The sequence below is a fragment of the Callospermophilus lateralis genome, chromosome X, assembly GCF_048772815.1.
Source record: "Callospermophilus lateralis isolate mCalLat2 chromosome X, mCalLat2.hap1, whole genome shotgun sequence".
NCBI lineage: Eukaryota > Metazoa > Chordata > Mammalia > Rodentia > Sciuridae > Callospermophilus > Callospermophilus lateralis.
This window is the reverse complement of record NC_135325.1, coordinates 96,579,120-96,723,298: the sequence shown is the minus strand read 5'-3', so window position 1 is coordinate 96,723,298 and position 144,179 is coordinate 96,579,120. Positions and strand designations below refer to the sequence as shown.

Genomic DNA, 144,179 nt, shown 5'->3' with positions numbered 1-144,179 from the left:
AAATGGTTTTTTTTTTTTGCACCAGGGATTGAACCCACTGAGCCACATCCCCAGCACCTCCTCCTTTAAAAAAAAATACTTTTAGTTGTAGATGGATGCAATACCTTTATTTTGTTTATTTAGTTTTATGTGGTACTAGGGATTGAACCCAGGGCCTCACACATGCTAGACAAGTGCTCTACCACTGAGCCCCAGCCCCAGCCTGCCCCTTTTATTTTTTATTTTGAATAGAGTCTTGCTGAGTTGCTTAGGGCCTTGCTAAATTGCTGAGGCTGGCTTTGAACTCATGATCCTCCTGTCTTAGCTTCACAAGTCACTGGGATTACAGGCATGCACCACAACAGTTTAGCAAACATTTTGTTTTTATGTCATTAACCACATTGATGCACCCTATAGTCCTTTTTACACTGCAACCTTCAATATCTTTGCTGAAACAGTACACCAACTTTCTCAGTAAACTTATCTTGAAATCCGTCTCCACTATTTGAAAAATATTCCCGTCCAAGCAGCAATTCATCTATATGCAAAATCTATATTTCCATTTTTTTATTAAAAACACAAACCCATCATTTTCTGATCATAATATATCTTCTCCTTTATATTTTCCCTTAGTAGTACACAAGAAGTAGTTCTTTAAGGATTTCACTATTGAAATGGAATCTACCAGATACAAAGTTAAAGATGTTAGAAACATTTTACCCAACTTACAGAAAACTTCCTAGCTATATCATTTATTCTAATACTGTTTGTTCAAATCTTCAGCAGTGTGTTCTAGATGCCTTCCAACCATGTTTTCTGACAAAGGAATGCATTTTAGTTTGTCATCATAGTGTTTCACATGGATTATTTTGACTATTTTAACTATGATAAGAAAAACAAATGTTTCCCCAAAGGACTCTGTGAACTTTTGTTTGTATTACTAAGTAAAAACTTCAAATACAGATTCTAAACATGTATCTTTACATTCAGTGAGCTCTAATAAAGTACTATATTGAGAGTCACATGATTATTTTATTTATTTATTTATTTTTCACTCTGCTGGGGATCAAACTCTGCTGGGGCTTCACCCATACTAGGCAAGCACTCCACCACTGAGCTACTCCCCCAAATTTACATGATTTTAAACATTGCTGGAAAAATAATACAGATTTTTCTTTATGTTTGGAATGTCTTTATGTTTAGAATGCCTAAGGTTTTATTATTATATAGTTATTAGTGCATATTAACTGTACAAAATAATGCATTTCGTTGTGACAGTGTCATACATTCATATGACACTTTTTTTTTATACTGGGGATTGAGCCCAAGGATGTTTAACCACTAAGCCACATCCCCAGTATTTATTTTTTAATTTTTTTCTGTTTAGAAACAGGGTCTCAGGTGCTTAAGGCCTCACTAAGTTGATGAGGCTGGCTTTGAACTTGTCATCCTCCTGCCTCACCCTCTGGGGCTGCTGGGATTACAGGCCCAAACCACCATAGCGGGATATATGATGCATTTTGATCCTATCTTTTCTCCCTATTTCCCTCTTCCCCTTCTCTAATGGTCACCTGTCTACATTCATATTGTCCTTCTTTTTTTCTTTCTAGATTTCACGTGTTAGAGAAAACATGCAATTCTTGTCTTTCTGAGTCTGACTTATTTTGCTTAACATGATGTTCTTCAGTTCCATCCATTTTCCTGCAAGTGACATGATTTTGTTTTACTTTGTGACTGATTAAATCTTCATCATGTATCCACATTTTCTTTTTTTTTTAATTTTTTTTTCAGAGAGAGAGAGAGAGAGAGAATTTTTTTTAATATTTATTTTTTAGTTCTCGGCGGACACAACATCTTTGTTGGTATGTGGTGCTGAGGATCGAACCCAGTCCACACGCATGCCAGGCAAGCGCGCTTACCACTTGAGCCACATCCCCAGCCCCACATTTTCTTTATCTACCGATGGGCATGTAGTCTGACTCTATAACTCAATGTCTAGGTTTTAAAAATGTAAGCTTTTAAAAAATATATGACATACACAAAGAAAAGTACACGTCACAAGTATAAATCTCTCACAGTTTGACAGATTTCTAGAGATTAAACATACTTTTGTAACCAGCATCCAGATCAAGAAAGGGACTGTCACAGCATCTAGAAGCCTTCTTTGTAGCCCCTCCCTGTCCTTATCCTTCAAGCTTCTATTGTTATGTAACAAATCATCCTAAAATTTAGGGTAAAAAAATAGCCACTTTGGCTGGGTGTGGTGGTACATGCGCGTAATCCCAGCGGCTCAGGAGGCTGAGGCAGGAGGATTGAGAGCTCAAAGCCATCCTCAGCAAAAATGAGGCACTAGCAACTCAGTGAGACCCTGTCTCTAAATAAAATACAAAATAGGGCTGGGAATGTAGCTCAGTGGTAGAATGCCCCTGAGTTCAATCCCCAGTACCCCCAATAAATAAAAAATAAAAATAAAATAGCCATTTTATTATGCCCATGGATCCTGAAGTCCAGGCATTCAGACAGGTCACATGGTCATGCCTTCTGTGTGTTCCATGTCTGGTTCACTGGCTGGGAAGGCATGATGACTGGAGTTGACTTGACAGCTGAGGGTGGATTTCTCTGGAGATGTCTTTCCTCCCATGTCTGTCATTTGGCGATGGCTGCTGACTGGAGACCTCAGCTGAGGCTGCTGGCCAAATACTTGTAGGTCACCCTGTCACAGAAGAGTTGTCTCTAAAGAAGGAAGTTCCTGGAGAGAAGGGGGAGCTTGGTTCAGGACCAGCGGGGTTCTTGGCATTCATGTCAGCCTGCACCAGTCAGAGACTTAGATGTTTATTTAGGAAAGCAGAGGCACCTTCGGGGAGAATGCAGCTGTCTCAAAAGCTGGGTTGGGGTTGTGGTTCAGTGGTAGAGCACTTGCCTAGCATGCATGAGGCAGTGGGCTCAATCTTCAGCACCACATAAAAAATAAAATAAAGGTGTCCATCTACAACTAAAAAAATAGTGAGAAGCTTTGGTGGTGAAGCAAGGAATACCTATTCAAGGGAGAATGCAGGCCATCTCCAGGAGAAGAAACAGCAACCTGTTGGTGTGGGGTGTTGATATTTATAAAGGCATGGTTGCTATGGGCTGGACTAGAGGTGGAGTCAAGGCAGAGCTAAAAAATTTGGGGTCAGTTTTTCCTGTGCTTTAGCATTGCCCTCCTTCATTATTATTATTATTATTTTCTTTCTTTCTTTTGCAGGCAAGGGCATGAGTCAAGGGCATGGGGCCAAGGGCACTGGCTTGGTCACTCAGGAGTTGCATCCATTCATGGGTGCATTCTGCACTTCAATGGTTCATGGGCACTTCCTTTTAGACTCAGGATATTAAAGCCAGATTTAAAGATAGGTAGTCAGTGTAGATAGGTAAATCAAGTCAGGTCCGGTCAAGGAGGACAATTTTGAGTGAGTTTGGGAAGTTGGAGACTGCTCCCTGAGGGATCTTATCAGGAACCTGCCACTGCTCCAACCTATTGCCAAGGTTACCTGTCCCTGGGAATTGCCCCTCCCCACAGGGAGCTATTAGGTTGTTAATTAATGTGTCCTGGGCTGCTCCACCCTGCCCTTCCCCCTTCAGTCCACCTGTTTTCTACTTTTTGGCCATCCCACCAAGCATTCCTGGGCCTAGTCACATACTCCGGAAGGAGAAAGATAAGGGGAAGAGGGCAGGAGAACAAAGGAATCCTAGGACATATAAAAAGGGCAGAACACCTAGCCTCTTGGAATACCAAGATACCAGCTATGGCCCCCTTCTCCCTCGTGGGAGAAGTCTATGTTGCCCCTTTCCAAATAAACCCAGCTTTATATGCTTGCCTTGGCGTGCTTCTCTAATGTTCAAACTTCAACATGTGGGGAAGCAGGACTCGTCACCAATAACTGGCGGTATCGATATTTCCCCCTTTTTCTATATCACCAAATTCCTATCTCAGTCCCTCCTCATAGTTTGGAAGTTAGGTAATATCACTCTACTATACTTTCTTGGCTACTCAGATTGAATATCTCAAAGTACATTATTAACAGTAGTAGAGATGAATCACACTGTAAGCATGATAATTTCTTTCTATTTTTTGGCTGATTTTTTTTTTTTGTACCAGGATTGAACCAAGGGGCACTTAACAACTGAGCCACATCCCCAGCCCTTTTTGTTTATTTATTTTTATTTAGAGACAGGGTCTTGCTGAGTTGCTTAGGGCCTAGCTAAGTTGCTGAGGCTGGCTTTGAACATGCCATCCTCCTGGCTCAATCTCTGGAGCCACTGGGATTACAGGTAGGTGTCAGCATGCTGGGCTTTTTTGCCTGATTTTTTTTTTTTTTATCAGAACCCATTTGTTCATTGTGTTTTACTTTGGAATGGGGTTGATGAAGAGCTCAGAGTGGGAATGGAAGATTAATCAGTTCTGCCATTTTCCTACTGCCCACTTTTACTTATGTTCTTCACAGTATCTTCATTCAGGCTCTGGTTTCTTTGTAGGAAACTTTTAAAGTCACTTTTTCATTTGGGGAGGATGGATTTAGTTAAAACCAGATGATGTAATTTGTGAATTCAAAACCCAACACAGAAATCTCAGAACCTTGGAATATGCCAGAAAGAATATGAAGAGGACAAACTTGTGTGGTGAGATTTCTTCTCCTCCTTCAGGATAACCATTAGTGACCATTTTACAAATGGACTGAATGAGGGTGCTGGTGTCAATCCATGTATTGTGTATATTACAGTTGAATTTCCTTTGTATTTTGTTACCAAAACACACTTATGTAGTAGTTCTAATATTTTCTTCCTGTGCCTGAGTGAATCATTTTGCACACCCAATTTTGAAGACAGCTAGTTTACTGCATTGATCCCATTTTACAAATAAGATAACTGAGAGCCAGGCATGGTGGCACATACCTGTAATCCCAGTGGCTTGGGAGGCTAAGGTAGGAGGATCACAAGTTTGGAGCCAGGCCCAGCAACTTAGTGAGGCCCTGTCTCAAAATAAAAAATAAAAAGAACTGGGGTGTTGCCCAGTGGTTAAGCATCCCTGGGTTCAATCCCTGGTACCAAAAATAAATAAACAAAAAACTCCAAAATCAAATAAGATAACTGAGGTACTGACAGGTAAGGAAATTTACTCAGGGATGAATACTAGTATGTAATGGAGCCAGTATTCAAGCACCTGCAATGCCCATGGTCCTTCTATTATATCAAAAGATTCTGGCTGGTTCAGAATGACATATGGTTTCTAGCAAGACCCTCTCTCCACTTGAAAAATACAAAGGGTTGCAGAATGTGGCTCAGTAGATAAAGTGCCCCTGGGTTCAATCTCTGGTACCAAAAAAAAAAAAAAAGTGTTTGAGTCCAAATCAGGAGAGGAATAGTGAGGTTTTTGAAAATGGTGTCCAAAGGATTATGGGAATGATTTGGTTCACTCTATATTGAACCTGTTGATGGGGGTTTGTTAAAAAATAAGTCCTGGGCTAGGGATATAGCTCAGGTGGTAGAGTGCTTGACCCGCATGCACAAGGCCCTGGGTTCAATCCCCAGCATCACAAAAAAATTTTAAAAAGGCCTAATCTTGTTTCTCCTCAAAGACTTCCAAGAAAGAACTGGTAGGTTTTAAACAATAATGATGCTGGCTTTAAAGATCCAGCAACATATTCATTTCAAGGGTCCCCTAGGTAGTGCTCCAACTGGTTGTCTGTCAACAGAGGGCATCAATGTGATAACCTCCAAATCCATCTATGCCACTGTTATCCTCAAGTGTCAGCAGACATTGCCATCTCTCTAGATATAGCCAGACACAAAGTAGCTTCCTCCTGTAGAACAGAACAGACAGTAAGGCAATGGAAACTGGAACTAGATTGTAAATTGAGTTTTGGGGGGCTAGGTATCTAAGAAAATGACCAGACTCTAGATTTCCCCTTCCAACTCCTGCCATGCAAATGCTCCCCATCCTAGCGCTGCTTCCTCCTGAAAGCTCTGCTTGTCTACTCTAATCCTAATTGCTTTCTTCTTCATAGCATCCTTGTAGTCCAAAACATCCAATCTAATACTTTACAATATATACTTTTCCTGAATGGTTCTCAAATTACTTATGTGTCAATTCTTCATCTAGGTTAAATGTCCTCAAAGTGAGCACAAGGGAAAAGGCAAGGATTTAGCAACCAGAACTGAGGCATGATGGCATGAGTAGGGGACTGGGCCTCAGGGGCCTGAAATTAGGCCTAACCAGCGATAAGACTGTCCTGAGACAGAGTCCCAGAGTCCTAGGCTGGAGCTGCTAATGTACATTTGACCTGGAGTCTGGGATATGGCTGAGCCTGCAACTAAGGTTTGGTTGACTCCCCTCAACTCCTAGATTTGGAATTGTTTCTTTTCTTTTCTTTTTTTAAATTTTGGTACCAGGAATTGAACCCGGGGTGCTTAACCACTGAGCCACATCCTCAGCCCCTTTTTATATTTTATTTTGAGACATGCCACAAAAAGCTCTCATTTGAACATTGTCCTATTTTTCTTTTATTTTGTGAGTATATGTACGTGGTGTTGGGGATGGAACCCAGGGCCTTGTGCATGCCACAATCTCTCTTCATTGAGCTCTCTTCATTGAGCTCCACCCCCAGCCCTTGAATATCATCCTGATTCACAGTCTTGCCAAGTTGCTTAGGGCCTAGCTAAATTGCTGAGGCTGGCTTTGAACTTGCAATCCTCCTGTCTCAGCCTCTCAAATCACTGGCATTACAGGAACACACCACTATGCCCCATGCTCCAATTGTTTCTTACCCTGACATTCAAAGCCTTTCACAATCTGACTCCCTCATACTGATAAGAGCTGACATCTGGTGAGCTTCTGTGTGGCAGCCACTGCTCTACATTTACATGTATTAGGTCATTGAATCCTCAAAACAACCCTGAGTACATTCCATTATTACTCCCATTTTACAGATGAGGAAATTGTGGTACAGACAAATTAAATGGCTACATGGCTTGCCCAAGATTGCACAGTTAGTGCTGGAGTAGGGATGTCGTTCAAGGGTCAGATGTTCAGGTATTTAGCCAATAGTTTTTTTTTTGTTGTTGTTGTTTGTTTCAGTACTGTGGATTGAACCCAAGGGCACTCTACCACTGAGCTTTATTCCCAGCTCCCCCCTCCCCACCTTTTTAAAACGAATATTTATTTTTTAGTTGTAGGTGGACACAATAACTTTATTTTATTTATTTGTTTTTATGTGGTGCCAAGGATTGAACCCAAGGCCTCACACTTGCTAGGTTAGTGCTCTACCACTGAGCCACAACCCCAGCCCTCCCTGCTCCCCTTTTAATTTCTCTTTTGAGACAGGGTTTTACTAAATTGTTCAGGCTGGCCTCAAACTTGAGATCTTCCTACTCAGCCTCCTGGTCATGGGGATTACAGACATGCACCACTGCTGCCAACTCTCTTAGTGGTTTATACTCTGAAATATTTCTTGTGAGAGTGGCCTTTAATGCTTTTACCCAAATAACTGGCTCCGATGGCAGTGATCCGAGACATGGGAGAGAATTCTGGTTATAAAGACCTTTTCTGATGACACACTCACCTCTGCCATCTGATCTCACATTTCATGGGGGCTTCTCTGTGACTCCACACCTACCTCTTCTGTGAAACGAATGAGGTGAGATGGTCCTCCAACTGGCATTTTTCTAAATGACCCTGGACCTCCAGGCTTATTCTATATGTCATTTGGCAGCTTCTGAATTTCTGTGGTCCTTGTATGGGCTGAAGGCACTTGAACATTGTCCTATTTTTCTTTTATTTTGTGTGTGTATGTATGTGGTATTATTGGAGATGGAACCCGGGGCCTTGTGCATGCCACATAAAGCTCTCAGCATTGAGCATGTTACATCCCCAGCCCTTGAACATCATCCTCACTCACAATGGGCAGAATCTGGTGCAATTTCAACTTAAAGCATTGTTAATTATGTTTTGTATTGTACTTGGTTGTTATCTGTAGGTCAAGAAATAGGGCCTGCACCTTTACTGACATTGAGTCTGTTATTGTCACCTGTGTATTCTGTAGTCTGGGGAAGCCACACCTTATTTCTCTTTTCACTTGTCAGGGCAGGTGAGACCAATCCTTCTCAATTGGTTTGCTATGATCATGTTCCCTTTGAAGTGTTGGGGGCTTGGAGCAGGTTGGTAGAGACAACAAAGGAGACCTCGAGCTAAGCATGGGCTTCAAGACTAGATACTGAGCTGGGGTTGTCACATGTGTGAGACACTGGGTTCGATCCTCAGCACCACATAAAGATAAATAAATAAAATAAAGATAAATCTAGGGCTGGGGTTGTGGCTCAGTGGTAGAATACTTGCCTAGCATGCATGAGGCCCTGGGTTCCATCCCCAGCACCACATTAAAAAAATAACTAAATAAACAAAATAAAGGTATTGTGTCTATCTATAATTAAAAAAAGAGAGATAAATCTAAAACTTGAAAAAAAATTTTAAAAGGCTGGATACTGCTCTTAGGTCAGTTCTTTCAGTGGGTGGCCAGCTGTGCCCGTAAACAGCAGTGTGGGAGAGAGCATTGCCACTGCTCGTGGTGCTATTGCTAATGGATTTGCATGCCATCTCTGGTATAAATGCTATGGGTTGCCAATATCTTGAAGAAAAACAACCCTGCCTGACCTTGACAGGCTAGTGGAGGGGTCAGAGCCAACTCCCCCCTGGTTGCTCTAGGATCCTGAAGCCTACAGATCAGCACAGGCTATCCTGCGGTGGTTTCTGCTCTTTTAGAAGGTTGGCTGCTTCCTTAAGGCTCAAGGAAGAATCCACCCCAGTTTGGCCACCCCTTGCAGTTGGCCAGCTGGTATCAACAGGAGTTCTTTTCATGGAGCCCCCTGGCAATCAGTTTGGCAAAAGCGGTCTGGGAAGAATAGTCACTTGATTTATTTCCTGTCTGCCAGACGCTCAGAGCTGCTGGAAATCCATGCGGATGCAATAACTCGACATGGTTTCATTCATTGAAATCCAGAGGGAGGATATCCTCCTTCCAAAGACAGATAGGGCCCACATGCCTGATCTAGGAAGCGGGGTAGGTTTCACACTTCTCCACACATTTCAAAGTATAATTATATGTCGGGGATGCCTCATGCATCTCCTTCTGTGCTCATCTAACACTTGTTTCTCCAGGCTCCAAGGACTAAAGATTTTGCGAAGGAATAAAACAGACCAAACATACATGCAGATTATTCATTATTCATGAGTGAAAAATGAGTATGTCAACAGATTGATTAAGCTTTGTTACCAAGACAGGAGTTTAATTCCAGGCTGTAGAAATGGCAATACAGTGTCGTCAGTGGGGGCCCAAGAGGCCTGCTCTGCACAGGCCTGGCTAGGCTCCACCTGGAACATGGTGCTCCAGGTTTGGAGCCCATTTGTATGAGTGAGTGACCAGGAAGGGAAAGGGCTCCTGATGAGAAGTGGTTGAAAGTACTGGAAATGTTTAACTGGAAAACACTCATGGGGAACACAACATCTACCTTTACAAAACTGAAGAACTGGCCTGTGGGAGAGAGTGAGGGGACTTAGGCAGAGTGGAGGAGTGCAAAGAGTGTCGGCTTTGGGTTTGGGAGCTGCTGGCTGAATTCAGAGCTTTGCAACCTTCGCCTGTTCCTTATGTTAGACTGTTTAATCTCCCTGAGCCTCAGTTTTTCCATTGGTCCAAGGGATAGGATACTACTTTTTTTTTTTTTTTTTTTTTTTTAACTGTGCTGTTGTGAGACTCCAGTGAGAGAGGATAAGAATGCTTGACATTTGCAAAATTCTCAACAATTAATATTATTGTGAGCCTCTATGTACAGAACACAGAGCCTGGTCCAATGGATGAAATTGATAAAGAGGCAGATTTTTTTTTTTTTTTTTGGTATGGGGGATTGAACCCACAGGCGCTTAACCACTGAGCCATGTCCCCAGCCCTTTTTATTTTTTATTTTGAAACAGGGGCTCTCTAAGTTGCTAAGGCTGGCTTTGAACTCATGATCTTCTTGCCTCAGCCTCCCAAGTCACTGGAATTAAAAGTATGTGCCACCATGCCTGGCAAGAGGCAGATCTTTATACAGCACCCTTAAGAATTTCCTAACCATCATCAGGGTCTTCCAGTCCAAATGGCTGCTTTAGAAAGTAGTAGGTGCATCTTACTGGAGATATTTAAGCAGAGGCTGGCCAGCATTTTCTGGGTGGCTACATGAGGGGATTCCTGCATATAAAAGAAGGTTGGAGTGTATCATTCTAAGGACTTTTCCAACCTTTGCAGTTCAAGACTCTGTGCTGGGTTCCTGCAAAGTCCTGTCACCATAATAAACTAATTGTACAGGTTCCACTTCTTCATTCAACCCCATCCCTTCTCACCTCCCCAAAGACCTTGGTCCAGTCATGGTCTGAATGTGTTCCCCCCAAATTGGGGTTGAAATTTAATCACTGGGATGGGGTTGTAGCTCAGTGGTAGAGTACTTGCCTAGCACGTGTGAGGCACTGGGTTTGATCCTCAGCACCACATATAATTAAATTAAATAAAGGTACACACACACACACACACACACACACACACACACACACACGTATATACCAGCCTCTACCTCAGAGCAAAGCCTCTCCAAGAAAGTGGGTGTGACCCTTTCCTAGGAAAGACCCACAGAGCACTTCTAGGCACATACCCACCATGCTGAGTTGCTTATCTACAAATAACAGGAGAGATCTGCTGTGCCAGGTGTTCCTGACTCAGTCAGGCTAGGTGGGGACCCGTAGCAACCCTCTAGCAAGCCACCAATCAGCATGAGACCAGGAAAATACTTGGGATGCTAGATGACCCTCCCAGTAGTTTATAGTGGTTGATAATATGTTGAGAAACCATGTAGTTCAGCACGTACTCCCCTTGTGGCCTAAACCAATCAGTTCAAATGAATCCCCCTCTTGTACTAACCAATCAGCCCTACCCAACCTGTTCCCACCAGTGAATGTGCTAATCATGTTTTTGAGTTGTTTTATGATTTTCCCGTGGTGGGTGATGATTTGCTAAGAGATGCTATGATGTATGTGAAGTCCTTACCTTCCCCAAGGAGTGTATAAAACTGCTGCAAACCCTGCCTCGGGGCCTCTCAGCATCACCAGTTGCTGTGTGCCTGCTTACATCGATCTTGGTCTCTGGTGGTCTTTTGTGAGTCCCGAATTCGAGCATAACAATATATATATGTATGTATGTATATATATATGTATATTTATATATATGAAATTAATCACCAATGTGATAATACAAAGAGTAGGCCCTTTAGGGGAAAAACTTAAATCATGGGGGAGGAGGCCTCATAAATGTGAAGTAACCTTATAAAAGAGTTTGGAGAATTTTTTTTTTAATATTTATTTTTTAGTTTTCGGCGGACACAATAACTTTGTTTTTTTTTTTTTTTTTGTATGTGGTGCTGAGGATCGAACCCGGGCCGCACGCATGCCAGGCGAGCGCGCTACCGCTTGAGCCACATCCCCTGCCCAAAGAGAGTTTAAAGGGAACACTCGAGCCCCTTTGATCCCTTCCACCATGTGAGGACACATAGAAAATGTCATCTATGTGGCACAGGTCCTCACCATACACAGAATATTCTGATGACTTGATCTTGTACTTATTTGCCTCCAGAACTGTGAGAAATCAAGTACTGTTTTTAAATTTACCCAGTCTAAGGCATTTTGTTATAGCAGCTTGAATGGACTAAGACATCTTCTCTCTTCTGTATCATCAATTTTTCCCTTTCAACTGGATATTTTTTATTAGCACAGTAATATGCTATTTATTCTCCATTTGAAGAAATGGAAAAATGGGTTTCCCTATCAATCTCCTTCCCTTATAAACAGTTCAGAAGAGTTATCTGAGTTTCTCTTCTAATCCTCTCTTTCATATGCTCCAATTAGGCTCTTGGTCCACCACTGCACCAAAGTTGTCTTTCCTAAGATCATCAGCAGCTTATCTGCTATAAAATCCAATGATCAGGGCTGGGGTTGTGGCTCAGTGGTAAAGTGCTCACCTAGCTCATGCGAGGCCCTGGGTTTGATCCTCAGCACCACATAAAAATAAATAAATAAAATAAGTTTAAAAGAAAATCCAATGATCAGTTTTTTTCATTCTTTCTTGACTTGTCCCATCTCTATAGTTGATACCATTGATCTCTCCATGTTCTTCTAAGACACTCCACTCTCCTGACTTTCCTCATACTTCAGTGGTTCATAATCTCATTGGTGGTTCTTCCTTATCTCTTGACTTCTAAATGGTAGGGTCCTCAAGGCTGTCCTCAGAGCTCTTCTCCTTCCTACTGTTTCCTAGTGGTCTCATCCAGACCTACAGCTTAAAATATATACTGATCACTCCTGTATTCATATCTCCAGTCAGGACTTCTATTCTGAACTCCAGACTTGTAATAATCAATTGCCTCCTTGACATCATCATGTGGGTGCCTAATAGCCACATCATATATTTCAGACTCAACATCCAATCCCTGATGTTGAAACCAACTGCTGAGCTAGGAGTATATATATTACAGTAGTACAATACTTAACATGTGCAGAGCCCTGGGTTTCATCCCCAGCACTGCAAATAATAATAATAGTAAAAAAAAAGTAAATAAATAAAAATAGTATTTATCTATTTATTTTTTAATTTATTATTATTATTTTTTTTTTAGTTTTCGGTGGACACAATCTTTATTTTATTTTTATGTGGTGCTGAGGATTGAACCCATGCCTCATGCATGCCAGTCGAGCGCGCTACCACTTGAGCCACATCCCCAGCCCTGGACACAATATCTTTATTTTATTTTTATGTGGTTCTGAGAATCGAACCCAGTGCCTCACACATGCTGGGCGAGGACGTTACCACTTGAGCCATATCCCCAGCCCCTATAAAAATAGTATTTAAAAAAGACAAAAAGGCATGATGGTGCATGCCTGTAATCCTGGAGGTTTGGGTAGCTGAGGCAGGAGGCTCACACGTCTGAGGCTAGCCTCAGCAACTTAGTGAGGCCCTAAGCAATTCAGTGAGATTCTGTCTCTAAATAAAATATAAAAAGGGCTGGGGGTATGGCTCAGAGGTTAAGCATCCCTGAGTTCAATCCCCAGTACCAAAAACAAAAAAACAACAACACTCCTCCCACAATCTTCACCATTTCAGAAATGGAGATTCCATAGTTTTTTTTAAACACACTTTTTTATATATATTATTTTTATTTGTAGGTGGACACAATACCTTTTATTTTTATTTTTTTATGTGGTGCTGAGGATCAAACCCAGTGCCTCACACATGCTAGGCAAGTGTTCCACCAGTGAGCTACAGCCCCAGCCCAAGATTCCATAGTTTTAGTCACTCAAGGCCCAAAACCAAAAAGGGCCATCTTACATACACCCCACATCCAATTTATTGGCAAATCCCATCAACTATATCTTTAATATGTATCCAGAATCCAACCTCTTCTGGCCTCATCTACTGCTCTTATGCTAATCTAAGCCCCCTTTATCTCCCACCTAGGTACTTTGCAGCCTCCCGACTAGATATCCAAATTTCACCATGCCATTCCTAATAGTAAATCTGAACGTAAATCTGGGGGATCCTGTTAAAACATAAATCAAGGCTGGCATGGTGTTGCCAGCTTTTAATCCCAGTGACTCAGGAGGCTGAGGCAGGAGGATCAGAAGTACAAGTCCAGCCTCAGGGACTTAGTGAGACCCTGTCTCAAAATAAAAAATTAAAAGGGCCAGATGAGGTGGCGCACACCTGTAATCCCAGTGGCTTGGGAAGCTCAGAGACAGGAAGATGGAGATTTCAAAGCCAGCTTCAGCAACTGTGAGGCTGCTAAGCAACTCAGTGAGATACTGTCTCTAAATAAAATACAAAATAGGTCTGGGATGTGGTTCAGTGGTCAAGTGCTCTTGAGTTCAATCCCCAATACCCTCCAAAATTAAAAGGGTTGGGGATATAGCTCAGTGATAAAGTGCTCCTGGGTTAAATCCCCACTTTTGAAAAAATGGTAATTATAATAAATCAAGTCATGTCACTCCTATGCTCAGAACTGCCCAATGGCTCCATTTAACTCAAAGAAAAAGCCAAAGTCCTCATCACCAACTACCCTTCCCCACCCTCATTCTGCTCTAGGCATAGGCTAACTTTCCAGCTTTTCCTCCAACATGCCAGTTAAGTTCCTGGCCTGGGATGTTCTTTCCCTAGATATCTGGTTGGCTTTCTCCCTCACTCTACTGAGTTCTTCTTGGTGAGACCTTCCCTGATCATCCAATTTCTGACTGCAACTCCCCTGCCCTCCCCTTTCTCCCACTTTCCTGTCCCTGCTTTATTTTTCTCCTTAGCACTTGTTATCACCTGGTACACTATGTGTTTTATGTGTGCTTATTTTGGGGCAGGGATTTTGTTTCATTCACTGGGTGTCTCTAGCTCCTAGAACAGTGCTTGGCACTGGTGAGGGGCTCAGTTAACATTAATCTCCCAGACAAACACAAGTTGCAGAACAAGAATGCCATGACCGGGTTGGGGTTATGTGCTGAGAGCCATAGCCAAGTAGGAATGACGCATGGCAATTTCCTTGTCAGCCTACCCAATGTTGCTTAGAGGGAGGACTCTCCATTGTGGAAATGGGCTTGCCTTGGACCCAGGTCATTTGCAGTGACATTGCATGAAAGGTGACCTTGCTCAGGGATTAGGGCGGATCCGGGTTTAAGGTGGATCCTGCTGGGAATAGGGCGTATCCTGCTGCCTCAGACGCCAGCTCCTTGAGTTCTCTCAGGATTGAGAGAGTATTTGGGATGCAGAGCCCGGTGGAGGTGAGTGCCGGTGACAGTTGAGAATAAAGAGCTGCTGTTTGAATCTACAAGGTGTGTGGTGGCTTAGTGTGCGGCAGTTATGGCTCAGTGGTAGAGTGCTCACCTCCCATATGATAAGGCACTGGGTTCGATCCTCAGCACCACATCAAAGTAGAATAAAGGTATTATGTCTATCTACAACTAAAAAAAATATTTAAAAAATAAAAATGCCTTGACCTAGGGCTGGGATTATGGCTCAGTTGTAGAGCGCTTAATCCTTTAGATATACATAAAATCCTTAATCCTTGTAGATATATATAAAAGTGATATGATCCAAGTATTTTTTTAAGTTAATAAGAAGTAGTACCACATTTTTAATAAAATCATGAAATTCCTTTTCTTAATTCACTGTGGTATATTCACATATGTACACAGGATAGTTTGGTCAGATTCATTCAACCATTCTTCCCTTTTCCTGTCTCTCTTTCTCTCTCTCTCCCTCAATCCCTTTCCTCTACTCTACTTTCCTCTCTTCTATTTTAATGGTACTCCCCCAACACTTTTACTTTTTTTGGGGGGGTAGGGGTACCAGGGATTAAACCCAGGGGCACTTAAACCTTGAGCCACATCCTTAGCCCTTTATATTTTTGACTTTGAGACAGGGTCTCACTGAGTTGCTTAGGGACTCGCTAAGTGACTGAGGCTGACTTTGAACTTGTGATCATCCTACTTCAGCCTCCTGAGCTGCTGGGAGTAAAGGCATGCACCACTTGTTCCCAGGAAGTACATTGATTTTGCACAATCACATAAAATGCAGATGTGAATATAAAATAAGATGCTAGTCATTAAAAAAAAGCTTCCATATTTCTTTGCTTTCTTCAAATGTAGGTTGTTTGCCTAGCATGTGTGAGGCACTGGGATCAATCCCTAGCACCACATAAAAAAATAATAAATAAAATAACGGTAAAAGAATTTTTTTTTAAAAAAGAATACTGTGACCTAATTTTATGTTAAAGAATCCACAAACCACACTTGTATATGTATCTAGACATGCAGAGGGATATAAATGCATGGAAAAGGGTCTGGGGTAATAGCTACTAGGGCTTTCCCAAGGGGCTTAGGAATGGGGCAGGGGTGTCAAAGGAGAATTTAGTCACACCATCATGTTTTCATTTTTTCCCCCCAGGGAAAATGTATTCTCATATTACTTTTGTGGGATTTAAAAGAAATAAAAGTGAATCAATTAAAAATTATATATTCTAACCTGGTGCAGCAATGCAGCAGTGCAGCCTGTGATTCCAGTGGCTCAGGAAGCTGAGGCAGAAGGATTGAAAGTTCAAGCCTAGCCTCTGCAATTTAGTGAGGCCCTATTTAACTCAGCAAGACCCTTTCTCGAAGATATAAAAAGGGGCTGGGGAAGTGGTAAAGCACCCCTGAGTTCAATCCCTGGTACCAAAAATGAATGAATGAATGAATGAATAAAAATTATATGCTGGGGCTGGGGATGTGGCTCAAGCGGTAGCGCGCTCACCTGGCATGCGTGCGGCCCTGGTTCGATCCTCAGCACCACATACAAACAAAGATGTTGTGTCTGCCGAGAGCTAAAATAAATAAATATTTTTAAAAAAATTATATGCTGCTGGGCATGGTGGCACAATTTGTAATCTGAGTGGCTCAGTTGGCTGAGACAGGAGGATCACAAGTTCAAAGCCAGTCTCAGCAACTTAGCCAGGCCCTAACCAACTTAGTGAGACCCCATCTCTAATTAAAATACAAAAAGGGCTGGGGATGTGACTCAGTGGTTAAGCACCCCTGGTACCAAAAGAAAAAAAAATTACATGTTCTAACAATTTCTGGGAAGTGAATAAAACAAGTTTGAAGGATTCAGTAAGTGCCAAAAGCCATCCTTAGAGCTGGGGCCAGCACATCCCACAGGATGCTTACACAGCATAGGCACCCTGGGAAGAACTGGAGACATAGCAGTAAACTACAGGAACAAAAAGGGTTTTTCTCTTGGAGTTGACTTTGTGTTGGGGGAAGCTGAACTCTGTGATTTAAAGTCTGGATTTTGCATCTGAAAGAATAGTGATTCTGAGGGTGACATCAGGCTGCCTCAGGCCACATAGACCTGTCCTGGGAATCCTCCCTTCTAGGGACTGGAATGAATCACTTTCTCACTTGATTAGCATGGGGGATGGAATACAATGGATCAGAGTTAACATATCTTGAACCTTCTGGCAGTTTTTTTTTTTTTTTTGTACTGGAGATTGAACTCAGGGGTGTTTAACCACTGAGACATACTCCCAGGCCCCTCCTTTTTTTTTATTCTGTCAGTGTAAGGACAACAGATCCCAGAGGATAGATCTTCCTGCCTCTGGCTTGTGCTTCATTTCTTGAGTTCTCTTCTCATCAATGGGGCCAAAGCTGCCCATGAACTGCCCCTGCCTTCTCTCCAACTCACTCTACTTCTAAAGACTTAGAAGTGACATTTCTCTGTTCAGTTTACTGTCACAAGGGATAAGTGTATGCCCCATTTTCTCCAAGGCCTGGACAGCCCTCCCCAACTCTTGTCACCCTCTCTTTCAAGCCAATGCCTCAAACCCTCACCTTGGGCAGTGCTCTTTGATGGGGTCTATGGAAGGCCCTTAGCAAAGTAATGACAGAGAGTTGTATCCTGGTTCTCTCTCCCACCAGCCTGCATGACCCTTAACCTGGGCCTTGCTCATGTGCCTGGGTCTTCCTGCTGACTGCTAGCTGCACAGACTCCTTCCATGGTCCCAAAACTTAAGGCAGAGTTGCCCCAACAGTTGGGAACAGGCCTCTAAATAACAGAGCTGGTTTAGAGGTACAGCCCCCTTGTATCACACTCTGTCTGGGGAAACTTTTGTCCCACGCTTGTGGCTCCTCATTTCCTGCTACATCAAAAGAATCCTCAGAGGGCCTGTCTCTCTGCAGGGTGGGGCCTAGTGGTTAAGAATATAGGCTCTGGAGACACCTGTGTGGGTTCAGGTTTCAACTTTACCAGATGAATGACCTTGGGCAATTTGCAAAAGCATTGCCCTCAGCCTCATTGGTAGAGAAAGATAATACCTACTTCAGCAGGGTTGTAAGGATGGTTAAATGAGTTAGTTGTGTTAAAAGCTTTCAGAGCAATGTCTGGCACATAGTAGGCCGCTCAATACAAAGAGGCTATTGTTTTTATTATCATTTATATTGTCTCATTTAATGGCTGTGACAACCTTGCAGGGGAGAATTAATGGAATGGGCTTTGGAGTCAGGCTTATCTATGTAACCCCTCATTTCTCTCTGGTTCAGGCTTCTTCATCTCTACAGAGGATGCATAATAATTACACCTGATGCTAGGATTGTCCTGGGAATGAAAGCAGTTCCTCCTAAAACAGCACAAAGCAACAGTGCTCCAGATTTGCCAAACCTCATTTAATGGAAGCTAGGTTTTTGTTTGTTTGTTTGTTTTAATTCTAATTTGATTGTGACCTCTCTGGCTGGCCATGGGTACATCTGCCACTCTCCCTGGAGCTTACTTTCTTTAGTTGCCATTCAGAGTCTCCAGCCCTCCTCTTCTGTACATGAGGCCACTTAGCCCCCTGGCTTCTCTTCTCTGCTTCCTGATGGACTGTGACAGGTGCCCCATAGGGCAATTGCTGGCTCTTCCCTTCCTTTACTCCCTGTCTAGCATCTGGGCACCTCAGCTCCTCTTCACAGGAGAATTTGGGACTCTTACTCTTGACTTTGGTGGCTAAACCCCACCAAATAGTTTTGGTATTAAGGCTATTTGTTCCCAAATTATTTGGCACAAGTCTGGCCACCTTATGTTGCAGTATCAGATGAAGAAGGGACCATGGCAGGAATCATAATTATGCTTCCCTGACCATTTCCAGGCCTGAAAGTGACATTTCTCCACTCAGTTCACTGTCACAAAAGATAGGTTCATGTGTTATTTTCTCCAGAGCTTGGGCCGCCCTCCTATCCATTCCTTTTACTCAGCCCAGCTTGTCACTTCCCTCCTTCAACAGCGATTCAAACTGCCACCCGGATGTAGTCTGAACAAGACAGCTGCTGCCCCTGGGCACTCTTCCACATGCTCCCTTTGTCTATCCTGTCCAGCAGCAAGGCCAAGGATTCTAGTGCTTCTCTTTTCTGCAGTACTGGGGATCGAACTCAGGGCCTTATGCATTCTAGGCAAGCACTCTCCCACTGAGTGACTCCCCCAGCCCTTTGCTAAAATTTTATTGTATTTTGAGACAGGGTCTCACTAAGTTACCCAGGCTAGCCTTGAACTCAATCAAGGTGCTGCTGAGGCTGGCTTGGAACTCATGATCCTCCTGACTTAGCCTCCTGAGCAGCTGGGGTTACTGGTGTGCACCATTCTGCCCAGCTGAGGATTCTGGTGCTTCTTGGGGCAGCCCTTGACTAGGCTTCTATCTTATGTCCACATGGTTTTCTTCTCTGGGACAGAAGCACACAGTCTGAGCTTGTTGGACCCCATGCCCTGCAGTTCTCTTTGCAAGGCTCTTGGCTCCAAGTGGGTTCACTCTGTGAATCTGGCTGGCTGCCAGCTGGCCAACTCTGGGGAGGGAGTTCAGCCAAGAACTTGTTCTGGATCACTGTTGCCAGAGGACTACTCACCCCCACCACAGAGATATTGATCTCCACACTTGTGAGTGGACATGCCTCAGGGATTTGCTACTCCTCCCTTTGAATGTTGAAAGCTGACTAAAAGAGACTGCCAAGGACAGTGGGAAAGACCTTAGTGTGATTGAAGTCCTGGGTCTGCTGGTCACTGCCTAGGTGACCATGGGCACTCACTTTATCTCTCCGAGCCTCCTTTTTCCCATCTGAAAAATGGACATGAAAAGAATGAGTTTGTTACCTCATAAGCTTTCTGTGAAGATCACACAAGACCATGATAAACAGTGTTTTTGAACACAGGGTTGCTGCTGCTGTGTGGCAGGAGCGCAGCCATTTCAACCAAAACGCAAAAGGCTGATGTATTTTTGTGGGAACAGATACCATTTGCTCTTGATTCTCCTCTGAAGTACTCAAGGACTTAGCCTGAACAAGTGCCCCCCCATCCCATTCTGGAATTATCCATCCCACACTCTTTCCAGTCCCCACAGCCCTGGGATCCATATTCAAGCACATTGCAATGTTTCCTCTCTTCACAAACCTCAGCCTTCTGGACGTCCTATCCCAATCTACCCACCATCTCATTGCTGTGTCCTCCTTTACAGCTACACTCCCTGTGTTAGAAATACCGAGGTGATGCAAGAAATCAAAGTGGGTGGGCAAGGCAAAACTTTACTTCTGATAGAAAGGCACTATAGAACATGGCTAGCAAGTGCACCTGAGTTTATTATTTTTTTTTACCAACATTTAATTTTTTAGTTTTAGATGGACACAATATTTTCATTCTACATTTATGTGGTACTGAGGATTGAACCCAATGCTTTGTACATGCCAGGTGAGTGTGCTACCACCGAGCCACAACTCCAGCCCCCAGTTCCGGGTTGATATACCTAAGGTGGCACTGCCCTTCACCCTGATTGGAGGACTTGGGGGTATAATCTGCGTGATTGGCTAATTTTAGAATTAGGGTGGGCAAAAGGGAAAGGGCTACTTCTCATGCAATTAAGGCTGAATAATATTTTGAAAATGGACCAACAGATTTTCTATTTCTCACTCTTGGAATTCAAGTTTTCTTTTCTAGAAGTCTCTATATCCTTACCTCTGATTGCCCTCCTCTTTTGGTACCAGGAATTGAACCCAGGCCACATCCCCAGCCCTTTTTATCTTTTATTCTGAGACAGGGTCTCACTAAGTTGCTTAAGGCCTTGCTAAATTGCTGAGGCTGGCTTTGGAATTGCAATCCTCCTGCCTTAGCCTCCTGAGTTGCTGGGATTATAGGTGTATGCCAGTATCCCTGGCTCTCATTGGTCAGAACTTTTGTCCATATTTAACTCACAGCAAAATTTATTAAGAATTCCAGGGCTGGGGTTGTGGCTCAGTTGTAGAGTGCTCACCTAGCATGTGTGAGGCCCTGGGTTTGATTCTCAGCACCTCATAAAGATAAATAAAATAAAAGTATTGTGTCCCACTACAATTAAAAAATAAATATTAAAAAAAAAGGAGTTCCAAGACCTCAGGCTGGGATGTAGCTCGGTGGCAAAGTGTCTGTCTTGCATTCACAAAGCCCTGGGTTCGACCCCCCAGTTCCAAAAAAAGACCCCCCCCCAAAAAAAAGAATCCCACCAAATAAAATAAAATAAAATAAGATTAAAGAATTCCAAAACCTCAGGGCTGGGGATATAGCTCAGTTGGTAGTAGTGCTTGCATCTCATGCATAAGGCCCTGTGTCCAATCCCTAGCACCAAAAAAAAAAAAAAAAAAAAAAAGAATTTCAAGACCTCACAGATAGATGAGCATTAGACCAATTGCAGGGCCTTGCTGAGAGTAGGGACCTGTCCGACTGCATAAGTGGCATACCCAGGAAGCTAGGGTGTGGTAAGGCCATTCTTGGCCTTACTTCATGCTGTCAAATCCAATGGGGAATCTTGAACCCTCATCTTTCTGAGCCTCGTTAGCATTTGACATGATGCAAGACTCCATCCTCCTTGCAACACTTGCTTCCCTTGGCTATGGGAGACCCAGCTCCTAGTTTTCCTTTGATATCCCTACCCACCCATCAGTCCTCAGTACCTTCTCTTGCTCCTGCTTTCTCCATCTAGCATCTGGAGCTTGGAGATCCACTGGGCTCTGTCTTTATTGCTTCTCTCATGCACTCACTTCCTTGCAGGTCTTAAGGTCTAATGGGTCTCAGAGTTTAACAGATCCCTGTTCCCTCTGCAGATACCTGCCACTCAGCTGCCTGATCAACAGCTCCCCTTGGAGGTCTAACAGACTCCTCAAACTTAGCATGACTACTCTGAGTCCTTCTAGTTGCTTGGAGAAAATCTTTAAATCATCCTAATTCCTCCTTTTCCTGTTACATCCCAACAACAGTGTCAACAAACATTTCCCATCTCTCTTAAAATGAGATTGCAACTTCTTGCCTTGGCCCACAAGCCCTACAAGAAAACATGACCGAGTCCTTTGCTACCTCACTCCCCACATTCTATCAGCTTTGCCCAACCCTATCCTCAATCATGCTGCTCCAGTCCTCCCTGATCCTACCTCTTATTCTTTGATCACTCCAAGCATGCTCTCACCTCAGGGTCTTTGCACCTTGCAGTTGCTTCTGCTTTTCCCCATTCATCTGTGAGACCTGCGGGAGCTCACTTTGTTCAGTTCTGCTCAAATGCCACCTGAGCAGGAAGGCCTCCCTGACCACCCTGTCTAAAACAGCACGGTTTCCTTTCTGTTCCCGTCCCCTACTTTATTTTCATCCAAAGACGTACTATATATTCATTGCCTCCATGTCTATCTTCCCAGCTGGAATGTAAGCTCCATGAGTTTAGGGACTTTTTTCTTTCACTGCTGCATTCACCACTACCTAGCACAGCAGGTGCCATACACATATTGAATCAAAAAACTAATCCACCTGATCATGTTGCTCTCCCAGCTTAAAATCTTGCAATGCTCCATCACATCTTTCTGCCTTTGATCATGCTGTTCCCTCTGTTCAGGATGCCCCTCCACCTGCTAGTTTGCCTGGGAAGCTCTTGCTTATCCCTTAAGACCTGACCCACCAGCTATGGTGGTACATACCTATAATTCCAGCGACTCAGGAGGCTAAGGCAGGAGAATCATGAGTTCAAAGCCAGCCTCAGCAACTTAATGAAACCCTGTCTCTAAATTAAAAAATAAAAAAATAAAAAGAGCTGGGGATGTGGCTCAGTGGTTAAGCACCCCCTGGGTTCAGTCCCCAGAACAAAAAACAAAACAAAAAGGCACAACTTGTGAAGCCCCTAGTTACTGTAAGAGACACCTATATTTTTTGCTCTATATTAAAAACAAAAACAAAACCAAACACTATTGCCAGGTGTGGTGGAGCATGCCTGTAATTCCATGACTTGGGAGGCTGAGACAGGAGGATCGTGAGTTCAAAGCCAGCCTCAGCAACAGTGAGGCACTCAGCAACTCAGTGAGACCCTGTCTCTAAATAAAAGGCAAAATAGGGCTGGGGATGTGGCTCAGTGATTGAGTGTCCCTGAGTTCAATCCCTGGTATCAAAATAAAACAAAACAAAACAAAAACAAAAACAAACAAAAAAACTAGACAATGAAAACCAGTAACAGAAGTAAACCTCAATCATCTATTTCCTTTGCCTGGTCCCCACCCCTTGTTTTCCTCACTAATTAAACCCAGGGGCACTCAACCATTGAGCCACACCCCCAGCCCTTTTTATGTTTTATTTAGAGACAAGGTCTTACTAAGTTGTTTAGGGCCTGGCTAAATTGCTGAGGCTGGCTTTGAACTTACAATCAATCCTTCCTGTCTCAGCCTCCCAAATTGCTGGGATTACAAGCTCACACCTTGGTAGCGCTGGGCTCCTTTGTTTCTCTTAGGGTAACTCCTTTCCTGGAAGGAAATAGTTGTAGCAGAAAAGGGAGTTAATTTTTTCTTGTGAACCAGAACCCAGAGGTAGGAACTTGGTGAGTCACAAGGGGGCAGCAAAGTGCTCCAATTCAGGGGAAAATTAGGAAGACTTTCATCACCAGCTAACATCAAGAGCCAGTCTTAAGCCACATAGTAAAAAAGGCCCAACCACTGGATTTATGAACAACTAGCCATCACCCACCCACTCCAGTGTCAATACTTGGAAAAAGAGAAGTTCTAATGACAGATCAACCATTTAGTATATGTCCTTGGTCCAGCTGCAATTTATTTGACCCTTAATTATCTCATCAATAAACAAGCTTCCTAGTATTACACCTAGTACTGCTAGTACTAGTATTACTCCTAGTACTGCTTCCTAGTATTACACTTTCCTCAGACAGTGGTCTTGATAATTAACTGGGATGATTAAAGTAATAAGTGTTCATATAAATAGTATTATTACTATGTAAATAATGAAGAGGGACTGGGGTTGTAGCTTAGTGGGAGAGTGCTTGCCTAGCACATATGAGGCACTGGGTTTCATCCTAAGCACCACGTAAAAATAAATAAATAAAATAAAGGCATTGTGTCCATCTATAATTAAAAAAAAAAATTAAAAAAAAGAATGAAGGTGCAGGGTGGGGTTGTGCATGCCTGTAATCTCAGTAACTTGGAAGACTAAGGCAGGAGGATCCCAAGTTCAATTCAACAAGACCCTGTCTCAAAATAAAATAAATAAGGGCTGGAGTTGTGGCTCAATGGTAGAGCACTTGCCTGGCATGTGTGGGGGCCCTGGGTTTGATCCTCAGCACCACATACAAATGAACAAACAAATAAATAAAAGATCCATTTACAACTAAAAAGTATTTAATAAATAAATAAATAGATACGAGCAGGGGGGATGTAGCTCAATGGTGAAGTGCCCTTGGGTTCAATCCCCAAAATAAAAACCAACCAAACAGGGGCTGGGGTTGTGGCTAGGTGGTAGAGTGCTCACCTAGCACGTGTGAGGTCCTGGGTTTGATCCTCAGCACCACATAAAAAAATAAATAAAGTAAAGGTATTGTGTCCAACTATGACTAAAAAATAAGTATTTTAAAAAACAAACAAACCAAAACCAAAACAAAACCCTAAGGGAACTGTTACTGAATACCTATTATCTATTATGTTCCACACATTTTTTTTTAAAGAGAGAGAGAGAATTTTAATATTTATTTTTTAGTTTTCGGCAGACACAACATCTTTGTTTGTATGTGGTGCTGAGGATCGAACCCGGGCCGCACGCATGCCAGGTGAGCGCACTACCGCTTGAGCCATATCCCCAGCCCTCCACACATTTTTTAAAATTTATTTTTTAGGTGTACATGGACACAACACAATGCCTTTATTTTTATGTGGTGCTGAGGATTGAACCCAGGTCCCACCCATGCAAGTTGAGCACTCTACCACTGAGCCACAATCCCAGCCCTGTGCCACACATTTTGAATCATTAAAGTGATCAAGTGACAGATAAGAGGTTAAATGACATGCCCAAGTTGATGAACATTTACGTTGTTTCCATTTCTTGATTTCTTGTTTATTGTGAATAGCACTGCAATGAACGTGGGAATGCAGATGTCTCTTCAAATACATGCCCAGTAGTGAGATCGCTGCATCATGTGGTAGTTCTATTTTTAAATTGGTCTTTTTTTTTTTTTTTTTTTTTTGGTACTGGGGATTGAACTCAGTGCCTTGTGCATGCTGGGCAAGCACTCTGCCACTGAGTTACATCCTCAACCTTATTTTTAAATTTTTGAGGAACCACTATGCTATTACCCATAATGACTGTACTAATTTACATTACCACCAGCAGTGTGTAAGTGTTCCCTTTTCTCTGCACCCTAGCCCTGATTACAGTTGTGACTTTACTTATCTTTATACCATTCTTGATTATTGACCTCTACTAGGCCTAGAATGGTGTCAGTCCTTGTTACAACTATATCCCCAGTTCATAGCATAGTGCTTGGGACATAGCAGTATCTCAGTAATATTTGTGGAATGAAGAAATGAAAAGACATTCTTTGCTTTTTCTTGAACTTCTGCCATTGCATCTGCCACCTCAAATCTGATAAACCAGCTACTTTGGCCTATTTCCATGAGGAGGAAAAGTAGGGTTGGTAAATGGAGTCATATATGGGGTCAAGGACTAAATCCCAGTTAAATGTGTTATGTCTCCCAGGGATGTTGGCATTAGAGAAGTGGAAACAGTCACACTTTAGCCATGTTAGTAAATGGGAACTAACCTGGAGATGGGGACTCCTTCAGGTGTTACTCAAATCAAACCCCAAGTCCCCAGTCCAACCTTAACTGGAGAAGAGGCCAGACTTAAGTGAAGACTAATGACTTAAAGAAGAGTCAAACTTATATTGCCAATGAGTGGCTGGGGTAATAAAGTCCATTTACTGAATCCGGTTATCCCTCAGAATCTATGGGGGATTGGTTCCAGGACCTTTGAGAACACCAAAATCCACAGATATTCAAGTTTCTAAAAAAAAATGGCATGGTGCTTTCATATCACCTACACACATCTTCCCATATAATCTAAACCATCTCTAGATATAAGTAATCTAATTAGTAATTCCAGAAACAATGTAAATGTTATATAAATAATTACTATGCTGCATTGTTTAGGGGTGAAAGTCTGTATATGTTCAATACAGAGGAACATTTTTTTCTAATATTTTTGATCTGCAGCTGATTGAATCTGCAGATGTGGAACCCACAGATGCAGTGGACAGACTGTGTTTATTAAGGACACACTGTCCGCCAGCCACTGTGCTATGAGCTGTGGAGACAGTGATAATTAGGACTGGCATGGCCTTTGCCTTTGAGTGAGAAGGCAGATAAGCAGGAAATTACAGGGCAACTTGATAAGTGTTGTGAGAATTGTAAGGATTTGGTGCTGTGGGAGTGCCCAGGAGGGGGGGCATCCCTCACTCGGCTGGGGGATGGAGGGGATATGCTCCTGAACCCAGACACTGGGAATAGGGACAATTCAGAGGCTAGTCTTCTGGGGAGCAGTCATATATCTGTGAGATGTTTTTTTCTGGAAATGAACAACTGTCACATACTTAAAATATATATATATCCTTTTTTTTTTTTTTTTTGGTACCCGGGATTGAACCCAAGGGTGTTTAACTGCTGAGCCACATCCCCAGCCCCCCTTTTTTTTGTATTTTGTTTAGAGACAGGGTCTCACTGAGTTGCTTAGGGCCTTGCTAAATTGCTGAGGCTGGCTTTGAACTCTAGATCCTCTTGCCTTGGCCTCCCGAGCTGCTGGGATTACAGGTGTGCGCCACTGCACCTGGCATAAGGTTTATATTGATTTAGTGGGTTAATGCTGGATTTATCTAAAAGCTCAAAGTATGTAGTGGAGATAACTCAGCAACAATAAGAAAACTCAGCCTCATGTGCTCCCAAGGAGAACCCCTACCCGTCTGTTACAGGACTGCCCTTCCCCTTCCTGGACAGGAATGCCCACAAATTGGAAAGAATTTGCCAGAAGGTAATTATTTGTTTTATTTTTTAAACTTTTTATTTTGAAATAACTTCAAGTTAACAGAAAAACTGTAAGATTTGAACAAAGAACTCCCATCAAACTCTAATTTACAGTCTCTTGTTCTTTCTCTCTCTTTCTTTTCTTTTCTTTTTTTCTTTTTTTCTTTTTTTTTTTTTCATTTTTAAGAGTCTCACTAATATGCTGAGGCTGGCCTTGAACCTGTGATTCTCCCAGAGCTGATATTACAGGCATGTGCCACCATACCTGCCTCAGTCTCTCTTTTTTTTTTAGTGGGGGAGGTACTGGGGATTGAACCCAGGGGGTGCTTAACTACTGTTACATCCCAGCCCCATTTTTTAATGACAGCTAGTATTGTTATCTTTATTTTTTTTAATTTTACAACTTTTTAATTAATTAATTTTACAGCAGGATGCATTTTGACACATTGTACACAAATGGAGCAAAACTTCTCATTCCTCTGGCTGTTCATAGTTCAGAGTCACTCCAATAGTGTAATCATACATATATATACGGCAATAATGTCTATTTCTACTGTCCTTACCATCTCCACAACCCTACCCCTCCCCTCACTCCCTTCTACTCAACCAAAGTTCCTTCATTCTTTCCTATCCCCTGCCCCCACCAAACCCCTATGGATCAGCATCTGCTTATCAGAGAACACATTCAGCTTTTGGTTTTCTGGGATTGGTTTATTTCACTTAGCATAATATTATCTGGTTCTATCCATTTACCTGTAAATGCCATAATTTCTTCTTTAAGGCTGAGTAATACTCCATTGTGTATATGTACCACATTTTTTAATCCATTCGTCTATTGAAGGGCATCTAGATTGGTTCCATAGTTTAGCAATTGTGAATTGAGCTGCTATAAGCACTGATGTGGCTACATCACTGTAGTATGCTGATTTTAAGTCCCTTTCCCCAGCCCTTGTTTTATTTTATTTTATTTTATTTTTTGGAGGGTACTGGGGATTGAACTCAAGGGAAGTCGACCACTGAGCCATATCCTCAGCCCTATTTTGTAATTTATTTAGAGACAGGGTCTCACTGAGTTATTTAGCACCTCACTGTTGCTGAGGCTGGCTTTGAATTTACAATCCTCCTGCCTCAGCCTCCTGAGCCACTGGGATTATAGGTGTGTACCACTGCGTCTGGCTTCCCAGCTCTTTTTTTAAGACAATATTTTATTTAGAGAGAGGGTCTTGCTAAGTTGCTTAGGATCTTACTAAGTTGCTGAGGCTGGCTGTGAATTTGTGGTCATCCTGTCTCAGTCTCCTGAGCCTCTGAGATTACCACCGCGTGTGGCCTGGCTCAGTTTCTTGAGGGCACCACTAGCCTTTTCTGAGCATGCCAGGCTGCCTTTCTCTCAGTCACCATGGAACTGAGGAGTCAGTAAAAAGGGCTGGAAATGTAGCTCAGTAATAGAGCACCCTGGGTTCAGTCTCCAGTACCACACCTACAACAACAAAAGCCTGTCTGGAGTGATCTAGAGAGCAACAGGGGTCTCACAGGTGGTACTAGTTCAGGGCCCAGCATGCTAAATATCAACTGCATGGCTTAGCTTGAGTTGGCCTCTTACTTGATTGACTCAAGTACCTCCTTGGGGTTTAAAAAATATAATCAGCCCAGATGGTAGTTGAGCCATGGTTTCCTTACAGAGAGGTGGGGGTGGCGTCAGGGAGGTGTCATGTGTCCTCCAGAGGCCTCAATGGCTGAAATGGATGTTTATCAGACCTGGGACTGAGAAGAGGCTGCAATTCTCCTCAGTCCCCTGTGGTAATTAGTGCAGTGTTTTGAAACTTCTTGGAAAAGCGAGATGCTGGCCACGGAACCGAGGGCGTCACGCATGCTAGGCAAGGGCTCTACCACTGAGACATACCCCCAGACCCTAGAAACTTTTTTTTTTGTTCATGGTACGGGGTGTAAGGAAAGAAGGGAATGAAAGAAAGAGAGAGGAGAGGTGGCTCAAGGATTACACAGGTTTATTTGGGACAAACCTACAGGTGGTGATCCAGTAGAGACTGAGACCTGTCTTCCGCTTATAGCCTGGGGTAGATATGTGGAGGGGGGATTTTTGTGGTTAGGCTGTTGCTAGGGGGTTATCAGGGAGGGAGCCTTTTGGTTGTCACCTCCATTCTTTGAGGTGGTCACTGTTCCTTGTGGAACCAGGTGTTTTCAGGATTCTGGTCCTAGATAATAATTTCCTTTCTTTGCATGATAATGGAGTATTGTCTGGGGTTTATGTCAGGCTGAGTCAAAGTGACTGTGAGGTGACTCTCATTCTAAGATGGAGGATATGTTTCAAAATGGTGTTGCCTATTTCTTTGAATTTTTTTGTTTTAATTAGTTATACATGACAGTAGAATGCACTTATATACTTCGATATACATAGATGGGATATAATTTCTCATATATGATTTCTGAGTGTACATGTTGTAGAATAATATTGGTCATGCAGTCACATATATATACATAAAATAATAATGGCTATTTCATTCTACTGTCTTTCTTATCCCCACTTCCTCTGCCTTCCCCTCCTTTTACTTCCCTCTACCTAATCTAAGGTAACGATATTCTTTTTTTTCCTTTATACATGTACTTTGTTTTTTTTTTTTTTTTTTTTTGCATTACAATTCTTAATACACATATATACCACAATTTTTGTATCTCTGTTTGTATATAAACTTGACACCCAATTCAAGTCTTCATACATGTACTTTGTATAAAACAACAACAACAACAAATGGTGTTGCCTATGTCAAATTCTACCTAACACTGGGGATTGAACCCAGGGGCACTTTACCACTGAGGTACATTCCCCAGCCTTTTTTATTTTGAGACAGGCCCTTGCTAAATTACTAAGGCTGGCCTTGAATTGCAATCCTTCTGTCTCAGCCTCCAGAATCTCTGGGATTACTCCTGCTCCTACAAACATTTTTTAATATGACCCATGCCAAGGAATGCATTTTCCATTATGATCCAGTACACACCCATTCATACACATACCCATAACATTATTACAAAAGTCTCAATACTTGTCACTACATATGATATGATTTGATGTATTCTATTTTATTAAAAAAGAATGCTTGATTTCAAAAGCCATAACTAGCTTGCAACTTATAGTTCAAAACTCACTGAAATAATGCTCTTAGATTTTAGGGGAAAAAAATCTCCTAAGAACTAGCATAAAGGAGCTGGGGTTGTGGCTCAGCAGTAGAGCGCTTGCCTGCCATGTGTGAGGCCTTGGGTTCAAATTTCAGCACCACATATAAATAAATAAAATAAAGGTCATTCAACAACTTAAAAAAATCATTCTTGGGCTGGGGATATAGCTCGGTTGGCAAAGTGCTTGCCTTGCATGCACAAGGCCCTGGGTTCAATCCCCAGCAACACACACACACAAATAATTCTTTAAAAAAAAAGAACTAGCGAAATAACATATTTATCTATAGCAGTAGAGAGAACAAGCAAATGGTTACCTTTGGGGAAGATTGACTGGGTGTCATCAGGAGGAAACTGTGGAGGTTAGAATTGTCTGATATCATAAATTGGGTACATATACATGAGTATATGTAAAATATGTAAAAATCCATTGATATATACACTTAGGAATGTGTATTTTATTGTAATATTCCAGGAATGTCTCATGAACTCAAAGGTAAGAACGCATGTGGGTCTCTGGAAGGGACTAGAGCCAGGGACAGTAATCACTGGGATTACAGGACTGTGAATTTAGGCAGATTTGAAACCTGGCTCTGCTGCTTAATAGCCAGGTGACTGTGGAAAAGCAACATAAATAACTTTTTTGAGCCTCACTTTCCTTATCCCCCTCCTTTTTTTTTTGGCAGGATTGAACTCAGGGGCACTCGACCACTGAGCCACATCCCCAGCCCTATTATGTATTTTATTTAGAGACAGGGTCTCACTGAGTTGCTCAGTGCCTCACTTTTGCTGAGGCTGGCTTTGAACACGTGATCCTCCTGCCTCAGTCTCCTGAGCTGCTGGGATTACAGGCTTGTGCCACCATGCCTGGCTCACTTTCTTTTTCTTTCTTTTTTTTTTTTTAAAGAGAGAGAGATTTTTTTTTTTAATATTAATTTTTTTAGTTTTTGGCGGACACAACATCTTTGTTTGTATGTGGTGCTGAGGATCAAACCTGGGCCGCATGCATGCCAGGCGAGTGCGCTACCGCTTGAGCCACATCCCCAGCCCTCACTTTTATCTTTAACACAGGGATAATAAATATTAAGAAGATGCAAGGATAACAGGGTGCGGTGGCACACACCTATAATCCCAGCAGCTTGGGAGACTGAGGCAGGAGGATCTCAAGTTCAAAGCCAGCCTCAGCAAATTAGTGAGAGCTAAGCAACTCAGTGAGACCCTGTCTCTAAATAATATACAAAATAGGACTGAGGATGTGGCTCAGTGGTTGAGTGCACCTGGGTTCAATCCCCAGTACAAAAAACATGATGCAAGGAACCGATGATATAAAACAACTGCTTAGCACCTTGTACCCCTGAAACTAGAATTGTGTAGCATGCAAAACCTTCCTCTTCTCTTTTTTTAAGTTGGACACAATACCTTTATTTTATTTATTTATTTTAATGTGGTGCTAAGGATCAAACCCAGGGCCTCGCACGTGCTAGGTGAGCACTCTACCACTGAGCCACAACCCCAGCCCCAGGAGACAATAAATTTCTGTTGTTTTCAGTCTCTAGTGTGTAGTACTTTCCTATGGGAGCCCTAGGAACCTAATGCTGGGCACGTCCTAGTGGATGGATCAAAGGAAAGGGATTGTTCCAGAATAGGCAAACACCAAAAAAATGACCATTATGCTCAGCAAGCCCCTTGTAGAGTAGGGTCTCTGGCAATCACTCTCCTTGCAGAACAGGCCCATACAGTTTAGTGACATAGCATCCCCAGTAAGTGGTCCTCAAGTGGATTCAATAGAAAACTGCTCTTTCCAGAACTCCGTGGCCACTTGAAATCTACTGGCAAGTGTTTATTTAGCACATTTATCCTCTCACTTCTGCCCTAGGCTTGGGGGTTGCAGACAAGAGAGTGTGGGTATATATGGGACACTGAGTTAAGGATGAAAATTTAGAAGTGAAACACCTAAGTTTTGAATAAAAAAAAAAAAAAAAAAAACTTAAATAGGGCACACTCTTACATAAGGTAGGCCCTGTCTTCCTTGATATCCAATTCCCCCGTAAATCCTTATCAAATAATGAACAACAACCCTTTGTAATATGACAATTATTTACAAGACACAGTTAAGCATGGTGAACATTTCTACTGTTATTGAGGGCCATAAATGAAGATCTGACTCTTTGGAGAGACATACTATGTTCAAGAATGGAAAGCTCAATTTCAAAGATGTCATTTGGGACATCTAGAATCCATAGTTAATGAGGTTTTTAAAAACCTCATTAAAAACCAGGCGTGGTGGCACATGACTACAATCTCAGCCACTCAGGAGGCTTAGGCAGGGGCGGGGTAGCAAGTTTAAGGCCAGCCTCTGCAAATTTGCAAGACTCTAAGCAATTTAGTGAGACCCTGTCTCAAAGTAAAATATAAAAAAGGGCTGAGGATGTGGCTCAGTGATAAAATACTCCTGAATTCAAGCCCCCCATATATATATACACACATATATATATTCCTTAATAATATTTTTAATTTAGCAATTTGAGTTTACTCCATGTCAGTGTACACATAAATCTACATGTAGAGAAAGTGCTTTAGAAAGATGTATGTACGTATGTATGCCAAGTAGGGGTTACCTCTAGGGAAGGATTAAGTTTGGAGGTGGGGCTAATAAAAGGGAAATTTTGCTTTTTTTCTGCTTTTTATAAGAATGGATTCAGGGCTGTGGATATAGCTCAGTGGTAGAGCAACTGCCAACATACACAAGGCTCTGGGTTCATCCCCAGTACCCCCGACATACAACAAATGGATTATTCATGCATTATGCATTAACTGGGTGCATACCTATAATCCCAGTGACTCAGAGGCTGAGGCAGGACGATCACAAGTTTGAGGCCAGTCTCAGCAATTTAGCTAGGCCCTATCTCAAAATAAAAATAAAAAAGGGCTGAGGATGTAGTTCAGTGGTAAAGCACCCCTGGGTTCAATCTCCAGTACCGTACACACTCACACACAAACACAAAAGAATGGATTCATGTATTATTTGTGCAGTTAGTAACAAATTTATATTTTAAAACTTAAACTTTAATACTGATTTATTCAATGTTCCCACCCTATCATGTATGTACCCTTTGCATCTGCATTCATTCAATTTATTCTTTCATTCTGTTATTATTGAGCACTTACTACATGCATGGCATTGTGTTGGATGTTAAGGGTATATGAGACACTAAAAATATGGTGTGGTTTGATTGCCATTTTTATATTTATAGGAGAATGACAGGGCAATCCTTTCAAAGTAACACAACTACCATATGATGTATAAGATCAGACACTAAAAAATACTTTAAGAGCAAAATATTTCCCAGGCCCAAAGCAGAAAGAATAAGAAATCAATTATACCATAACTGAAAGTTATAAGCTCTAGAAAGAATGCATCCAGCTGTGGGAGGCTGAGACAGGAGGCTTGTGAGTTCAAAGCCAGCCTCAGCAGAAGTGAGGACATAAGCAACTCAGTGAGATCCTGTCTCTAAATAAAAAAATACAACATAGGGCCAGGGATGTGGCTCACTGGTCGAGTGCCCCTGATTTCAATCTTTGGTACCCAAAAGAAAAAACATACAGGCTGGGAATATAGCTCAGTTGGCAAAGTGCTTGCCTCACATACTCAAGGCCCTGGGTTCAATCCCCAGCACCACACAACATGAGACCCAGACATATAGGAAATTGAGAGAAAAAGGGTTGCCATGGCCCACCCAGTTTTTTGAAATGTCTGAAATTATCCTTTCCAGGCATATGTCTGAATCTCATATCCTGCTCCCATCCCAGGAGTGGAACAAAGAAAAGTCGGACCCTTACCAGCAGTTCTATAGCTAGAGAAGCTTAGCAAGATGAGTCAAGAGCAAGTTCAAACTGAAATGCGTCAGGGAAAGGCTGTAAATTAAGCCTCAAGGAGACTGAGGGCAAATGCTAAATAAAAAAGGGCTGAGGATGTAGTTCAGTGGTAAAGCACCCCTGGGTTCAATCTCCAGTACCGTACACACTCACACACAAACCCCAAAGACACCAGACCATAAATGGGTACATAACTGGGTCATGGATCTGAGAGTTTATTGTTAGCTAGAGACACAGTCAGGTGAGGGTAAGTTGTAAATAAGCAAGGAGGTCCAGGGCAATGGCATCTAACAATATTGGGGTAAATTTCTAGGGTACTAAGTGAGTTGGGCTTTTTCAAAGGTTGTGTTTGGTCTGGGCTGTAGGTCAGTGGTAGAGCACCTACCTAACAGACTCAAAGTCCTGGGTCCAATCCCCAGCACTGCAAATAAATAAATAATAAAGATAAAGACTGTATTCAAGGCCAGCAGTTTATCACTGCAGTGGAGATGATGTATCACTCTTCTTGCTTTGCTGTCTTCAGATATTAGAGTCATCCAGCTAAGCCCTTTGCTCTGGTTCTATGGTCACTAAGCAACTCTTGATTAAACATGGCTACCCACATTTGGCCTACTGGGGCATGGATGGGCTGGCTGGCCAACAATTATAAGAGTCCTTCTCTCTCTTCAATCTTTTCTGATTGTAATGCTTTTTTCAAAATGAAATATATTTGATTATTCTCTCTTATTAGAAAAGTAATATATGCTAATTACAGAAACTATAGACAAGCAAAAAGGGACATAAAGATTACTCATAATTCCACAGCCCAGAACATTAGTTCAGATCCTTTTTATATGTATACTTATCTGCAACACACACATATGATCATAAGCATATTTGCCTTTAGTATTCTATATTTTTCTGAGTTTGGTTTAAAACTTATTTAATTAATCAAGTGATACATGAGTTTACATTGAACCCAGGGGTGCTTAACTACTGAGACATATCCCCAGCACTTTTTATTTTTATATTTATTTGTATTTTTTTTGGTACTGGGGATTGAACCCAGAGGTACCTAACCACTGAGCCACATCTCCAGCTCCTTTTATTTTTTATTTTGAGACAGTCTAAGTTTCTCAGGGCCTCATTAAGTTGCTGAGGCTGGCTTTGAACTCAGGATCCTCTTGCCTGAGCCTCCAAGCTGCTGGTATTACAGGCATGTGCCACTGTGCCCAGCTGTGAGTACTTTTTCATGAAGTATTTTAATACCAGATAGGATGATATAGAATAAAATGTGAAAGACCCAAAAGTAACTCACAGGAAGAGAGATACACACACACACACACACACACACACACACACACACACACACATTTAATTGTCAATGAATCTTTATTTTATTTATATGCAGTGCTGAGAATTGAACCCAGTGCCTCATACGTGCTAGGCAGGTGCTCTACCACTGAGCCACAACCCCAGCCCACAAAACGAGTTTGTATTTATCCTTATACTTCTAAGAATTCAGATATCTATATTATACACTATTAAAATAGGTAACCCAGAATCCTATCATCATACTTTTTTTTATGTGTGTGGTGTTGGGGATCAAACCCAGGACCTCATACATGTCAGGCAAGCACTCTACCACTGAGCCACAACCCCAGTCCCCCATTGTACTTTTTAGTAACTATTTTTACTCAAGCTTCTATCATGAGTGGATTATCATGTCAATAAATATAATTTACATTATCATTTTTAATGGACACACAGTGTTCTATTGTGTGACTGCACTATGATTTATTTAAATAATACCTTATTGTTGAACATCTAAGTTGTTTCTGACCCTCTCCAATTACAAATAGTGCTTCCATAAACATCTTCCTGGGTATACCATTATGCACATGAGTGATTATTTTCTTGGAATAAATTCTCAGGGGTAGAATTGTGGGATCAAACAGTGTGAACATTTGAAGGTCCAATTGGCCTCCACAAAGGACATATCAATCTACATACCCACCACCTGGAATATGAGAGTGTTCATTTTCTTCAATCTTTGCCCATGCTGGATATTTTCAGTCTTTTTAATCTTTGCCAATCTATGGGTACAATGATAGGTCATTGCTGCTTTAATTAGCATTTAAATTGCTCCTGATGTTTATTCATTTATTTAACAAATATAATTCAGAGCCTTCTGTGTGCCAAACATTGTATTAGGCATAGACACATAATGGTGAACAAAAATATTACAGATGTTGATCTTATGAAAGAAATAGATAGCAATGAAATGATACCATAAATGAAAGTAAAACTTTAACTGTGATTAAAGACCATGAAGGAGAAGTGTAAAGAGTTCTGAGAGCATAAAATGGGGGGACCTTGGGCCATCAAGGAAGGTTTCCCTAGGGAAGTAATGATTAAGCTGGTAACTAAACGGAGAGTTGGTGCCATCAGGTGAAGCAGGGAAGGAAACATTCTGTTGGAGGAGCAGTATGTGCAAAGACCCTGTGGTAGGAGGAAGCATGGTGAGGCATTTGAAAGCAGGCCAGTATACGCAGAGAACGGAGAGTGAGGTAGAAAGTTCAGAGAGGTAGACAGGGGCCAGGACACTCAGGGCTGGCCATATGGCTTAAGGATTTTGGTCTTTATCTTAAGTGCCAAAGAAGATTCTTAAAGAGTTTTTAAAGCAGGGAAATTAAATGATCTGACTTGAAGTTTGTAAAAAATCACTGTTGTAACAATGTAGAAAGCAGATTGGAAAGGGATGCGTGGATGCAAAGAGATCATCCAAGAGGGCACTAGTTGAGGTGAGTGGTGATGGGGGCTTGGAGCACTGTGGTATTCTTGTAGATGGAGACTGATATAGATGCTGGTAGAACCAGAACAGATACTGTGGAACTAGGAATCAATTAAAAATAATTGACTAGTTATCACCAAGTCCTGCCTATCTCCATTCTGATTCTTTCTCTTCCTCTCCCTTACTCTCTCTTTTTTCCTCTCTCCCTCTTTCCCCCTACTGGAGATTTAACTCAGGGACACTCTACCACTGATCTACACCCCCAACCTGCCCTTTTTAAAATTCTTATTTTGAGATAGGTCTTGCTAAATTGCTAAGGCTGGCCTTGAATTTACCATCCTCCTGCCTCAGCCTCCAGAGTCTCTGGATTACAGGTGTGCACCACCTGAATCTTTCTTGAATGGATTCCATAAATCCTATTCCATCTCAGGCTCTCCTCTCCTACCTGGACATTGGTCACTTCTGTGGCCTCCAGATTTTCCTCCTTCAGTTTCTTTTCTGGACCTGATACCACAGAGATTTTTTTTTTTTTTTTTACATTTTATATCTTCTTATATTTTTCTTTTTTTTAGAGAATTAAAAAAAAAAAAATATATATATATATATATATATATATATATATATATATATATATTAAATTCTCAGTGGACACAACATCTTTGTTTGTATGTGGTGCTGAGGATCGAACCCGGGCCGCACGCATGCCAGGCGAGCGTGCTACTGCTTGAGCCACATCCCCAGCCCTTCTTATATTTTTCTTTCAGTGGTGGGGATGGAACCCAGAGTCTTGTGCATACTAGGCAAACATTTCTACTACTGAGTCACACCTTCAGCCCCATTCTTTTTTGTTTTGTTTTGTTTTTGAAGAATAATATTCCAGCAAGTCATGGTGGTGCGCACCTGTAATCCCAGTAGCTCAGGAGGCTGAAGCAGAAGGATCGCTAATTCAAAGCCAGCCTCGGCAATTTAGCAAGGACCTAAGCAACTCAGTGAGACCCTGTCTCTCTATAAAATATAAAAAAGGGCTGGGAATGTGGCTCAGTGGTAAGCACCCCTGGGTTCAATCCCTGGTACTAAAAAGAAAAAAGAATAATACTTCATTTTATGTATATATCATATTTATTTATCCATTCATCCACGGATGAACATTTAGGTGCTTCTTCCTTTTGGTTGTTATGCTTAATGCTGCTGTGAGCATAAATGTACAAGTTACTGTATGTACGAATATATATACTGAACCATTATATATATTGCCATTAGCTATGAATGAGTGTTCAAATATCTCTGCCTTCTTACCAATACTTGTGCCTTTCTTTATCCAAGCCATCCTATTAGATGTGAAGTGGTATTTCATTATGGTTTTAATTTGCATTTCCCTGATGGCTACAGATATTGAACATCTTTTCATAAGCTTATTGGCTCTTTGCCTATCTTCTTCTTTTTAAATTGGTGAGGTTTTGTCTGAGGCAGGGTCTCACTGCATTTTCCAGGATAGTCTTGAACTCCTAACCTCAACTGATCCTCCCTGGGTTTAATTTCAAGAACCACACTCACAGAAAAAAAAAATTAAGCTTTTTTAGGATGAGGATATTCTTTTCTATTCCTAGTTTATTGGGTGTTTTTTTTTTAATCAGGAAGAGATGTTGAATTTTGTCAAATGCTTTTTCTGCATCTATTAAAATGATCATTTGTTTTTTAAAAAAATTCTGTTAATATGGTGTATTACATTATTATTGACTTTCAAGTATTAAACCAACCTTACATTCCCAAGATAAATTCCACTTTGTCAAAGAGAATATAATATATTGCCATATTAAATTTGCTAGTATTTTGCTAAGGATTTTTATGTCTGTATTCATGAGAGATGTTGTTTTTCTCTTCTTATTATATCTTTGGTTTTGGGATCAAATACCTTATTAATATGGTATATTATATTAATTGACTTTCATGTGTTGAACTATCTTTATACCTCAGGAACAAATCTCACTTGGTCATAATGTATAATCCTTTTAATATGCTGTTGAATTCAGTTGTTAGTACACTGTTTTATGGAAGATTTTTGCATCAATATCTATAAAGAATATTTGTCTCCACTTTTCTTGTAGTGTCTTTTTCTGGCTTTGGTACTAGGATAATTCTGGCTTCACAGAATGAGTCTGGAAGTATTTCCTCCTTCTCTGTCTTTTGGAAGAATTTTAGAAATATTGGTGTTAATTGCTTTTTTTATTGGTACCAGAGATTGAACCCAGTGGTCCCTAACCACTTAGCAACATTCTCCAGCCCTTTTTATTTTGAAATGGTCTTGCTCAGTTGCTTGGGGCCTCACTACGTTGCTGAGGCTGACTTTGAACTTGTGATCCTTCTGCCTCAGCCTCCAGAATTGCTGGGATTACATGTGTGCACCATTGTGACTGGACTAATTCCTCTTTAAATGTTTGGTATAATTCAACAGTGATACCATCTTGTCCTCAGCTTTTTTTGTTGTTGGAAATTTTTGGATTACTAACTAACTCAAAATCTTATTATACATCTCTTTAGATTCCTATTTTTTCTTAAGTAAATTTCTATAGTTTTGTGTCTCTCTAGGAATTTTTCCATGTCATTAAAATTATCTAATTTGTTGACATACAGTGTTCCATAATACAGTTGTTTATACTACTTTCTTTCTTTCTTTCTTTTTTTGGTGCTGGGGATTGAACCCAGGGCCTTGTGTTTTCGAGACAAGCACTCTACCAACTGAGCTATTCCCCCAGCCCCTATACTACTTTCTTGTCATCTCTTTTATTTCTGTAAAGTTTGTAGTAGTTTCTCCTCTTTCATTCTTCTTGTTTGTTTGTGGTACAGGGGGATCCAACCCTGGGCCTCATGCATGCTAGGCATAGCACTCTACTACTGAGCCACATCCCCAGCCCCTTTCATTCTTGATTTTAGTAATTTGAGTGATTTCTCTTTTTTCATAGTCAGCCTAGCTAAATATCAATTTAGTTGATTATCTCAAAGGATCAACTTTTGGTTTGATTGATTTTCTCTATTGTCTTTCTGTTCTCTATGTGAGAAATAGAAAGTCCGATGAGGAATTTTCAGAATATAGTATTCAGCCTTAATGAGATCCAATTGTATCCATTTCAATTATAGCCCTTCTCTGTTGCCTGCCCTAATTTTAAAATTAGTCAATCACATAGATTGTATCCCTGAATCCCTCTAATCAGGGAGAAGGGCTACAATGCGTTAGGTATATAAACCGTCAGAGTGCCTGCCTATGTTCACCTGCTAGCCAAGTTCTGTAGCATGCCCTTCTGTCAGAAGTAAATGCCTTGCCCACCCACCTTTCAGCACGTGTTCAATTTCTTGTGGCACTTTGGTATTTCTAACAACTGCTTCAGCTACATATTTTCCTCTAAACACTGCTTTAGCTTTATTCCTTAAGATTTTGGTATGTTGCGACATCATTTTCATTTATCATAAGACCTTTTTCTAATTTATCTTGTGATTTCTTCTTTGGCCCCTTATATGTGTATATTGTTTAATTTTTACATATTTGTGAATTTCTCAAGAATTTTATCTATCTCTAATTTTACTTCATTATAGTTGGAGTATATACTTTGTATGATTTTAATTCTTTTATATTTATTGAGGTTTGTTTTGTGGCCTACCATATGGCCTATCTTGTAGAATGTCCCATGAGCACTTGAGAAAAATGTGTTTTCTCCTATTGTTAGATGAAGTGTTCTATAGATGTCTGTTAGGTCTAATTAGTTCATAACTTTGCTTTATGTTTCCTGCATAAAAACCTTTTACCTACTCATCTATTCTCTTTGGAGGGTTTATTGTTAGGCGCACATAGAGATATTTTCAGCATCCATGTTTGATTGTGTCCTTCATCTGGATATATCAGATTCTCATGTTTCACAGGCTGGAAAAGTCTCCTCAATATGATATTCAAGGTAATGATCTGGCTACTGGCAATTAAAAGTCTCCTCAAGATAAGAATTTTTAAAAGTTCTAAACATGAAGCTGAGCATGGTGACATCCACCATAATCCCAGAGGCTTTGGGGGCTGAGGCAGGAGGATTGAAAGTTCAAAAGCCAGCCTCAACTTAGTGAGGCCCTAAGCAATTTAGCAAGACCCTGTCTCAAAATAAAAAATAAAAAGGACTGGGGATGTGGCTCAGTAGTCAAGTGCCCCTGGGTTCAGTCCCTGGTACCAAAAAAAAAAAAAAAAAAGTGCTAAACATGGAAAAGTTCCCTTGCTCTGCATGGGACATCTGCATGGAAAGGGAAACAAGATTTGTTTATTTATTTATTTGATTACAAGTGGAGTTGAGCAGCTCTTTGTGTATTTCTTTTCAGTACTAGGAATTAAAACCAGGGCAGTCTACCATTGAGCTACATCCCTAGTCCTTTATCCATTTTTTTATTTTGAGACAAGGTCTTGCTAAGTTGCTGAGGCTGACCTTGAACTTGAGATCCTGATACCTCAGCCTCCCCAAATTGCTGACATTATAGGTATGTGCCACCACTCCTGGCTCTATTTAAATAATGTATTCAAGCTAAGAGAAATTTGGTGAGCTGAGCTGTCATTGCCTCATATCTTATACCTCATACCATGAACTTTACAAGTCTGATTTATCACATGGTGTGATGTAGAAAGCAATGATGGTTATGAATTTTCTCTGCATTCATGCTTTAACCATGACCAGTTTATGAGCTATTTATAGGAGATTGATACCAGGTATTGAAATAACTGAGTTGCCATCTCCAATCAAAGACATTTTGAAATAAAACAGTCCCTAAAGACAATTTGTTAGAACTCCAGTGATTCACAAGATTGTATTTTCTTATAGATGTGACAATACATCTGAATACATTGAATTCAAAACTGCAGGGGGCAAACAAAAGCTCTTTATTCATTCGAGGAAATGCAGGCTCCAACTGGACATGTGGATTGGACAGATGGTGACTGCAAACCTACCATTTTCCATTGCTGAGTTCAATGCATGCATGGATTTTGAAGAATCCTGAACTGTATTTGATAGAAAATAAGGCAGAATTGCAGGATTCCTTTCCCTGGATGCAGGGGGAGAGGAGTGCAGAGGAAGGTTTACACCACAGGGTCCTGAGAGCCCAGGGACAGAGGAAAGAGTTTCTCAACTTAGGTTAGATATGTAGAGCCAGGAACCTTTAAACCAAAAAGCCCAGAGCAATAACAGCGAGCTTTGGTCTGGGGGGCCATTATTGGCAGAAACCGGGTACCCTGAATGTCCTGTAGAAAATGGTAGAGTGCAGAAGGCCCCACTGAGTATAAGGTACAGTGATGGCATGATCTGAAGAGGTTCATAGGTTTTTTTAATGGTATACATAATTTTTATTGTAATAAAATATGCATAACATGAAGCTTGCCATTTTCACTTTTTTTTTTTTGTACCAGAGATTGAATCCAGGGGTGCCTAACCTCTAAGCAATGTCCCCAGCCCCTTTTTATATTTTATGACAGGGTCTCACTGAGTTGTTTGGGCCTCACTAAATTGCTGAGGCTGACCTTGAACTCATGGTCCTCTTGCCTTAGTCTCCCAAGCTGCTGGGATTACACCACTGTGACTGGACCTTTTTTCTTTTAATAAAACTGTTTTATTGAGATATAATTCACATGTCATGCAATCCACCTTGTTCATAGTTTTGTTGCTGTTGCTTTTTTGTTTTTTATGGTACTGAAGATTGAACCTAGGGTGTCACATGTGCTAGGCAAGTGTGAACTACACTCCCAGTCCTCTTTTTTTTTTTCTTTTTTGGGACTGGGGGTTGAACCCAGGGGCATTTTACCGCTGAGCTATAATTTCAATCTTCTTTATGTTTTATTTTGATACAGGGTCTCAAGTTGTTTAGGGCCTTACTAAATTGCTGAGGCTGGCCTTGAACTTGGGATCTTCCTGCCTCAGTCTCCTGAGTTGATGGGATTACAGGCGGGCGCCACTATGTCTGGCACATTCATAGGTTCCGATGAGTATAAACAATATTTCATTTTCACTTATTTCTGTCCTTTCTTATATGAAATGATCAAACCCTGTATCTGTCTGAAACCCTGAATCTGTCTGGCAACATTCTGCTCCATGAACTGGATCTACCAAGAGGTATACCATCCTTAGAGTTTTACAGATGAACATTATCCAAACCTCTCTGGCTGGATGGCCAAGTTCTAGACAAGGTTAGGGACTTCCTGATGCAGGTGAAAAGTGCCTGGTCTTTCTTCAAACTGGTAAAATTCAAACTGCCATCACAAGTCTGTCTCTGGAATTCTCATGACACAGACCCAGATTGAATAGCTCCTGCTGTCCCTGTTCATTTTGGTAAATACCAGTGTTCTTTTTTTTTCTTTTTGTACCAGAGATTGAACCCAGAGGCACTTAATCACTGAGCTACATCCCCAGCCCTAAGTTGCTTAGGACCTCACTAAGTTACTGAGGAGGGCTTTGAACTTGAAATCCTCCTGCCTCGGCCTCCTGAGCTGCTGGGATTACTGTGCCTGGATAGTTTGCAGATATTCTATTATAAATACTGAGAATCTTGACCTCTGCCCTCAACTGAATGGAAAGTCATAGGACCTTTCATGGAGGTGGGCCATGAGACTACTCAGAGTAAAGTTCAAATTTTTCTTAAGAAGCAGATTTGACATTTTACCAGCTTGTCAAAAAGTGAGTTGCAGTCGGGCGAGGTGGAACATGCCTGTAATCCTAGGAGGATTGAGAGTTCAAAGCCAGCCTCAGCAAAAGCGAGGTGCTAAGCAACTATAGGGCTGGGGATGTGGCTCAGTGGTCGAGTGCCCCTGAGTTCAATCCCGGGTACCCCCACCCCAACAAAAGTGAGTCCCTTGAGTCCCCAGGTTCCACAATACAGAGCATAACATTAACCAGTCATTTGAAAGGTCATAGAAAAATCTCACTACTATTCCAGCACCATAAAGGCCACATAAGGACCCCTTAAAGGAGTTGAGTGGTGCTTCCTGTACAAAAGCAAACTTAGATGAAGGGTGTTTACCTTAACTAACAACATCCCATCTGCACTTGAGGCAAGGCATTTCTGCCTTGCTTAATTTTTAGAGATCTCTTAAAAAGTCCCCCTGCCCCATGCTGCATGGGAAAGTAAGTGTTCTTAATTTGCAAACCTGCCCCTCTCACCCCACCTTCACATGCATGCCCACCCTCAGTATTTGTCTCCAACTCAAGTTAATGGATTTACAGCACTGGAACGCACCCCTGTCTTTTTTTGATTGTGTGCCATTTCCAAACCCAATTAGGGTTACTAGTGCTTTATTCTTAGACTTCATTCAGATAATTCATCAATTTCTTTTGCCTATTTTACCAGTGCCTCCTACTGTCACTCAGGTCTCAACTTAGCTATCATCACATCTATAAAGCCTTACTTAATTACCTGAGTCTGAAGTAGGTATCCATTCCCAAGGGTCCAAAAGCATGCTTATTTATTTATTTATTCATTCATTCATTTATTTATCCTGGGGATTGAACCCAGTGGTACTTTACCTCTGAGTCACATCCCAGCCTTTTTAAAAAAATATTTATCCCTTAGTTATACACAATACCTTTATTTTGTTTATTTGTTTTTATGTGGTGCTGAGGATCAAACCCAGGGCCTCGCACTTGCTAGGCGAGCGCTCTTCCGCTGAGACACAACCCCAGCCCCATCCTCAGCCTTTTTTTTTTTTTTTAAAGATTTTTTAAATGTTGATAGACCTTTATTTTATTCATTTATTTACATGCAGTGCCAAGGATTGAACCAGGTGCCTCACACATGCTAGGCTAGTGCTCTACCACTGAGCCACAACCCCAGCTTTCCAGCCCTTTTTGTTTATTTATTTATTTATTTAAATTTTGAGACAGGGTCTTGGTAAGTTGGCCTCGAACTTGTGATCCTCCTATCAGCCTCCCATGTCGCTGGGATTACAGAAATGCACCACTGAGCCAGGCTGCATCTTCTCTTTATCACTCAGTACTCTAATAGCCTGTGAGTCTTTCTGACCCCAACTCCCACCCCAACTCTAAGTTCCATAACAATACTTATTCACTGCTCCATCTCCAATGCCATGTGCAGTGTTCAGCATATAGAAGGTGCTCTGTAAATCTTTATCAGGTAAATGAGAGGCTGGGGCTGTAGCTCAGTGGTAAAGCATTTGCCTAGCATGTGTGAGGCCCTAGGTTTGATTCCCTAGCAACACACACAAAAAAGTAAATGAACAAGTGAATTAATCCTCCTTACTTATCTACCCCTCCAAGCCGTGGCTGCATCCTTGACTTATTCCCTCAGCTGGAGATTGACACTATAGAATGGCTGATTTTAAGAAACATGACTTCCCCGTGAGTCTGCTTGGTTGAATTAGCAGCTGCAAGTCAATACGCCCCCAGGTGATGGAACCTACTTTATAAAGTTATTTAATATTGACCAATTGAATTACAGAAAATATGTGTCAAACTCAATGGTTACAATTTTATCTTAATTACTTCTAACAAGAGCAAAATACCATGACTATCTTTTATAGGCCCTCCCTGGCAGGTAATGATAAAGCCATGTCACCATCTTACTAATGGTGCCTGAATTGTTTTGCCAAGGCAGGGAGGATATCTATACAGCTGATTGAAACATGGATTCGAATCATTGGAATAGAAGTTTGAAAAGGAGACAGGCCCTTTGTAAGTGCTTTCTGTTATACTGTGATATTAGTGAAAAAATGAGGTTAGGGGTATTAGCTGCTCACCAAGAGACCTCACAGTGCGTTTACTAAGATCTACATTCAATTCTTCATCTTTGTGATTTAAAACCCCTTGGCCTCAGAAAGCTAATACATGCTAGCCAAATTGACATTAATCAGAGCGCCAATTTAGTTAATTTGCAATAAAATGCAGAATACCAAGGACAAAAATCATAAAGAGAAATATTGATAGATTTGAGTGTATAAATATTTTAAATCTCTTTACACAAAATTCACCATAAATAAAATTATTGAGAAAAGATTGACATCCATATGTAAAGATCTCATATGAATGAACAAGAGAAAGGTAAGTGTTTCAATATAAAAGAGGGCAAAGGAAATGTACAGGAAATTCATAAAAGGAAAAACAAATTGGCCAATAATTGAACACGTCAGTCCTTTTTTCTGCTGTCAGTGGTGTGCTAGAGCCTGCTTTCAGGGCTTCAAATGTCATATTGATAGCTCGAAATCAGTTGTGGTGAGAGTATTTATGCTATGGAAATCAGCACATGATATATAGCAGGGTTATTATTTGTTTTTTTTTTCTTCTTGGAGACCTGGTTATTAAACATTTACCATAACCCAGCGTGATGGCACACTACTGTAACCCCAGTGACTCAGGAGGCTGAGGTAAGAGGATCACAAGTTAAAGGCAAGCTTCAGCAACTTAAACATTCACTGGCATACTACTCCATGTGCTCAATCACTGCCTCTCACCTGGATCCTTTTAAAAAATATGTACATGTATACATATGTACATATGTATATGTATATATGTATACTGGGGATTGAACCCAGTGGTACTTTACCACTGAGCTATATCCCCAGCACATATATACATATATATGCACACATATATACATATATACATACGTATTTTAGTTATATGAACACATACATTTATTTATTTATTTATTTATTTATTTATTTATGGTGCTGAGGATTGAACCCAGTACCTCACAGATGCCAGGCAAGTGCTCTATCACTGAGCCACAACCTGGCCCTCTCACCTGGATCTTTTCCAAGTACACTTAAACATACTCATGTCTTCTTTGCATCATTAAATAGCCCCAATCCCTACATCCTTCTCCAGCAACCATACATACCCCTTTTGTTTTCCTTCATAGACAAACTTCTTCAAAGAACTGGCTATACTTGCTGAATCCAATGATGGATTTCCCAATCATTCTTCAACACATTTAAACAATTTTTGGCCACTGTCACTTTCCTAAAACAGCTTTTGCTGAGCTGAATGACCTCTACAAACCTTAAATTCTATGAACACTTATTTCCTCAACCTCTTTTTTTTCAGTGCAGGGAAGGAACCCAGGGCTTTACACACACTAGCAAGTGATCTACCACTTAGCTGCACTGCCAGCCTTCCTTGATCTCTTGACAATGCTCAGTTCTGTTGACCATTGCCATGTTTTTTTGGGGGGGGAACTGGGGACTGAACTCAGGGGCACTCAACCACTGAGCCAAATCCCCAGCCCTATTTTGTATTTTATTTAGAGACAGAGTCTCACTCAGTTGCTTAGTACCTCGCTTTTGCTGAGGCTGGTTTTGAACTCACAATCTTCCTCTCTCAGCCTCCCCAGCTGCTGGGATTACAGGCATGGGCCACCGTGCCCAGCTGTTGACCATTATCATCTTGAAATCTTCTCGTCCTTGAGCTTCAAAATGCATGAATCTGCTTGTTCTCCAGTTTCCCTGGCTTTTCCCATTTTCCACCTCCAAATGTTTGTATTTTATTTATTTTTAAAAATGTGGTGCTGGGCTGGGGATATAGCTCAGTTGGTAGAGTGCTTGCCTTGTATGCTCAAGGCCCTGGGTTCAATCCCCAGTACCACACAAAAAAAGAGCAGAATCAATATTTACAAAGCAAGCACCCATGTAACTACCTCCAAGTCAAGAAAGAGAACATTAGTATTTACTGTGTATACCAGCCTTTGGATACTGCCTAATGACAGATTTGTATTTGACTTTTATTTATTTATTTATTTGTATATGGTGCTGAGGATCGAACCCAGGGCCTCACACGTGCTAGGTGAGCACTCTACCACTGAGCCACAACCCCAGCCCCTGTATTTTACTTTTTGTATGTATATAAACCATACTTTATTTTTCTATACACACACATATGTAGAAACCATACTTTATATCTCTTTATGTATCCCATAGTGTCTAGTGCAGTGTCCTAGATATGATAGTTGATCAGTACACTTTACATGATTGTACTAAATGACTCTTGGGAAGATTGCTGTGGGCCAATTTTGGCAAACAAGAAGTATTTGAGGAAATACAAAATTATATTGTCTAAACTCAGGTATAAGAATGACTAGTAGATCATGATGTGGGTGGGAAGTCAAACCTTCTCTTGAGTTCTGGCTCTTGCACAGAACTATTTTGGTGTACTCCTAACTAATCCGCCTGCCTCCTTGCCTTTAATCAATAAGTTCTTCATGGGGCACTTCAATGATCTGCATAAATCTCACTGTGTGATGCCACCACTCAATAACCATTCATGTAATGGTTTTCCAGTTTGCTTTTTAAATATTTTTTTAGATGTTGATGGACCTTTATTTATTTATTTTTATGTGGTGCTGGGGATCGAACCCAGGGCCTCATGCATGCTAGGCGAGCGCTCTACTATTGAGCTACAGTGCCAGCCTCTGGCTTTCCGGTTTTGAGGTACCTCAGCACCAACTGGAGAGCTTGTTACAAACCCATATTTATCCTGCTCTGTAGAGATCCTGATTCAGCAGTTCCGAGGTTAGTTCCAGGTGTCTATATCTGTAAAAAGAACCATAGATGATTCTTTATTTAAAAAAACTTTTTCTTATACCTTTATTTTATTTATTTATTTTTATGTGATGCTGAGGATTGAACCCAGGGCCTTGCACGTGCTAGGCGAGCGCTCTGCCACTGAGCCACAACTTCAGCCCCCATAGATGATTCTTCTAAAGAATTTTTTTTTTTTAGTTGTAGATGGACACAATACCTTTATTTAATTTATTTTTATGTGGTGCTGAGGATCCAACCCAGGGCCTCACACATGCCAGGCAAGCACTTTACCATTGAGCTACGACTGCAGCCCCAGATGATTCTTTTTTAAAAATTAAAATTAAAAATTTAAAGTGAAGGGCTGGGGATGTGGCTCAAGTGGTAGCACACTCACCTAGCATGTATGAGGCACTGGGTTCTATTCTCAGCACCACATAAAAAAATAAAATAAAGATATTGTGTCCACCTAAAACTAAAAAAATTAAAATATTTTAAAAAAATTAAAGTGAAAATATGAAAAGTATATATATTAGTGGACGTTAGACAATTTTCTGTTACTATAGCAGATATGTAAGATAATCAAGTTATAAATAGGAAAGGTTTATTTTGGCTCACAGTTTGGGAGGTTTCAGTCCATGATCAGTCATTCTCTTTCTTTTGGGCCTGTGATGAGGCAACACATTATAGTCAGAATGTGTGGTAGATCAAAATTGTTCACCTCATGGTGATCCAGGAAGCAGAGAGAAAGAGAAAGAGACCAGGGTCCTACAATCCCCTTTCAGAGCATTTCCCCAATGACATAAAGGCCTCCCACTAGGACACACCTCTTAAAGTTTCCACCACCTCCTAACAGCATCAAACTGGGAACCAAGCCTTTAACACATTGAATTTTGTGGGACACTTAAGATCCAAAGTAAGTTGGGTGCAGTGGCACACGCTTGTAATACCAGCAGCTTCTGAGGCTGAGGCAGGAGGGTCTCGAGTTCAAAGCCAGCCTCAGCAATGGCAAGGCACTAAGCAAGTCAGGGAGACCCTGTCTCTAAATAAAATACAAAATAGGGCTGGGGATGTGGCTCAGTGGTTAAGTGCCCATGAGTTCAATCCCTGGTACCTAAAAAAAGAAAAAAAGGAAAAAGATTCCAACTATAGCAATGGATGCCATGTGATTTTTTTAGATAGAGTCTCACCATGTTGTCTAGACTGTCCTCAAACTTGACTTTCTCCTGCCTCAGTCTCCCAAGTAGCTGGAAGTTCAGGCCTGCACCACTATATCTGGCCCATGTGATATTTTGATCCATGTATACATTTTATAACATTCATATCCAGGGAAACATATCTAACTCCTCAAACATTTATCATTTCATTATGGTGAAAGCATTCAAAATCCTTTCGTCTATCTTTTTTCTTTTTCTTTTTTTTTTGTACTGGGGATCTAATCCTGGGGTACTTTACCACTGAGCTATATTCCTAGCCTTTGTAAATTCTTTTTTTTGAGACAGGGTCTAACTAAATTGCTTGGGACCTAAGTCATTAAGGCTGGCCTCAAACTTTTGATCTTCCTGACTCAGCCTCCTGAGTTGCTGGGATTACATTATGTACCATCATACCTGGCTTCTCTCCTTCTAAAGCCACTGTAATCCAATGGGGAGGGGGGGCTTTACCTAAGAATAATCACCTTCCAAAGGCCCCATATTAAACACCATAGTTGGATTACATTTATACCCTGTCAATACCTTACAATGGCAACTATATTTCAACATGAGTTTTTGGAGAGGACAAACCACAATCAAACCACAACAAATAGTGTCCTGAGTCCCAAGTCCTAACTGCTTTAATCACCCTCTGCTCCAGTCTTTTTCCAAGTAGGAGTCAGAGTGACCTTTTTTTAAAAATATATATATATTTATTTTAGTTGTAGATGGACACAATACTTTTATTTTATTTTACTTATTTTTATGTGGTGCTGAGGATCAAACCTAGTGCCTCACATGTGTCAGGCAAACACTCTACCACCCAGCTACAACCAAGCCCCAGGGTGACCTTTCAAAATTGCAAATATGTTCATGTCACTCCCCTGCTCAAAACTCTTTAGCAGCTCTTCACCATCTAAGGGACAGTTTCTCTGACTGTTTCAGGTGGCACAGCATCTGGATATCATGGTGCTTTTTCCTGAATGCTATGAAATAATTGATATATTAAGTTGCTCCATATGAAATAAAACACTTTTCAAAAGAACACTTCTGCTAGCAGAAAAATATGTCTACATTATGTGTGTGCAATATAAAATCATAGTCACAAGCACAGATGTCCATGAAAAACTAAACTGTTGAATTAAGCATGATCAGTACTGGAATTGTCTGTTTAATATTCATTTGCTACTTGTTCATTCGTTTTGTTGCTTGCTAGCAGATAAGCAGGAGCATCTGTCAAAGATTTAGGAAAAATTTATGGTTAAAAAAAGTTAAAATTGAGAAATTTCCACCCATTAAGTAATTTTTTTTTTTTCACTGTGAGCATCCCATTTGCACCGGGCACAGATCCAGGCACTGACTGAGTAGGCATTGTGCCTGGAGAGCACAGCTTGAAAACCCCTACTCTGAAGCAAAAAGCCTAAGCAAGTTATCATGACCAACATGACCCTTCTAGATCTGGCTCCATCTTATCTTTCAGTCTCATTTATAACCACTATCTCCTCCTCTTACCATTCCCTATGTCTGAGACTCAGAATTCCCTAAATGTTCTCTGCCTTTTTCCCCTCTTTGCTATACAGGTGGGACCCAGTGCCTCATTACATGCTAGGCAAGCGTTCTATCACTGAGCCACATTCCCAGCCCTGCCCTTGCTTTCTGTGACCTTACACATGCTGTTTTCTCCACTCTCTCTAAACTGTGGAATAAACCACTCCTCCTTTGAGACTCAGTCAGAATGGCTCTTCCCTTACCTCTGACGGTTTGTTCCTCCCCAGGGTTTTGCTCCTGACTGATTATCACTTATCACACTACTAGTTATTTATGGAGCTATCTGGCAACTGGCTTGGAGCTTCTTAAGGTCGAAGTAGGGGTTCTCATCACCCATTCTTTCTTGGTATTTAGCACAGTCACTAATGTGTAATTGAGATTCAGCGAATATTTGTGGAATGAATGTAAAATTGGAAAGGAGGCAAAGTTTATCTTCAGACTCCTTCTAGCTCCCAACAGAGGTTCCCTATACTCCTGTTTGGCACCCCTTCCCCGACCCTAAGCACTCCATATTCTCATGCCGCCCATAGCAGCAATCCATCAGGATCTGCCATTGCAGGCAATGACCCAGACTTCCAACTTTCCCCTTGATCTACCAAATCTTACCAGTCCTGTGTCCTATCCAACTGGGGCTAGATTTTCAGACAAACCAGTGATTCTGAAACTTTAGAATAAACCAGAATTTCCTGGAGGTCTTATTAAAACACAGATCTCTGGGTCCCAGTCATTGAAATTCTGATTGATTCAGTAAGTCTGGTGGTGGTGGGGGGTGAGGGTTGGGGTGGAGGAAATGCTGAGAATTTGCATTTCTTTTTCTTTTCTATTTTTTTTTTTTTTTGTGGGGGGCTATGGTTAACCAGGATTGAACCCAGGGGCACTTAACCACTGAGCCACATCCCCAGCCCTTTTTAATATTTTATTTAGAGACAGGATCTCACTAAATTGCTTAGGGTCTTGCTAAATTGCTGAGGCTGGCTTTGACTTTGTGATCCTCCTGTCTCAGCCTCCTGAGCTGCGGGGATTACAGGCATGCACCACTGTACCTGGAGAGAATATGCATTTCTTATAATTTTCTAGATGCTGTTATGCTGCTAGGCATAGACCACAGTTTGAGAACCACTGGGATAAACTAACTAAAACCAAGGGCAGCGTGATAATGCACAAAGGAATCCTTAGTTTATTTTGGCTCAGCTCACTAACTGAGTTTCATCTCCCACCCCCACTCGTGCTGGGAATGGAACCCACAGCCAATCAGTGATATCCAGATTTAGTTATTCCCAGATCATTTCCTTCTCAGCTTTGCTTTTTCTTCCTCCTCCAACTTTCTGATCTTTTCATTGTTCTCTGGGCTTCTCCGTTTCAGGCCAACTCATGTCTTTCTCCTTTTATAAAGTCACAGTCCCACATGTCTTTCTCCTTTTATAAAGTCACAGTTTCAGGACGGAGGCTTTTCCTGAGCTCTTAGCTTCCTTTCACTGCCCTCTTCTCCCTCCCTGTCCCCCTCATCCTATCCGCTATTAGTACCCCACCACCTCAACAGTTAGTGTGACCTTTCTAAAGCTTGGCTCCAATTAGGCCCCAGACCTGTCTAGTAGGGGTAGCCATTTCCCCTCCCAGGCGGGGGATTCTGGCTCCACAAACAACTTTAGCTTGCTAATGGCAGTCACCTGCTGGCTCTGAGGAAGTTGCCGCTTGCTCTGATTTCCTTAGGGACAGTGAAAATATTGAAAGTGTCTGATTTACATGCTTCCGTCCATCCATTCCTCACTCAACAAATATTGATTGAGCACCTGCCAGACAATGTGCTGGGCCCCACAAAAACACCTCAAAGATGTACACTTGTTTATGGCAGTGCCAGAGAGTCTAAAAATACCTTTTCACAAAGGGGAGTTTTTGCCCCACTCATCAACTGGGACAGATAGTCAAGGAAGAAAATCCACCAACTAACCACTCCTGAGAACTCTTGTCCCCTTAGTCTTTCTTTCTCTCTTATAGCTGGGGAGGTGACCCTCGACCAAAGATTGGGAAGCATGGACCCAAAGAGTTTCCAAATCTCTTTGTGGAAATGAGTGTTATAATTCATACCTCTCAGTCTTTGTTCTACTGCATTGGGTGAGGTAAGGTATGCACAGCCCAGAACACAAAGAACTAAAGCCTCTCTACACACTGACACACACAGGATACACTACTGCCACACAAATACACACACACACACACACACACACATATTTGGTTGTAGATGGACACAATACCTTTATTTTATTTATATGGTTCTGAGGATTGAATCTAGTGCCTCACACATGCTAGGCAAGCACTCTATCACTGAGCCACAGCCCCAAACCCCACACAAGCTTTTATTTATTTATTTTGCATCAGGGATTGAACCCAGAGGTACTTAAACACTGAGCAACATCCCTGGCTCATTTTATTTAGAGACAGGGTCTTGTTAAGTTGCTTAGGGCCTCACTAACTTGCTGAGGCTGGCTTTGAACTCGTGATCCTCCTTCCTCAACATCCTGAGCCACTGGAATTACAGGCATGTGTCGATGCCTGGTTCACACAAGCCTTCATATACATACCAGCACAAATAAAAAATACACACTGACACAACTGAAATACACAAATGTACCTGTTAAGGTCTGTAAACAAGTCAGATTGGCACCTGTTATTTTGCCAGAGAAATGTTAAGAGTCTGTAAACAAGTCTGGATGGCGCCTGGCAAAATGCCAGAGGGAGTGGTTTGTGAAGTAACAAAAGCGAGCCATTAAGTGTGGAGATTCCTTATTGGTTGACTGCTGTATCTATTTTATGCTAATTAGATAAGCTGTGTAAAATGTATAAATAGCGCTCTTATTCTACAATAAAGGGCTTCCACTCCTGCTGCATCAACGTACACAAGTTATTCGCCACCCCCCGGTTATTCTGCTGCAGCCGGACTGCGGCATGTACCAACTTACATACACATTTGCATATGCCCACCCACTCACATGGTAGACCTACAACAATAAATACACACATATATGAATAAGCACATGCCAACCCACATGCATTGATACACAGACACAGCTGACACTGACAAAGCACACCAATACATACACTGACATATACAAATGCACACCTACTCACACATCAACAGCAACACACATATTATTCCACACCCCATGGAAACTGGGAGGCCCAGGAAGCCCTTGCATAGCAGATAGACAGTCTTGGAGGAACTAAATATATATATATGTGTGTGTGTGTGTGTGTGTTATTGATTGACCTTTATTTTTATTTATTTATTCATTTATTTATTTATATGTAGTGCTGAGAATCAAATCCAGTGTTTCACACGTGCTAAGCAAGTGCTCTACCACTGAGCCACAACCCCAACCCCCAGTTTTGAAGGAGACTTCAATAATACATTTGGGGGCTGGGGTTGTGCCTCAGTGGTAGAGTGCTTGCCTAGCAAGCACTAGGTTCAATCCTCAGCACTACATAAAAATAAATAAATAAAATAAAGTTATTGTGTCCATCTACAACTAAAAATAATTTTAAAAAATAAAAAAAATACATTTGGATCCAGTCTGCCAGATCCAGACTTTGGCAAGGTTCTGATCATCTCTAGCAACACGTGGATTGAGGGGGGCACCTAGGATTCTGTGTTTTGGTGTCTCCAGTTCTAGGAGGGAAAGTACCAGGCTTCAGTAGGCTGGGAGTGCAAAGGAGCTCAGGGCACAGTGTGCAGCACTGTTGGGAGGCAGGGCAGGCAGAATACCAAGGAAGTGCCACAGCTCAGTGGCCACTTCCAGCTCTGCCCTCCCAGTAGTAGCTCTCCTCCCACCCCCAACCAAACCCCAGGCCCAGATCAGAACTAGTGGCCTGCGGTCCGTTCCCATTTACTTACACACCAGTTTTTGCCAGGGAAGACTCCTCTCCCTAATAGTTGCCCAGCTTGGAAGCAGCCAGTCACCTCTGACTTCCCACCCCCATCTGGTTGGGGCGCAAGCCTTACAACACTTCCTCAAATTTAGCTCTGCTCCCTGGTATCACAGGCATCCCAATCTAGGGCCAAGCCCCATCCCCCAGGGCCTACCTCTGTGCTCCAGAGGGTCTCTGAGACTCCATCTGCCCCTTTTCCTTGTCACCACCATCTGTGGTCCTGTGCCATCTGTCTCACAGAACTTCCCTGTACTAGTCCCTGATTCTGCCAAGCTCTTCTCTTTAGGCCACTCTCGGGTCTCCAGAACAATGATGGAGCACAGTGGGCATCTCCTGGATACTTGGCTTATATATACTATCCCTGCTGCCACCTCCTTGTGTGTCTCTTCTTTCTTCCATTCCCTTTGCTTCATTTCTGAATGTTCTTCCGACTGTTCAGAAAACACTTAATCCAGTACCTTATGGATGTCAGGCCCTGCACTAAGCACTGGGGATGTCTTTTGCAGATTTGTTGTTGCAGAGGTATAGGAGGTACATAAAGAGCTCTGAGAGAGTGTGAGAGCACTACCCAGTGGAATCAGGTGCCAGGAAAGCTCTTCCTGTGGCCACTCCATTTCCCTGCCTCCCCTCCTTCTCCTAGATCTCCACTTCTGAGTCGGTTCCTTCTTCCTCTCCCTGAATCCATCGACTCTTCTTTCTCCTACCTCTCAGCTGCATGAGCCTTGAGTGTCTTCAGGGTTATCTCCGCACTGCACAGGGCCCCCTGGTATCCAGGGTTTCCTCCACTAGGCCTGCCCTCCATCCCGGGTCACTCTTTGAGATCAGGGATCCTATCTTTTTGAGGAGTGAAGTACAGTGTCCTGCCTTCCTGGGCTTTGGGCATGCCAAATTTGCCCCGGTTCTCGGGTCACAGGGAGCTAGCAAGGGGCCAATCACAGGAGAGACGGAAGGACTTCAGGGCTGGAGAGATGCAGAATCAAGGGAGAGGAACCCGCAGCGGCAGCTGGCCAGGAGGAAAAGGAGTGAAGACAGGCAAAGTCCCCTCCTTCGGGGATTTTACCCCCTACACAACGTCGGCCACGTTGTCCCAGGATAAATTAGAATTAAAGGGGGAATCAGGGACGGGACAGAGCGACTAGGGAAATCTCCCCTTCACCTGCCCCTCCAGCCCACGCCACAGAGTTAGGGACCTTCTGCTCCTCCTGTGAGACTCATTTGTGGCCCCTGACACAAGAAGCTTGGGTAGTTTAATAAGCCTCTTCTTAAGCGTCTGGATAGAGCTGGGTGGGAAAGAGAGGCGGGAGGTCCATTGGTATTAAGTACCCAGGTGGTGAGCTCGGCTCCACGAAACTACAACCACCGAGGCTTGGGAACCCCAGGGGAGGAGGGGTGCCTCAGGACCCTGGGCTCACACTCTACAAGTCACAGCTCAGTTGCCGGGCCGCAGTGCGGCTGCCCCTAACCGCCCCCTCTCTGGGCTCCAATGTGGAGCTGCAGGTGCCGCAGCCACCCTTCCCTCAGCCTCAGCAAAGGTCCTGGGTCGTGGAGGGGGGTGGACGACAGTGGAGCATTGAGACTCGAGCGGCTGGCGCTCCCATCCAAGCACCCTGGGATCCCTGTGCAGAGCAAGAGGGGAGACAGGGGGCCGGGAGGAGGGAGAGGAGGACTGAGGACTGCGGAGCTCAGCTGCTGTGCTGAGCGCGGGAGGGGGGGAGGGGCGGGGGCTCCCTTCCAGTCTCCAGGGTCTGGGGACTAGGGGATGTAAGGGAGAGCAGGGGGGGTGTGACAATTCAGCAGAGGTCGGGACGTACCACGGAGCCCAGTGGCGGGGGTGGGGCAGAGGACGTGGTCACCGAGGGGAGCCCCCGCCCCCCTTCGCAGAGGCCTATGGCTAGGGTTGCAGGGAGAGCTGGAACTGGGCTAGCGGTAGGGGGAAGCGGCGCGTTAAATCCGCCCCCTCCCCATACCCTACTTCCGAAGGGGTGGGCGATAGAGGGGAGGTTGGGGTTGGAGCAGCAGCGAGGGGGCCCCTCCCTTGCGCCTCCCCCCCACCGGACTTGGTTGCGCCCGAAGTGTAACACTTTCTCTTTGTCGGAGGAGCTCTTCTGTTTCCTGTGCAGTAGCTCCCGTTGCGGCGGCGCCCGTGGCAGCCCTGGCGGACGCAGGAGCGATGGCAGCGACCGATATAGCTCGCCAGGTGGTGAGTGCCGGACTTGGGTGCCAGCGCTGGGGCCGGGGACCGGGGGTCTGGGGAGGGCCAAGGAGACTTGGCCGCCGCCACCTCCACCTCGAGGAGGGCAGTGGGCAGCATCCAGGAGCCGAGGCATGGCGGGACTTTTGCTCTCGAGGTCAGCGGCTCAGTTCCCTAGCCTGTCCTGGAGAACGGTGGTGGCGGGAGCCGGGCGGGGGGCGGGGGGCTGGGAAAGCCTGCGGGCGGGCCCCTGAACTTGCATGTCCAGAGAGCTGCGGTAAGCACCGCCGCCTCCCTCGCCGCAGCTGCGGCCCCGCGGCTGGGGCGTTGCCGAATGAATGGCCGCACCAGCCACAGAGCCCTCGGGGTCCCTGGCCCCCTGGCCTTGCGGCGCCCCAGCACGCAGCCGCCTGCTGGGACTCGGGCTAGCTCTGGAAGAGGGGCGCCGGGCTGGGGTTAGCCTGGGGCACTAGGCGGAGGGGGAGGGGGGCGGGGAGGTGACTGGCTGGAGTAGTGTTTCTCCATATGCATTACATATGTGACTGCGTCTGTGTGTGTATTGGTGTGTGCGCGTGTGTGTGCACGCGCGCGCCCTCGTGCCTTCCCTGGGCAGGCGGCAGTGGCGCCCGGGGCTCTGTCTGTGACCCCAGATGAGTCTGCCTGTTTCTGCTGAGAGTGTGCTCACCTCTATGGTGTGCGTCCATGCGTCCAGAATGCCTCAGTGTCTGCTTGCTCTGTGTGCCTCTGGGTCCCACTTCTGCATCTGTGTGGGGTGCAGTTCGCTGGCCTGTAGGTGGCTGGCTGCGTATTTTGGCATGTTTCTCAGCGGGTCTCTGGGGGTCTGTCTCGGGTGCCTGTTCAGTGTAACTGGGCTTGTGTGCCAAAACCTGTGGAGCTGGCTTCTTTCTGTGGGGACTCAGGAAAATAAGTGTGAGACTTGCAAAAGCAGTATCGCCTCTCTTTTTGTTGGCAACCAACTCTGGGAAAAGAAAAAAAAAGTCTTCATTTGAAAAACTGAAGTTTTCCATCCTGGGATGTGCAGAGAAATCATTGAAGTGACCTGAGGCTCCATGTTTGTTTTAGACCAGAAGTTTGGTTGTGCAAGGAGATGTTTCCATTTGAGAGGAACAACCTAGTTTTTCTATTCATCCATGGGTATCTAGGATTTTAAGAAGCCCATCAGCACCCTGAGTTGAGGCAGGGCAATGATGTAGAGGTAGGTCAAATCCCATGATACTAAATATCACATGATGAAAATATCTGAGCCACATAAAATGTTGTTAAACCTTGTAGTTTACTTATTTAGGGAAATATTCAACACAATGCAGTTCTAGTGCAAAACAAAATAAAAAACACAAGAAACAACCAGCCTCTAGGTGTGTGGTGTAATTGAAATTGATTGGTTTTTAAAATCTGAATCTAGAATGTGATTGAATAAATTTATTCCACCTCTGTCCCAGTTTGGAAGGTCAGGATCATTTCTTTGGAACCTCCCTTACCCCCTGAACACCCCCAGAATAGAGCTCTTTATGCAGTCATGGTGTGGAAGATTGAGGAGTAGATAGAAGACAGTGCTCTGTGATGATGGGATTTGATGGAATTCTCTTTTCCACAAAATTGGCACTGTAATATTTATTGCTTTAGTGTTTTGAGGGCTCCTAGAGTGCTTTTCTGCCCCTTGTTACATGCATTTTAGAGATGGCATAGTTTAAGTAGAGGAAGTAGCTTCCTGGATTATGCTTGCTCCATCCACAGTGACCAAAAAATGACACTAATGATTTTTTTTCTTGTCAGATAATGAATTTGCATGAACCCTTCCATACATTCTTACCAGTCTCCCTTACCTGCAAAGGGGAACATTCCAGAAGGTTGTTTCACCTCAGGCACAACTCAGGCACTCCAGAGATCCTCTTTGTTTTGCAGATGAAGTGGGTAGGGGGTAGTTTATGGCCCCTTGCTTTGCTTTGCTTTGCATTGCATGGCTCCACTTTGCTCTGGCTGGTCTTGCCATACTGTAAGCTGGAGGACATAATTGTATGCCAGCTTCTGAAGCTGAAAGAGCAGCCCAAGCACTTGAGACCTTGTTATCGTGATAAATGGGTTTCTGGGAAAACTGACGTCACTCTCCATGCCTCCCTCCCCCCAAGCCAGTGAAGCTCTTATTTATGTGTCATTTGTCTCTCTGCTCCCTTTTGTGTTTGCAAGAAGTTGAAATTCACAAGGGAAGATGGAATTAACTCAACAGACCTTAGGCTACTGGTTGTTGCTGGTTTCTTCCATGTGTGTCTAGGATGAAAAGACTAGAGAATAAGCCTAAGCCTAAGTGTGGTTAGCTTAGGAGTTCTTTTTTAATAGCCTTGAGACACGGTACCATGTGAGTAGTGTCCTGGTGTATGTGCATATGTGTGTGTGTGTGTGTATGTGTTTGGGTGTCCTTTCCAGGGTCAGTTGAGGGTCATTGTGATTAAACAGGCTGGAGAGTTGTTGTTGGATAGTACCTTTATTTGGCCAAGCATGCAACTTGGAAGTTCAATTCTTGTGTGCATAATTCAATTCCATCCCATTTGAATGAACACCACAAAGAATTCTGTATGACAGCGCTATTTCTCTGCTGTGTCCATGAATATTTATTTGTATGACTAATGTGTCTAATATGATGGGTGGCCCTTGTCAACTATACTCCCTCAAAAAAGGTGTTAGGCTACCAAAAAATGTAGCTTCCTGTCTAATTAGAGAGACAAATTGTGGATACTGAGATAATGAGAGCATTATAAAAGATCCTTGAGGTGCTCCACCTCCACCTCCTGCCTGAGGTGGCTTGGGCTGCTATTAATATACACTCTGAGAGGTCACATGACTTGTCCAGGGTAATCTAACAAGACACAGTGCAGGTTCCAAAAGCAGCATCTCCTGCCTCATATACTGAGTTATTTCTTTCAGGGTTGCATTAGGGGTGGGTGCTGTAGGTACTGATCACAGGAAGAATAGTCTGTTTGATTCTCACTGGAACTAATCCCACAATGTGAACAATGTTGCTTTTCCCAGTGACAATCTGGGTAAAGGTCTTTCTCCCCAATGAAAGAATTTGTAGGGCCTAACTTTGCCCTACAAAATTACCTGGGTTGACCTAGGGCAACTGTCCCAGAACAACTGCCCACCAATGAGGAGGAGGTTGCTGCTGCATTCTGGTTTTGCTATTAGGGGGCAGTTACCTTTTGATTCTCCTTGAAGCTTCCTGCCTCAGCCATCCCTACTCACCAAAGGTAATATTGTTCTTCGAGCAGGAAAAACAGGACCCTAACATTCACTTATAGCTCTACTAGGGATATAGCAGTGAAGAAAGTTCACATGGCTCCAAATATTAAAAATTGTTCAATCTAAGTTGAAGGCCAATGGGAAATCACTATACCTTTTTCCAACTTTTCTGTGTGTTTGAAATTTTCCAAAATAAAAAATTGGGGGACCATTATAGTGCCCCCCAAATGCACATGGACTCTTTCCCTCGAGAGTTCACATCTAGTGGTAGAGGTAGACACAAATCTCTATATAATTATCATTGTGCTAAGTGCTGCCCAGAGCTACTTCCTGTCATGAGGATTCATTACAAGTAGTCTTAATCTAGCAGTGTGGATGGAAGGGGTGGGTGACAGGAAAGGCTTCAAATAGGAAATGGGCAGGTGCGAAGATGGGTGAGATCACACTTTGCCACTAGGTTGGGAACATTTCATTTGTTAATTCACCCACTGTTATTTTCATTCATTCTTTCAACATTTATTTATTGGGCACTGACTCTGTCAGGCCCTGTGCCAGATGCTGGGATAGAGTGGTGGCCAAAGCAAGCAGAAACTCTGCCCTCCAGAGCTTCCAGAGGAGAGGTAGGAAGAAGCCCGGTTTCCTCTTCACATTTTAAATCCTGGAAATGTGAGTGCTAGCAGCGTGCTTATTACAAAACTGCATTACAGTAGAGTGATTTGTCTGTATAGTGTAATGAGATTTTGATCTGCAGTCATATGCATAGCATTTACTTTGTGGAGTCTCTGCTGTACATTTTCTATTAATTGCTGGCTTTGTTACCCAGCACGGCCCCTCCCTTTGTGTGGTATAAGGGAACAAACCCATTGTATCAGCCTGAGCAAAACTAATTAGGGAGATAAGTCCCCTGGAAAAAGGTATTCCAAAACTAAATAGAACTGATTTCTGTACTTGCCTGCATTGCTGGATTAGCAAAGCTGTGGTTTAATATTAGCATGAACAATTGAGCAGGGCTTTTAGTTGCATGTACTTTAAAACTACATTAAAGATAGATGGGAAGAAAGAAAGAAAAGAAAGAAAGGAAGAAAAGGAAAGAGAAGGAAGGAAGGAAGAAAGAGAAGATACACCATGGATAGAAGTAACATGTTTCTTTTAACTGTCTCAAAATGCTTCCATCTGTATGATATTATTTTCTCCAACAGCTTTCTAGAAAAGTATTACTGTTTTCTTCATTTTATGCATGTAGGGAGATCAAGTGACTTAGTCCAAAGTGTTAATGCTGGTCAATGGATGAAACAATGCTAGATGACACAGATTCCCTTTTAAAAAATGCTCGCCTTTTCCAGATGTTTCTAAGAAATTAAAATCCTGCCAGGCCTTCTCTTCCCCCTCTTCTCCCTATACCCCTCAGTACCCTCACAGGGGTCAGAGAAGAGTAAACTTGAGTGATCTGAAGACTGATGTTAAAGATTCTCAGCTTAAATCCAAGATAGCACAGTCATGGGTTGTGTGGGTTTTCTTTTTTTTCCCCCTCTCTCCATATTGCTTTAAATAAAAATCTTGGAGCCACCAGCCATGTAATGATGGATTATTTTAAGTAACAACTGGAGGGGGGGCAGAATAAATTAGAAACACAGACCCTTCCTCCTCGGTTTGGCAGGAGGAGGCTTCTGCTGCCAGGATTTGAAATCGTGGGTTTCTCAACTGCCTGCACAGAGGAAGGAGGCCACATGCTCAGGAGGGTGAGAAATAATGTTATCCTCTCCTCCAGTGTCTTCTCATTAGAGACAACCATCTGCTGAATTGTGCACTATTCTCTCAGCTGGCCCTGGAGTTGGGACATCCCTTCGACCAGGAAAAGATTTGCAGGCCTTCTCAGGGACAGGCCTCATGGTTCCGATTTCCCCTGCCAGGGCCCTCTCTGACCCCTAAAGAAGGCCTTGGGGTAACAGGAGCAGAACTCTGCTTTCACGGCCCTGATGAGGTGTGAGGTAGTGTTTGAGGTGTTCGGTTTCCTTTCACAGCAGAGGCCCCGGGCTCTGAACATTGATGCTGAAGCAGGAACTGGGTTTTTTTTTTTTTTTTTTTTTCAGATCCCCATTAAACTAGACCAGATGGAGGCAGAGGCAATTCAGGCTCCCCCGAGGGTAGTTGGGCATTCACCCAGAGGCCTATGGGTAAATCTTTTCTTTCTTTCTTTTTTTTTTTTTATGGATTGGAGGTAACAATATCCAGAACACCTAGGAAACTGGAAACTGCCTGGCTTGAAAGGAATCTGTCTAGTTTTTGTGAGACAGTTGACTGCCATGGGCAGGGGTTACCTCTGGCCTGAGGTGGAGATATTTTACCTAGACAATGGCTTGTTGAGTTAGGTAGGCTCCTTAGTCCTGGGGCTCTTGAGTGGAGCTGGGCAGCTGGCCAGGTTGAATGTTAGACTGGAGTCAGAAGAGAGGAAACAGAGAAAAGTCCGGGAGACAGTGGAGAGGAGGGGAATAGGCTTTTCCTGGCAGGGACTGCCTCAGTTGCCTTCTGTGGGCCAGGACCACCTGGGTCATGTTCCTTGACCTTTCTCACTCTTGACAAATACCAAACCACAAACCCCCACGTCCTGGAATTTTAGCAGCAGAAAGAAATACATCTGCCACTTAAGTCAGCTTTTCCATTTGAGAGTGGCAGTCTGCTTGACAGGGGTCTGGATCCTAGCACCACTTGCTGCCACTAAATCACTCTGTGACTCGGGACCAGTCATTTCCTCTCTCTGAGTCTCTGTTTCCCCTTTCATAAAAAGAGTGGGTTGGAGTAGGTGATCTTTAAGGGCGTTTCCAGTCGTGACGTTGTATGTACGGTTTGGTTCTTATGTTTCCTAGTTCTCAAGCCTAATTTCTTTTAGGTTTTTGCTTCCTTCTGCTTCTGAATGAGGTGGCAGAAATGAACTCCACCCCTTCCCTGCTTTGACTCCTCGAGCTGGGTGGGGGAGAGAATTGAATTGTGCAGAAGGTGAGTCTATGCTTTTAGCTCAGCAGGGTCTCTGTAAGTAGAATAGAAACAACTCTTTGGATATTGTCTGTCCACGTAGGTATATATAGCTATTGTCTTCCAATAAAGGTACATGACAGCTGAATGTTTGTCTGTGCAATCCCACTTTAAATGCACTAGAAGAGCTGGCTATTTAATGGAATCCTGCTGTGGATCCTTTTATAGAATGAAAAGCCACTCTGGAATTTATCTTGTGTATTAAATCGGTTTCATCTATTGGCTTTGCCAAAAATGGGCCTTCCCCCCTGTGTGGTAAGGATGGACTCTCCTTATGCTTCCCCAGCGTCCCATAAGCTGCTCCCCCACTGAAGGGCATTTCTGAGGCCCCTTAGGGCCAGCTGCCAGCTTTTGCAGGCCTTGTTTCTTCTTGCTATGTCCCCCAAATTCTGTCTCCCAGTACAGGGCATTGAAACTATTGTTTCCTCTTAACCTGGCTTAATCACCACAAGGGACATCCTAGTATTTGAAGTATTGAGTGCATTGGAAATTTTTACTTCTTAAAAAAATTTTGGGGCTGGGGATATAGCTCAGTTGGTAGAGTGCTTGCCTCACATGCACAAAGCCCTGGGTTCAATCCCCAACACCACCAAAAATAAAAAAAATTCTGGGAATTTATTGGTGTTTTTGTGGTTCTTATGATAACATTGGAGGCAGCAGATGGGGCTGAGAGCCACCTGATTGTTTTATCAGGACATTTCACTACACATTTTAGAGTATATGTTTTTTTTTAATATTTATTTTTTTTAGTTTTTGGCAGACACAACATCTTTGTTGGTATGTGGTGCTGAGGATCAAACCCGGGCCACACGCATGCCAGGCGAGTGCGCTACTGCTTGAGCCACATCCCCAGCCCCTAGGATATATGTTTTGACTTCTGGTTTACACGAATCTTTACAATTATAAGTTGTACTGTAAAATAATAAGTTACATCTATTATATGTAATAATAAGTTAGTATTAGAAGAATAACAGGGTTTTATTGTATCATTGGTAAAATAAATGTCCTATATGCAGTAAAACTTCCTGAGAGCTAAATGTTCTGCTTAACCAAATATTCTGGTTATCTATCTTTTTAGTTGTAGTTGAAGATTTTTCTAGAATATCTGAGGCCACTTCCTGCCTGGGAAAGTATCATCATAGAATCTTTTTTTAAAAATAACTTTATTTTATTTATTTTTATGTGGTGTTGAGGATCGAACCCAGTGCGTCACATGCACTAGGCAACCGCTCTACCACTGAGCTACAACTGCAGCCCTCATCATAGATTCTTTAAAAAAAAAAAACCAAACAACATTTTTCCAGACTATAAAACTAAAGCATGCATTTTATAGAAAATTTGGAAAAGATCAAACAACAACATTACATATAAGCCTTCTACTCAGAAGTAACCAGTGTCATCGCAGTTTCCCTTGACCATGGGATGCTCCTGTGTGTGTTGGTGTTTTGTTTTGCTTTACTTTGATAAACGGCATTTGGTGAGGATTTCTTTGTGTTATTAACTATCTTTAGAAAACATTTTTTCAATTGTTTAATATTTCATCATGTCATTGAATTGATGATTTTTTTGTTTGTTTGTTTTAGTACCAGGGATTTGAACCCAGGGACGCTTAACTACTGAGCCACATCCCCAGCTCTTTTTTGCATTTTATTTAAAAACAGAGTCTCACTGAGTTACTTAGGGCCTCTCTTAGTTGCTGAGGCTGGCTTTGAATTCACGATCCTCCTGCCTCAGCCTCCTGAGAGACTGGGATTACCAGTGTGTGCCACCACGCTTGGCCCATTTTTATTTTTTTGTGACAGGGTCTCACTAAATTGCTTAGGGCCTGGCTAAATTACCGAGGCTGAACTCAAACTTGCAAACCTCCTGCCTCAGCTTCCTTAGCTACTGGGATGAATTGGTTTTGAAGGGCTTGGAGATTTGCATTGCAGGTTAGTATTCAAGGCCAGAGATGGTGATGGAAAAAAGGAAGGTGTGAGAGATTGGATCCACCACTAAGCGACTGTTGAGGCTACTGAAGAAAATCCACCTCCATATTTCTGCCCCTCACTAGCATTTGGATGGACAAGGCCAGAGGAAAAAGTTTAAGGAAAACCCCATCATGGGTAATGAGTTCCAAACATTTTACTCTCATTCGTCCTTCAGGAGGACAGCTACTAACTTAAACGTTGAGACAGGAAATTCTCTATCAACACAGATGGATCCTTCCTTCCCAGAAGCCTCAAATACTGCTTGCTTACTCTACCACTAATGTTGGAAGAGAGGCAGTGGGGAGTGGGGGACAACAATTGCCTACTTGGGTACTTTTGGGACTCTTTATTTTCAGAATAACAGCAATGGGAGAAAGATGCACAGCTGGAAGCACCATAGCTTGTTCTTCTTAATATGAATCTTACGAATATTCAATTAAAAAACGAAATTGGTGTGCCCTCAGGGGAAGAGGTAGAAGGGAACAAGAGCAGCGTTTCTGTCTGTGATATGAAATGTGGTATAACGTATTTCAAAACCGCAGGTGACTGCAGATGAGGAGAAAACAGGAAATATAATTGGGGAGGGGAGTGGGGGCTCCCCCAATTCTCATGAGCACTCTTTTATTTTGCCTTCCTTTTACTTCCTCTCAGACTCTCTGCATCCTAATTACCTCTGCTGCAAAGCCCAGTGAGCAAGAACTCTCCTTTCTTTTATTAAAAATGCTTTTAAATTATACAGGTAATGTGTGAATAAATTTGTGGTATAAAAGAATCAAACACTGCAAAAGCATGCTGACGACCCCCCTGACTAGGCCCCTCCTTCCATTTTCCTCCCCTGAGCTAGCCACTGTGTTTTTGGTTTGGCAGTTGTTTTTTCAGTTTCTGTAAATGTGCTCCTATACATTTATGTGAAAAGACACATGTACAGGCTTCTTGTGAATATAGAGGTTCATCCTGTGCTTCTTGTTCTGTTTCTATCTCAAAATATGTCTTGGAAGCTGGGTGTGGTGGCGCATGCCTGTAATCCTAGAGGCTTAGGAGGTTGAGGCAGGAGGATCAAGAGTTCAAAGCCAGTCTCAGCAAAAGCAAGGCTCTGAGCAACTCAGTGAGACCCTGTCTCTAAATAAAATACAAAATAGGGCTGGGGGTGTGGCTCAGTGGTTGAGTGCCCCTGAGTTCAATCCCTGGTACCTATCTATCTATCTATCTACCTATCTATCTATCTATCTTGGAGATATTCACATCAGTACATATGAACTACCACATTCCTCTTTTTTAACTTTTAAAATGAATATTTATTGTTCAAATCATCAATGAATATTTATTGTACAAATTAATGGGTTTCACTGTGACATTTCCATATATTGCATTCCTCTTACTGGCTGCAGAATGTTCCAGAATATGCATGTATCATAATTTAGTTAAATATTTTTCCATTGTCATTTAGGTTTTTTTTTTTTTTTTCCTTTTAGTTTTTTTAGTATTATATGCAGGGCTGTAATGAATTTTCTTGTGCAGAGATCTTTGCACAGATATATGAGTTTCTGCAGAATAGAATCTAAGAGGAGGTTTTAAGGTTAGGGAGATGTGCAGTTTATAGTTTGGTGATTATGGCCTTTTGGGCATCTCGGTACAAGCCTTGAACATGGCATCATCTGCTATTCAAGATGACAACTTGAGGGTTTAGTATCAGACGTACTGGGCCAAGTTGCTAGTTTCATCTCCTCTAGTGTACATTGTAGTCAAGGGAGCATTCAATTAACTGCAATCAAAGTAATCAGGACCTCAATTAATTAGGCCACCTTAAGGAGAAAGAGGAAAGAGATATCAGGTTTAGTGAGAGAGGAGGAAAGAAACTTCCAGGGGCTTTACAGGGGTAAATATACATTCCAGTCCAATGTCCTGTCTTTTTTACCTCCACATATTTAGTTCTGAACAATGAAGACAAATATTCATAATGATGACCTTGACATAGTATAAGATTCATCAAAGCAAGAGTACATGGTGCTCATTAGACAGGATTTCCTAAAATAGGAACTACACAAATACATTTTTGAAGCTTAACTACAGGGTTTGAGAAAAAAAAAAAAAACTTTTCTGCTTGAGGACCAAAAAACCACATTAACTAGGTCCCATGTCCCCTAGTTCCCAGGCTCTTCAGTTAATTTAGGAGTAATGGACACTGGGCAAAAGATACAGAAGAAATAAGGATTCTAAAAGTCACCAGTGACCTTCGCAAAATCTGAATCAATGAAGTAATTCTTCTTGACTTTCTCTTTGGCTTCTGGCAACAGAGAACTATTGGGTCATCTTACTTTTCTGATCATTTTCTTCTCGTTGCAGAATCCTCTTCATTTTTCCATTTCTTACTCATGAACATTTCTTGTACTCAGTCTTTAGCTCTTTGATTCCTGTACTTCTCTCAGAGAGCACATCCAGTGTTATACCTCTCACTCCTAAATTTATGACTCAGTACTGAATGCTCTCTGAGCCTACAATCCCATATTGCTAACTACTTATTGGATTGCTTTTCATGGATATCTTACCATAAAATTCAAAACGATCTTATTTTCCTTAACACATAAAATGTTTTTCCAAATCCAAGAGAAAAGACAAACACCCCATTTTTTTAAAATGGGCAAAGAAATGACTAGGTAATTCACATACACAAATTCACATACATAGTTGAACAATGAAAACATGTTCACCCTCACTAATACAATGCAAATGAAACAGCACAATGCTATTTTTCAGTGATTCAATTCACAATGGTTAAAAAGCCTGTGAAACTCGGCGCTTGTGGGTAAACACTCACATATTAGAGGTAGAAATATAAATTTTGTACTATTCTCTATTCAATAATGTATCAACATGCACCAAAGTCTTTAAAATGTGTGAACCTTTTGATCTAGTAGGCCTCGATTCTAGGACATGATCAGAGATATATGCAAACCTGGAAGAACCAGTGTTATTATATTGAAAACTTGAGTATATACTAAGTGTCCAGCAATAGAAGATTGGTTAAGAAAATATGAAAAATTCCTGCACTGGAATGCTAAATGACCAATAAAAACAATTTTTTAGAAGCATGTTTAATTACTAAAAAAATCCATACTATATTAAGCAAGGTAATAGAAAGGGTATGAGTTCAGGTAATGGAAAGGAATATACAGCAGTATTCCTATTTTATTAAAAAAAACAAAGGCATACAAAAGGCAAGCATAGTGGTGCACACCCATAATCCCAGCATTTGGGAAGCTGAGGTAGGAGGATCACTAGTTCAGAGTCAGCCTCAGCAACTTAGGGAGACCTTAAACAACTTAGCAAGATCATGTGTCAAGAAAAAAAATAGAAAGGGGATGTGGGGATGTGGCTCAGTGGTTAAGTGCCCCTGGGTTTAATCCCTGGTACTCCCCTCCCCCCAAAAAGGCATACAGATTGGAGGAAAATACATAATAAATATTAAGTGATGATCTCTGGAGAGTGATTTTTGTGGGTGATTTTTATTTTCTTCTTTATGATTTCTGCAATGAACATTGATTACTGTTATCAAACATAAAACCTGTAAGTAGCTGAGCATAGTAGCATGTACCTGTGATCCCAGCGGCTCGGGAGGCTGAGGTAGGAGGATCACGAGTTCAAAGCCAGCCTTGGCATAATCAAGGTGCTAATAAGCAACTCAATGAGACCTTGTCTCTAAATAAAATACAAAATAGGGCTGGGGATGTGGCTCTGTGGTCAAGTACCTCTGACTTCAATCCCTGGGCCCTAAACAACAGCAGCAACCACAACAACAATAACAACAACAACAACAAAAACCTGTAAGTAGATTTTTTTTTAGTAAAAGCTTTTTGAAAACAGAATCTTAGACATTCCCACTAACCAAGTTCTCTTTCCTGGCCTCTCTCTGTCCTTGCTGGTATCAATCAAGGTTTAGATCTTGAAGTCAGCTTTGATTGTTTTCCCATTCCTTCTGCCCTGCCACTTATTGAGTCTCATCCCTCCTTTAAGGCATCTCTCAAATTTGTTCCTTTTTTGTGGATGTGGTGCTGGGGATGGAACCAGGGCCTCATACATGCTAAGCACACATTCTACTACTGACCTATACCCCCGGCCTCTTTCTTGAGTCCAAAGTCAAATCAGTTTACTTCAACCAGCATTTATTGTCACAGTACTTGGATGTCACTCTGCCAGTTCAACATTATTGGAGCCCTCTTACAATGTGTATCCCTGCCCTAGTCTCCTGTTCCTCCAATTAGTCAAAGCACCCTGTAGCTGGAGTGATCTTTCATAAGCCTTACTTGTATCATGGCCCTCCCTGCTTAAACATACTCAAAATTCCCCAAGTAAGTCCCTTTGCCTAGGGAATACAGCTCATACTTTTTATTTTGCTATTCGGGACTCTTTATTTACACCACTGTGCTGGGTGGGAGATAATAGTGGGCACATGGGAGGAGCTTGGCAAGTTTTTTTTTAAATACCTTTATTATTTATTTATTTTTATGTGGTGCTGAGGATCGAACCCAGTGCTTCACACATGCTAGGCAAGCGCTCTACCACTGAGCCACAATCCCAGCCCCTTGGTAAGTTTTTGACAATAAAATATATCAAAGAATAAGGTGGGGAGCTTTCCCCACTGCTCTCCACTGCCTTTTGTTTGAGAATCCCCTTCCTCTTCTTTTGGCACTTGGATTCAGGGTTTTGGAGCATTTGACATTTCATGGTGCTGAATTTGGAGACAGGAAGAGGCAGCCAGAGATGATAAAATATGGCTCAGGAAACCTCAACTCTTGAGTCCATCCCAATTTCCAAGGCCTGCTATGTAGGAGGCTCTGTGGAGGAAGCATATTGCTTCTTAAATCCCTTCTTCCCTGCAGTGTTGAGGACTAAGAACTAAGTCTGGGGATCTTACATCTTACTGTTGGCTTTAATTAAAATGGAGGAGGGGAAACAGAAAGAGGTGAATGTATAACAAAGCCCTACGTGATGTGGGTCCTTCATGAAACTCAGCTGTCTTCAGGTGCCTTTCTGGGGCACAGAATACACCAACCCGACTGAATGATGGCATATGGTCGTCTGTCAAGAATGCTCCACTGGGAGTGTGTGGGGTGAGTTGTGTGAGGATAATGAACTCACCAGATGGCAGTAACCGGCACTAGCTCTTGAAGGATCTGATGACACCAATGAAAGTGGGATCCCGAGCTGGGTGAAGGGCTGTCTGGGAGCCAGTTCTGATGACGACTGAGAGGCTCCTCCACCACCACAGCCCATTTCTTTCAGTGTGAAGCATGTGCTTATTATGGACCTAGTATGATAGCAGATCCAGCCAGTGTAAGAGCTTAGTGAAGACTGGAATGCTGGGGCAGGCCTCCTGGCACTAACCATGCCCTTTGGGATTGCTCTTGGCATCTTTCTGGTTTCGGAAAGCCTGGTGCAGCCCCACCCAACACAAATGCTGACTCTTCCCATAGCCCATCATTCTTTGGAGCTTGCTGTCTCCAGCTTCCCTTCTCCTCCTTTCTCCCCCTTTCTTTCCCTCCTCTCCACTGTGGCCATTGGCAGTTGGCACTCCATTCAGGCCCTTTCTGTCCTTCACTCAGGCTCCTTGGAAACCTGCCTTAGTTTGAGGCACTTCCTGTTTGGTAAAGCCATTAACTAACTGTAAGCAGCTTTGGGCCTTGCAGGCGAAGCAAAGGCCCTCTGCTTTCCAGGGCTGGGAGTGGCTTGAATGACTCTTGTGGAGTCATGGGAACCAGAGGGAACCTGGAGGCAGCTTCCTCTAGCTAGAGGGAGCCAGGGTGTTTTATGGCAGTATTGGTCAGCCCAGGATCCAAGGATGCCCTGGTCATTGCACTGTGAGGTTATCCTTGGATAACTGCTGTTGACTGAGCGGTTACCATGTGCCAGGGACCATACTAAGTGCTCAAAGAGCATTTTCCTATATAACCTGCACATCAGCTACTAGTTTCTGATTTTATTTTATTTTGGTGTACTGGGGAATGAACTCGGGGCACTTTACCACTGAGCCACATCCCCAGCCATATTTTGTATTTTATTTAGAGATAGGGTATTCCTGAGTTGCTCAGCACCTTGCTTTTCCTGAGGCTGGCTTTGAACTTGCGATCTTCCTGCCTCAGCCTCCTGAGCTGCTGGGATTACAGGCGTGTGCCACTGTGCCTGACTCTAGTTTCTGATTTTATCATGGGGAAACTATGAGAAGTTTAATAACTTGTCAGAGGCCTCATAGCCAGAAGATGGCCTACATAGGGCTCTAACTCAAACCTGCCTGATTTCAAAATCTATGCCCCTTAACCTCTATGCTATGCTGCTTTTGTAGGTTCTGGAGAGAGGATTAATTGCTATCTAAGGTTTTGGGGATATTTACTGACTACTTATGCATGTATTAAGCTCATTGCATGTATTAATTAGCGTATCTGCATCTCCCAGTCACCTTTAAGATAGGACATATTGTCTCATGTGACAGTTGTGGAAGGAAACCAAGTCTCATTGAGGTTACCCAGCTCATAAGCAATTGATTGCAGATTTAACCCAAGTCTGAGAACTTTGGGTGCCAGTGTTCTCTTCCCCTGACCCTGCCTTCCCACTCCTAAAAAGCCCCCTCTGTAGTTTGCTCTACAAAAGGAGTTGCGGAACTATGGTGACATTCAGTGTTGAGCCTAGAAGATTCCTGGGTTCTTGAATACATGACAGGCCATTTTGCTTTGAGGCAGGGAGTACCTGAAAGGACTGAAACCAGGGACCTGGATGGTTATTACTTCCTATTATGGAGAGCATTTGGATGGAGAACTGAGACTCAGATTAATTTTAAGCACATTTTGATTTTTCTCCCTCCTTCCTCTCCCAAATTAGGGTGAAGGTTGCCGAACCGTCCCCCTGGCTGGACATGTGGGGTTTGACAGCTTGCCTGACCAGCTGGTGAATAAGTCAGTCAGCCAGGGCTTCTGCTTCAACATCCTGTGCGTGGGTGAGTATTTCCATTGCAGGAAATTCTATTACAGAATATGGATCCTTAATGGCTGGATGTGGCTTTGCAGGTAATTAGGTTAAATAGTGTGTCATTCAGATCTAGTTGCAAGAGCGTTCCTCTCCCTCCATCCGGCCTTCTTCTCTTATCCATCTGCTTATTTTTGTAAGCAGCCAACTGTAATTACTATGTTTTTCCTTGGCTGGACCAGAATCTGGGGCCATACTTTGGGGGAAAGGAGCTGCGTGAGACCCAGTAGAAATTTTGTAAGGGGGCTGGCTGGCTCCATTCCTGCTGTCAAGTTCATTTTGACTGCAGAAGACAAGAACCAGGACAGAATGGGGAGGGAGGTGATGGCTGAGGAAAGAAAGAGGCCACCTGCCTACCAGCTGCGGGCAGTGGGTTGAGTCTGTTGGTTCCTTCTGCAGCTTCTCTGTGCTCAGTACAATCTGAGCTGAAGTGCAGGCTCGCACAGCTGTGGGCAAGGTCTTCTGTTTCCCTTATCTGTATCTCTGTCTAGACCTTTAATCTCAACTGTGGGAGCTGCATCTTAGTGTCCCCTCCATATGCTAATCAAGGCACAAAGGGAATTCAGTAATGTTTGTGAAATGAATGGATGGATGAGTTAACTCCATAGCAGCCATTCATTATAGTTCTCAAATAGTTTCTCAGATTAGTTCTTTTGGACCTTACTCTGCAAAGTGAGCAAAGCAAGTAGTGTTTGTATTTTCACGGAACACATGGAGACCCAGAAACTTGGGGAGGATAAAGTGTTTATCTGAGACAACAGAGAAAAAGTGGCTGAGCCATAATATGGATCCATCCCTTATCCCTCCCATTGCTCCTCTAACTGTTGCCAGCCACATCTCTTGAGAACACGAAAGCACTTTGGAAACCATTGAACACCAATCAAACAAACAAAAGGGACAATAGTTTCTTGATATTCTTTAAAAAATCCCAAATTTGCAAACACAATCGTAGACTATAATTTTCACCCCACAGTGCAGGAAAGTATACCTGCATATTTTCAGTGACCTCCTTAATGATTGTATAAACACCATAATAAAGTCAGTTTTCAAACTGGCTGGAACACTCAAACAATTTTGTTAATTGCCTTTTCTTAGTTTTGTATGGAGTATCTAGGGAACTCGTTCATGTTGTAGATCTGAACCAACACTGAACTGGATATTTTACTCTTTAATGTATTTAAAATTTTTTTTTCTCACTAAGTTCATTCTTTTTCCTTGGGCTCTTTATTTTTACTTCCAATCTGGGCCCAGCCATCTTTTTTTTTTTTTTTTTTTTTTTTTTTTGGTATTGGGGATTGCGCTCAGGGGCACTAGACCACTAAGTCACATCCCCAGCCCTATTTTTTTTTTTTTTGTATTTTATTTAGAGACAGGGGCTCACTGAGTTGCTTAGTACCTCATCTTTGCTGAGGCTGGCTTTGAACTTGTGTTCCTCCTGCTTCAGCCTCCTAAGCTGCTGGGATTACAGGCTGTGCCCAGCCCCAGCACTCTTTTTTTCAGGTCACTTTCTGTAAGAATCGCTGCATACTCAAGGACAAATAGAGAACAGCAAAGCCACTTCTGGATCTGAATGACAGGCAGTTAGCTAGGCTCACTCACTTGCTGAATGACTCATTACCACATATCAGCTTTGGAACCTATGAGATGAAAATATGTGCTTTATGGAATTACATATCAGGACTTAGGGTCCAGACTGAGGTTATTAACTCTTTAAATGCTGAAAGTCTAACTTATGGGTATGTTTAGGTGAGGTCAGGAGAGGGATACAAAATAAATAAAAGTCACAGTGATTGGCATCAAGAGCAAATGCTATCACATTCAATATTAGCACTGCCAAATCTTTATTTAACTAACAAGAGCTCCAGTCTTTAGCAGATGATGGACAACTTACTTCATATAATATTGGATTATCAAAATATTTCAGCACAGACATATCAGATTCCCTTGGCATTTCTCCCAGAGCTCCATGTGACCTGTGCTGGGAGATGAGAAGTGAAATGACAGACCCACCATAAGCAACCTTTCAACTAAGCAGTTGGGTGGTCTAGTAAAGCCTTGGGAGGGAGGCCATGTGAATCAGAATGGTTCTTTGGTGGCAGAAGTGTAGGGAAATTTGACATGTGGATTACAGCTCCCCTGGGGCTCAGAGGAAGAGGCAGCCAAGCTCAAGACAAAGTGAGTGGGAGAAATAGTACCCCCCCCCCCCCCCCCCCCCCCCCCGTCTTCTGTTTCCTACCTACACATTGTACAGCTACAACTGCTTCAGTATGTACCTGCTGGGATGGAATTGCTCAAGTGCTGGGATGGTCCCTTCAAGAGGGGAAGGGTAGGAAAGAGGACCCTATCACCTGCAAGGAGTCTCAGGATATGGCTGCCCCAGTATTTCCTGTTAGACCTGCAGGTGCAACCATTGGATAGAACAGCTTGGACTGGGTTAATTTCATTCTTTATCCCTGACCCAAAAAAGCCTACGACTCATGCATCTTTCTCTCTTGCTGTGCTTATAACCCTGTCATTGCTCAGAGATCCCACAATTTGGACCAAGGTCATAAGTGGCTTAGAGTGGCTCTGAGGCTGCAGTCTCAGCCAGCTATAGTGCTGAGTCCTGCCACTGACTTGGCGAAGAGTCCATAGCTTGGCTGTTGAAGGTGATCTTTCCTCTTGCTTGGGGTGACTGTTGGGTTTACTTCCTTAACGACTGCTATAAAATGATTCATAGAATATGGTCCCCTAAACTATTTTCCTTTTCTGATAGAGCATTCTCACTACAAAATTATGGTAGTGCTACCTTTGATTATTAACTGAGATCTAGGATATTGTTCACATTATCATTTACTTTGGTGTTGAACTCTGATTGTAGCCCTATATCCAGCAGAGTAGCTATCCTACATACATATGTGCATATATGTGTGCATATGCATGTGTATATGTTGAGATTGAGAGGGCGAGTATTTTTATGAATCCAGAGCCTAATTTTTATGTCAGGGTACCAATTAATGGCTCCCACAATTATTATTTTGGGCTAGAAACATGGACATGAGCATAATATGACTCCTCTCCAATAGATTTGCTAGGGTTGACAATAATTACTTAGTGGGGTGAAGGTCCCCTCTCCCTACCAAAATTATATACAAATCCCTTGGCTTTGGAAATCTTGAGGATCCCATGATTTTAGATAGAGTACAAGGGCCTTAGAAGAACCACTAGAGCCAGCAAAACAAATGTTCTGGGGCCCATTGCTTTGCACTGCTGGGAAAGGGCCCCAAAGAGATTCATCCATCTAAATGAGCAACAGTAATGGCTGTGAGGAATACAAAGGGTCATAATGATAATATTTATTTTGAAGCTGCTCAGGATTCCAGGCTCTACTGGGTTCTGTCGGACTTGGAAAAAACATACACAAGAGAAGCAGAATTCCAACTTGCTACAGGAGGAGGGAAAGGGCAGCTAGCATTCTACCTAAGACAGGGGCCAATTGTTTCATTCCTGTGTCTCTGGAAAGACAGTTGCTCACCTAACAGACTGGCTGCAGTGGTCAACTTTTTTTTTTTTTTCTTTTTTGTAATACTGGGGATTAAACCTAGTGAGCTACATCTCTAGCCCAGCAATGATCAACTTCTTTTTTTAAATTTTTGTACTGAGAATTGAACCACTGAGCCACATCTCCAACCCTTTTTAATATTTTATTTAGAGTCAGGGCCTCTCTGAGTTGCTAAGTCACTGAGACTGGCTTTGAATTTGCCATTCACCTGCCTCAGCCTCCCAAGTCGCTGGAATTACAGGTGTGTGCCACTGTGCCCGGCAATGATCAACTTCTAACAGGCTATTGCAGGGGAAAACATGATGTGGTTTATAGCATCTGTTGATGTTCTTGGTGTTATTACTCCCACCATACCTGATTTTAAGCTACCAATACGACATCACTGCATGTGAGTTTGGGAAAAGATGCAGGAAGCCAGAAGAGCTGGCTTTAACACACCACAGTCTGCCAGGACTCTACAAGATCAGGAAGGAGAAAAGGGCAAGGTCATAAAGCCAGGCATGGCCTTGTCCCTGTCCATAGGCTCCTCTGGCCAACTGGAGTTCCTGAAGCATTTCCTTTTGGACACCTCCCTTTTGAACCCAGAGACATTTCTCTTGGTTTAGTCAACATTCAGAGCTGGAAGCAACTGCAGCTCCATTACAGCAGGGATTGAGGCTATCTTGTTCATTGCTGTATAACTGTGCCTGGCTCCTATTAGAGGCTTTTAAAATACTTGTCGAATGACTAAATGAACAAACATATTATGCCTTTGGGCCTCACTAGAATATATTGGTTAAAAGCATAGGCTTCAGTGTCAGTCTGCCTAGATGCAAATTCTGGCTCTGCTACTTATTAATTTGTGACCTTGGACTGTTAATTCCTCCGCATTGTATAGGAAAATAAGATGTGGAGGGGTGGCTGAGAAACTGTAGCTGGAGTGGCTTGGCTAATCCATCTGTTAATTGAGGATAAATTGTAGTAGCTTGGGGCTGGAGGTGTAGCTCAATGGTAGAGCACTTGCCTAGCATGAAAGAAGTCCTGAGTTTGATCTCCAGCACTGAAAAAAAAAAAAAAGAAAAGAAAAAGAAAAAAGAAAAAAAATATAATCTACCTTAAAGACTTGTTGGGAGGAATAAATAAGAAAATATGTGAAAGCTGGGGACATAGCTTAGTGGCAGAGCTCTTGCCTGGCATGTGCGAGACTTAGGATTCTATCCTGAGCAATGCAAAAAAGAAAAGAAAATATATGTATTTATTTACAGCAGTGCTTGGCACAGAGTAAGTGTACCATAAACAATAGCTATTATTGTCACTCCAAACTTCTCCTTTTATAGGAAAAGAGACTGGGACTCAGAGAGAGGAAAGGGCCGAGCCAGCTCAGGTCACATGGTAATTTAGTGATAACCTGGCTGGGACCTTTCATTTCATAACATGCAGGACTTAATTGCACAAGGTGCCAGAGGGTGCAGATATTGACAGCAACTGAGGAAAGGGGCTAAACTTTTCTTTATCACAGTGACTTTTAACCCAGGGTGGGGAGATCAACATCAGACTGTCTCAGGGAATATAATTTGAAAAAGCATGTTTCATACTACATGCTTTAAATTAATTTATCAAATTAATTTATTTTTAAAAAACTGTTGTTTCTAGAATACTATCTACATTAAGCAACATGAGACAAAATCTTCTTGAATGATGGAACACGAGTTAAAAAGGGTTAATAGAGGCTGGGGTTGTGGCTCAGTGGTAGAGTGCTTGCCTAGTATGCGTGAGGCATTGGATTTGATCCTCAGTACCACATAAATATAAAATGAAGATATTGTGTCAACATAAAACTAAAAACTAAAAATAATAAAAATATTAATAAACCCTACTATCTACTGTGAGATGCTCTGGGAGGGCTAGGGAAAGGAGGGGGCAATGGACCCCTCAGGACTCCTCAGGTTTCATTCTGGAATCTAACTGCCAAAATCTCATCTTCCTGCAGGGGCTTGGAATCTGCTGACCTGATCCCAGTCAGCAACCTTCCCAATACTGGGCCCAGGGCTTCCATGGGAGGGGACTATATCCTAGGCTCAGCCTGGGTCTGTGCCAGCCACTGAGGGAGAGCCTCTCTCCATCCCCAGGCTCTGAAGAGAGTACTTGATAGTCACAAAGACAGCTGGCTTGATTTTCTGCCCTCTTTTAATCTGCATTTATTGTGATTCCCTAGACACCCATGAGTTCTTTTCTTCCAGACCTTCATTATTTGGTATCTAATTTTCACAACGCTTCTGTGCTGGCAGGCATCTGGGTGGTCATCTCCCTGCTGATCTTCCCTGCTGCCTGCCCTGCCCTGCCCTGCCCTGCCGGGCCCCCATCTCTCCAGCTGTGTAAACAGGGTGGGTCCTGTTTACAGGGTGGGTCCTGCAGAGGCCACGAGTAGGTACTCTTGTGAGTACAGGAAGATTTCTCTTTGAGAATTCTTGGGATGGGGAGCCAGCCAGCCCACCATGGGTGCTAGGGAGACGGGACCTATCATTGTCTAGGAGCTGCAGAGCATTCAGCAAGGAGCTCATGGGACAGAAGAGGGGGTGGGAGAGGGGTGGACATGGAAAATTCATTAGGCAGGTACAAAGATAGGCTAAAATGTACCTCAAACCTCAGTCCCCAGAGGGGAGGGAAGTTAGAATGAGGCAGCCACCCTTTCATTCCCACCTCAGAGGTGCTAGCCTCATTTCCGGTTTAGCTACATCCATCCATTGCATAGCGTGGGAGTGATATTTTCTGCTGCTTGCCCAATTCTGCTGCCTCCCATGGCAAAGACCCCACCTTCCCAATTTTCCTTGGGGCCTCAAAACTAACCTGTTCCTTTAGGGGAGGAAAACAAAGGGGCCTCTTTTTGGAGAGTCTTTGATGCTAATGGGTATAGCAGAGACCCTCACCATGAGCAGTGTGAGCAACTTTTTCTGCACCCCTGGCAATCCACCATATTAGTCAGACCTGGCTATGAAATTGGGCTGGGGATCCGATAACTAGGCTGAATTGAATGTTCTTGTTCTATCTTTCTCTCCGCCATCCCCATTGAAAGCTTGCATCATAGACACTTTTAAAAGCACCTCCTGCATTTCATAGCTCATTATTCAGCATAAAAAGGCTTGGAAGAGATGCAAAGCTAGACACACCCAGAGGGTGGAGAGGAGATGGAGCATTTTTGGTTTCCAGTCATGCAGCTCTAACCCAAGCCCAGGACGTCCTGCAAATGTGTGCTGTTGGTCCCAAGGGGAGATCTGCCAGGCCAGAATGTGCCCAGTATAAACTCGCTTCAGACTGTGAGAAGTCAGAGCTTGCCTGCCCCCAGGTTGGGGAGGTAGATGGAAAGAAGTGGGATGATGCTAGCAAAGTAATAGGGTGGTCTTAGGTGTTCAAAGGGCACTTCCGGTAATTAAATACTGGCTTTTATTCCTGGGATTCCTGAATTGTTTGGGGTGAGGAGGGGGAACAAAATACAGTCTGGATCCATGGAGATTATAAGTGGTTTTAGTGCCTAACCCTGCTTGTGGCTTCATATCAGATTCCTGCCTAAACCCCATTTTACCAACTTCCCCCACAGCTTATGGCTTCTTGTGATGTCTCATTCCCTAAAGATGTCTTGGCTTGAGGTAGCAGCTTGATATCCCCCAGTCTCCCAGGAGTAACCTTTCTGCACCTTTACCATTCTGCCATAGCCCTTCCCCCTTCATCTCTCTAGTGTGAAATTCAAGACTTTTGGAATTCCAATGGCTTAATTTGTTAGTATCCCACAGACTGTTAGTTAAAGAAATAAGTGGCTGGTTTATTTGATATTTAAGGAGAATAATAATTTGTGGCCTGTGAAGTTCTCTCTCCATTAGCTAAAAATTGTCTTACTGAAAGCTCAACCTGGCTGGGAGGATGGTAAAGCCAAGGAAAGATCCACAGTCTCCCCACCCCACCGGGAGACACATCCAGGACACCCACAGAGCTCTGGGCCTCTCTGGGAGATGAGGCAGACAGAGTCTGGGCGGGGAGGATATTTGTTTGACAAGGGATTGTGTTCCTTTTTAAAAAAATTAAAATAATTTTTTAGTTTTTATTATAAAAACAATAGCTGGGAGCTGTGGTGCATGCCTGTCATCCCAACAATTTGGGAGGCTGAGACAGGAGGATTGCCAGTTTGAGGCCAGACTGGACAGTTTAGCAAGACTCTGTCTCAAAATTAAAAACAAAAGGGCTGGGGGAATAGTTCTCTGGTAGAATGCCCTGGGTTCAATCTCCAGTACCAAAAGAAAAAAAAAATTACACATGTTCCACTTAGACAACTTGGAAAATACAGAAAAGCATAAAGAAATGAAAACCACACATAATCCCACCACCTGGAGAAAACCATAGGTAAGAGTCTATGTATTTCTTTCCAGCCCTTTTCTAGGGATAACAATCTCTCTCCATCTGTGCCTATACCATTACTTTTTCTGATTATAAAAGCAATACATACTCAAGATAAAAATTTCAAATAATAGGAAAAAAGAATAAAATGAAAATTCCCCCAATTCCACTATTGTGAAATGACTATTCTTGTTATGGGGCACATTCCTTTAGGTCTTTTTGATATAACTGAGCTCATACAGTCTATGTACTTCTATTTATTGTTCACTTACTATTTTGTCATGTTTATTTTCCATGTTAATAAGTAGATATCTGCATAATCACTGTGTGAATGGACCTTAATTTATTCTTTCAATTTTCAGGAGAGACAGGTTTGGGCAAGTCCACCCTCATGGATACCCTGTTCAATACCAAGTTTGAGGGGGAGCCAGCCACCCACACGCAGCCTGGTGTCCAGCTCCGGTCCAATACCTACGACCTTCAAGAGAGCAATGTGGGGCTGAAGCTCACAATTGTTAGCACAGTAGGCTTTGGGGACCAGATCAACAAGGAAGACAGGTAAGGAAGGCAGTGAGTGGGGTGGGAAGGTTGGTGGGGGTGAGGCACAATGAGGAACTTTCCATGGGCGTCTTGGAGAAAGCATACATGCTGGGGCCCAGCCTCTTTCAGAATGGAGTGGGCAGATGGCAGGCCCCTCACAAGCACTGCCCCTGCCCACGGTCCTTATCTATAGTAACTGTTCCACTCCATATGCTTTGCCAAAGGAAGAATGTTTTCCCAGTGTATGGGGTGGAGGTCTCGATGCCATTTAGCAAACATTTATGCAGTCCTACCTTGTGCCAGGTACTGCTGTGCTCTGACAATCTGAAAAGGAATAACTTTGTCTCTGTCCTTGAGATGCACATGGGCAAGACCGGTTTTAAGCAAATAATTTCCATGCAGAACGGTATGTTCTGTAAAGGACAGGATACAGAGAGGTAAAGGACAAGTTTCAGTGAGACCACAAAAGTGAGAACAGTTCCATGTGGGAAGGTCAGGCAACAGAGGATGTGCTCCCTCTTCTGTCTTTTGAAGGAGAAACTGCTTTGCCAGACAAGCAAGGATTAGGGGAGAAGGGCATTCCAGGCCGAGGTAACTTTGTGCAAAGGTAAAGTGATGCAGAGGATTCTTATATATTCTAGGGAATGCAGCTTGCTCTGTTTGGTTAGACAGAGGCAAAGTAACTGTGAAGCTGATGAAGCTTAAGCTTCAGAGCCCTCACATCACAGGCCCCTTCCAAGGGTTGTATTATTATTCTTGGAGGGCCCTTTAAATTGTGTAAACATAGGGCCCTTCAAACCCTGGGTCTGCCCTTGGGCTACCAGTTCGGAGTGAACTAGAGAAAAATAGGGGAAATGAACCTGAAGAAGAAAGTGGGTGCCAGATCCCAAAGGGAGTTATAGAAAGTACAAATGTGGTGCCATAGAAAGATTTTTTAAAGTATATTTTTATTTGTAGATGTACACAATACCTTTTATTTATTTTTATATGGGGCTGAGGATTGAACCCAGTTCCTCACATGTGCTAAGCAAGCACTGTGCCACTGAGCTACAGCCACAGCCCCCATTGCAAGCTTTTAAGAAGTAGATTGAGCCGGGTGTGGTGGCACACACTAGTAATCCTAGTGACTCAGAAGGATCATGAGTTCAAAGTCAACCTTAGCAACAGCAAGGAGCTAAGCAACTCAGTGAGACCCTGTCTCTAAATAAAATACAAAATAGGGCTGGGATGTGGCTCAGTGGTCCAGTGGTTAAGTGCCCCTGGGTTTAATCCCCAGTATCAAAAAAAAAAAAAAAAAAAAAAAAAGAGAGAGAGAGAGAGAAGTAGAATGATGTAGTCTGATTGGCCTTTGAAACAAGTCCCTTGGGATAATATGAAGAAATATTAGGGGACTGTTGTACCAATGAGTTTGAGGCAAAGGGGAAATAGTTGCTGAGGTAGGGAACAGAAGAAAGATTTGATAAACATTGAATGGGTAAAATTAAAGGAACTTGATAGAAATTTGATGTGGGGTTGTGAAGGGAAAAGAAGAATTTAGAATGAGGCCTGAATTTCTGGCTTTGGAGACTAAATAAATGGTGGTGGTATTCATAAGATAGAGAAGATTAGAGAGCCAGGTTTTAAGATAATTAGCTATATATTCAGTTTAGACATGTTCAGTTTGACCTTTCTGTGGACTATCCAGACACATTATAGCCTTCAGTGTTAAGCAGTATACAGAGTTGGAGGTCCAAAGAGAGTCTAGGCTGGAAATATAGATTTGGCTTATCAGGGTGTATGTGTTACGTTCCAACAGTGGACATGTGTAAGATTGCCCGGGAATCAGAGTGGAGCCAGAAGGATGCTGGGCTAAAGACTAAAAAAACCTTAGGAGTTTCAGTTTTTACAGATAAAGGAAAAGACCCTGAAAGGGGGCAAAACAGGAGAGGTAGGAGGAGAGCTGGGTGAGAATGAACGATTCAAGAATGTGTGTGAGTGAGGGGTGGGGTGACACGGGCTAGGGTCTGGTAGAGGGTATGGGTTGGGCACCATCTGGTTTTAACCAGAAATCATGTGGCTATCATATGTGCTCATCTCAGAAAAGATAGTTTATCAATTTGAGTAGTATCTGCTCATCTTTTGAGGATTCTCTTGCTTCTTAGGTGAACTGTATCTTAAATTCTCCTGTTTCTTCCTTAAAGCTACAACAGCCATACTCCTGTCCTTACACTGAATAAATAGACATAGCTTCTTAAAACTTGGAGTGAATTCTGTTTTGCATTTAAAATTCTAAAAGAAGGACACATCTGTTTTTTTACAGGCTTGTTTATTGTGCTAATCTTCTTTGGTTGAGAATAAATTAGACCCAGAGGGAAAGGGGATATTTGGGTCACAATCTTGAGTGCTTAATCTCAGGGCAGATTTTTCAGGAACTCTTAATTAAACTCTTTCCTTCCTTCCTTCCTTCCTTTCTTCTTTTTTTTTTGGGAGGGGGTTAAGGATGCTCAGCTACTGAGCTACATACTCAGCCCATTTTATTTTTTTATTTTGAGACAGGTCCTCATTAAGTTGCTGAGGCTAGCCTTAGACTTGCAATCCTCCTGCCTCAGCCTCCTGAGTTGCTGTGATTACAGTCATGCACCATGTCACCCAGCTCAATTAAATTTCTCACAGTTCTTTCAGTTACATGTGTATCTAACAGTGGACAATGCCTTAATAATGATGGCTTAAAAGGGCTGAATAGATACTGCCCCTTAGAGGCTAATATCCTTTCATTATATTTTTAAAAAATTCTTATTTCCCTGATTATAAATATGATACATACTCATAAAAATCAAACTAAACAAAATCAAATATGTAGAAATGAAAAGCTTCCCTGAATTTGGGGAAGCAGGGTGGAAAGAGTTACAGGGATTTGTAATAAAAAGCAGTGTTTTGAACATGCCGCCAGGGCCATTTTAGCACAGATATGTCAGTGCAGCTGCATTGAAACAGTGCATCAGAATGCCCTGCTTTATCCAGGGTACATGCTTAAGATGGGAAGAGCAGCAAATAAGACTGGATCCTTGGAAAGCTACCATTTAAAGAATGCTGGAACCACACACAGTGGTGCACGCCTGTAATTCCAGCTACTCTGGAGGTTGAGGCAGGAAGATCACAAGTCTGAATTGTGGCAATTTGGCAAGACCCTATCTCCAAATAAAAGAATCAGTGGTAGAGAGACCCTGGGTTTAATCCCCAGTACCCCCCACCCCCAAAATGGTGGAGACTGCAAAGATAGGCTGGAGATGGGGTGCCTAGGAACTTACTAGGCTTTGCTGTCAGATAGACCTGGGTTCAAATCCCCTATTGTCATATTACCCAAGGACCTGGAGCAAGGTACTTAAATTTATAGTGTCAGTTTTCAAATCACCTGTAAAGTGGGGATGATGATGATAATAATCCTTACCTTAGAGGGCTATGATGAAGCATGCTTGACATGTATGGCATAAAAAATACTTAAACAGTGCCTGACTCTGAGTAACTACCTAAGAACACAGGTATTGTTAAGATCATGATTTTTTTTTGGTAGTACTGGGGATTGATTCCAGAGGTGCTTTACTACTAAGCTACATCCTCAGCCCTTTTTATTTTTTTATTTATTTTATAATTCTTTTTTTTAGAGAGAGAATTTTTAATATTTATTTTTTTAGTTTTCAGTGGACACAACATCTTTGTTTGTATGTGGTGCTGAGGATTGAACCCAGGCCGCACGCATGCCAGGCGAGCGCGCTACTGCTTGAGCCACATCCCCAGCCCCCCATTTTATTTTTTATTTGGAGATAAGGTCTTCCTAAGTTGCTGAAGCTGGCTTCAAACTTGTGATCCTCCTCTCAGCCTCCCAAATTGCTGGGATTATAGGTGTGCGCTACTGCACTCAGTTCTGACCATGATTTTTATTGATAGAGGAATGAAGGGGGGTATTATGTAGCATATGGGAGAGAATTATTAACCAGGAAAATAAGAACCAAAGAGTTTTCTTATTTTGATAATATGAAAAGTTTGGCAATATGAAGGTCATTAGTACATGTAGCAGTAATCATTCCAGGGGAATTGTAGGTATAAGCTAGACTTCCATGATTGCTGAGTGAAAGTGAAGTAAGGATATGAAGACATCAGGATAGCAAAAAGAAGAATAGAACAAAAAATTGAGTCCAAGATCAGATCCATATTTACATGGAAATTTAGTATATGTAAGTAAGCAGGCAAAGAATGGACTATTCAAAAAAAAATGATGCTGGGAAAACAGGCCATCTGTTTAGAAAAAAAACAAAATGAGACCCTCTCACACAAACACTATCCACAAAAATAGATTCCTGTTGGACTAAAAACAAATTCTAAAAATGTAGGGAGAAAAAAAAGTAAGGAGAAAATGTCGGAGAATATTTTTATAACTTTGAGGGTAGAGAAGTCTTTTCCAGGCATGATACAAAACCCAAAAGTCATAGAAGAAAAGACAAATGTAAATTCATTAAAAAAATACTTTTCATTATTTTTAAATTATTATTATTTTTTTAGTACTGGGGATTGAGCCCAGGGACTTTTAAACACTGAGCCCCATCCTCAGTTCTTTTTATTTTTATTTTGAGACAGGGTCTCACTAAGTTTCTTAGGGCCTTGCTAGCTGAGGCTGATCTGAGTTCCTTCTGCCTCAGCCTCCTGAGCTGCTGGGATTATACTCAGGGAATCACACATGCTAGGCAAGTGCTTTACCAGTGAACCACATCCCCAGCCTAGTACTTTTATATATCATAAATAAAATTAAAAACAAGTTAGAGATGGGGCAAAAATATTTGCAACCCACATAATAACACAAATAATTTTTCTAAAATGTAAAAGGAACTTCTATAATTCAATGAGAAACAAACTGTTAATTGACAAAGGGAAATACAAATGACCAATCAACAGGTAAAATGATACTCATTCAATTTCCCCAGTGATTTAGGGAAATGCAAAATAAAACAATGACATTTTTTTATCCATCAGATTTGCAAAAATAAAAGATGGCATAACATCCCCTAACAAAAAGTAATTTCATTCATGTTTGTGGGAGTGTAAATTGATGCAGAATTTTTGGAGGGCAAATTTGGCAGTATGTATTAAAATTAAAAATGTGAATAATTTATGACCCAACAGTTCCACTTTTAAGTGTACAGAAAAACAATTGCACACGTTCATTAGAAGCATACAAAAAGGATGTTCACTGCAGCATTGGTGACCAGGTTTAAAGAAAACTTAAAGATTCTAATTTCCATCAATAATGCAATTAAATGAACTATATAGTTCAGCCATATTATGGGATTGTCAACTTTTTTTTGTAGTAGGGGTTGAACTCAGGGGCACTCAACCACAGAGCCACAACCTCAGCCTTATTTTGTAATTTATTTAGAGACAACATCTCTAGGAGTTGCTTAGCGCCTCCCCGTTGCTGAGTCTGGCTTTGAACTCGGGGATCCTCCTGCCTGAGACTCCCTAGTCTCTGGGATTACAGGCATGTACCACCATGCCCAACCAAACTATGAGATTGTATTTGGCAGTTTAAAAGAATGAGGTAGATCCTATGTACTCACATGGGTAGAGCTCCAGGTCAAACAACCCACACTTTTCTTTTTTTTTTTTTTTTCAGGTACGGGGATTGAACTCAGGGGCACTGGACCACTGAGCCACATCCCCAGCCCTTTTTTGTAATTTATTATGAGACAGGGTCTCACTGAGTTGCTTAGGGCCTTGCTAAGTTGCTGAGGCTGGCTTTGAACTCACAATCATCCTGCCTCAGCCTCCCAAGCCTCTGGGATTACAGGCATGTGCCACTGCGCCCAGCTCTTTCTTTTTCTTTTTTTGTACCAGTGATTGAACCCAGATGTTCTTAACCACTGAGCCACATCCCTAGCCATTTTGATTTTTATTTGAGACAGGATCTCACCAAATTTCTTAGGGCCTTGCTAAGTTGTTGAGGCTGGCTTTGAACTCGTGATCCTCCTGGCTTAGCCTCCTGAGCTGCTGGGATTACAGTTGTGCACCACTGCACCTAGCTACATCTCTCTTTTTCTGTATTTAAATGCATAGAAAAGGTCTGGAAGGATAATCAACAGACTGAAAACAGTGATTACTCTGAGGCAGGGAGAACATATACATGTATCGCTTGCATAATTAAAAATAAATTAAAAAGAATGAAGTTTTCCAAAAGGAAGCAGATAAAGTGGGTGTAGACTGTTCATTTAAAAAGCTTGTCTGAGCTGGAAAAAAAGAGGAGATAAGGCAGTGTGTAGGAGACAGGGAGGTGAGGGGTGATTCCTGAGAGTAGAAGAGATGATGAGGGCTTAAGCAGGACCAGAAACTTTGAGGATTTGAGGGAAAACATCCACAAGACTTAGTAACCAAGTTGGTGTGGAGGATCTAGTTTATCATTTACTAAATGTTTGCTACCTGCCAGGTATACTATAAGGTGCCAGGTATACTGTAAGGTGCCAGAGATGGGAAGAAATAAGGCAGTCTGTAGTCAAGGAGCTTGAGGCTCAGTGGAAGGAATAAATATGCATAATGTGGTTTGTATAGTAACAAAGGAAATGTGGAAGGCGACTGTGGGAAGAGAAAGGGCAGCAACTGGCCAAGCCTGGTGGTGGGATTATTTGGTGTGGGTGGCTGGGAGGAGAGAGCAGGTGATCAGGAAAGGCTGAGTTAAGTCTTAAAAGTCTTGCAGGATAAGTACAGATAACCAACTGGCATACATTGGGTATTTGGTACATATTTGTTGAGTGGATGAATGAAAGAAATGTACATTGGTGGGGGAAAAAAAAGAGAATACCAAAGAGAGTACCAAAGGTATTAGCCGGGCGCACACCTGTAATCTCAGTGGCCCAGGAGGCTGAGACAGGAGGATTGTGAGTTCAAAGCCAGCCTTAGTAATTTAGCAAGGCCCTAAGCAACTTAGTAAGACCCTGTCTCATAATAAAATATGAAATAGGGCTGGGGATGTGGCTCAGTTGTTGAGTGCCTCTGAGTTCAACACCTGGTACCAAAACAAACAAATAAAAAAACCCTAAACCAAAAATACTCCCCAAACTGAGAGTATCCATTGACTGTGTTAACTAGCATGCTGCTGTGGATAGAAAACACTCTACAATGTCTTGAAGGGTAAATGAGACATTTCAAAAAAATTGAGTTGGTTGTTCTTTCAGGAAATTTCCACTAAATATTTATTAAGTAGCTATTGTATGCCAGACAGACCCTGTGCTAGGTGCAGAAGACAAACTTGATGACATGGGGGAGGAACTGGAGAGGCTCTGGATAAATTGCAGATTCTGATCCTTTGGGTCTGGATTGAGGCCCCATGAGTCTACATTTCTAACCAGCTCTCCGTTGATGTGGGTGTTACTAGCCCAAAGACCATGTTCTGAGTGGCAAAGGTATAGACAATTTTTTTTGAATCATGGTATAGGAGTTTCATAAGGCCCAGTGGAGTCTGTTTGGAAGGAGCAGAACTCCAGGAAAAGGAGTCCAATGCAGATAGCAGAATAGGGATGTATGTAGAGGAAAGAACAAAAGCATGCAAGAGTGGGGAGAGGGTAAATTGGCTGTTGTCACTTTTGGCACTGTTCCAGTAGATCAGACCATGTGGTCTTGGCTTTCGTGTCTAAGATGATTGTGTCGGAGTACAGTGTCTGTGACTAGGCCATCAGGGGTGACTTTGGTAGTTGTGTCTGCAGAGGACATGGGCACAAGGGAGAAGGAAGAGATTTAATATTCCATGTCTAGGAAATATGATAGGAAGATGGTTATGATTGAGGCCATGGGAATAAGTAAGACTACCCAGGGACATCGTGCATATAATAATATGTAGGAGGACAGCAGAAGATAAAATCTCAGACAGGCCAAGAATTTAGCCAAGGCAAGTGAGAAAGAATAGATATAGATGTAAGAAGAGGCAATGATATCAGTGAAGTTGAGGGACAGTATTTTAAGAAAAAACATTTAAGAAGGATCAATATTACCAAGAAAGAGACAGGAGGATTGTGAGTTCAAAGCCAGCCTTAGTAACTTAGCAAGGCCCTAAGCAACTTAGTGAGACCCTATCTCATAATAAAATACAAAATAGGGCAAGAAAGGTGACAATTGAAAAATATTGAGAGGTAACTTAAAAGGAGGAAAAGTTTGAGAGCTGGGTGTGGTGACACACACCTGTAATCTCAGTGGCTCCGGAGACTGAGGCAGGAGGATTTCAAGTTCAAAGCCAGCCTCAGCAACAGCAAGGCACTAAGCAACTCTGCGAGACCCTGTCTCAAAATAAAATACAAAAAAGGGCTGGGGATGTGGCTCAGTGGTTAAACACCCCTGGGTTCAATCCCTAGTTACCCTCCACCCAAAGAGGAGGAAAAGTTTGTTTTAGCTCATGGTTTCAGAAATTTCCGTCTGTTAGTTTTGTTGCTTTGGGGCCTGTGGTGAGGCAGAACATAACAGCCCAAAGTGTATGGTGGAGAAAAGCTGATTACCTCATGGTGGCCAGGAAGCAAAGAGAGAGAGGAAGGGATTCCCAACATCCCCTTCAAGGGCACACTCCCATGACCTAACTTCCTTCCCCTAAGCCCCACTGCCTACTGGTTTCATTACGTCCCCTAAGTATCACAGGCTGGCACTCATACCTTTAGCAAAAGGGCCTTTGGGGTCATTTAAGAATCAAACAGCCAGGTGTGGTGGTGCATGCCTATAATCCCAGCAGCTCTCAAAGCTGAGGCAGGAGGATATCAAGTTCAAACCCAGCCTCAGCAAAAGGGAGGTTCTAAGCAACTCAGCGAGACCCTGGTCTCTATAAATAAAATACAAAATCAGGTTGGGGATGTGGCTTAGGGGTCGAGTGCCCTTGAGTTCAATCCTTGGTACCCGCCTCCAAAAAATAGAAAAAGAAAAAGATTCAAACCATAACAAATGGAATATTTAGGCAGACAACTGAAAAGATTGAAACAAATGGTAGTTCTATAGGTAGCCAATTTCAAAATAAACAATCCAGAAAGCTTTAGACTTATAAATCAACAATAACCACTTAGAAAGCATTATGGAACAGAAGATCCAATTCACAGAGAAAAAAATTCCTTACTATACCCTACCCACAAGACCATACATAATGTGGCTCCTGCCACCTTTCTTGGCTTTATCTCCTACTATTCTTTTCTGCTGTTGTCAGGTGAATTTCACATAACAAAATTAATGATTCAAGTGAACAACCCATTGCCATTTAATGCATTGACAACCATCATCACTATGTATTGTGCAGCCACCAGCTCTATCTAGTTCCGAAACCTTTTCCTGCACCCTGAAAGGAAATTCATTAATCAATAATTCCCCATCCCCATCTGCCTCAGCCCCTGCTAACTACTATTCGATTTCCTGTCTTTATGAAATTGACTAGTCTAGGTGCCTCATACATGTGGAGTCTTACAGTATTTGTCCTTGTGTCTGGTTATTTCATTTAGCATAATGTCTCTAAGGTTCATCCATGTGATAGCGTTATTAGATTTTTTTTGTATGGCTGATGATGACCTGTTATGTGAATAGTTATATGAGAGAGCCATGGAGAGATCCAGAAGAAGAGCATTCCAAGTAGAGGGAATAACAAGTCATCTTTATAGCTCAAGTATCACATCCTCAGAGGAGTCTTCCTTGGTCACTGTATTTATTTATTTATAAATATTTTTGGTTGTAGATGGACACAATACCTTTATTTTATTTATTATTTTTAAATATTTTTAGTTGTTAATGGACTTTATTGTCTTTATTTTTATGTGGTGCTGAGGATAAAACCCAGTGCCTCACATGTGCTAGGTGAGCACACTACCACTGAGCCACAACCCCAGCCCCACCTTTATTTTATTATACTTATTTTTTTATGCAGTGCTGAGGATCGAACCCAGTGCCTCACAAGTGCTAGGCAAGCACTCTACTGCTGAGACACAACCCCAGCCCTGGTCACTGTATTTAAAATAGCCAAACCTCCAGTTGCTTTTTATTTCAATATCAGATTTTAGTGTGTTCATAGAGCATTTCACTATCTGAAATGAATAAGAAGTATTGTCTAGATCAGAGGCTTTTTTGTACCCTTGGTCCTTTTAGTAATCTGGTATGGCCTTTGGGCTCATTCTCAAACTAACAATTTTATGAGACTGACGTGCTGCCCACTGCGCCAAGAGGGCTGCTAAACTAACAATTTTAAATGCTTAAAGTATATCAGTTGTACTGAACAAACAGTTACCAAACTATATTGAAATGATGATTTAGTAATCCATGTATTTCTTTATTAATTTCTGAAATAATATCTATATACAGCCTTATTGGTTATCAGAATTGAGGAGTTGTGATGAATATAAATGCTATCTTAAGGTACTTGCAACCACTGAAATAAGAATTATAAATAGTGATTTCTATTGGTTATGAAATCACAGATACTGCAAAATATTACTGCAGATTGTTACCTACATTTGGTTAGACATTAGTGATAAGATGTATCTTCTATTTTATATTTATTTATTTTTTTAGTTGTAGTTAGACACAATACCTTTATTTTATCTATTCATATGTGGTGCTGAGGATCGAACTGAGGGCCCTGCACATGCTAGGTGAGTGCTCTACTGCTGAGCCACAACCTCAGCCCATAAAATGTATTTTTTTCCTATCCAAGTTCATGGATCCTCAAATTCTAGCCATAGACCCTTGGAGGCTGGGGGACCCCAGGTTAAGAACTCATTTTTTTTTTTTTTTTTGGTACCAAGGATTGAACTCAGGAGCACTGGACCACTGAGCCACATCCTCAGACCTATTTTGTATTTTATTTAGAGACAGGATCTCTCACTGAGTTACTTAGGGTCTCACTTTTTGCTGAGGCTGGTTTTGAACTCATTATCCTCCTGCCTCAGCCTCCCCAGCCTCTGGGATTACAAGCGTGAGCCACCACACCTGTTAGAACTCATGTTTTATAAGGGAAAATATGAAGAGTAGTGATGAGGAGAGGCAGAGTCTGTTGGAGCTGGGTTTTGTTGGAGGTGGAAGAGATCATAGATCAGGAAATAAAGGGCTAGAAGAAAGATGTTCTCTCTGTTCATCCATGAAACTTTAGTGTGGGACATGTAGAAATGTCCAATTGAGAAGGATATGAGAAAAGTGTCATCTTTGAAAGACTGTCAGCTACCACTTAGAGGAAGGAAGTAGTTGATGAGGAGTTTGCCTATGGGAATAAGGATTTTGTTAACCATGGCAATGAGCACAGGGAAGCGTGGGGCAGAGATGACCACCTTGGGAAGATGAGCCACTGGGGGTGGGTTTGAGGGAGTGCAGAGCGGTTGGTGGAACCCTTACTATATTTCAGATAGCAGGCTAGACACTGAGGATGCAAAGATAATTAAGACAAAGATGAATCACCCATGTCAGATTCCTTTAAACCAAATCCTGGTGGTTGATTGGTTGGTTGGGCTGGTCTGATCCATGTACCTTTTCATAATCTGAGAGCCAGAAGCAATGGTTGTAAGATGGGCACAGGATATCACTAGAGATTCATGGGAGGAAAAGCTAAAAAAAATCCTACTCTTTTTCTTTCCTCTGTTTCCTTTTGTGAAAGAAAAGATGCTGTAAAAAAAGAAAGAATGAAAAAAAGGTTATGTAATTGAGAAAAAGATGAAGCAGTGCCATGATCAGATAATTCAGACCAGCCAATCATCTAAAAATGAAATAAGCCTAGGGAATGCATCCTTCATCCTCACTTGAAATTCTCCTGGAATCTTCTAAGGATCTCTGCTGCCAAGAGATCCTTTGATGCTATTACCCTTCAGAACTGTGTTGGCTCAGAGGGATCAAAGGAAGAAAGCAAAGACTATATTTTTAGATTTTTTTCTTTGCAGCTTCAGAGATACCCTGCACCTGTATCTCTTCTCTATATGTAGCTCTCAGAATCTAGGATTCTGTGATTCTTTTTTAAACACTGTTTTCCCCTTCTCTACTAGGGGGCTCTTTCAAAAAGGCTTAGGTTAGAGGCTGCTGCAGGTGGGAGGCATTGGTTGGACCCAGCTCCTCCTCTGATCATGTTCCCTTCTGGCAATGGTTATCTGCAAACTCCCTGCCCTGAGCCCAGAGAATGTACCTCTTCTTCCCTGAAGGGAAGCAGCCCCTCAGAGAAAGAGGCAGTGCCAAACAGGGGAGTTGAGAAGATGGGCATGGCTGAAACTATGCTGACCTAAATAGAGCAGAAAGAGGCTATTGGGATGGCAGGGATGGTCAGGGCAGGGCTTGGGGCAGGGAGAGAGGGAAGCTTCCAAGGAAGCTCTGGGCGGGGACCAATGGAGGGCTAACTATTGTTTAAGAACCCATGATGAGCCTGTAATCCCAGCTACTCTAGAAGCTGAGGATTGCAAGTTCGAGGTCAGCCTGAAAATTTTAACGAGACCCTGTCTCAAAATTTCAAAAGGAGCTGGGGATGCAGCTCAGTAGTAGAGCACTTGCCTAGCATGCACAAAGCCCTGGGTTCAATCCTGAGTAGAGGAGGGGGATCTTGATGAGACATAGTGGTCACCTAGAGGTGCTGTGCATGGAGAATCAATGAGCTGGGCCATGCATAGACGGTGTGTGCATATTTGGGGGGGTCTCTTTACTAAATTTTGTCTGAATACTTAGATTTGTGTGTGTGGTATTGAACCCAGGGCCTGGCACATGCTAGGCAAGCGCTCTACACTGAGCTACACCCCAGCCCTGAATACTTAAATTTAAAAATCACAACTTTGGAGGAATTGAAAACTTGGATCTGGGAGCTGAGTGGGGTATTCCATTTAACCTAGCAAAAATGAGCAAAAATCCCACAATGTTCTGACAGAATTTCCCAGCAGGGGATGGAGGAGAAGCCTTGTGGATTCAGCTCTCACAATAGGCACAGTGAGGGGAGACGCAGGAAGCAGACATGGGCCCAGCATGGAGGAAAAGCAACCCACTCATGGAATCCACCAGTGGGTTCCCATTGCCTCAGGACCACGGAAGAAAGAGGAAGTGTCCTGCACAGACCCTGCCCTTCATGAGGACACAGATGAGCTGAAAGAACACAAATCCTTGTGAAGTAATGGCAAGCAATCCAGTACCATTGTTTTTTCTTTTTTTCTTTTTGCGTATGGGGATTGAACTCAGAGGCACTCGACCACTGAGCCACACCCCCAGCCCTGTTTTGTATTTTATTTAGAGACAGCATCTCACTTAGTTGCTTAGCACCTCATTGTTGCTGAGGCTGGTGTTGAACTGGTGATCCTCCTGCCTCAGCCTCCTGAGCTGCTGGGATTATAGACGTGCGCCCCCGCACCTGGCAGTACCATGGTTTTATAAAGCTATTGGGTCACAGAATGGGTTTCTAGCATAGATGGGGAAGTATGTAGGACAGAGATAGGCATTAAACTGAGCCCTGAGGTGTAGGATGGGAGGATTGGGATGAGGAGAGAGAAACAAACCTTCCAGAGTGAAGGCGTACAGGTGGGCATAAATTGAGCTTATGCAGGGACCAAGAAGGTGGCCAGGCTGACAGGATTGGAAGCCCACTGAAGAGAGATGGAGAAATCCAACTAGATGAGGGAGAGTCAGATTACAGAGTTCTTTACATTTCTAAAAGAGATAGTGTCTGTTTTAGTCAGCTTTTTTGCTACTGTGACTAAAAGATCTGACCAGAACAATCATAGAGAAGGAGAAGCTTACAGAGGGGCTCATGGTTTCAGAAGTCTCCATACAAGAGGGCTGGCTCCATTCCTCGGGGCTCTAGGTGAGGCAGAACATCATAGCAGAAGAGTGAGTGGAGGGCAGCGCTCACTTAATGATTAGCAAGCAGAGGGAGAGAAAGACTCCACTCTCCAGATACAAAATATATACCCCATAGTCATGCCCCCAGTGAACCTCTTCCTCCAGCCACACCCCACCTGCTTCCAGTTACCACTCAGTTGATCCCATTAGGGATTAATTCACTGATTAGGTTAAGGCTATAACCCAATCATTTCTCCTCCAAACCTTCTTGCACTATCTCACACATGAGCTTTTAGGGGACACCTTACATCCAATCCATAACAGTGTCAAATCCAAGTTTTTAAAGGGGTCTAGCTGTTTCCTTGCTCTCTTTAGCTACAAGCCTATCGTGGAATTCATTGATGCGCAGTTTGAGGCCTACCTGCAGGAGGAGCTGAAGATCCGAAGAGTGCTGCACACCTACCACGACTCCCGAATCCACGCCTGCTTGTACTTCATCGCCCCCACAGGTCATTCTCTGAAGTCTCTGGACCTAGTGACGATGAAGAAGCTGGACAGTAAGGTATGGAGGCAGGTGGAAGGCTGGGCAAGCTGGACTCACTCATACCCATCTCTTTACGCAGTAGATGTTGAATTCCAGGAGAAGTTTTATGGAATCATTATCCTCTCCCTTGTTCTCTGTTCCTCCATAAAATGATGTTATCGGCCTAACTCCTATGTCAAATGCTTTGTCATCCGGGTTCCCATCACCAGGGGCCAGTTTGTCCTGAGCTGTCTTTCTGCCCTAATCCCTCTTGGAAATCAGGATCAATGCAAGGGAAATGGCTCTCCAGGTCCAGAGGCAAAGGCTTTGGCTATGAAACAGTGTTTTTTCATCGTCCCAGAATTAACCAGCTTATGTTTGAATTAAATATGCAAATTTGATTTGAAAGGTAATATTGTAATAGCAGACTTTTTATTTTCAGTGCTGGGGAATCAAACCCAGGGTGCATGCTAGGCAAGTATGTTATCACTGAGCTACATCTCAGCCCCCCCCCCTTTTTTTTAAATTTTGAGGTAGGTTCTTGCTACATTGCTGAGGCTGGCCTGGAACTTTTGATCTCTCTGCCTTAGCCTCCTGAGTTGCTGGTATTAGATATGTACCACTATGCCTGGACTATCATCCCATTTCATAGAAGAGGCTCAGAGTTCAAGTGACTTACCTGTTGTCATATAGCTAGCTACTGGAAGAGTCTACATTTGAATCCAGAACTGTGGTACTGTTTTATATTGCCTTTGTGCCTAGAAAGATGGCCATGGCGGGGCTGGGGTTGTAGCTCAGTGGTAGAGTGCTTTGCTAGCATGTATATGGGCCTGGGTTTGATTCCCAGCACCACATAAAACTAAATAAACAAAGGTATTGTGTCCATCTACAACTAAAAATATAGAAAAAAAGAAAGAAAGAAAGATGGCCATCCCCTTTTTTCTTATCTTTTCTTTTTCAGGCATGCATCTCTTTTTTCTTTTCTTTTTCGTGGGGGGGGGCACCAGGGATTGAATTCAGGGGTGCTTAACCACTGAACCACATCCCCAGCCCATTTTTATATTTTATTTTGAGTCAGGGTTTCACTAAGTTGCTTAGGGCTTTGCTAAGTTGCTGAAATTGGCTTTGAACTTGTGATCCTCCTGCCTGAGCCTCCTGAGCTACTGGGATTACAGGTGTGTGACACCACATCTGGCTTCAGGCATGCTAGGTTTTTTCCTAATATTTAATGTGTGCCAGATACTATGATGAGTTTTTTATGTGTATTATTTTATCTTTCTGATAATCTAGCATGGTGGGTACTACTTATTCTCATTTTAGAAATGAGAAAACTGAGGCATAGAGGCAGCAAGTAGCTTGCTCAAGGTCAGACAACTTGTAATGGGATTTTGACCTTGCTCTCTGACTCTAAAGTATTTTATTTTTACCAAAATCTAATTTACATATAGTCTTTTGGTAGCATATGTACTAAAAAAACTGAATTTCAGCTATAACCAGAATAAGAGCATTTTTTTTTTTCATTTTTCATAGCAATGAGCTCACTGCTCATGAATAATAGGCTACTCTGGAAATGTCACCATGCCGGGTATGCCTCTGTGTAGGGCAGCAGTGAACCATGTGGCTGGCAGCCTGGTAGGTGGGCTGCATTAAGTAAGCAGTTTCTGACATATGTTTATAGTGTTCTGTTGGGGACTTGGCAAAAAGTGACAAGGCCGATGCTCTGTCTGCCGTTCCACCTTGGCAAGGGCTTTGACACCCTTCTTCCATCAGAAACTTCAAAGAAGGTGCCTCCATGGTCCAATCTTTCTTTGGCCCAGCATCTGAAGCTCTATGTGGTACTAGCCTTCTGAGTTACCCCTAAGCCAAAGTGCAAAAGAGACAGGATTCCTCTTCCATATCATATCTAGAACTCCCAAATTCCCTATTTAGAGCCTAGGCTCTGAGCAGTACTCATGCTGCCCCACTGGTATCTGCTGGCAGGAATGACTGCACTCTTTTTTTTTTTTTTATACCAGGAATTGAACCCAGGGGCACTTAACCATTGAGCCACATTCCCGGCCCTTTTCATTTTTTATTTTGAGACAAAAGTCTCGCTAAGTTGCTTAGGGTCTCGTTAAGTTGCTGGGGCTGGCTTTGGGCTCCTGCCAGTAAGAGAGCCAGGTGTGCAACCTCACTGAGCACTGCCCTTGTCTCCCTTACCTGCCATCTTCCATGTGGTTCCCATTTGGGTCCACAGCTGGCTGGGGCTAACCTAGTCTGGATGGATTGGGACAATTTACCATTAGCAAGGTGTGGTCACCCCCCCCCCTTTGTCAATCATAGATTCTCAACTGTCATCTTTCCAATTATCCCAGCAGTGACCTTAATACCAAGATATCCCAGAGCTCAACTTGGACCTGAGCTGGTTGACTTTTATGGACTTGGGAATAAGGCCAAACTTGAATTTGAATCCCAGTTCTGCTATCTACCTCTCTGTGACTTTGGACAGGTCACTTAACCTCTATGCTTCAATTTCTCACTGGTAAAATAGTCATAATAATACCCCTTAGGGGGTTATTGTCAGTATGAATTGTCTTAATCCATGTTAACACTTAGTTCAGTCTCCAGCACATAGTAAATAAATACTCATTATTGTTTAATATGTTGTTTTTTAAAAAATATATATTTAGTTGTCAATGGACCTTTATTTTATTTATTTATTTTTATGTGGTGCTAAGGTTGAACTCAGCGCCCCACACATGCTAGGCAAGCACTCTACCATTGAGCCCCAGCCCAGCCCAGTATATTATTATATGGCTACAGCAGTGGCTTGTCCTGGATCAATGGGTGATCTGCTCTCTCTGGCAGCTGGTAGAAGGTCATGTGGCTATCAGTTGGCAATTACCAACAACGATTCCACTTTGTTTCTTCTTTCCCTAGGTGAACATCATCCCCATCATTGCCAAATCAGATGCCATTTCTAAGAGCGAGCTAACAAAGTTCAAAATCAAAATCACCAGTGAACTTGTCAGCAACGGGGTCCAGATCTATCAATTCCCCACAGATGATGAATCGGTGGCAGAGATCAACGGAACCATGAATGTGAGTTGGATCTCAGGAGTTCAACTTTCTTTTGTGCTCTATTATTATTACTTTACAAAATAACAGAAAAAAATAACAGTGAAGTACCCTCACTAGCCATCTTAGTATAGTCAACACTTGATGACCCGAGTCTCAGATATTTATGAGAAAATCCAGAAATGAGTCAGCTTCTTTCTCCTAGTGGTGGCTGCTGCAAAACCTCAGAGATTCGGTGATTAACAGCCAGTCTGAGAGAAAGGAAAAGGCTGACTCCGGGTGGAGCATGGAGCGTGGAGCAGGGAATTCAGACCTCTTAGCTCATCTTCACGATGCCACTCTAGTCTAGGCCAGGGAGCCCCTGTGAGACTGCAGGAAAGGCAGTCTTTGCAGTCTTTGTCTCTGACCAAGACAATGCATGCAGGAAAAAAAAAAGCTGAAAAAGTTAGCTAGCTTCAGAGACTCAGGGATAATCTGTACTCAGATAATCAAGCCTTCTGTCCCTGGGAAGAAGAATGATATATAGCCTCCAATTTTGCTGGTGACTAGGAAGATGTTATTTTTATGTATTCAGGGTTATGCTTTGCTTTATTAAGTGTGAATGAATAATAAAAAAAAGATCTGTCCTCTTTTCTCTCCTCCCCCACTTCCCCCTACGAGAGAAATGAGTAATAAAGACAGAGAGTCAAACAGCTCCTCATGCTTCTTTACAATGTGTTGATGCTGTTGCTGTGAAAGCTTCAATGTTGTGATTTTAAGAAGACAGCTAATAGCTTTCCGAAAGCCTCTGCTTTGGGAACAGATTTCTTTTTCTCTATTGAGAGGCATCAGTTTTTCCTAATGACATAATGCCTGGGGATAGCCAAATTCAGGAAAACCTTGTAATAAAAACCATTTTTAGAAAACTTTCCTGCTGCCACTGCCCTCTAAGTTATCATTACAGCATCAGCTGCCACCTCCTATGAATTGGCCAACAAATTAGCATAGCAGGGCTGCGAGTCATTGTCTCGCCTGACTTCCTGTCCATCAGTGTACCCAAGATAGGTTTGTTATTCGAAGTCCCTCATCATCTTTGACAAATGTGGCTCAAGGATAAGGCTATGTGAATTGTGGTAGGTGGAGCTGTGTCCTCTGTGACCTGATGTGGGCATAGAAAAAATTGAAATGATTAGTGCTTGTCCTCGCAAGCAGTCAGGGCGTTTTGATGGAAACTAGGTTCTGTTATGATGAGAAAACCTGAACGGGTGGCTAGCCTGCAGAAAAAATAGGAGCCTGGAGAGAAGTATTGTCTGGGTGTCATTGGTGCTGGTGTCTGGAAGCATGTAGTCACCTCAGGACAACGGCTCCCATGGGTGTCTTCCAAATTCTGATTGATTCCCTAAGTCACCAAGGAGCCTTCAGACTTATGAGAACAAACAGGGCCTATAATTTCTCACCAATCTCAAGGTATCACACAAAACCATATCTAACTACATTATAGATTAGTGGATTAGGAATGACAATCCTCCTGGGACCTAAAGCTCAGCTCTGGCTCTCTGCTTGAGCCTAGGGCAGGTTCAACCTCAAGGTTGGAAAATTCCTATGCTATGAAGCAGCAGTTCTAAATCAGGCTTTTTTTTTTTTTTTTTTTTTTTTTTTTTGGGCGATGTTGTGGATGGAACCCAGGGCCTTGTGCATACTAGGCAAGCAGTCTACCACTGAGCTACTCCCTCAGCCCTCAACCAAGCTTTTATGGCTGTGAATAGGTTATGGGTCCCCTGATATTCATAACAGCCTAGTGTTAGCCAGTGTTTCACTCTGAAAAACGAATTTGAATAGATTCAGGGTTGTTCCTATAACAACTACTCATCATTCACCCCCTGGCATTCCACCATGCTTTTTTTGAGTGGGAAAGAGAAGGGTTGCTTCTCGCTAGTATGCCTGGAATGGGCATGCCCCTGGGAGGGGTCTACATGGGACTCCCTATGCTGGGGTAGGGGAGAAACAGGAAGGAATCACTACTACAAAATACATACACTGGATTGCTTAGCCTGCCTGCCCCTGGAGCAACCATGTCAAAAGTCCCCAGAGTCTTTGGACAAGCCATTTGTGTTTGAAGCTACATCATCGCAGTCCTGGGCTTGGCATTTGAATTCTGGGTTTCACTTCAGCCCCACAGTGTCAGCCACCACAGCCAATTCTGGGTAGTGAGTGGATTGAAGAAATGGAGGAAACCTCTTCTTTAAGTGGAGAATATCTTACAGCTGTTCTGTTGCTTACCACTGGGGATTTTATTGGCTCCCCCTTGCCTTTTTGGTGGCCATAGAAAGACTTATTTAAGATTGAGAGGGCAAAAAAAGGGAGAGAGAAATCTCATTGCATGCTACTTTCAACCTGTGCTCTGATCTCCCTCAAGGTTCGATACTTTCATATTAAAAATTGCTGTAGGGCTGAGGGTATAGGTCAGTTGGTAGAGTGCTTGCCTTGCATGTATAAGGCCCTGAGTTCAATCCCCAGCACTGCCAAAATAAAATTGCTGTAATGTTTAAACTTAATGTTCTTTGTTTTTTTTTAAGAGAGAAGGGGGGGAGTTTTTTGATATATTTTTTTTTTTTGGTGGACACAACATCTTTATTTTATTTTTATGTGGTGCTGAGGATCAACCCAGCACTCCTCGCATACCTTGCGAGCACGCTACCGCTTGAGCCACATCCCCAGCCCCAAATGTAATGTTCTTTGTTTTTTAAAAAATATTTTTAGTTATAGATGAACACAATACTTTTATTTTATCTATCTATCTATCATCTATCTATCTATCTATCTATCTATCTATCTGTCGTGCTGAGGATCAAACCCAGTGCATCACAGGTGCTAGGCAAGTGCTCTGCCGCTGAGCCCCAGCCTACTTAATGTCCTTTGAATGGCTCAAACCATGGCCAGGTACCAAGCAATGGGCCTAGTTTTGGGGCTAAATTCAGTTAATTGACCATTTATGAGGTGTTAGGTTTGGTTTCCACAAAGGCATTTGACATTTATCCCCAGCAAGAGCACATGACTGACCAATGGGGTCACAGGGAGATCTACAGGCACAAGCCCATCCCTTTTGAGACAGCGGTGGTATTTCCATTGTTTGCATGCACTTTTTCAGGAGTCATCAAGAGTTGACTTGAGAACAAATTAAGCAATGTTCTAGTTTAGCTGCCAGCCTGCAATGGGGGCAAGCATGACCAGGTACACATCAAGGAAATGCTGTCCACTCAGGGAGGAAGCCAGTTGAGATTATACAAAAGCCTGATGTTATTTCATGGGGCTAAAGAGAACATTCATCTATTCTTTCAAACATAATGAATGTGGTGGAATTAGAATAAAATAAGTCATGCCAGGTGGATCATCAAACACTTTAAAATATACCAAAGGTAGCCATGTGACTATAGGGGCAGCACTGTGGTTTGATGGTGTCCCCTGAAAAACTTGTGTTGCCCATGTGATAAGTTTTAAGAGTTGGGTGACTCAGGAAATTGAAGTGGAAGGATTGCAAAGTTCAAGGCCAGCCTCAGCAACTTAGCAAGATCCAATCTCAAATTTTTTTTAAAAAAGGAGTGGGGGCGTGGTTCAGTGGTAAAGTGTTTGCCTAGCATGCATGAGGCCCTGGTTCAGTCCTTGGCACCAAAAAAAAAATTTTTTTTAAAGGCTGTGTTAAAAGCTCAGTGTTAAAGCACCCCTAGGTTCAATCCTCAATACTGCATACTGCGAAAAGAAGAAGAGGGAGATGTGGCCTTTAAAAAGTGATTAGGCTAGAGGGGTGTTCCCTCATTAGTGTTCGATGTGGCATTCAGCTAGTGTATGCTTCGACTTTCTGCCATGTGAGGATAGAACAATAAGGCCTTCATCAGACAACTAAACCAGCCAGTGCAAGTTTCTGCTCTTTATAAATTACCCAGTCTAAGGTATTTTGTTGTAGCAGCACAAAGCAGACTAAGAGAATGAATCTGGGAATAGTCTCCAAAGGGAAGGCTTTAGTCTATCTCTTGGAGCTCTGTGTTTGGGAGATCTGACATCTGGGGGCACCTCATCAGAGGTCTGGTGACAGAGTTACACAGACCGTAACTGAGCTTGTCTGTGAGTCAGCAGCAGCATTGCCTTGCTGCTATTGGAGTCTCTTCCTGGGTCCACACATAAAAACTGTTACCTGTCAGTCACCTGCAGGAACCTGAAAAAAAAAAAAGGAGAATGAGGGCTGGGGCTGTGGCTCAGTGGTAGAGCGCCTGCCTCATGTGTGTGAGGCACTGGGTTCGATCCTTAGCACCACATAAAAATAAATATTGTGTCCATCTACAACTAAAAAATATTTTAAAAAAGGAGGATGAGAAAGTTCAGCTACAGATTTGGGTCCCGTTGGTAGGATCTGGAGTTTGATTGGGGGATTCATCTTCTCCCCACCCTGCTTGACTCCATCCTGGTTATCATAGCCATCTGTCTCTCAAGAGCAGCAGGGCAGAAAGTCACAGTCTGGTCCCCCATGATTTCCTGCCTGTCATGGTTAGCTGATTTCCAGCAGATGCTATGTAGCCAGGAGGCAGAGCACAGGCCACCCTGGGTGTCTAGGGGAGTCTGACAGCCAAAGTGTGGTGGCCTCACTGATTCCTGGGAAGACCTGGGCATGGGGGTTTGGGGCTTGGGTGACTTGTTTAACCTCTCTGTATCCCAGTTCCCACTGATCAAAAATTAAGTTTATAATTGTGACCCAGCATTCAGAAATTATCTCACATATACTTAATCAAAACAGTGTTAAAAAAATACTTGGTTTTAGTTATAGGTGTACACAATATCTTTATTTTATTTACTTATTTATTTTTATGTAGTGCTGAGGATTGAACCAGTGCCTCACATGTGTGAGGCAAGCACTCTACCCCTGAGCCACAACCTCAGCCCCTCAAGAGTCTTTGATGCCAGTTGTAAAGGAGTGGGGGTGGTTGGGAGGCCTTGGAATTCAGTTTGGTGGAGGCTGTGTGTTTGCGAGCAGGCAGGGAGTTACAGGAATCAAACAACGGCAGTTTGAGGAAGAGGGGAAATAATTGACCCTGTCATTCTGACTGACAATGTCTCTTGATTAAAAATAACAGGCTCAAGGGAAGGATGACATTTTCTATGCCTGTATTTTCTTCTTGGGTTTTTTCCTCCTTCCTTCTTGAGCCTGGAGAAGTGCCTCTCCTTTCACACACCTTCCTCCTCAATCACTTAGAGCTGAGAGCCCAGGATGAGGGACACAATGTGATTTCTCTTTCCCACCTCCTCCCTTGGTCTAGCCCTCTGCAATCACTGCCCCTTGGCAACTTTGTCATGTTGTTGAAGCTCCTAACATTTCTGGATCCCTGAATAGGGGTGAACTGTGTCCAGCTGGCCCCCCTCCCCCATAAAGCCAGCTGGTACAGGTTGGAGATGCTCAGACCATTGGATAGCATTTTCAGGAATTCAGTGCTCCCCAAATGCCCCAGGTGTCTCATGCCCAATTACTCTGTTGCTACACTGTTTTCCTAATTAGTTTTTTTCCCCCAAATACTGGGGATTGAACCTGAGGGCACTTAACCACTGAGCCACATCCTCAGCCCTTTTTTATATTTTATTTAGAGACGGGGTCTCGCTGAGTTTCTTAGGGCCTCACTAAGTTTCTAAGGCTGGGTTTGAACTTGGCGATCGTCCTGCCTCAGCCTCCAGAGCCACTGGGATTATAGGCGTGCACCACTGCACCCGGCCTCCTAAGTGGTTTTCCCAGTAATTTTTTTTTTTAAGAGAGAGAGAGAGAGAGAGAGAGAGAGAGAGAGAGAGAGAGAGAATGAATTTTAATATTTATTTTTTTTAGTTTTCGGCGGACACAACATCTTTGTTTGTATGTGGTGCTGAGCATCGAACCCAGGCTGCACGCATGCCAGGCAAGCTCGCTACTGCTTGAGCCACATCCCCAGCCCCTCCAGTAAAATTTTATGCACATCTTTTTTCTTTTTCTTTCTTTTTCTGGGCAGCATTGGGGATCAAACCCAGGGTCTTGTGTAACACCCCTAGTCCATTCTTGCCTATCTTTTGTTATATTTGTTCCTTGATATCTTACATTATTGTTGCTGAAATATTTTCCACCACCAGCCCACATCCACCTTCCATATCCATGACTTCCTCTTTCCCTCTTTCCTGTGTCCCTATTTCAGGAACAGTCAGTGGAGTGGGAAGGGGTTGGGGAGTAGCTGAGATAGGCAGCTGAGAGAGGGACAGGGTGAGGGAAGAGCAGCTTCAACAGCTGGCTGAGCACCTTGGGGAATGTGTGGTTGTGGAGCTGAGCTCTTAATGAGATCCTGTGTTTTCCTGCTTTGAAAAACATCCTCAGGGTCAAGAGCTAGAAAAGAGTGGAAATGAAGGATTGACTATAAGATCAGCATGCAGATTAAACAATTGAGCAATAGATTGGCTGTGGGTATCCCAGAATTGAACTGCCTCTTATAATCTGCCTTAGCACAACTAATTTACTCCAGGTTTAGAGCTCTTACCTCATAAGTGGGAGCAAGCAGCAAGTAAGCAAGGGGTAGGCTTTGAAGCTAGAGAGACCTGATGTTTCAGTTAGGTTTTGCATCACTGTGTCCAAAAGTCCTGGCAAGAACAATGTAGAGGAAAAGTTTAGTTTGGCTGGCTCATGGTTTTAGAGGTTCAGTTTATGGTGGGCCAACTCCATGGCTCTGGGCCTGAGGTGAGGCAGAACACCATGGAGGAAGGGTGTGGCAGGGGAAAGTAGCTCAGGATATGGCAACCAGGAAGCAGAAAGACAGAATGTATACTCCAAAGGTACATCCCCAGTGACCTACTTCCTCCAGCCACACCCTACCTGCCTAGAGTTACCATCCAGTTAGTCCACGGATCAGGCCACCTCTCATAATCTAATCATTTCATCTGTGAACAAAAGCACTGTCTCACACGTGAGATTTTGGGGACATTGCATATCTAAACCATAACATCTGGCCTCCACCTTTAGCTGTTCCCTTAATATTGTGTGCCTGCCAGCAAGTCAGCCCTCTGGGCCTCAGTTTTCTCATCCATAAGATGGGAGCAATAAGACTACCTACCTCGTACTGTGAAATGCCAAGCACCTGATACATAGTGCATAGAGTTTAATATATTGCTCTGGCTAATACTAGTTTTATAGCAGCTAACACTGTTAGAATAATTGCTACTACTACCTGTGCTGCCTTTTTTTTTTAAGTACTGGGATTGAACCCAGGGGTGCTTTACCACAGAGTTACATCCCCAGTTCTTTATTTATATTTGGAGGCAGGATCTCAGTAAGTTGCTGAAGCTGGCCTCAAACTTGTGATCCTCCTGCCTCAGCTTCCCAAGTTGCTGGGATTATAGGCATGTGCCACCACGGCCGGCTCAACATTTTGTTGTCTGTAAGGCCCAGCACATAGTAGCAGCACAGTAAACATTTGTAGAACAAACAGGTAAAAATATCTGAGACCACAGCCTGTTTTTGACAGGAGCCTAAGAAAGCTTGCTCCAGTGGGCCCTTTACCTTTTGGTGTAAAGCCCTTTGGGTAAAGTCATGCCTGGTCTCACCTAGTTTGTAAACAACAGCTATTCAGATGTTCCATCTGCCTAAGGATGACTCCTACAAGCTGGTCAGCTCCCTTGGAATGGGGCATCCTGAGTGTTTCCCAGGCCCCATGCTGGGACAGCTCCCTCTTCTCTGACCACAAAGACTCCTTGCTAGCCAGCCCTGATCCTCATCTCCCCTGCATACTCTGAGCTCATATCCCTAACCCTAATTTGCCTTCTTTCCTTTCCCCTATTCCTGCAACCTGACCATCACCACTCAAGAAACACTAAATCACCTACTATTTGCAGGGGCCCAGATATCATACATTTGAGCTCTTGGTCATATATTACCTTTGCTCATCCCTGGGACTGAACAGATCCCATTGTCCTGTTTTCCAATCTTGAAGAAAGAACTTGGTCAACAGAGAGGGTTCGGACATTTTAATACATGTTCCTTGGCAATGGCAGGCCAGGATACAATGAATAAACTGCCCTGTGCCTATAAGCAGAGGGAATTTGTAGGACAGGCTGCATGCCTACTAGGCAGTGGACTTCTTCCTACTAGGCAGTTCTTCAGATGTTTTATGAGTGTATTCTTTTACTTTACAACCAAGGTCACTCTGCTTTGATCCTCATCTAAAGACTGGAGCCAAGGGGAAGTGGCCAATTTCCTCTCTCTGTTTCCTTCACTATCCTATTCTTTAGAGTCCTTCTTATCTCACATCTCACTGTGTGGAATTACAAGCTTTCCTAGGCACTGATTAGTGTTTACCTCAGCAGTCTTCAATGATTTTAGGTATGTCATTTGGCCTTCCCCCACAAGATTTTAAGCTTCTAGTGGTTGAGGGAGTGTGTTGTCCACTTTTTCTTCTTTTTAATATTTTTTTAGCTGTTGATAGACCTTTATTGATTTATATGCAGTGCTGAGAATCTAACCCAGTGCCTCACACATGCCAGGCAAGTGCATTACCACTGAGCCCCAGCCTCAGCCCATCTACTTTTTGCTTACCTTGTAACACTTAAAAGAGAAGCCAGCAGTTGTGAGCATGTGGGTGAATACTTGGTGACTTGCCTTCTAGGCTCAAGGGATCAGTGTGAGCTCTTGATCCAGGGAAGGATGGGAGAAAGGACAGTATACTTCTGTCAGCCTTGTGGTTTCAGGGTGTAGTCTCTTCTGGGGGCTCTCACTCTGTGGGAGCAGGGACTACCAGTGAAACCAGCCCCCGTAGTTCTCCCTTATCTTCTCTATCCACACCCAGCCTCCTCCTCCTGCTGAACCACCTTCCAAAGTCTCTTTTTCCTACAGCAACTGAAAGTGAAGAGCTTATTGTTATGATTTGGATATGAGATGGCCCCCAAAGGCTCCTGTGTTAATGCATGAATGTTCAGGGGTAAAATGATTGGGTTGTGAGAGCTATAACCGCATCAGTCCATTCTAGTTTGAATAGACTGGGTGGTAACTATAGATAAGTGGGGCATGGCTGGAGGAAGTGGGTCACTGGGGGTATGCCCTGGAAGGCCACAATTTCCCTGTGCTACCCCCACTTCCTGGCTGCCATGAAGGGAGTGGCTTCCCTCTGCCATGCCCTTTCACCATAATGTGCTACCTCATTTAGGGCGCAGAACAATGAACTTGGCTATCTATGGCCCTCTGAAACCCCAGTTCCCTCCTCTAAGTTGTTCTTGTTCAGGACTTTGGTCACAGCTCTGCAAAGCTGATGAATATACTTGCTAATCCATTATCTGCCTATTAGTCTGCTTATTTTCTCTTTTTCTTCCCTATGACATTTGGCATGCCATTGTTATCTTGTATCGTGAATTTGGGACCAGCAAAGGCTAGGACTAGGCCTCTTATTCCCACACAGCTCAGTGGGTTAATCAATGCCTTTTGATAATGACAGCTGTGAGGGCCACTGCAGAATGAGGGCCCAGAGATGAGCGCAGTTGTATTGTGGGATTCTCGATGACTTTCCTCTGGAGTTCTGAGTGGTTTTTGCCTTCTATTTCAGGCCCACCTTCCCTTTGCCGTCATTGGCAGCACAGAAGAACTGAAGATAGGGAACAAGATGATGAAGGCACGGCAGTATCCTTGGGGCACAGTACAGGGTGAGTCTCTAGCAGACAGGCTGCACTTAGGGAACCCCTTCTGTCTGTTCCTTTGCTTGTCCCCAGTCTCTGAATAACAAGACCTTAACTTGTCCCCAGCCTGTCCGCATTCAACTTGGGTCTCAAATCATAGGGGTCACTAGCAGGCAAACTCTGGCTCCATATCTGGATTTTCTGATGTGAACAGTCTCCTTTTGTTTCTCATGGAGAAAGCACCCCTAAAAGAAAAACAAATGGACATGGATCAAGGAAGGGGGAAGTGTATAAGAAAGGACATGTTCTTGCCCAGAGGTACCAGGAGATGTGTAAGAATGTTCACAGAGTTGTTATGCCCAATGACAAGTAATTAGGAACAGCCTGATATTCATTAAAAATAGACTGGATGAGGGCTGGGATTGTGGCTTACTGGTAGAGCACTTGCCTAGCACCTGTGAGGCACTGGGTTCGACTCTCAACACTACATATAAATGAATAAATAAAGTAACGGTCCATCAACAACTAAAAACATTTTTAAAAAATAGACTAGATGAGTGTGATGGTGTAATTCTAGCCACTTAGGAGGCTAAGGCAGGACGATCGCAAGTTCAAGGTCAGCTTCACCAACTTAACAAGGCCCTAAGTAACTTAGCGAAACCCTGTCTCAAAATAAAAAGGGCTGGGGTTGTGGCTTAGTGGTAAAGAGCCCCTGGGTTCAATCCCTGGTACCAAAAACAAACAAAAGTAGACTGGATAGCATGCACCATGCCTGCCTAGAATCCCACCAGGCATGGGCTGAGGCAGGAGGATCACAAGTTCGAGACCCTGTCTCCAAACAAAAGGGCTGGGATGTAGCTCAGAGGCAAGCACTCCTAGGGTCAACCCATAGCACCACAAAAACAGTAGACTGGATAAATTGTGACTTATTCATATAATGGGATATCATATAGCAGGGAAAACAAATGAACTACACAGTTACATTTTGATGAATGAATTTCAGAAACATAATGTTTAGCTAAATAAATCACAGAAGAATACATACTGTAGAATCTGTTTTGTGTGAATTCCAAAGTAAGAAAATTAAACATGATATATATATTTTAAACATATTTTAGAAGTAGTTGAATACAATACTTTTATTTTCTTTATTTTAGTGGTAAATGTGGTGCTGAGGATCGAACCCAGGGCCTCACACATGCTAGACCAGCGCTCTACCACTGAGCTACAATCCCAGCCCCAAACATGATATATATTTTTAAAAATTTGTACATAAGTGGTAAAACTATAAAAGAGAACAAGATAAACCCTAAAGTCAGGATAGTGGTTAAGACTCATTGCCAGGGAAAGCTGGGGAATTAGGAGTGGGGCATGAAATCAGAAAGGGGAATGCAGGTATGCTTCTAAAGTGTGGATACTCTTTAAACTGGGTTATAGAGACATCAGTGCACATTTCATGTCCTCTTTGGTATGCATGTATAATGCATGATTATTTCACAATTTAAAAGCAGTCAGACATATTATATATGCTCAGGAAAGTTCTTTTTGTGGTCTTCCTGACAAATGTTAAGTTACCCTCAGGGCCAGTTGGTTCAGTAAATAAGACAAGGTCTTAGGGCACTGCCATGGACTGAAGAGGTGTCTCTGGTCCTCAGAGTTGACAGCTATAAATTGGGCCACAGATTGCAGGGGCACTGTATGAGAGGGTGGCAGATTATCTGTAAACTCATCCCTACTGCTTGGCAAATAAATAGATAAATAAATATTTTTTTTTTTAAAAAAAGGAGTAGGTGGTGAGTTGACCACATAGAATACAAAGGCTGGCATGTTTTAGAGCATGCAGAGACCCGCTAGTGATAGTTGGGGACTAAACCCAGGGCTTTGTGCATGCTAGGCAAATGCTCTATCACTGAGCTACTCCCCCTATCTGGATTTTTTAATAGGTAGGACAGGAGTGGTTATCAGAACTGTGCTATGTTTTGCTCTTCCCTGCCAGTTGGGGCTGGGAATGTTCTACTAGGAGCATTAATAAATGGTTTCTGGACTACCAGTCTTACCCTGGGAATGGGTATGTGGCCTGTGATATAGGAACCTGAGGTGAGAGAAGAGAAGCCAGCAGACGTGGTTCTGATAACTTCCTCCTACTTGGACAACCCCACACCTAATCAAAACTGGGTTCTTGAATGTTTTTCTTGTCAGTCCGAGACTGTTCATTTTTCTTTTTTTTTTGAGGTGCTGGGGATGGGACCCAGGGCCTTGAGCATGCCAGGCAAGTGCTCTGCAACTGAGTTACAACCCCAACCCTGACTATTAGTTTGAATGAGGATGATGTTGCATGTTGCAGGGCCCTTACATCCTTACAGGGGACTTCTGACTGACTATCAGGAATCCCTGTCCAGATTTGGAGAAGCAGGTGGCATTTAGCATGGTTCCAAGAAGTTGCCTTACTGATTCAATTTTTTTTTTGGTACTGGGGATTAAACTCAAGAACACTTGACCACTGAGTCACATCCCCAGCCCTATTTTGTATTTTATTTAGAGACAGGGTCTCACTGAATTGCTTAGCACCTCGCTGTTGCTGAGGCTGGCTTTGAACTGGTGATCCTCCTGCCTCAGCCTCCGGAGTCGCTGGAATTACAGGCATGAACCACTGCGCCTAGCTGATGCAATTTTTAATATCAGCTTATGTTCTGTGACAGCAGAATAGGGGGTACTCAAAAAGCAACAGACCTTAAGCAGGGGGATTATGTGGATCTATCTGGGCTTTGGAAAGATTTCTCTGATGACTACAAGGCAGTCTGCTGAAAGTATTCCTCACCCGGTCACTCCCCAACCCCTTCTGTTCCCACTGCCCTTTCCCAGACCTACAAAACACAATCTGGGATGACTGATCCTGTTCATCATTTCAGACACACCCCCCCCCCATGTTTAGGCCAAACACCACCATCCAACACAGCAGAGCCATGTCTGGAGACATCTTGACAAAGCGCTGCTCATGACCTTTGGTTCCAGCCAGAAATCCACTTTGCTGTGATTTGGTCCATATCTCTGTCATTCTTGGCCACTATCCAAAATGCAGACCTTTGCCACACTCTCTCAAGAAGGGGCCTTTTTCACTCAGGCCAGAAAGGGGTTCACTTTCTTCTAGTCATCATTGCTGCTCATCAGGCCATTAATTCAAACACTCCTTCAAAGCTTCTGCCATCCAAATGGGCCACCCCTGAGGTCCACCCCTGCTTGTCACCATCATCTACTGATACCCTGGCTCTTTCCCCTTATTCTTTGGAGACTTGGCCATCTGCCTCACCCCTACATTGCCTGGGTTTGTATCCTAACTCTGTAACATACTATTTGTATAACCTTGTGAAGCCACACGGAGACCTTGGAAGGACAGTGTTCCTCATCTGCCTGATAAACTCTTATTCTTCTTTCCAGAGTCATCTTAGGAGCTGTTTCTTTGGTGAAGCCTACACTCTCCAAGGAGTTTGTAGGACCCCCTCCCCCACCACCTTCTGGGCTTCCATTTTACTCAGCTCTACCTCCATTTTTATAATTTTTGCATTGTTTAGTATTTGCCTATTTACATCTATTCTTCCACTGAACTTAAGCTCCTGAGAACAGGATTCCATTACTTTGTTTCTGAATTCCCAGGGCCCCATACCGTACTAAGAACAGAGATTCCACAAATGTTTATTGAATAGGTGTACATATGCTGTTGTCCACAAAGTGGCACAGGGTAGACAATCCTGTGATAGTCTGATTGGTGAATTTGGGTTGAGATGCTACTGAACATCCTTAGATATTTTTATGGCATTCCAGTTTTCCATGACTGCCATTTTGTGACTTTCCATTTGCATTTTCAGTTCAAAAGCAAATTAGGAGGTAAATTCACAGGTTCTATCTACACATATTGCAAGGCAATGTCACTGTTGGGCATGTTGCCTCTCATTTCGTCCATTTCTGCTTCTGCTGGCCTTCCTTTCAATATCCTTTCAATACCCCAATCCCTGCTATGCAGTTGAAAACGAGGCTCACTGCGACTTTGTGAAGCTGCGGGAGATGCTGATTCGGGTCAACATGGAGGATCTGCGGGAGCAGACCCACACCCGGCACTATGAACTGTACCGACGCTGTAAGCTGGAGGAGATGGGCTTCAAGGACACCGACCCTGACAGCAAACCCTTCAGGTACTGCCCCCAACAAGCCAGGCCAGGCCAGCCTAGCTCAGCCCACCCAGGTGGTATGGAAACCTTGCCCTGGAGAATTAACATGGGAAGCCAGACATGGGTTCCTCCTCGCAGGAGGAACAGAGGTCACTCACTCACCAGTTCTGTTTGTTCCTTCCTTCTCGGTGTCTGTGCACCAGCCAAGACAGCTGCAGTGGGACAGGCTTGGGAAACACCGTGACCCTATTGATAGGTGTGAGGGAAGGGAGGGGACCCAGAGAGACAGCCTGGCTGATCTCTCACAGCCCCCTACCCCCACATCTAGTCAACTGTGGGGGAAGGGTTCCCTGAACTGGGGCCCCTCCTTATTCCACAGGGTGGCAGTTAGTAACTGTCTTCTGCCCTACTTTCTTCATCAGGCTTCTGTTGCTTGGGCAGGCCTCCAGTCTGTTCTTTACCCTCCTTGCCATTCTCAAAACCAGATAGGAGGGCTAGGAATATTGCTCAGTAATTGAATGCTTGCCTAGTGTGTGGGAGGACCTGGGTTCCAGCCCCAGCCCTGAAAACACACAAACACACACACACACACACACACACACACACACACACATACACCAGATAGGCACACACACACACACACACACACACACACACACATACACCAGATAGGATTAGGTAGCAGTCACTTTACCCATATTGATGAATGCAGATTCTTTATTCACTGTCCTTCATGTTTGCATTCAAGTGCAAGTTTTGTTTTGGCCACAGGATATGAATAATCACTGGCATATTTCTTAAATCAGAATCTCAGATGCTTTCAGAGAAGAAGAATGTTTCTAAAAGCAGTGTTTTATGCAGATGGGAGAGATAGACCAAGTAGAAGCACCTCTGATCTATATGCATAAGCCCTGTGTGTTAAATTACCATGTGGTGCCCTTTATGTGGCTCAGTCTCCTTTTAGGAAATGTCAGGCATCAATAAGCAAATATAGGGGATATTTGTGAGAGAAGGCAGCTTTCCAAGGGCCTCTAAGTTCCTATAGTACCTGTTTGCAGCAGAAAAGTGGCCTGGGGCAAAGCCCAGAAGCCTTAGTTCCTAACAGGGACAGACTAGGAAAGGTCACTGGAGTCCCTGGGGTGGAGGAAGGAGAGCTTAGCTTTCTGTTCTGATGAGAGCTACCTCAACTGCTTCTCTCCTTTGCCTCCCACGGTTTACTTCTGCATCTGTGGAGTAGGAAGTGTGCCTCCACCTGGCAGTTCAGTCCTGGAAGGACCTTTGCTCCATCCTTTCTTTCTTTTTTGCTTTTCTTTCTTTTTCTTTTTGGTACCAGGGATTGAACCCAACGACGCTTAACTACTAAACCACTTCCTCACCCCTTTTTATTTAGAAACAGGGTCTTGCTAAGTTGCTCAGGGGCTCAGTAAGTTCCTGAGGCTGGCCTTGAACTTGTGGTCCTCCTGCCTCAGCCTCCCAAACTGCTGGGATTACAGGTGTGCACTACCATGCCTGCCTCATTGTGAGTAGTTCTGTTTCTCCGTGTCTTCATCCTCTTCACTCCTCTTCCACTGACCCCTTTCCACATTGCCTGTAAATATTCCCACTCTAAAGAAGTTCTCTCTTAGCCCTGCTCTCCTTCCTAGCTAGCTCCTGCTCTCTCAAGAAAGTTGGCTCTGGGGCTGGGGTTGTACCTCAGTGGTGAATCACTTACCTAGCATGTGCGGGGCCTTGGGTTTGATCCTCAGCACCACATAAGATAAATAAATAAAATAAAGGTATCATGTTCATGCACAATTAAGAAAATATATTTTTTTAAAAAAGGGTGGCTCTTACAGGAAGGAGAGTCATTCTGTATTTATGGCTCCTCTTCCTCTTCTCTCATTTACTTCCTCAACTCAATGCAGTCAAAGAGGTTCCCAACACCCCACGGAAGTGCTTTTCTCCAAGGCCAGCAATCACCCACTGGTAGCCAATTTCATTGTGGCCTTAGAGTCTCATCTTCTTTGATCCCAATGCTTAACATTTGATGCTATTCCCCACTTTCTCCTTCTTGAAATATTGGCTCTTCCAGTAATGACCTGGCTGGTTTTATTCCTCTCCTTCTCTTACTACTCCCTTGTCAGTTACATTCGCAGGCTCACGTTCTTCAGCCTATTCCTTTAAATGTTGGTATTCCCCCAGGATTCCTTCTGCTTCTCTCACTCCATTCTCTTTGTGTCTGGTTCCTTCTACTTTCATATTCCTAATTACCACCTCAAAGTGGATGACTCAAAAACTAAAATCTTACTTTTGAGTTCTAAACCCTTTGATCCAACTGCATACTGGACATTTCCACTCAGACATTCCACAGAGGCCCTACCAAAAATGTGAGTTGTCCATAATCTAATTTACCTCCTTTCTTCTTAAACATACTCCTTCCCCAGTGTTCCCTGTTGGAATCACCTTCCACCTGGGTGCACAAACCCCAAACCACAATCATTTTGACTTTCCTAAGTCCTGGGAGTTCTGCTTCCTTTACTGCTCCTCTACCTCCCTCCATTCCTTACCACCCCTTAACATGCAGATCCCGCCATTTTTTTACTTGGATCATTGGAAGATCTTTCCTTCACAATACAGCCAGAGTGGTCTTTCTCATGGATCCAGTCAGTTCTCCTGTTTTAAACCATACAGTAGATACATGTACAGTTCTTGAATGGAGCATCCAAAGCCTGTCCTCTTCTACCAAACTCAGGAACCTCACCTCAAAATAAGTTCAGTCCAGGGGCAGAGGCCTTAGCCCAGGCATCTCCCACTAGACCCCAAGTTTCTTGAGGGCAGGAATGGTGTCCAGATGCTCAGTGATTAGCATAGTGCTAATTAGTACCATGCCTAGCACATGGTGGAGTCTTATGAAGTATTTGTGGAAGCATTGAATTAACATGGTCAGTTTTAGAGCCAGGACTTGGCAGCATAGTTCCATGGGTGGGCCCAAATGAATAGACAGGAGATACAGCTTCTGGTCCCACCTCTGTCTCCAACTAGCCCTGTGATCTTCAGTGAGTAACTTCACCTCTCTGGGCCTCAGTTTCCTCATGTGTGATATGAAGGCATAGAACCAGATTTTCTAAAAGGCCGACTTTTTCCCCTCAAGTAGCCCTACGATCCACCGTCATGTGCCGAGCCAGCTCCCTGCTGCTTTGTGATTCTATTTTTGCATCTCTATTAAAATTGGGGGAGGATGAAGGAACTCAGGGAGGATGGTTGGAGACAGTTTTCATCAAAGAGCCCCTCTGAAGGCAGAGGGATTAACCTGATCATGCTCGCAGTTTACAGGAGACATATGAGGCCAAAAGAAATGAATTCCTAGGAGAGCTGCAGAAAAAGGAAGAGGAGATGAGACAGATGTTCGTCCAGAGAGTCAAAGAGAAAGAAGCGGAGCTCAAAGAGGCAGAGAAAGAGGTAAATGGGAGCCTGGGTGCCAAGCAGGAAGGGAAGGGAGGTCCATCAGGGCGTGGAAGCCCATGACGGCCTTCACCCTGGCTAAGAGCCTTGTGGCCTCTAGGCAGGAATGGAGCACAGCTTCTGAAACCCTACCTTGACTGGGTAGAGCCTTTTTTTTTTGGTACCAGGGATTGAACTCAGGGACGCTGGACCACTGAGCCACATCCCCAGCCCTATTTTGTATTTTATTTAGAGACAGGGTCTCACTGAGTTGCTTAGCTCCTGACTTTTTGCTGAGGTGGGCTTTGAACTCTATCTTCCTGCCTTATTCTCCCAAGCCACTGGGATTACAGGCATGCACCACTGAGTCTGGCTAGATCTGTGTCTTTTTTGCCCTTCACCTGAGGCTGAGAGGTTTTCTCTGTGTAACCTAATTCTCCAGAGCCTTGCATGCGATAATGGTAGCCACTAGCTAAACGTGGTTACTTAAGTTTCTGGGGACAGTGCTGGGGATTGAACTCAGAGGCACTCAACCACTGAGCCACATCCCCAGCCCTATTTTATATTTTATTTAGAGACAAGGTCTCATTAAGGTGCCTAGTTCCTCACCATTGCTGAGGCTAGCTTTGAACTTGAGATCCTCTTGCATCAGCCTCCCAAGCCACTGGGATTACAGGCATGTGCCACTGCATCTGACTGAAATTTCATTTTTAATTGACAAATGGTAATTGTATACATTTATGGGATACAATGTGATGCTTTGGTACATTGTGGAATGATTGGATTGACTTATTTAACAAATTTCTCATTTACTATACTTATCATTTTTTTGTGTGGTGAAAGCACTTAAAACCTAATCTTTTTTTTAAATTTTTTTAATATTTATTTTTTAGTTTTCAGCAGACACAACATCTTTGTTTGTATGTGGTGCTGAGGATCGAACCCGGGCCACACGCATGCCAGGCGAGCGCGCTACCACTTGAGCCACATCCCCAACCCCAAAACTTAATCTTTTTAGCAATTTGAAATATACAATAACACTTAAAACTCAGTTTATTACTCTCATTAGCCATATTTCAAATGCTTGGTTCTCATGCAACTATTGGCTGTTACTATTATTAAATATCTGGGATTGAGGGCTGGGGTTGTGGCTCAGTGGTAGAGCGTTCACCTAGCACATGCAAGGCCCTGGGTTCAATCCTCAGCACCACATAAAAATAAAATAAATGAAATACAGGTTTTGTGTCCAACTACAACTAAAAATATTTAAAAAAATATCTGGGATTGAACCCAATGGTACTTAATCACTGAGCCACTTCCCTGGCCCTCTTAATCTATCTATCTATGTATCTATCTATCTATCTATCTATCTATTTAGAAACAGGGTCTCACTAAGTTGCTAAGGGCCTCACTAAGTTGCTGAGGGTAGCCTCAAACTTGTGACCCTCCTGCCTCAGCCTCCCGAGTCACTGGGATTATAAGCATGTGCCACCATGTCTGGCAGCTAGTGACTATTATATTAAACAACACAGATATAGAACATTTTCAGTATCACAGAAAATACTGTTGAGCAATACAGGTATAAAGTCCAGCCCTTGAGGTTAGGGCTGATTATTTTCCCTTTCCTGGGAGTTCAGAACTCTATAGGGACAACTAATGACTTTCTTGCTGACCTGTGCCATTCTACTTTCTCTGATGGCTATGGGGAAAGGTGGTTTCAGGTGGTCCTAGATAATTTGCTAAAACCTAACATAGGGACAGATGGGGCATTTCCCTGTATACTTGGTTATTCCGTTCCATTTCATTTTATGGTTTATCTGTCCAGGCCTAGCAAGTTCTTAAACTAAGGTTTGACAATCCTTCCTAAACATGTAGTTAGTTCTCTAAGCCATGACCTGGCCTCCAAGGTCTCCCCTACCAATCCACCTCTGCCTGACAGATTAATTGACCTCAGGTATGTTTGGTCATGTCAGCTACTGCTTTGCGTCTCTGGGCTTCAAAATCCTCTACCATGGGGCTGGGGTTGTAGCTCAGTGGTAGAGCGCTTGCCTCACATGCGTGAGGCACTGGGTTCGAACCCCAGCATCATGTAAAAATAAATAAATAAAATGATATAAAAAAAGCCCCTGCCATAAAGAAGAGAAGCATTTAATTACTTCCCAAGTCTCTTCCATGTCTAATCTGCTGTGACTCTCAAGGGTTATCACCAAGCCCATGGAAAGGGTATTGATTTTATTTCAGTTTCACTTTTAAGAAGAAAAATATCACCCAGCCCTTTTAGGAGGAGAGGCGAGGGGATCTCAATGATAAATGAATAAAAGTTGCAACAAACAAAAGCTAGGTTAAACTGATGGGCAGCCCAAGTGACCCCCTTACTCCAAGTGACTAGTAAAAACCATCTTATACAACAAGTCTGTCACTTACCACACCTTACTAAGTGACAATTCCAAATACCCACAGGACCCAGAATACTGACCTTAATGTGTGGCAAGTGCTACAGAATCCTAAATTCTCCCCTGAATCCTCCAAATACGGTGATCTGCTCTTACTTTATAGAATAGTTTCCACATTCTAGTTTGTGACAGCTTATGGTTCTTTTGTTTTGTTGTGGTGATGAGGATTGAACCCAGGGCCTTGTGCATGCAAGGCAGAGCCTATGGTTCTTGCACCTGATCTGTTTGTCACAGTGGCATAGCAGAATATGCTTGTGGTTCTTTAAGTCTCTGGTTCTATTCAGGGTTAGTTGATCCTCACCTCTGGTTAAGATTAGGGTGTCCGCACTCATTCCATTTTATAAGATCTTTTTATCTCCTTTCATGACGAAAGCCAAGTATTTCCTTAGACCATATTTATCATTGCTACAGTTTTCTCTGTGATCCTCCCTGATTGCAAGGGATAAGAAAAGTGGGGGCTTCTTACATATGGGAGGTCCTATTACATAATCCTCTAAAGTTTGGTTTGTCTGGGCAAATGTTTTCATTTCTCAGACCTCCTGTTTCCTTATAAAATTGGATACAATAGCAGAACCTACCTCATCTGATTGTTGTAATAATTAGCTGAGTGTGGTGGTGCACACCTATCCTCCCAGCGACTTGGAAGGCTGAACAGGATTTCAGTTTCAAAGCCAGTCTCCACTACTTAGCAAGGCCTTGTCTCAAAATAAAAAAATAAAAAGGGATGGGGTGCTCTAACACTGAGCCTTTTATTTTTTATTTTGATATAGAGTCTTGATAAGTTGCTTAGTGCCTCACTGAGTTGCTAAGGCTAGCCTTGAACTTGTGATCCTTCTGCCTCAGCCTTCTGAGTCACTGCTGTTGCAGCTGTCCACCACCATACTTGCTATGGGGATTCTTTTCAACATAATGTTGGATGACACAGAACACACTGTTCCTTGACCATTTCAGAAGCAGAGGTTTTGAGATAAAATACCAGGTGGAGAGAACTGCTTACAGCAGTGTGCCTTTTGATACCATCATGGCAATACCTGGCAGAAATGTGTCCTGCGGTCCAGGGGTCCTACAAAGTTGCAGCCTTGCCAGTCCTCACTCTGCTGGGTTGGAGGCTACCTTGAGGGACTTTTTTCTAATCTCTTTCTCCCTGACAGCTGCATGAGAAATTTGACCGTCTGAAGAAACTTCACCAAGATGAGAAGAAGAAGCTAGAGGATAAGAAGAAATCCCTGGATGATGAAGTGAATGCTTTCAAACAGAGAAAGACGGCAGCCGAGTTGCTCCAGTCTCAGGGTTCCCAGGCTGGAGGCTCACAGACTCTGAAAAGAGATAAAGAGAAGAAAAAGTAAGTAGCAGGCTTATCTAGGGCGGTGGTTCCTTTTTCCTTCTGCTCATCTCCCCAGAGCAGGACCCAGAGGCTGAGGGGGCTAAGGGCTGGTGACCAGGCATGAACCACATGCTTTTAGACTAATTTGAGTACCTATAACTGGTCCCCATGGAACCTTTGGTTTCCCTGTTTGGAGAACTGAGTGTAGGGGAGGGTTGGGTCCCAGAGGTTCAGCCCCTCTGTTTGGGATACTTAGAAAAACTCTGCAAAATGGAGATGAAAAAGCAAGGGAAAGGAGAGGAAAAGCAAAGGGAATGTGAGAGAGTAGAAGGGAGGAAACAAGGAGAGATGCAAGTTGTAAGGAGTGGAAGAAAAAGGAAGGGCGGATAGAGGGTGGTAGAATAAAGAGAACCTTTTAGCAGATGCCTCTGGACACCTCCTCCCCGCTCCCCACCACAAGGAGGTTGGACCTGATGTTTCCAGACCTGCTTGCTCGTCCTGTATCTGAGGTTGCCCACGTTTCCATGCCCATAGTCCAGCTTTCACCTGCCTCAGTTCTCTCTAGCTGCAGCCAACAGAATTTAACTGCTTCCACTGAAGGCTGCATCCCAGCCCCTATTTCCCACCCTTTTCTATTCCTTCCTGCTGGCTGCTTAGTTGTGCCCAGCCTGGGGTACTGAGAACTTAGTGGGGAGCCTTCAGATGTTGGCATCCTTTGAGTGCCCCATCCTCAAGCTGGGGAAGTGACTAAAAAACGAATCTGTCTCCTCTGGTACTTGAGAAAGCAGGATCAAATGTGCTCCAGGTTACAGTGTGTGTCAGTAGTCCTGACCCCACTCCTTCCTAATAGTCCTGGTCAATAGTCACTGCTTGCCAAAGTTACCCATTCCTCATCTCAGAACCAGAGAAGAGAAAAGCTTTTCCAGTCAGACCTATACAACACCAAGAAAACATCCAGCAGTGAGTGCTCTTATGCTCTCTGGTTGTTTGTATAGTGCAACCCAAGGAGCTCCAAGATGGAGTGTTTAGCAATGTCCTTACTAAATAGGACTTGCAAGTGTCCATGGTCATTGCCTTCTTTTATTTTTTATTTTTTTTAAATTTTTAAAAAATATTTATTTTGTGGGTGTAGATGGACACAATACCTTTTTTATTTTTATGCGGTGCTGAGGATCCAACCCGGGCCCTGCCCATGCTAGGGGAGCGCTCTTCCGCTGAACCACAATCCCAGCCCCCATTGCCTTCTTTTAGCCACCCATTCCTGGACTTGTCTATTGGACACTTGCCAAAAGGAAGAAACATCTTCCTTTCCTCTGTGCCTGGCTTATTACTTAGGAATAACACAGTGTGCAACTTTGCATAACTTTGACTTTGAATAACTTCATACAATTGTAAAACATTTCATATTTGAAGGCACTCACTTTTGCAATCTAATTTTTTCACACTGGACTAACAAATGTGTCATTTGAAATCTAAAGATTTTCATTACTGAATCTTTTTTTTTAAATATTTTTTTAGTTATACAAGGACACAATATCTTTGTTTATTTATTTTTATGTGGTGCTGGGGATCGAACCTGGGGCCTCACATGTGCGAGGCAAGTGCTCTGCCACTGAGTGACAACCCCAGCCCCTGGTTATTGAATCTTAATACTATATGTCAAAATTCACTGATTAATGAACTTTTTGGTATTACCTGTCATGGTTATATTAGTTGTACCAGCAGAAATGGATGCCTTCTTTTTGTGTGCGTATGTGTATGTGGTGCTGGGGATTGAACCCAGGGCCTCACACATGCTAGGAAAGTGCTCTATAGCCCTGAGCTACACTCCCAGCCCATTTTTAAATTTTATTTTGAGACAGGGTCTTACTAAGTTGCTGAGGCTGGCCTTAAACTTGAACTCCTCCTGCCTTAGCCTCCTGAGTAGCTGGGATTACAGGCATTTCCAGTATTTTTAAAATTTTTGTATTAGTTGTTGATGGATCTTTGTTTTTATATGTGGTGCTGAGAATTGAACCCAGTGCCTCACATATGCTAGGCAAGTACTCTACCACTGAGCCACAACCCTAGCCCATTTCCAGTTTTTTTTTTAAATATTTTTTTTAGTTGTAGGTAGACATAATACCTTTATTTTTTATTTATGTGGTGCTGAGGATCGAACCCAGGGCCTCACACTTGTAAGACAAGTGCTCCACCACTGGCCACAGCCCCAGCCCCCCATTTCCAGTTTTTAAGATCAGAAAAATTACCTTTGGGGCTCTAATCTTCTGCCTTTGTAATCCCGTGGTATTTGTTAATTATATCCCTGAGGCAGTTGCCCACTTGCAGGAATTGGGAGATTATGTATTTTGCTCAGAGGACACTGACACTAAATAAATAATAATAAATAATTAATAGTCCCCTTTCAAAATGTTTTGTGAGAACTCTCCTCAGACCAGACTTTCTTCTTATTGCCTCAGATTATCTGACTTTCCCCCAACCCAAGCAAAATACCCTGTATAGGGAAATACCTCTCCAGTCTCCAGAAATATCTGGGGTTTGTAATGGTACCCATTTCCAGTTCTGAGATGGGTGAAAACCTTGCTGGGACGTGGTACCTCGTATGAGCAATAATGGCCTAAAAAAATAGCCAGTCCTCTTCCACACTCCCAAATGTATAAGTAAACCCAGGTCTGGGCTCCTTATATAATTCCATGAACAATTGATTAACTTCTGGAAGACCCACCATTAGACCTGTGCCACTCTGCTACCATCATGATGGTGGCAGCGAGTTTTGAGGATAGAAATGGTGGTAGTAGATTTCTTCTCAAGAGTGGGCAGGTGGATCTAGTAGAGTCTCATATTCAGGAGATCCTTTGGCTGCTATTAGAAAGATCAAGAAAGAGTACCAGTGTTTGGGGGGTGCCTACCAGTCCACCCTTCCCTTTGCCCCTCCCTGCACTCCTAATCTCTTTTGATCTCTAACTCTTCATTGTGTCAACTCATAATAGTTGATTTCTCTTCGTGCTCACCCCACCTTCATTAGCTCTTACTGTTTTACAGTTAACTCTGCTGTTTGCTGCATGCTGCATGAGACCCAGGGTCCTGGTAAGCTTTATTAACTCTAAGTAGAACTGGCAGTGGCTCCTAGAACATATCTCCCCAAACCCCACACCCCTAACACACAAATCTAATCATAAAAGAAACTACTTCATTAGATTAGCTGGTTTCCTCTTATGTCTTATGATACGAAGAAATAGCCTGGGGTGATTTCAAGCATATATGTGGAAGGTCTGCCTGCCTGCCTGATGTAAAGGGGGGCTTTTGCAGACTTTTGCTGATAGAACAGCTGGGTAGCATAGATGTGATCAGTGTTTGAGGTTTCAATTTTGGCCTTCTTTCTTTCTTTTTTCTTCTTCTTCTTCTTCTTCTTCTTCTTCTTTTTTTTTTTTTTTTTTTTTGATACTGGGGATTGAAGCCAGGGACATTTAACTACTGAGCCATATCCCCAGCCCTTTCTTTTTTATCTTTTATTTTGAAATAGGATCTTGCTAAATTGCTCAGGGCCTTGCTAAATTGCTGAGGCTGGCTTTGAACTTGTAATCCTCTTGTTTCAGCCTCCTGAGCTGCTGGGATTATAGGCCATTTTTTTTTCTTAAAGATACATAATCATTACTTTCAAAATTAACTGGTGATACAAGAAACTGTCCTGCAGTGTCATAGTTAGCATTAATCCCAGATTTGAAAATGTACAAAGCTGATGTAAACTTGATTCTGTTTCCCTCTGGTGGCTGTTTCTTATCTGAGGAGTTCAAGTTCTCCGTTTTCCTTTTTGGCTTTCCCCCCAAACCGTAATCAAAGAGGAAGAAAATGAAGAAACATAGATATTATAGAGGTGGTCTTACATTTAATTCTACAAGTACCATGAAAACCTCTGCTAAGGAAGGGGTATCCTTTGGTAAGGATTCCTGAGAGCTAGGTGTTATATCTAGAGAAGTAAATAAAGCTGTCCCTGGTGTCAAGTAGGTCACGGGGAGGCTGAAAGCAGTGATTAAGCACCTTCTATCTACTTTGCTAGGCTCAGGTAATGGAGGAACAGGAATATAAATATTTTTCATTTAACATAATTAGCCTTCTTATTTAAAAAAAATCTTGCCATGGAAACTTCCAAGCATGAGCAAAAAGAGAATAGTTCACTGCAGCCTTGTGTACCCACAATCTAGTCACCAAATACACCATCAACATAGGCCCAATTTTATTTCATCAATTACCCCAGACCTGCTGGATTATTGTAAGGCAAAAACCTCTGTCATTTTATGTGTACATGCTCTAGTATGTATTTCTAAAAGATAATGACTCCAAAAAAATAATAATAATAACCACACTCCCACCATTATCACACCTACAAAATTAACAATAATTTGCTAACATAAAATGTCTATTTAGTGTTTGAAATACCCTGGTTGTCTCGTAAAGGCCTTTTTTACATTTGGTCTGTTTGGACTGGAGAATATAAAATATTGAGAAGACTTCTCCCTGCTCACCCATGCAGTTTATGATTTTAGATGGAGAGCCTGCTGTTAGTCTCCAAACTGATTGCTGTAGCTATTCCACTGGCAACTTCAAGCAGCTGGCAAAGCATCCTACTTTCAAGCAAATCCCAAAGAGAAAGTCCACCATAGAGGCTTCTGAAATGTAAGGCCCATGAAACCGGGCCAAATGTAATGATCCTAAAAAAAACAATGAAATATGTCATGTATATCTAAAAGGAACAACAATAAAAACAATGAAATTATTTACTGTCTATCTTAACAGCAAGTCTCAGAGCCCTTGCTAGTTGATCAGAATTAAACAGCAACTCCCCATTTGTGCCTAGCAAAGTGTCTGAGGGCTGAAGGTATCTGGGTGGTGGGGAGCTCATAATTACTAGGTTAGGACCTAATTAAGAAGAGATTTTTTAAAATATTTTTCAGATTATTGATCTTTATTTTGCTATCTGATACCACTACTGCTGTCAAACTGGGTTATGTCGGTATAGGAGAGAGAAAGCATGTTCCCAGGAGCCAGTTCAGTATGACCTCAAGGCACTCTAACATAGCTATATTCTAAGTTATCCACTAGTCATCATGACAAACAATTTTCTTCTGATCACCCCCTTTTGGGGTATATTAATCCACCCATTCATTAACCCAGCTTCTCTTTTCATTTTTAGTTTGGGCTTCCCATAGATGCACCCTTTCCCGTGCAACACAACTGAGCCTCCCTTTCTCTAATTTCCCTTTAACATGTCTCAGGGGACATATGCACCATGCCCTTCCCTCTCTTCTGTGAGAGTTTATAGAAGCCTGAGAGTCAGAGGATGGTTTCTGGCCTCTGGTCAAAAAGTCAGCAGTCACGTGACTCAGAAATGCATCTCAGTTCCTTCTCCTAGGACCTCCAGTCATCCATTCTTCCCACTATCCCCTTCACATTCCTTCTTGCCAGACATTCAGAGGTCCCAACTGCTACTCTTTGCCACAGTTTCCCTGTTCAAACTCTCTTTGATCCTTGTTTCCCTTAGGTATTTGCATCCACCATGGCTGAGTAAGCGCCAGTCAGCAAAGCTGTCCCCTTAGTCTCCTGTGTCCCAGTCGTGGTCTTCACTGCCCCCTTCACTAACCTAAGAAGCCACAGCCCCTTTTTAGAGAGCTCCAAAAGGAGTCCAGCCCTTTGCAGTTTTTATTCAAAGTAACTGCAGTCAAACTATCTTAAAAGCCATGAGTTTATTTATACCAAACCCGGAAGCATAAAACACAATTTCTGAAATAAATAGCATAAATTTCCCCTCTATAACTCTGGGTACCTGACAAATGTAGAAGGGAGAATAAACCTGAATATTATTACCAGACTATAATCTTGAAGGATAGACTTATAAGATTCTTCTAAGGAATGTTCACATCTCCTTGGTCATTTCCCAGGGAACTCCATGCCATCCTAATAAGGCAGGACAAGTAGCAGGGATAATAATCCCATTTCATAAACTGGAAAGCCAACTGGTCGAAGACTCAAGAGCTTGAATAAGTCTTCTAGTCTCTTTGGTGAATATGAGGATGATCATAATGTGTGTTTTGTTCATGTCCCCAGTAAGAACATGCAAGCTTATCAGTTGGAGGGAAGAAAATAGGTGTTGTGCCTTAGAAGGTCCTTACCTTTAGGTCTAATAATTTGATGTTTAAAAAAATTTGTCCTAATTTTTATAATGGGTCCCATCTAATAGTGGCTTTGGGAATCCCTCTGAAATAGGGAGCCCTCTCTTGTCAGAGTCATGAGGCACAATGACCTTTGGTGTTTGGACAGTGTCAGAGTGAGAGCTGGAGGCGACCTAGCAATGATCTGTGGCTAATATGCCGTCTCTCTGCCCTTCCTTTGCAGTAATCCATGGCTGTGTACTGAATAGTATTCCCTGCTACAGCTGGACTGGACTCCACTTAGCCTTTTAAACGAAGGTTCCTATTTTAATTGACAGCTTTCCTTTGGGGTGCCAGGCAACTGGGCATTCCACCCCTGCTGTGTACTTCAAGCCCCACTTTTTTTTTTATTTCTTCAACTTGTTCCTGCCTCCCAGTCCCACTGACACCGACAAAGACCTTTTTCTTTTTTCTTTTTTTTTCTTTCTTTTTTTGGGGGGGGTTGTTTTGTGATCACAGAGTCAAGAAGGCTATGCCAAATTTCTAGGCCTTTTTGAAGTGTCAAAAAAGAGGAAGGGATTTCTTTATTCAATAACATATTACTAAATAGTAGGAAGGAAAAAAACAGCAGAAGAAAGTAGAAAAACTGAAAAGCAAACATGCACAGGCTTTTCTCTTGTTGACAATGCAAGAACTCACTTCTGTTATGTATTGGTTGGTGAATCAAGGATTGATTAGTGGTCAGAGGCCAGCAAGATGGTGATGCTGCCAAAGCACATACTAGTTTCTTGGGAAAATTCAAGTCACAGTGGAGCATTTTAGGAGACACAATACTTGTTGGTAAAAACGAACCACCACCATCAAAACCCTCATAAACAAAAACCAAAGAAATCCTCAGCAATAGCTCAGAGTAAGGGCAGTCAGGTCTCCTTGAGAAAGACTCCTTATTTACAGCTTTGATGTTCCTAAATCCACCTTTGAGGTTACCAACCAGCAATCACCATCCTTCTGGGTAATTCTGGGCATTACAAACAGGAGGCCCCCTCATTTGCATTTGTTTACAGATTGACCTCTTGAGGCTTGAGGATCTCAAAATACTTCAAAAGTATTAAAGCCATATTGCCTTTGGGAGACCTTCAGAAAGTAAGCAGGTATTTTATATAAAAGGGAGAAATTTGGGTAAGACAGATATAACCCAAAGAGGAAATTGAGACCCAGAGAAGCAAAGGGAATTGCCCAAAGTCCTGCTGCTGTTTCTTGGCAAAAATCAGGCTAAATTCCTTGTCATCTGTTTCACCAAGGGATTCAGTCTGTTTATATATATTCCTGGAGACAGGGTCTTTTGATGTTCAGAGAAACCAAATCGTCAGTGTTAGAGGACCCTAGAGTGTGTTTTTCCTCCATAGAAAAGCATGAGGATGGGGCAGGTGGGGGCTGCGAAGGAAGAAGCTCCAGGCCAGCTCCTTAAAAATAGTCAAGGCTTTTAAAAGCATCCAAATGCTTGTTTCCTTGGGTAGTTTTTCTCACGGTAGACATTTTTCCCCCTCTCCACTGAAAAGGCTTGTTAATTAGTACCATTGTAACTATTTTTTAAAAAATACCCTAAGTTCTCTGTTTACTTGTGGTGAAACTAAACCAGTCATTAGAAATGGCCTGTGCTTTTCTCTTCCAACTGGAATGGAATGGCTTTCCTGAAACACATACACACACACACACACACACACACACACACACACACACCCTTCATTTCTTTTAAGCCAAGAAGGTTGCTTTCCTCAGCTGCAGGTTGGATTACGGTTTTTGCTTTGTTGTTGTTGTTGTTGTTATTATTGTTGTTTATTTTCATCATTTAGCATTCACATGTGGCTGTTAATATGTGCTTGTTTTTAATTAAAACAAGAAGCTTTAAACTGGTGTGTGGTGTTCTTCAAACCTTCTCCACAGATTTTCCCATGGTGATGGCCCCTCACTGACCCCATTTCTAACCTGTCTTCTCCAAGTGTAGTCTGTGCTACCTCAACACTGCCCACTCCCCTCCCCATCTTACTTTGAATGTCCTTTTTCTTTGGCTAATTTCATGTTTTCTTTCTCTTTCTCTCTCCCTCTCCAGCTTTTTTTAATCTTGTCTTCAGCAGCTGCACTAAGTCTAAAGGAGAAGACTGCCATTATAGAAGAGTTAGGGTTCCATATTGTCTCAAACCAGAAATCGACCAATTCCCTCTCCCCTAAACTGTGTGCACTCACATGTGCACACATGCACACACACACATACCACTCAACAAGTGTCCCTGTGTCCAGGCAAGAAGCTCTCTTTTGACTTACATGGTATTTTAAATTGGAAGTGTCTTGTGCTAAACTAACAAGGCAGGAAAAGACTCATCAGAGCTGGAAAATGGACCAAATGTAACCTCAGAGAGACAACTACAGGACCACTCACCCAAGTGTAAGTGACTGGGGTAGGAGACCTCAGCTGTGGGTGCGGAAGTGATGTTCACAAGGTTTTGAGTTTTATGTTTTTCTTTTGAAACAATTCTCTGGTTCAATGGGTTAACTGTCTCTGGCTATTATTAAACATTTTTTAACATGGAAGAGAGAGTTGAGTGACATTTGCATCTTCTCCAGCATTCACAGACCTTCTGCAGACCCCAGCAAGGGGGAAAAATGGATCCACTATCTAATATTCAGGTGGAGAAAGGAGAGAGGAGAGGGGATTTAAGCTTAGTGAGGGCAGAATTACTCCATTCAAACTTCCAAGGCCATAGGGGGCTTTGCAAGAGGTTTCTGTTCAACCTGGGATCTGGAAAGAGAGGATAAATCTGCCTTGAATTCATTGGTTTAATTTGCATCAAAATACCATGTGAGTGTGCTCATTCCCATATATCCCTACCACCATCACTACCAGTCCACTGTCCAGTGTCTCTTGAGAGAGCCTCTTTGCATGTTTTTCAGAATCTGTGTTTTTCCTTTCTTCTTTGTTTTTTTTGCTCAAAGGTATGACCAGTCACTACCCCTCTGGGGCTTTCATTTTCCAAGAGAAACATCCCAGAACCAGCACTGTTTAGCTTGATACCTTTCTAATGTCCATGTCAATTTTCAATAAAATTCAAAGAAATGCTAAATGGCTCTGTGATCTGATCCTAAATTATTAGGTCATGTGGCTCACCACAGTTTGCCTTAGGAAGAGTTGAGTGGCTGCTTCCCAAATGGATAATTTGAGAAACTCAGGGGAGCCAGGAGCCCATGAAATCTTCCTTGGTGGGTTACCACAACACCATCTTTCCTCCATTTGAGCCTCAAATTCCCACTGGGGCTGGGTGGATATGAGCAGGGAGTTTTCTACTTTATTAGCATGGGTTTAACTAATCAGTTGACCTAATTATCATCCGGATAACAGATGAAGAAAGTGGAGTGCCCCATCCTATGGAACAAGATTCAGGTGAGTTTTAATTCTAGAAGGAAAATAACTCCGCCTGTCTTCTTTCATTTAATCTCGTGATACGAACGTTCCCCCAAATTCATGAATATGACTGTTCTTTATGACCCAGAAAGCATTCTGTAGATAGTAGGCTGTATTTTAGGTCTACCAGAGAGGGAAGCCTCCCATTCCCCCCGGAATTAAAGTGGGCAAGAGGGAGAGTGATCACTTTACAGAATTTGGTTGCAAACGAGGTGAGGCTTATTTCCCTCAGGCTTTTTCCCCCTAATAGCCAGGTGCTGAATGAAGACTGGACTAGCTGTTCTCATCCTTTGTAAGGAAGCCTGGAGGCCTCTGCAGGATACCTTAAGAAACGACATTGGCCTGTTTCTGCGCTTTTCGAACACTAGGGGGCAGCCGAGTGAGGCCATAATCGCCTGTGACGTCACAGAGCAGAGGCATGTTCTGAGGTGTGGAAAAATAGACTTGAGCCAGGAGGACTTGCTGTGTCCTCAGCGGCAAGTTGTTTTCACAGATTCTCTAGAAATGGGGTATATCATTGATTCCCTTGTACAGGCGTTATGAGGACTACCTGTGCTAACGTAAGTTATAGACTTAGTTATTCAATAAAGGGGATCCCTTAATAAGGATGGAGTTTTCCCTGCACTAGAAAGTATTTACTTTAGGGTCCTCTAATCCCAGGTTTCTCAATCGCAGCACTATGGAAATCTGGGACCAGTTAATTGTGTGGGGCTCCCCGGTGCATTGTAGAGTATTTAGCAGTATCCCGGCCTCTACCCACTAGATGTAGGTAGTATCTACCCCCCTCCACACACACACACAGTTGTGACAACCAAGAATGCTTCCAAGAGTCATCCCATGTTGAGAATCATTACTTTAGTCTGAGGGTCAGCAAACTTTTTCTGTAAAGGGCCAGTTGGTAAATACTTTGGGCTTTGTAGACCATATGATCTCCACGACCATTCTCCTGTCACTATAGCAGGAAAACAGCCGTAGATACGGTGTAAAATGATGAATTTGGCTGTGTGCCAGTAAAACATTACTTTAGATGCTGAAATTTGGATTTCATATATTTTTCACATAGCATGAATTACTTAATTTTTTTTCAACCTTTAAAAATGTAAAAATCGTTGTAAGCATACGAGTCATACAAATACAGAAAACGGGGCCAGATTTCACCTGTGGGGTGTATTTTGTGCATCATTGAACCTAAAAGTGCTAGAAGCAACTGGCCTCTCAAAAGAAATTGGAAATGAAGACAAATGATGAGGGCTGGGGATGTGGCTCGAGCGGAGCACGCTCACCTGTCATGCGTGCATCCCGGGTTCGATCCTCAGCACCACATACAAACAATGATGTGTCTGCCGAAAACTAAAAAATAAATATTAAAAAAAGAAAAAGACAAATGATGAGTTTTAATACAAGGTAGTGGAGAAAATTGGTTTGAATTTTCATAAAATTTTGCTGGAGCATAGATGTGGGGCATGGGCCTGTTGTGGTGACCAGAGCCTGCTCCTGAGGTGGAGAGTTGCTGAGCAGCTGCAGATGCCATCATTCATTTCTAAGGAGAGAAACTAAATCTCAAATACCCTCAAAAAGGCCAATCAGGGCTCCGGTAGTAAATGCTCCAGTAGGCAATGTCCTTTCCTATTGGAAATTCCCCACTTGGGAAGATTGTCCTTTGCTAAAAGGACAGCTTTCTTGCAAGGCCATTGTTTTTTAATGTGGGCACTCCTTGAAATAGTTACACATTAGGACAATAGTATCTCAAGTGATTTTTGGCACCTTCCATCAGTATCCATCTAAGACTTGAACTACCTCTATGCTTGTTTGACTTGGACTTTAGAAAGTCCTTGGCCTATTTGGGTGTGCTGGTGCACACCTGTAATCCCAGTGGCTTGGGAGGCTGAGGCAGGAGGATCACAAGTTCAAAGCCAGCCTCAGCAACTTATCGAGGTCCTAAGAAACTTAGCCAGACCCTGTCTCAAAAATTTTTAAAAAAGAGCTGGAGATGTGGCTCAGTGGTTGAGCAACCCTGGGTTCAATCCCCAGTACAGGGGTGGGGGGCCAGTTCTTGTCCTAGGCACAATACCTACAGAAAATCATGGCAACTATGACAGAACTGGAGTCAAGTTTTTTACCTTGGTTTGGGGCTCAATAAAATCTTTGGTATGAGACCTAGTTGGACACTGCCCTTAAGGAATATTACAGACTGGCCTCCTCTTGTCTACTCAATCATATTTTCCAATAGTTCCTAACCCCTATTCTCCATTCCATTTAGTCTCTGCACAAGCCTCTCCCATAATTATTCAAATTACTGCCTCTGTATGTAATATCCTCTACTGATTTAAAATTGTCCCTTTGAGGCTTATGCCCTGCTTCTCCATGCAACCTTTCTTAATCTCATCCACCTATCCTGATTTCTTCTCCATTTTCAAAATTCCTAGTTGATCTTATAGCCTTCTCTGCTTCTTGTTTGAGGGACTTCCCTCCTTGAGAGATGTTAAACTTCCTAAGAGTAAAGGCATCATTTATAGCCTTCCAGAGGTCCCAGTAAAGGGCTGAATAAAAAGTGATTAAGAGGCAGCTTGATTTATGTTTTTGACCAGCACAGGGAACTTTTGTATTTTCAAACGATTTATTTGAAATTAAGTTACAAGAATAGTACAAAGTTTACTCCATACTCTCCACCCAGATTCACCAATTGATAACATTTGGGCCCAATTCATTTATCATTTGTTTATGCCCACCATACATACAGATAAAAAGGATTTTCTTTTACATAACCACAGCTAGTTATCAACTTCAGTAAATTTCACATTGTTACAATATTTTTTAATGTGTTAACATTCTATGTGGGCGTTTTCCCTTGCAGTACAGGATCTAGTCTAGGATCACTTTCTTTGCCTTTTATGATGTTGATGTTTTTGCAGTCCTATTTTAAAAATAGTCTTCTTATTTTGAGCCAATTTGTTGCTCAGTTTCTCCATTATATAGTTACTAGCCTTTCTTCTACTTCCTTATTACTAATGAACAACCTGTGGGGAGAATTATAAATCCATGCAAATAGCTTTCTACTCATCAAAAATTTCCCCCTGGATTTAGCATCTATTGATAATTCTTGCCTGAATTCATCTGCAAAATGATGATTTTCCAACTCTAGCCCTCCTTCCGTATCTACCACAAGATCCTCCCTGTCTCTCACTTATTTATTTATTTTTGCATTGCTGGGAATAGAACTCAGGGAATCCTGCATGCCAGACAAGCAGGCTACCACTGACCTATATCTCTAGCCCTCTCTCATTTATTTATTTTGTACTGGGGGTTGAAGCCCGGGGCACTTAATCATATCCCTATCTCTTTTTTAAATTTTCTCTCTTGAGAGAGGGTCTTCTAAGTTGCTGAGGTTGGCTTTGAACTTGCGATCCTTCTATCTTAGCCTCCCAAGTCCCTGGGATTACAAGCATATCACAACGCTCCACTCTCACATCTTGATCTACGTGAGATCACTGTAGACTTAAGGCTTCCTATTTTTTCAATGATTTCTAATTCATTACTCTCCTTAATTATTTGGGCACTCAGGTTACCCAGGTTTGGCCAGTGGGAGCTCCTGGTTAGTGTTTTTAATCCATGAGTAAACATTCCTCAAGAGCATTTGTGGTGCAGAGTAGTCAAGAACTCTGGATGATCTAATTTCTGGGATAGTTTGTGGGAGTGGTGCGTGGTCAGGCTACATGTTTCCCTCTCTTTATTACTTACTGAATCCCCCACAGGAAATGGCAGGGAAGGAAACTGGGGGCAGTCAGTGGGGTTGTGTGTGTGGTATAAAGGCAGTGGCAGGATCCTGTGTTAGAGGAGAAGGATGGATGGGGAGGAAGTTGAATGATGACAGTTTTCTGTGTTGGTTTAGGATTGCAGTGACTGCCTTTGTCATCTCTTTGTCCTCAACATCTCTTTAATCTTTATTCAAATGCTCCATTTCTGTTTGTGTGGGGAGTGTCCTTAACTCCTGCTCACTGAGAAATCATCAGTGGCTTGTGAAAAAGGAATAGGCTGAAATAACTTAGCTGAAGAATTTTTTTTTTTTTTTATCGGAAGGATTATCAGGGAGGGAGAGAAGGTCATGTAAAGACAGATTATCGCTGAGTTGCTTAAGGCCTAGCTAAATTGCTGAGGCTGGCTTTTGAACTTGCAATCCTCCTGCCTCAGCCTCCAAGTTGCTGGGATTAAAGGTGTTCGTCACCACACCCAGCAGAAAGATGTTGTTTTGTTTTTGTGGTGCTGGGGATTGAACCAGGGCCTTGTGCATGCAAGGCAAGCGCTCTACCCACTGAGCTATATCCCCAGCCCAGATGTGTTTTAATTACAATTCTGGCTTTGATGAAGATTGGCAGCTTAGTCTGTGTTTCAGTCCATTTGTACTTTATGCATACCTGAGTCTAGATAACATAAAAAACAGAATTTGGGGTTGAGGATTTAGCTCAATGGCAGAGCACTTGCCTAGCAAGTGCAAGGCCCTGAGTTCAATTTTTGGCCCTGGGGGGGGGGGGACCCAAATCAGAATTTTATTTCTCAGAGTTCTGGAGGTTGGGAAGTCCAAGATCAAGGCACCAACAGGTTTATCTGGTATGGACTGCTGTCTAAACCCAAGATGATTTCTTGTTGCTGCATACTTTGGAGGAGAGGAACATTGTGTCCTCATGTGGTAGAAGGTGAAAGGGCAATTGACCAAATGCTGCATAAAACATGTTTTAAAAGTCCCTTAATTCCATTTATGGGGGAGTAGCCCTCACAGATTAATCACCTCTTAAAGGCCCTACCTCTCTTTTTCTTTTTTTGTTCCAGGGATTGAATGCAGGAGTGCTTAACCACTAAGCTAAGTCCCCAGCCCTTTTTATTTTGACACAGGGTCTTGCTAGATTGCTTAAGGCCTTCCTAAATTATGGAGGCTCGCCTTGAACTTGGGAGCCTCCTCTTTCAAGCCTCCTGAGTTGCTGGGATTACAGGCATATGCCACTATGCCTAGCTAAAGGCCCTACCCCTTACTGCCCTTACCTTAGCCACTAAGTTTCAACACCTTGGTTTTGCAGGGAACATAACCATAGCAGAATGAAATTAATCCAGTTATAAAACAACAAGTCACCTTGAAAATGTGTACTCCAAGAAAATGTATTTCATCAGATTGGGATAATGGAGGAAACATTCAATTCAACAAATATCTATGGAGTGCCTACAGGAGCCAGGTGTAGATGATAACAGCAAATACAAGTGAGTTCCCTGCTCTCCTAAGTTGGCATTCTATTGTAGGAAAGACAGCCATACTGTTTTCAAATAAATCCAGAAGATGACACCTGCTCTGAAGAAACAAAACAGGGCAACACAATGACAAGAATTCAGGTGATCTGAACTATGATCTCATCGGTTGTCAAGAAGTATCTCTACAGCCTTCATCGGATTACCTCTCTGGCTTTATTTTCCCCACTCATACAAGAGGACTTGAATTTATATCTAAACTTGCTTCCTAGTATGGTATTCTTGACTTGATGATTCGAGAGCTGTCCATTACATCAATAAACATGAATGTTTACCATAGAGGAAACAGACATGGAAATAATTATGAAATAGTGTGAAAAGTCTTGGTATCTTCAGCTTTTCTCAGTCCAAGAAATATGTCATTAAAGGGTTTAAGAAGATAATGGGCAAAACTGCCTCATCTGCTAGTCCTACTTCTGGTGTTACATTTAATTTTAGGCCAAACTACTTTTCCCACCAAGATTGTAATCTGCACAGTGATTTAGCTATTTATTTACTGCTGTGCAGCTTTTAAAACTCATCTTTGAACCACCTTTCTCCTTTGTAATATTTTACACTTTTTTTGTGTGTGTGTGGTTTTGGGGATGGAACCCAGGGCCTTGGGCCCACTAGGCAAGTGCTCCACCACTAAGCTACCTCCCCAGCTCCCAGGTTTTAAATGGACACATACATAATTATCTAATCATGATTAGAACTCTAACTATTGGAATGGAGTAGAGAGATAAAAGGATTGGCCAGAGAAGTGGTATATGAGTGATTTTCTTTGCAAGTATTTAATTTTTACTACCTTTTCACAAAGTTAATGATGTATGACGCACAGAGATTTTTCAAGCTATCACCTAAAGAAAAGGCACTTTGGAGAGCTAACGTTAAAAAAAGCGTAAGATCCATTCCAAGCCTAAATTAACGCTAGAAATCTAGGGGAAAAGCGTCAGATGAGCTATTATTACCAACAATTACCTGAGGGCACCTTCCAGGGACTTAACGGAACTAGATTCTCCAACCTCAGAGAACCTTCATAACTCCCTTCCAGGAGTCCCCGCCCTCTAGTCACCACGGTGCGTCAAAGGCCCATAGTCGTCATAGGAAGGGTAAAAAAGTACGTCGCGCGAGATTCTGCGGCGAGATTTCGAAGTTAGGGAACAGCCGGGGCGCCTGCGCACTGGCCTCACAACCCCGGGGCGGCACGCGGGTAGGTAGGCTAGAACTCAGAGGAGGGGGAGCAGAACGTGCTAGTGTCTTTTTTTATTATTTTTCCACTCCTCACTTAGTGCGTGGGTCCGGGTGTCCAAGAAGGTGCGGAGCACTCGGACTGACTTGGCCTCCACAGTGCGCGTGTGAGTGCGGAGGTAATTCTCCTGCTCCACGAGTTGGAGTGCAGCTGGCGTGCGCCCGGCGTCGGGACGTGAGCTCGTGCTCCCCTTTTCTTTTTAACGTTACCCCCCACGCACACATTCCAGTCCCCATAGAGTTGGTCTTCCTGCCTGAACGCACCCCTTCTCACCCGCCCCTCCCACCAACCCCCCGTTCCTGCGGCTAGCTAGCTCGCGAACAGTGAGCGGGTGCGTCCCTAGGGTCTCTGCTTGGAGGCGGAGAAGATGGCTGGAGGACGTCTGCTGTTGGGGGGCGACTTCCTGTCGCCGCCGCCGCTGCCCCCCCTCCCGCCGCCGCCGCTGCCGCCCCTCCCGCCGCCCCCGCCTGAGCCAGTGCTAGAGCAGTGGCGCTATAGCCACGAAAGTGACTGGCAGTGGGCTCTGCGGCGTAGCTTCATCTGTCGGCACCTGCATAGCTATCCTGGGGCTGCCCTCGACCAGCTCCTCGCGCTTTCTGCTGCCTGGACCAACCACGTTTTCTTGGGCTGCAGGTGAGAAAGGTGTGGGAGATTGGGTTAGGGACCAGAACGAGTACGAAGTGGGTGATGAGGGTTGGATTAAGGACGAGGTGAGATTGGTGATGGAGGTTGGGTTAGGGTCAGCGGTGGTGGTGGAGAATCGGTGATGGTGGGATAGGGACGAGGGCGGGATGCGGATGATGGTTTGGAGGTTGGAGAGAGGTGCAGGAGGATATCAGAGGCTTAATTATTGGTCTGGGGGTGGGGTGGGCTACTGTGGTGGCAGGGAATGACCTAACAGGGGGTGCAGAGATCAGCAACCCCTCCAGGACCAGGGATGGCATGAAGATAATGCTGCGTCTAGAGGAATATTATTGAGAAGTGGTCGTTGTGGTTGATGATGGTTTTGGAGGACGTGGGAAGTGATGAATAGCAGAACCTAGGACCTGCGTAGGACCTTCCAAGGATGCGGTATCCGCAGAGAATATTCGATGGGTCTGCGGGGGGGGGGGGGGCGGGGAGTGTAGGAGACCCTGCAGTTCTAATCCTGGTCTCCTTCTGACCACTCTCTTCTTCCATCTCCATTAGATACCCCCCCCCACTTGCAGTCCCCCACCTAGGTTTTACTGTCTTCTGGGGAGGCGGTATGTATTAGGTCTCTGAGACGCAGTGTCAGCCTTGCTTGTAGATTTGCGCATAATGTGTACAGGACTCAAACAAAGAAATGGATATATCTGCTGTAAAAATTGATTGCCCTCTTTTACTTTAGGTATGATAAGAAGGATTAACATTTGGCTTCTGGATGAGGTTTTAGGGCTGTTTGCGTGTCTATGTATTTCTCCCTGCGCAGTACCTGGTGGCTTCTGAACAGGCCTCTTTGATAGCTCTTTGCATTCAATGGAGACTGCAGTATGGTTACAACGCAGTTTTTTTTTCTTCCTTGGAAACAGGCTATTTCGACCTCTGTCCTTCAGAACCCCCAAATTAGCCTTATACTTGACTGACCATTCCTTTGATAGACTTGGGAATATGCTTATTTTGGCATTCTTTCCTAAAAATCAATTTTTTATTAGGAAGGATGAGAAATTCTGGAAAATGATTACAGCCAATTCAGTTCTAGGAATGACTGTAAAACATACTGAAAATAAGATTGTTGAACATGACATTCAACTATGATACCTTGCTCTTTATCACAGAAATTTATGATTTCCATCTCAATTTCTACCTCCAGAGATAATGATTATTCACTGGAGGAACTGGTTACTACTGGGAAACCTTGGTAATTAAGCAAGTAAGATAAACCCAATTGACCTTCACCTTGAACCCTTGAACAGTGTTGTTCTTGCATTTGAAAAGTTTCCTTATAATCATATAATTACTATATAATCCTCAATATCACAGAAGACTTGGGTAATTTGGATCCTTAAAAAAATTTAAGTAGGGAAGGAGAATAATCATTCTTTGGGTTAATTATAAAGCTTACTTTCCCACTGGAAGGTAAGCTTTTGAGGGGAAAGAGATTTTGCTTTCTTATTCACGATTTCATCTTATACAAATGAGAATATTCCTAGAAAAATGCCTGCTACATAATAGGTGTTCAATAATTGTGTGAGGAGTGAATGGATGTATACAGCTTTGTAATGTACAACACATTTTAAATATTTATTTCATTTAACAACAACTTTGGGAGTTGGGTATTGCCTCATTTTTTACAGCTCAATTGATAAAGGCCAAGAAGTAAAGTGACTTTTCTAAGATCCCACAGTTGGTAATATTCTGATGTCCAGTATGATACTTTTTCCACTGGGAAACAGCTGTCATATTTGGGAAGGATGGACCAGAGATGAACCCAAGTAACTGACATAAGCCATATCATTTATCTCAGGATTTTATTCCAAGAACAGCAGCCTTATACATAACCTGAGCATTAACAAACCAAGCCAGTGGTTGTTGGCATCAAAAGCTCAAACATCCAAGAATGTTTTGTGTGTGCATCTGCATATAGTATATATAAACTCATGTTGGGTTGTAGTTACGTCAGTTCAGTCAATAGAATAATTACCATAGCATTATCAAATAGCTTAACTGAAAAGCAATATTTGCATTGTATCCGATAACTTTAGATATAGATGAAAGGGAAGGGCCAATAGAGAATCTTGGAAGCCAAGGACCCAGTGCATTAGCCAGGCTTTATATTACATCTTGTCTTCAGGTGGGTAAAATCTATATTCTAGTACTTGTTGATATAGGTGAAGCTCCTATTTTCTGCAACAGAATACTCTTCTCTCAAATGAACTGACTGCAGAATACATGGTGACATAATCCTTTCTAAGCTTCAGTTGTTAATTTGTTATTCAAGGCTCGTGATTTAACATCTAGAAGAGATGACAAAGAGTAGCAAAATAGGAACCCTTTGCCCTTTTTCTCCTTTGGCAGAACTATTTGTGTTCATTTGAATTGGGATTGAAATTGTTATAGTTTAAGGATATCTTTGAAAAATCCTTTATCATAAGACCAAGAGAGGAGAAGCACAGATGTGCAGGGAGGCAGCCCATATTTCATTCCTTTTGGTGATAGTGGCAGTTTCCATGGAATAAATTTGAATATCTTCTTAACTCTGTAATTGTGCTTTTCACATTTAAGTATGTCAAAATCACCTGTTAGGGTGGTTAAACCACAGGTTGCTGGGGCTTACCCCCGGGATTCAGTAGGGTTGAGGAGGGAACCCAAGAATTTGCATTTCTAACAAGTCCCCAGAGGTGATGCTGATGTTGCTGATCCAGGGACCCAGCAACACTGAGAACTGCTGCTTTATAGGATAAAATAAAGCAGTGTTTTCCAGTCTGCTTTTAATCATGTTTCCCTTGTTGTCTAGGCAACCAGGAAGCTCAAATAGCTGAAATTTTTTCTCTTTTCTTGTTTGTCTGCTTCATGAAAGCAAACAACACAAAAGGAATTTAAAAAATCAAACTCAAAATCTGTGTCAAAGGTACCAGTAGTTGAGATTGTAGGTGCCCTTCCCTTTCTTCTATATTTTAATTATCAGGTAATGCTAACATTACTTTTCAGTTAAACTAATTGATAATGTTATGGCAGTCCTTCTACTGACTGAACTGAATTAAGTACAAAGTAAAAAGATAATTTTATACATATTACATCAAGATTTTTTTTCTGCAAGCATTATCTAAGATAATGTCTTGTGGCTAATGAAAAATTGATAGTCTTCTAATTAATTACATATACAACCCTTGGATAATTGTTCATATAAATGCCTACAAATCTGTGTAATTTTTATTTATAAATTGTAGATAATATTTATTTGTTTGTTTGTTTATTTCACAGCACTGGGGATCCAGCCCAGGGCCTCATGTATGCTAGGCAAGTGTTCTACCACTGAGCCCACACTCTCAGCTTTATATATGTGTATTTAATAGAGCAGAATGCTTGGTTACCTGGAACATTCAGTTTTCCAACCTTTCTTGATCAATAGGACTAGAAGCCGAATCCTGGCCTGTTCATCTTTGATGAAACATTAATTAATAAATATGTCTTAGAATGAAACCAGATTTGCTCCCTTGATTATTTGTTTCTTTTTTTTCATCATTGATATAGAATGAGACTGGTTTTTTGGAAGGTAGATATCAGCTGGACTTATGTTATAAAACTAACTTTGCACATAGCAGATAGAATACGTAAATCGCCAGCTAATGAAGCGGGAATGGAAGCACTTGAAAGATTTATCAGTCATCTGATTGTATGTTATTAACATATAACATTAGGAGTCTTATAAATAGTTTAGAATAAATAGCTTTATACTTTGAAACCCTAATCTTTGCTTAATTTTCAGGTCTCATCTTTTTAGTTTAGACTAAGTAGAGCAGTTTAATGTACTTAAATATTTTATAAGCATCTGTTACTGAATATTAAATTACAGGTGCCATTGTATAAATTATAATGGTTTAGTTCTTGTAGCCATGTGTACATATATGTGTATATATGTTTTATATATTTTATTTATATATATATATATTTTTTTTTTGAACAAGAATGTAAGATTCATGAAGACAGGTGTTTCTGTCCAGTAGAAATCATCTTTTTGTATGCTAGACAATTAAATAGCATCCTGACTTCCAAAACCTTGGTATATTATAAGCTTCCTGTGAGAACCATAAGACCCATTGAGGTTCTTTGATTTTCTTTTAAGTTCTTACAACCAAATGGGTAATCTAACAGATATAAATACACAATATACATGAGTCTTAGAATTACTACATTAAACTTTTCTTGTTTTAAAATTGTTTTTTCATTTTTAGTTGTCAATAGACCTTTATTTTATTTATTTATTTATATGCGGTGCTGAGAATCGAACCCAGGGCCTTACACCTGCTAGGCAAGCACTCTATCAGCCACAACCCCAGCCTTTCATTAAACTTTTCTTAATGATTATTTACATCATATTTCTTTTTTTTAAGTTGTTGATGGACCTTTCTTTTATTATATGCAGTGCTGAGAAGTGAACCCAGTGCCTTGCACATGCTAGGCAAGCACTTTATCACTGAGCTACAACTCCAGCCCCAATTTGCATCATATTTCATAATATAGAATACCCTATAGCCTTTAAAACTCATGTGGTAGTGGGGTGGGGCTGTAACTCAGTGGTAGAGCACTTGCATAGCATGCCCAAGTCCTTGAGTTGAATCTCCAGCACTGCAAAAACAAATTCACATGGTAGTGATATGAAGAAGTAGCTTATGATATAGTAGATTAAGAACAAAAAAAACCCCACCAGATTGCAAATCAACATAGATGATGATCAGTTAGTGATTGGAAAGGATATGGAAAATACAGAAAAGAAACAAAAATAAACCCCAAAATGTTATCAAAGGTATTAGTGGTTGGGATCATAGGTACTTTTCTTCGAGGATTTTCTAAAATTTTTGGAATAAAGATGTAATTTCTAATATACTATGAAATCCTAGTGGTCGTCTTAAAGAATCTAACTTAATATTTGTGTTATTCTTTGAATAGGCACGTGTTAGATACTGTATGATCTTTTCATTCTTATTCAAGCTATCCAGGCTTCTTTGGTATCATCATTTCCTAGTAAAGGACAGAGAATCTGACTGTGTTGGCAACCTACGTGAAGTCTTATTTTTTTATAGCCTACGAGAAATGTTGAATTTTGTGGTAATTTTAATGAATAGGGAATAATAAGTAGGTAGAATAATTACCAGTGCTGGAAGAAGCTTCAGAGAAAAGTGTGAATAGAGCGATCCCCAAATGCATTGCTCATGTGCACTGTATGACAAGGATACCATTTTCAGTTACACACCATACTTGGATATTCAAGTTCTAATTGAAGGCCTGGAGAATTTTAACTGGAATTCAAGGTGAGTGGCTTGGATGTACTACCAGTTTTAGTAGCAGTATGAGATTATCGGTTTTAAGAGTTGCAGTCTTCATCACATTTTCAAAGTCTTATTTTCATTGCATACCTTGGCAATTGGACTCCCACATCTGAATGGGAATGATACATGAAGAATGTATGGTGTTTTAGACTATACTTTATGATGTTCAGATAATAAGAAATAAAAATAAAATTGCTGTTGATATTTAAATACTGATGTTACCAGCAGCAGTTATCAGTAGGAAGTACAGTTATAACTCAACTAATTTCTAGTAATCTGTCCACAAAGGCCACCATATCTTGACTTGTACTTTGTAGGGAAAGACAACTGATGGGTTTGGAACTATTGTGCTGAAAATGGAAAGTGTTACACTCTTTCAAAAACACCACTCTTTGATTGGGGATGTGGCTCAGTGGTAGAGTTCTTGCCTAGAATTCTCAAGGCCCTGAGTTAGATTCCCAGCACCAACAGACAAACAAAAAAAACCTCTACCTCAACAAATGCTACTTGCCCATCTAAAGCTATGACAGTTATTAATTTTCAGAACTTTCTTCTCAAATGCTGCCAGGAATCTCTTTTTTGGTACCCATGATAACAAAAATTTCACTTGAGCCCATGGTTGTGTTTCTCTGCTATAAAATGATATTGTCAGAAAACCAAGCTACTTCACAAGGAACTGTCTTTAGAATTGTATATTTAAAACTTTTTTATTATGGTAAATTTGAGACACACACAAAAGTAGAGAAGGCTTTAATGAATCCCCACGTACCCATCAGTGAGCCATGATGAACTGCTTTGTCATTCATTCTATCTTTCTTATTTCATCTATTTTCCCCCTACTTTTTTGTGGGCGATAATCTGAAGTATACCTCAAAAGTCCTGACATCATTTCACCTATAAATATTTCAGTATGTATCTGTATTAGATAAGCTTTTTAAATATAGAATAAAAGTATCATTATTTATACTCACCAGAATTAACAGTAATTTCTTTAAAATCATCTAATGCCTAGTTTGTGTTCAGTTCATTTATCTCAAATATATTTTACAGTTTGATTCATGATCCAACTAAGGACTACTGGTGTATTTGATTCATGTATTTTCTTAACCTATAATCATTCCTCCCTCAGTTTATTTTCATACTATTTACTTGAAGAATTTAGGTTGTTATGAAGTATTCCCTCATTCCGGATTTTGCTGGTTATATTCTTGTGGTGGTGGTAAACATTTTTCTGGGAGTTAGGGATCTGATTAAGTTTAGTTTCAATTATTTGGAGGGCAAGAGTACTTTATAAATAGTGCTAGGAGGCAGGTGTAATGACACATGCCTATAATTCCAGATACTTGGGTGGCTGAGGCAGGAGGATGGTAAGTTGGAGGCCAACATGGACAACTTAATGAGATCCTGTCTCCAAATACAATTTTAAAAAGGACTGGGAGTACAGCTAAACTCATAGAGAGCCCCTGTATTCAATCCCTAGTACTACACGCATGCACACACACACACACACACACACACACACACACACAGAGTTTCATATCAGGGAGCACATTTTTGATTGTCCCATTAGTGATATATATATATATATATATATTTTTTTTTTCAGTTGCTGATGGACCTTTATTTTATTTATTTATTTATATGCAATGCTGAGAATCAAATCCAGTGCCTCACACATACTAGGCAAATGCTCTACCACTGAGCCACAACCCCAGCCCCCTATTAGTGATATTAAAATGACTTTTTTCCAACTTTCCAACATCAAATTTTTATTGACAAAATTGTAGATTTGTATACAATTATAAGAAATAATATAGAGATACCCAGTACTTTTTTTTTAGAAATTTAAAAATTTGTTCTAATTAGTCATGTCATATACATGACAGTAGAATGCATTTTGACACATCATACATACATGGAGTATGACTTCTCATTCTTTTGGTTGTACATGATGTAGAATCACACTGGCTGTGTAATGCCAAGTACTCTTTACCCAGTTTCCCCCAGTGGTAACCTTTTGCAAAATTGTTGTAATATCACAACTAGGATAATGACATTGTCATAATCAACTGATCCTACTCACACTCCCTGAGATTTATTAGTATATGCATGTATTTAGTTCTATTCAGTTTATCATGTGTAAGTTTTAGGTGTGTTCTTTGTTGTTGATTTTGTGTGTGTGTGTGTGTGTGTGATGCTGGGGATGGAACCCAGGGTCTTGTGCATACTAGGCAAGTGCTCTACCACTGAACTACACCCCTAACCCATGTGTAGGCTTTTGTATCCACCTCTACAGTCAAGATACTGAATATTCCCAATACCACAAGGATCTCCAGAGTTGTCCTGTTATAACCACATCCATCTCCTTCTCCATATATACCCTGTTGCATATTTTATGTATTTTTTTTGTTGTTGCTGAGTAGTGTTCCACTGCGTGTCTTTATCAAAGTATAACCATTTACCTGTTGAAGGACATCTGCATCTTGCAGTTAGACTGGTTACTAATAAAGCTATTGTGAACATTCATATACAGGTTTCTGTGTGAATGTATGTTTTCATTTCTATGAAATAAATGTCCAACAGTGCAATTCCTGGGTGGTGTGGTAATTGATGTTTAATTTTATATGAAACTTCCAAATTATTTTCCAGAGTGACTATCCATTTTACATTTCTACTGGCAGTTATCTGAGGGATCTGATTTCTCTGAATCTTTGCCAGCATTTGGTGTTGTCACTTTCATTTTGATCATTCTAATTGATATTATGGTTCTCAATTGCATTTCTCCAGTGGCTAATCATGTTCAACATTGTTTCATATGTTTGTTTTTAGTCTGTCTATACTCT

At 42.4% G+C, this 144,179-nt stretch overlaps 2 protein-coding genes and 1 long non-coding RNA gene across 7 annotated transcripts in view; 2 read left to right on the top strand and 1 right to left on the bottom strand.

Moving 5' to 3' along the window:
* The first annotated feature begins 57,060 nt into the window (after nucleotides 1–57,060).
* Nucleotides 57,061–128,467, top strand: Septin6 (septin 6). 5 transcript variants are annotated; one of them, XM_077106741.1, is made up of 11 exons: nucleotides 57,061–57,156; nucleotides 72,273–72,387; nucleotides 80,685–80,880; nucleotides 95,005–95,191; nucleotides 98,072–98,233; nucleotides 107,773–107,869; nucleotides 111,861–112,029; nucleotides 115,311–115,443; nucleotides 119,030–119,220; nucleotides 122,245–122,289; nucleotides 125,593–125,643. In XM_077106741.1, the coding sequence occupies exons 1-10, from the start codon at nucleotides 57,127–57,129 to the stop codon at nucleotides 122,246–122,248; spliced, it is 1,284 nt and encodes a 427-aa protein (XP_076962856.1). In that variant the 5' UTR covers nucleotides 57,061–57,126; the 3' UTR covers nucleotides 122,249–122,289; nucleotides 125,593–125,643. The 5 variants fall into 5 exon arrangements, with proteins under 5 accessions (XP_076962856.1, XP_076962854.1, XP_076962853.1 ...); XM_077106739.1 differs by lacking the exons at nucleotides 122,245–122,289; nucleotides 125,593–125,643 and adding an exon at nucleotides 127,459–128,467; XM_077106738.1 differs by lacking the exon at nucleotides 122,245–122,289 and having other exon boundaries at nucleotides 57,061–57,153; nucleotides 125,593–127,165.
* LOC143639407 (uncharacterized) lies at nucleotides 104,396–107,262 on the bottom strand. The gene is made up of 3 exons (XR_013154682.1): nucleotides 106,773–107,262; nucleotides 104,725–104,824; nucleotides 104,396–104,573 (listed from the first exon to the last, which is right to left on the bottom strand). It is a non-coding gene; the product is annotated as an uncharacterized LOC143639407 (long non-coding RNA).
* Nucleotides 128,468–135,285: 6,818 nt separating the features above from the next.
* The window catches only part of Nkrf (NFKB repressing factor), a 15,521-nt gene continuing 6,627 nt past the window's right edge, over nucleotides 135,286–144,179 (top strand). The window contains exon 1 of the mRNA XM_077106626.1: nucleotides 135,286–135,961. Coding sequence (XP_076962741.1) covers nucleotides 135,696–135,961 — 266 coding nt within the window. The 5' untranslated portion in view covers nucleotides 135,286–135,695. The remainder of the gene's footprint in view (nucleotides 135,962–144,179) is intronic.

What these genes read in the sequence shown, in the direction of transcription:
- Septin6 (XM_077106737.1), top strand. Translation starts at nt 57,127, where the DNA reads ATGGCAGCGACCGATATAGCTCGCCAGGTG. An exon ending in CAGATCAACAAGGAAGACAG is followed by an intron (nt 80,881 to 95,004) that starts GTAAGGAAGGCA and finishes TGCTCTCTTTAG; the next exon opens with CTACAAGCCTATCGTGGAAT. An exon ending in TCCTTGGGGCACAGTACAGG is followed by an intron (nt 107,870 to 111,860) that starts GTGAGTCTCTAG and finishes CCTGCTATGCAG; the next exon opens with TTGAAAACGAGGCTCACTGC.